Source organism: Doryrhamphus excisus, chromosome 21 (assembly GCF_030265055.1).
Source record: "Doryrhamphus excisus isolate RoL2022-K1 chromosome 21, RoL_Dexc_1.0, whole genome shotgun sequence".
NCBI classification, from domain to species: domain Eukaryota; kingdom Metazoa; phylum Chordata; class Actinopteri; order Syngnathiformes; family Syngnathidae; genus Doryrhamphus; species Doryrhamphus excisus.
Genome location: NC_080486.1, coordinates 6457470 through 6601648, shown reverse-complemented (window position 1 = coordinate 6601648; position 144179 = coordinate 6457470). Strand labels below are relative to the sequence as shown.

Below are 144179 nucleotides of genomic sequence, written 5' to 3'. Positions count from 1 at the left end.
TACAGAAAGTGGATCCAATATGTTTTTTCTCCATGGCAACAAGGAGTGGAAGAACATGGAATGGTGCTACAAGAGGTGTGGACATCAACAAAAATATGATTCACTTTACAGAAGGACTACCAATCAAAAAGCCAAGTCAGGCCCATGTTTAAACTGGGCTGTAACAGCCACAACTTTTCGCCTTCCCTCATAAACACATTGCAACGCTGTACAGTAGATGGCATTGTAACTCTGCTGTGTGATGCAGACCGACCCTGCAGCCTGCCCTGTCTTAGTCCCTTGCCCACAATTCTCCACTGATGGAGAGTTAAATCTACCAGCGTGCACCACTGACCAAAGGCCCCACAGCTTTTAAGGCATTGGCATTGACTTGGTCGTGAATTATAAACACATTGTTTCATCAATATAGTAGGAAACAACATGAAAGTTATTTTTAATAGCTTGAGCATGTTATAAGGTGTTTATAATATGTACCACAACACAAATAGAAACCTGTCGTATTTTGTTTGTGGGTTTAATCAGACAGTCCAAAATGCAAGGTTTATAGTTATAACCCCAGACAACTGGACGGAAAGTTCGTTTAGCAACACTCGGGCAACCTCGGAACACCAGTTTCCGTAGAGTTATGCCAGTCCATCTTTTTTTTAGGCTGTGAACTTATATGATTTTAAATAATGTTTTTAGATGATTTTGTTTGACTGGCGACCAGTCCAGGGTGCACCCCGCCTCTAGCCCGAAGTCAGCTGAGATAGGCTCCAGCATGATTGTGACCCTGGTGAGGATAAGTGGCATAGAAGATGGATGGATCAACAAACAGTTGAATCGGATCGGATCAAATATATCGTTTTTTTTTTTTTAGTCTTAACCAGTATATTGAGATGCCTATCAAATCGTTGACCACGCAGAAATTTACATCCGTACTTCATTAATTCATTCATTTTCTACCGCTTTTCCTCACGAGGGTTGCGGGGGGTGCTGGAGCCTATCCCAGCTGTCTTCGGGCAAGAGGCGGGGTACACCCTGGACTGGTCGCCAGCCAATCACAGTGCACATATAGACAAATTCATATCCTATTCATACCTATGGACAATTTGGAATTGCCAATTAACCTAGCATGTTTTTGGAATGTGGGAGGAAACCGGAGTACCCGGAGAAAACCCATGCATGCACGGGGAGAACATGCAAACTCCGCACAGAGATGGCCGAGGATGGAATTGAACCCTGGTCTCCTAGCTGTGAGGTCTGCGCGCTAACCTCTCGACTGCCGTGCCGCCCCTACATCCGTATTTATTATAGTCAAAAACGTATTTGTATCTGTGATTAATTGCAATTAATTACAAGTTATCTATGACGGAAATATTTTAATTGATTTCCAGTTGGCCTCTATATAAGGCTATACATACTGTATATACTAGATACTATATATTTACTACAATATTACAGTATGGTTTTGGGCTTTTTTTATATAAGATACCATAACCAGCAATATTCTTGCATAAACAGAAACATAAATTAAATATATTGTTGTAACTGTTGTCATTTGAGTCACAACTAATTGTTGCTGTCATGTTTAAATGCAATTACTTTACTTTAGTCTGGCTGTGTTAATACCAAGTGGCCACAGGGTGTCGCTATTTGAACAACAGATTCCAATAAAGCAGGTCAGCTGCTGAGGCAGAGATGAAAAAACATATGGTACTATTCGTGAAATAATTGCTATTACAATACAGATATGCAGTCATGGTCAGCGAGGCCTTCTCTGTTGGCCTAACTACCAGCAGAATCACTTTATTTTTGTGATGTTATTAGGGGGCAGCAGTCTCAGTAGGGAAGCCCAGACTTCCCGGTCCCAGGCCACCTTCTCTACCTCCACCAAGGCGTTCCCAGGCCAGTTGTGAGACTCCAGCGTGTCCTAGGTCTGCGCCGGGGCCTTTTCCCGGCTGGACATGCCTGGAACACCTCACCAGGGAGGTGTCCGGGAGGCATCCGGACTAGATGCCCAACCACCTCAACTGACTCCTCTCGATGTGGAGGAGAAGCGGCTCTACTCTGAGCCCCTCCCGGATGACTGAGCTCCTCACCCTATCTCTTAGGGTCCAGAGTCCAGCCACCCTACGGAGGAAACTCATTTCAGCCGCCTGTATCCGCGATCTCATTCTTTCGGTCATGACCCAAAGCTCATGAGGTCATGAGGTCACTCATTTTCTGTGTAGCTTATCCTCACTAGGGTTGTGGGTATTTTTTGGCAAACTGACAAAACTACAGTATTTAGTCAACATCTAATATATTTTTTTCAGGCTGAGGCTTTGTAAACCGCAAATCCATTTACCCAGGTTTTGCAGTTGTTTACTTGGATTTCTGGATGTGGGGGAAAAAAACGGACCAAAGCCATTAAACTACCCAGTTGAAAACCATCAGTGATGGAGAACTGAGGTTTGTTTATTTTACAAATGAGAGAACAGGAAAGCCTAAATAATCCAACATTATGACATTGTTGGGAGACAGTAATAATGAGGATCAGGATTCATAAAGAGAGGATCAACTGGGATCAGTGGAAAGCAGGTGCAGTTATGGTTTGTATTTGGATAAATATAAATACTGTAAGCTTTACGGTGTTACCATCCTCACATGTAAAATGTTATAATTAATCATTGTATATCATGCAACAGAGACATTTCCGTTGCAGTGGGTGATATTAAACATTATGTTGCATGGTAGATAGTGTCTCCCTGGATGCAGTAGTGTGCTGGGGGAGCAGCGTCAAGAAGGACACCACACACCTGGACACACTGGTGAGGAAGGCGGGATTCTGTCCTTTTTAAGGTAAAGGGGGCCTATTATGGTCATTTTTCAGCCATTTGTATTGAGTTGGGACTCCTATAGAGCAGCTTCAAACGATGTCCTTCATGGAAAGCTTTCCAGATCTTCCAGAATTTGCACCTATTCCAGCTGTATTTCCTGGCTTCCCAAAACTGTCTTTTTAAATTTATTCCACCCACGGCCCGCCTCTGGGCACGACCACTGCACCATGATTGGGCGCAGACCGGCCATCTAAGGCCTTCACTGTGACATCCCAGGGAGCCAGTGTTTGAAAAAACTCTCTGAAACTCAGCATTTTGAGCCATCCCAAACTTCTTTCAGGACTCACTTCTAAATGTGCAAACCTCATTATCTGAAACTCTGGCATCTTTTAATGCGATAATAGAACAGTCTAACTACATTTATAGGTCAGAAAAGTGGGAAAAGCATAATAGGTCCCCTTTAAATAAAAATGCGCTCGTTTCTTTGAAGAAAAAAAAAACAGTTTTAAGTTTGTCTTTGTTTGTCTAACCAAAAAGCTACTACAACAGGACATTGTCTACTGCTACCCCAATTGTGCCAAGTCAGTAAAAGTCGTATAGCATGGCTGGTAAAGTGTTTGGATCCAGACCCAGAGACGGTGAGCTCAATTCCTGGTTTGAGCTCCAACTACCAATTTACTCCTACTTTCATTCTACGTTTTGACATATTTCCACAGCACTGGAGTCGAGCTTCAGCTTCCGAATGGCTCATGTGTTCATTTTCGTACATTTTCAAAACCTTTGAGTTTCACCTCAGCCTTTCACAATTACATTGCATCATCTAGTTAAACTTGTGTTTGCAGTTTTGTTGGTCAGGAACAAAGGTATAATCGTTTATATAGCCCCCCAAGTAACTTTTTTCCATGTCAGTATACGTGTCACAATCTGCGTTGTTGCCTGTGTGACAGTTTGTTTTGTTTCACTTTGTAAGCGTTAGTTCTTGGTTTTGTGCTCTTATTTTGTAATATTTCCTGTGTTGGTCTGTTCTGTTTTCTGCTGCTCTTACGTTCCCTCTTATGCGCACCTGGTAGTAATTGTTGATTTTATTTTTATTTATTCAGCCGGGTGCTTCTTCTGTTGTTGGTGCATGGAGCCTTTGACGTGCATGTGTATTTTATGCCAGTTATATTTGCCTAAATCCTTTTTGCTACTTGCATTAGCATAATAAAAACTTTTTAACTTTACCTGCACTTGGTCCTCATCTCTGCATCCTGGGGTTGCATCGCTACGCCGACATGCGCAAACGTGACAATACGCCTTGAGCCTTGATTGCATGGTGGCCTTTAATTAAGGGTCATTAACCCCCCCATTATAAAAGATGAATTGTTTTTAGTTAATGAGTTTTCAGTAATAGGAGCCATCATTAACATTTTCAATAAGTCAACGCACTTTTACCAAGTATTTAATAGTTCAAATTCAAGCTTCTAAGTGGAGAACCAGGCATGGAAAAGACATAACCCATTGGGCTTTTTAATCCAGCCTACGCAACGTTTGTTTATTATTTAATGAAACACTGAAGCTGTTGCTGGTGACAGTATTTGTGATTCTGTTTTGAAATGACCATATATCTAAATTGCTGGAATACAAAGTAAAGTGGGGGTTTGGTTACAAAGCAGACAGAGCTTGAGACAGAGGGATCAAAAAGCGAACTTTATATGACAAAGTTGTATAGAAACGTATCTTCTGTTAATTTGTTATTTATTTTTTTTTAATGTTGAGGAGGTTCGACACATACAGTCGCTGACTTGGGAGGTTATTATCTAAAGCCCAGTAAATACAGTATCCCTTGTTTATTGGGTTTGCCATAAATTCCAGGTTACTGACAGCACCTGAACATAAGTTGCACCCACTAAATGTAAAAAGACTTTTTTTTGTAAATAAATATAGGCCGCACCGTCTATAAACTGGATTAGAACCGCGCATTAAGGGCTTTGCGCACACTATAAACCTTGCAGTCTTACCTCCACTTAGTTTTCCCAGCATCACTTGTTAGCTCCGGTGATGAGACATGAATTTGCATTGTAAGCATCATGGGAAATATAGTTCTTTTAATATAAATAAACCTACTGAATTTCTACTGAAATCCATTTCACATAACTACACATCAACATAAATGCTGAGTAGTACCAGCTTGTTTGCCTGTAAATATCCATATATTACTTGGATGTTTGTGTGGAAAAAAGTAGTGTTTCATAGTCTGAAAATTACGGTAATTAGTTCTAGTGATGAACAAAATAGAATTTCTTCATTAGAAAACAAAACCTGCTTATGACTTTCTAAATATATATATATATTTTACATTAGATTTGGGCTGACTGTATGACTGTATGGGCTGACTTTACATTAGATTAGATTAGTCTGTTGACATTAAATACCACTCTAATGTCCTCGTATTAGTAGACATAATAACAGAAAATAAGACTATAAATAAATCTTATGCTCATGTGTTTTTCAATAAGTAGGTTCCAGTGCTAGGGGAGTTCAGTGAGGGGCAGGAAGTAACGTTGGGGTTGAGAGTTGAGTTTTATCTTGGCGTAAGTTACGACTACAACAGTAGCCAGTGTTAGGGATTATTGTGCCTGTTGTGAGGCCATTAATAGCTGCAATAAAAGCCTGTTGGTCCGGCGATCAAGTCTGGTGCTTGTGTCTCACCCACCATTACAATAACATTACTGACACTGGGTGACCTCTGTAGAATACTACATTACATTGTCAAATCTTTGAAAATGTTTTCTGAATGCCTTACATTTGAATTTGCATTGCATCATCACCATGGTTACTGCTCAGGCCACAGCAGAAACATATATGAGTTCACATTCGCATTAGATGTTCAATGTTTAATGGATCATAGTCTAATTTGTAATAGTAATGTCACATACTTATATGTATTGCAATGCCCCTGGTTGTGGTCAGGAAGACACTCACGTCGCCGATGCACTTCAATCGCTTTATTAATAGCGGTCAACAGTTCACTCACACCTGGGCTGCTGTGGGCCACAACCCACGCCAACACACGCACGCCATTCGCTCCTCGCTAGCGCTCTCTCCCGACTCTCACTCACCTAGCGTCACACCCAGTCTCACTCTCTCACTTGTGACGTGGCACCGTCACTTTCCAAGCCCCGCCCTCTTAAAGGCCCAAACACACAAAGTCACAGATATTACAGTATGGTAATTTCTTGGCGATGACCTCAGGATGCAAAGTCAAGACCCAGAACAGGTAAAAAGGATATATTTTTTCTTAGCCATAGAGCAGAAAAGGTTGTAAGATCACAACCTCCTATAGAGGTAACGAGGCTACAACGCAAACAAGAAGGTCGCGGGGGGAGCGGATATCAGCTGTAAGAAAAGGAAACTGCTCGTTTGCCTCCACAATGCCAGTTTAATGATGCCAAACCAACCCGCATATGTTCCAACCTAACTAACTAAACTTCCCACCCGCCAACAAAGACAACCATGAAACACCAACTTAATCCCAAACGTTTACCCCCCACCCCGAAAGTGTCCCAAAGTTAGTCTTCAAGACTAGAGGTGAAAGCCGCAGTTCCACTCACGGATGCGCATCACCTGTCAATCCACCTGGCGTTAATCCCTGGGTCCGGAACCTTGAGTAAATTCCAAAAGCTCAAGCACGAGCGAAGGGAAAAGGAAATCCCATCAGATGGTCGCTTGACAGATTGGTCCTCGTGGCTACAACGCCGGCTCTCAGGATCCCGTCGGCGTGTGACGTCACTGGCTTTTTTCCCACCAACCACCCCGGCGCGCCGGATGAGTCTTCTTAAATACACGCCCTCTGAAGGCGTGACCTCTCACCGCAGTAGCCCTTTGCTGATGGTGAGGATGAATGACGACAATGATGACGTATACATGGCATGTGTACAACTCCTGTAAATGTTCCCCTGTACCTAGACCATGACAGCAGTTTTCCTACAGCTGAGTCTTGAAATATAGTGACGCGCCTATGGACCCCACGACCTCTGCTGATGGACTTCTTGTTAGAATAAAATGTAGACACAATTATTATTTTGTTAGTTATCACCCTTATATCCATTTGCTTAGACAATAGAAAGTGTTTGAATGTGCTGAAGAAGGAATGTTCCCGTGACCCTGATCAGAGACCCCCAGTGACCCCCAGGTCCTGGAGGTGCCTGGATGCGCCAACAGCAACCCTGCAGATGCTCATGTTAATCCTACAAGAATGTGCCAAGATAAGAACTCATAAAACATTAGAAGTAATTGCTCTCACATATACATACACTCATAGACAAACAAAGACAGCTCGTGCAACTGCCTTCTCCACCCCCCCTTTAGAGTTGCACGACCATGTAGTAGGGACCCCCGAAAGGGAATAAAAAGAGAGGAGTGTGAACTGCATATTCAGAGTGGAGCGGCATGTCACTGGGTATGTGGTTTCACTCTCCTCCCTGCGAGTAACTTTGAATATTGTTGTCTGTCTCTTCTGTATTTCTGTATTTAAGTGTTTTTACAAGTGTCACAGGAGTTTGAATCTGACACTTCTGTGGCCATTAGAAGGTAAGCTAGCAGCAGGTGTATATCAAAAACAGAAGCAAAGCAGACAACAACGATATGGCAAGCAGGGATCAAACAAATACATTCCATGCACCCACAAACCAAACACACCACCGGATGAACTGAATAAAAACAAATTAGCAACAGGTGCGTGTAAATAGAAATGTAAAGCAAACCGAGAACTGAACAGAACAACACAGGAAGTATAACAAGTGAAAATACACGCCATCCTTATTCTGGCTGCCCTATTGAGTAAAAACCTCAAAGTTTTTTTTTGCTACATAACATTTAGTTTTTCTTGAGTAAATCTATCTACCAAGACACCTTGAAGCCAAAAATGTGTTTTTCTAACGTAGGGACCAAGAGAATAAGAATATGTTGAAAGGTCAGACTGCAAATTTACAACGATATTTTATTAGGCTTTTAGCTTTTGTTTTTGTGGAAGCCACAAGGATCATATGCTGCTCATAGGCTGTCATTCATCTCAAACTACTTTGTTTTTCCCATTAAAAAATGTGTGTGCCCATCCAATACAAATGCACAAAGTACACACTGATGCTCAAGCAATTTTAATAACAAAACTTTCTGTGAATAAAATAGTTGAAGTCAAAATATTTTTTTTCAAAAGTAGCTATTTTTCAGAGTTGAAGAAAACAATAAAAAATATAGGAAAAGATACATTTGGATAGTTTACAACCATCACTCTAATGACAACCAACAAATCCCAAACAACTGATTTATCATAACTCGGGATAATGTTTAGAACTGCTTCAGATTTTCATTAATTTCCGTTCAGAAGTGGGTTTGATAGGCGAGAAGATACCCATCGTTGTACAAGTAGAGCCGCCTGTTGATGGGGTTGAAGCTCAGACTGGCAACTCCATCAGTGATCTTCTCAAGCGGCAATGACAACGTGTTGTCCTCTTTGCCAGTTGCTGTGTCAAATGCATAGAACACCTCTTCACGGTGATCATCCAAAAAGCGAGTAGCATAAAGCACGCCACACACCATGAAAGCATTGGTTACCGCCCTCTTGAACAGCCTTGTTTCCCACGTCTGAGTGACACTGAGCGTTTCGGCTTCACTGTCCCAAGAGAGTCTGCTTGCCACTATATTACCATGGCTACCAGCCGTGGCATACAGGGCCCACAGGCCTGTCTCATCTACTTCCACATCCACATCAGTTCTGGCACGACAATCAATATAACAGTAAGGGAATTTGTTGAAGAATCCCTGAGTGATGCCGGGAAGTGTGACCCTTGTTACAGCCTTGCTGTTCAGATCATAGCGACAGATATCTGCAGAGCCATAGCAATGATAGTACAGAGCCTCTCCGTACAGGACAGCACTAGGACCTTCAATGGCATTAGGATGGGTGGTGGATGGAGCCAAGATGAAATCTTGGTGATGAGTGGAGGCCATGAAGTCTTCATATGATTGATATACTCGCAGGGTGTTTCCAAAAAAATGGCCGTTGAGCAAAGGCAGAATCCAGAAGGCGGTTTTCAGGGCTTCGCTGTCCCTTTGAGCCTGCTGGCCCCATGATCCAGAAATGATGTTCTTCCCGTATGGGCTGACTTTAGTTGTGACTGGTTGGCTGATGTTGGTGATTAGGCCCTTGAGGCAATACCTGTGCTGACCTGGAAACAAGGAGGTGAGTGTGATGAATCCAAAGTACATGTTTGCATTAGATAAAGATATCTGCTTGCTAATAGATGATAATAGATAATAGATTAATGTAACTTTGTTAATGTAAAATATTCCCATTTCTTTTTAAGAGGTATTCCGTAAGATTTGTAATAATCTGAACAAACACAATACATAACACACACAGACACACCAAAGAACAACATACCTTTGAAATCTTTGGGGATTGACAAGCAAGAGACAGCACTGTTCTTCAGTTTGCGCAGTTTCTCTTTCACAGTCTTCATGTTAATTGTGTTGGCCATATCCATCTGGTTGACATCTCTTCGCAGTTTACTGACCTATGAAAAGAGTGCAACAATAACGTACAGTGGAACCCGCTTCAGTAGATAATGTTAAATAAACTCCAAAAAATAACATCTGAAGAACTTTTGCGAGATCCTGAGAAACATTTTAAAGGGAACCTATTATGCTCTTTTTCGACCTTTTGTATTGAGTTTTGAAATCCAATAGAGCAGCTAAACACGATAACACACACATAAAGCTTTCTAGATCTTTCAGAATGTGCACCTATTCCAGCTGTATTTCCTTGGATTTCCAAAATGGTCTGTAAATACAGCAATCCCTTGTTCACGCCCAAATAAGGAAGTCCCGCTCACTGTGACATCACAGGGAGACAGTGTTTGAAAAAACTCTCTGAAACCGAGCGTTCAGAGCCATCCCAAACGTCTTTCAGGGCTCACTTACAAATGATCAAACCTCATTATCAGAAACTCTGGCATCGTTGAACATGATAATACAACATTTGCAGTTCTTTGGATGTTGTTGTGGAGTCTTTTGTGACCTTTTGGACGAGTCGTTGCTGTGCTCTTGGGCCAGCCACTCCGGGAAGGTTCACTAATGTGAACCATTCGCCATTTGCAGATAATGGTGCTCCCTGTAGCTTGCTGGAGTCCCAAAGCTTAAAAAATGCCTTTATTACCTTTTCCAGACTGACAAATCTCAGTTAAATTATGTCTAAATGAGGAGGCAATCACTTTTTCCACACAGGGCCATGAAGGTTTGTATTTTTTTCTCCCTTTATGAATAAAAACTGCTCTTAAAAAATGCATTTTTGTTCAATTGTGTTGTCACTGACTACTATTTAAATTTGTTTGATGATCTGAAACATATATCATATGGTGTACCTCTTTGGAAAGTTTCTCAGTTTTGTCGTCGTTCAACTGAGTGGACATGGTATTAATGGCATCCTCCAGCTTGCTGAGTTCCTCTGCCAGCGGATGCAGATGCAGAGTCGAATACAGGCCCTTATAATGTAGGTACTGGTAAGATTCCAGCCGAGCTGTTATGTTGTTTATCACTGCCTGAATCTCAGGGAGACGCCGGTGGGATATGTGCACCTAAAAGAAACAAAAACTACCCATGATTGATGGCCTGTTACACATCGACGCATAGAAAAATATCTGTTTTTAAAACATTCTATGGGTGTGGACATGGCCTAAAGGTAAAACTGTCATCTGTATTATATGATAGTGATGGTTTAACATTACCTGTTTTTGTAGTAGTTTCAGGGAATCCTCACAAGACTCAACCTTCTGCAGTGTGGCCTCATACTTCACAGCAGGGAAGAGCCACATGCTGGTGTTGACTTCGCATGTACACGAGCCATTGTTCATATGGCCTGAAACATGCTGGACCTGGCCGTCAACCTGTCATGAAACAAAAAAGTCAACAAAGTGTCTGCACTATAAAAAGAACTAGTTTGAACTAGTTTGACTTTAGAACTAGTTTCCCCTTGTGGGACTAATAAAGGCATATCTTGTCTCATCTTGAAAAGTTGTTCATATAACCACGTGGATTTTTGCCCCACGTACTTCTTCTGTAAAACATCAATTCGTAAGTGACAGGAGCTTTATGTTAATTGTGTTTTTATAATACAGTGATGAATGAGCGGACTCTTCCTGTCCCTCACTCAATGTGTACAGTATGGGAAATTGTACTTTGAAATTGTCGTCTGTACCAAACAGAATGTTCCATACCAAAAAATACAATTTTGAATACAGTACAGTATGTTTACACACCTAACATTCACACAATGTTTGACTTGCGAATGCAATATACATAAAAAAGTGCAGATGCTATAGCCATACGTATAGTCAGTAGGAAATGTTACTCACTGTGGATGCAAGTAGCAGCAGCATAAGCAACATGTTGAAAGCTGAAGGAATGAAGATTGAACCAACAAAGAGTAAAGCTGTACCAATAATGCTGTTATACACCCTCCTACATGTCTTACATATTTTTTGCCAAACTAATTTTTTCCAGAACCTGTTGAGTCAGCATGAGAAAAATTAAAAACATGGATGTGAAACCTGGAAAGGGAAGAGAATGCAATTTCATAATAGATTGGCAAGCCATAACTTCCTACATTTCTTGATATAACAACGTAAGTTCCTTGTTTCGTTCTTGAGTGTGTTATTTGTTGCTCTGTTCCTTGTTTTTCGGAACAACACAAGAAGCTGAGGGTAAATGTTTGTTAAGTTTCAGATTGTACCTCAGGGGGAAAATGCGGCCTGTAAGGTTGCAAAATCTTGGGAATTTCAACTACCTTTATGCATGTCCTCAGTTGAAAGACTGCAAGCATCAGAGGAGTGCATATGTTTAGATTTTTGGGGACTTTTGCTGCCTTTTGTCAACAATCCTCTTGGGTCATTTGCAGGAGAGTGCCTTATTTTAATTGCCCAATGAAAAACAAAGAAAACCAGGACATTTGCATCACTTTCTTAAAAATAACAAACAAACAACAAAACAGCACAAAACGAGCAGCAAAACAATGACACCACTTTGGTTAAATTTGGAGCATGTTGGGGGGCTGGTTATGTAATAGGACAAAACTTAAATGTTAATAACTCAACATTTTACCTGCACACAACAGCACAAAGGAAATAACACCACTTTGGTTCAATGTTGGGGGGCTGGTTACTGACCTTTGGTTGACCGATGTTATAAACTGTAATAATTCAAAAACGAAAGCAGTACAAACATTAATTTTACCTGCATTAAACAGCACAAACAAATGAGACTATTTGACCAGATTTTTGAGTGAGGTGGGAAGCCATCTTTGTTGAGTCTTAGAAAGTACTTGCCTGTAAACGTTCATTAAGCTTGTTTTGTGCTGTTATTTTGCACTACCTCAAATTGAAACTGAATTGCCTTTTCAGAAAACAGAAGAGAAGAAAAGTTCAAAAATGTGTGCAATTTGGGTCATTTAAGGATGAGGTGAGTCCCGCAGCCAAACCAGATAGATACACGCTACAGAAATGGCTTTTTAAAATAGTGTTCTTTACAATAAAATTGTTGCTGTAATGTGAGGGCTTTTAATAAGATACTGTATGTCAGCAGGGAGCATAAACTATACAGCAGTCAAATTATCACTGATACCGATGATAAGTGAGCAATACAATTTGAAAATTGAATTGCAACTATTGGATTGGTCTAATGTTCTGTAAAATTAGGAAATTTATGCTAGCTCTAACAGCTTTATAGAAAATGTAAATGAAACACTAGCTAATTTTACAAAAACAGGCAAAATCAAACAACATAGAATAAAAACCTTCCCTGGATAAATAGCGATATACAAACACTATTGAAGGACAGTGCTTTAAAACAGCTTTAATAAATTCTGATGCAGTCACATCTAGTAGCTAGAAAGCCACACAAATAGGAAATTTTCAGTCAACTTATCTTATACCTGACTGGAGTTCCACAAGGCTCAACACTAGGCCCCATCTTATTCAGTGTTTATGTCAATCGCTTCCCAGATGTGTGTTTGAATATAAAAATACAATTATGCGCAGATGATAGAGTGTTGTATACTCATTCAAAAACTAAACAGGACACTGCTGCAATACTTCCTGGTGCCAGTGTCCCATTGGCTCCAAAAGTCTTGTTTACATCTTAAAACAAAGAAAACTATGTTTTTTTTCTATGACATAAAGCTGATGACCAACAAGCATTTGTTTTAGTTAATGGTGAAAGAATATGCATGCACTGATTTTCACTCATATAACCTTTTGCTATACAACTTGGTCACATGCAACACATTAAAACCCATCAAGTCTCTCTTTCAGAAAACGTTTAAGATAGAAAACCTTTTCAGTTGCATTATTGTAATATATTTAATAAGATAAGCATAATATGTTGGACTTAGACAAATATCAGATGTTCTTGGACGTCTGTCTTGTCTCCAAGGTTCTGAACGGTCTTGCCCCTCCACCATTAAAGGCTTTTATACAGAAGAAAACTATCGAGCCAGCACTAGATCAATAAAAAGGGGTGACTGTAGCATACAGCGACGTAAGACAACATTTTGTAAAATGGTTGTTTCTATCAGAGTCACACAGTCATGGAATGCACTACCAGCTTATGTTAGAATTTGTTATTACCTAGCCTTCAAGAAAACTAAAGCACTAACGCGGTGGTTGAAGGCAAACCAGTCTTATGCTCATGGGTAATGTCCATTCCAAGCTGATAACTACCTACTATATTGTCTAATAATCTGTTTTATGGTTACTGTAACTGATCTTGTAAGTTTTATATGACAGATGAAATGTATGTGTTGATTAATACATACTGTCCTAATTAAATAAAGAACAACATTACATTACATAAATGCCTTTCATCTCCAATCACAAAAGCCATGGCTACCACTATTGCAGCCTGCAGATCTTTTTGTGCAGTGTCGTACTTTAAATGAGGCAATGTCCTGAAATATGTGCTGTGAGATTCTTCCTGTTTTTTGTTCATGTGGATTCACAGTTCCCTTTTTATGTCAAAAGCAAAGCAATTCCGGTTTTCCAAAATCGAAAGCAAAAGGTGGAAGTGACCATGTTCACATTGATGCAAAAAACAAAAATGTGCATCCAGAGTCCCCTTGCATTCTTCATTCAACTGTAAGCCGTCATGAAGTTCTACACTGTCCTTCTGCTGTGTTCCCTGTTCAACTTCACACAACAGGTGAGACACATTATTAAGCATACTAGTTTGCGTTATTACTGATATATTTCATGTTTTTGAAACTTGTATCAATGTTTTGTCAGCAGAGTCAACAAAATCGCTGTTCATGCGCACTGACTAACAAAGAGAAGGCATTCCCTCATGACACCCTAAGCTCAGTGAATGACGATGTGTCACAATGCAATCACGACGTCACCCCACAGAAGGTGAGTTATTTGCTTCATATTGTAAGATCTATAATGCCATAATATATACTATAATACAATGGAATATGCTTAAATTGGTCCGACATGCCTATGTGACCTACTCTTGGTCTCAGGCTCAGGAAATTGAACGCCTGCTGCTTGGTTTGGAACATCGTTTGCCTCAACTGCTAGAAGACGTGTTGATCTTGGAGAAGGAGGATGATGGCGATCTTTATGGAGTTGTCAGTCTGCAGGTGATCGAGAACGAGCTGAAGGAGATCAAGGAGTATGTTGACAGGCTGAAGAGAACCACCCAAGGATACCAGCACCTTTCCACTGACTCTGCCAAACAGGTGCGTTTTTTCTTGTGGTTTAATGGGGGCTTGCAACCATGATTATAGTCCATTGTATGAACTTTTTAGACCACTCTTTGATAAACAAAGAATCCAATTAACTGTAAATTTAAGTTCATTATTTACTTGGAATGCAAGAGCTAACCGTATCTTATCAACCTTGTTGCTTCCTACTGCAATAAACATGCATTTTAGTTTAAATTGGGTCTAGTGTATGATCTAACACAACAATCAAAAATCCATATCTACTTATGTATAATCTACCCTCCAACTGTCTTTTTTTTTTTTTTACATATTCAACAGTTACGGCCTCCAGCGCCCTCAGTGTATAATTACGGATATCCCCCTCCAATCTCTGGCAGACATCAGCGGCTGTCGACATTGCAAAATTAAAACCCAAACTTTTGCTTGTACATTTATTTTTGCCTGAGACATCTGGAGAATGGCCTTTACAACCTTTGTCAGTTTGTTGACAATTGGTTTTCCTCCATTTGTGCATTTGTTTAGATTCTTTTGTTTTCACACTAGTGGTCGGCTCCGTGCAGCTCTTCAGCATCCTTGTTGCAGCTCCCACGCCAAGCTCTGTGATTTTTTTAACACCGAAGTGGGGGGAATGCATGTTTTCCAAAAGAATTTGAAATATCCACTCACCGCAAGTCTGTGAATGCAGCCACACCGTGTTCTGCCTGATGATCCGTGAGCAAGGGATAAGGGCAAGTGTGTTCATCAGTGAGACAGAAAAGAACATCTTGAGTGTGCTACCTAACTATAACTATAACTATAACTATAACTATAACTATAACTATAACTATAACTATAACTATAACTATAACTATAACTATAACTATAACTATGTCCCTAAGAAAGAAACCTATCGCTGTGATGCTGGCTTATCCACCTTGATTGATATGTGCAGGCAAGAAATTATAGGCTATATGTCAACCAGAGTTGCTGGAGATAAACTGATGGAACTAGAATCAAAATAGCAAGCAAGTTTTTAAGGCAAGGCTCGTTAGTTTATACACACTACTACTGATACATGCTGTTTTGAATGCATTTCAAGTATTCATTTCAATATAAAACAATACAAAAACTAGCCCTAAAACAGTTTTAATATCTCAGGCACCAAATTCTCATGCTCCCAAGTGTAATCAGTGATATATTTTTTCTCTGCTGTATCAGTTGACGAACCTGAGAGCGGAGCTGCAGGACTTGGAGCTGTATGACACCTTTCAGGTGGAGAAGAAACGACAAGACAACCAGCGCCTGAAGAGAGCCCTGCACGAGTGCAAGGGAGAACATGAACTCAACACGCAGCCCACACCGCCTCCACACGGTACACTCACCACGCTAACACTTCAAACCATAATGTCAATAATATTTCTGTCACTGCAGAGCATATCCGAGGGGTGCAGGAATTTTGTTTTTCCAGCAAGAAAACCAAGTGAAAACAAAAAGCAACAAACAGCTGAGAATAAAATCTATAAAGTACTTAATTATAAATCATGAGAGTCCAAAAGAGCTTAAGGTCGAGAAAACAACACAAAGTAGGAATGGAGCAACAAGGGAGTCAAAGAAGAAGACGACAACAACAGAGAAACAGTAATACAAATAACAACCAAAACGTACCAGTAACAAAGGACCTTAGCATATATTGGGGATGTATCACACACTATGACGATATAAAACGATATAACATATTTATTCAGTGGAGTATTGTATAAAAAGCTACAAACCTTAAGCGGTATAATGAAATACACTTGTCTCAAATTGTAAAGCACATTTATTTATTGGTAAGAAGCTAGCTAACTATTCTAATTGAATGTCAGCCTCGGCACACATTGCTACTAAATCTTCAACAAACTGTAACGCTTGTCTTGTGATTAAAGAAGATTTTGTTACCCATGCAATTACAACTACATATGGAAGATAATTGACAGGAGCCAATCATGAGCTATAAAAAAACGCATTTGTCAACCCATTGGAAACTACAGGAGGTCATTACTCAATACTATATAACAGTCTTACTCACCGCTTCATCTTGCAAACAACATTAAACTCATCAGACAGTAACTTAACACTAATGTGTCATAAGTTTTAAATTTATGATGCATTTGGTTTGCAAACCCTTTCATTGGATCATTGAAAGAATAGAAAATGGTGGATGATGTGGCAATTCTGCCACGCAAAGCCTAATGGGAAAACTTTCACTTCAATGTGAAATCATCGTTTAAAATCATGTTTGTACATTTTTCAGGTAAATATTTGAGTGTTAAGTTGCTGTGTGATGGATTTAGTGTGTTAGCGTTCATTAAAGGATGACACCGTGCGTCAGACTGTTATACCGTTATTTTTTAATGATCTCCTGCAATTTCCAATGAGTTGACAAGATTGTTGTGATTGCTCATGATGTGATAGGTCATGATTGGCTCCTGTTAGAAGCAGTTCTGAAGTAAAGGAAACGTCACAAGATTACAATTTTGCCATAACTTAGCTGCACCACTGTATAAGCCACATGGTTCAAAATTTAAGAAAAAGTTTAGGCGTATACACCGGAATTTACCATAATTGCTGATTTCCACCACAAGTAACACAATTAACCACAATTAACACCATACATATTGGGTGCCAACCTATAATCATCACACTGGGGAACAACCAATCATTTATAAAAAGGAAAGAAAAACTGATTAAAATAAAAAGTGGTCCATATTTGCATTAGGACAGAAATAAGAATGCAGAGTTACAAAGTGTTGTATCGAAAACGTTGAAATGTTGTTTTTTTTCTATAGGTTTGTGTCCCCATGGCAGGTTTGTGAACATTACCGGGCCTGAGGTCTACTCAGCTGGAGAGTATCCTGGCTCCTACAAGTATGGAGCCTGGGGTCGTGACCCAAAACCAGAGGCGGGGAAAGAGAGCTGGTACTGGCGGGTGATGATGACCAGCAACAACAGATATGCCAACTATGTCCGTTTTTACTCCAGCCTGAGCACTCTGGTTGTTGGAGTGGGCATTCCAGGTATTGTGACAATTATTGATGTTCCGATCAGGGTTTTCTGCTGCCGATACCGATCCCGATAATCCATGAGTGAAACCGGCTTATACCGATACCGTTACTGATCACATACATGCAGTATACATTTTTAAATGTGGTACTGGCTACATTAGGGATCACCAATGTTTTTTACATTCTTCCACCAAGAATGCCGTATGTGCCTAAACAGGATCCATGAACTCCAATATTGGCCGCTCTTTTGGTCTCAAAAGCTTGACTGTTGTGACCATCATTAAAGATAAAGATTATAGTAATCCCTTGTTTATCTCAGTTAATTAGGTCCAGATGTGACAGTGATAAGTGAATTTTCGCAAAGTTGGATTTATAAATTCTCCGGCTGTCAAATAATTACAAATTTTAATCTGATTAATCACGGTTGTCTCACTATGTCTGAAATATGACAATTTTTACAGTATTTTTATTGAAAGAAAGAAAAATTAAAGGGCAGGATGATGTACTATATTTGGATGTATTAACAACTCAACTCACAACTCAAATTTCAAATGAAATGAAGAGATAGCCCACATGTCTGAAAATGTATTTACCAAACATTGGTAATTCATTTAGTTTTCGCCTGAAGTCAGCTGGGATAGGCTCCAGCATACCCCGCAACCTTAATGAGGATACACGGCACAGACGATGGATGGATGGATCCTTTATTTGATGATTATTTGAATCAGATTTGAACTGTTGTATTATGATCAATGAGGAGTTGCGTTCAAAAATCACCAGATCATTTAAGATGAATTCACATGTTTTGAATTTTGTGGGATTTCCCAGCATCATAAATGCAGTAAAATGCACTGAGCATTAAGGGTTACACAGTGAGTGACAACAATATCCACTTATTACACAATTTGCCTTTAACCTATATGCCTATATGTTATGGTAAATAATTCATGATATTTATCTACCCTACTGTAATGCTTATAAAGCTAGCAGTTAGCAACATAAACAAATGCACAGCAACATAACATGTCAGCTATAAGCAGTACACCAAACACACTGAAATAGCATGCTAACAATAGCACTAATTAGTGGCAATGGCTAGCTTAGCGCAGCAGCTAGCCACTGAATCACAACACACTCCAATATGACGGTGCAAAGTGTCTAGGATTGAAGGAATGAGAAATAACCAGAAAATAACAGGTCACGTTTATAAGCGCACACTGAAACCTGCGTGGTTGCTCTGGGGCATTCAGGTGCCTGTCTAGTGTCGTAAATGGGAGCTGCATTTAATCATGTTCACTTAAAGCAGCAAAAGAGAATGGACAATAGTAAACCAGTCTTTTGTACAAATGTTTATAGTATTTTTAAATATATTGTCCTTTCCAGTTTACATGTAATTGTGATTAAAACAAGAATAACAACGAAAAAAATTAGATGCAGCTCGCAGGTTGTGATGTTCAAGGTGTCCGTGAAAGCATCTCGCGATCTGTCTAGTGCAGTGATTTTCAACCACTGTGCCGCGGCACACTAGTGTACCTTGAGAAACCGTCAAGTGTGCCGTGAGGAATTACCCAATATCACTTTTTATAATTAGCATTTATTAATCATCATTTGCAAATATTATGTTAATAGCCAATAGTCAATAGTATACATGGACCCATATATTCCAATTGCATTTGGTTTATTTGCTGAAACGGAAAGAATTGAACGGGGATGGAATATTCCTTTAACCAATCCGATTGAGGTATTTTGTGCCAGCTCAAACGGAAAGTTGTCAGGGTGTTTTTCTTCTTCTGTTGTTTATTGGCGGTTGGCAAGCAGCTTTCGTGTGCATTAGCGCCATCTGTGGAACAGAATCTAAACCCTTCTATTTATTCACAAGTGCAGTTTTATTAAAAAATATCTATATTTAAAACATGTCCTGAGTTTAATTATAGAATATTAGCAAGATTGAATTTGATCTTTTCCTGTTTAAATTGATCCCGGGTGCTTTCTTTCAGCGCATGCTCAGATATGACGTAACACGCAGATCCAGACATTCTTCAGTTTTAAAAATGGAGGCCAGCAATCGGCACTCTACTAAGCCAAGTTCGTTTTTGATTCAAACTAAATTTCAAGACTGGACAGACGAAAAACTGGCAAAACTGGCAAAACTGGCGCATTTTGGTTAGTGGTGTGCCACAAGATTTTTCCAATCTAAAAAACGTGCCGTGGCTCAAAAAAGGTTGAAAAACACTGGTCTAGTGCAGTGGTCAGCAACCCACGGCTCTAGAGCCGCATAGTGCTGCCCTCGTGGCTCCCTGGAGCGTTTGAAAAATGTTTTGAAAATGGAAAAAGATGGGTTAGGGAAATATATTTTTTGTTTTAATATGGTTTCTTGTAGGAAGACAAACATGACACAAACATTCTTTGCATTTTCCAATGCTGAAAAAATGTGTCAAGTAAATATTAAATTTAATCATTTCTGTCAACGAAGATTTGCGTCATAGCCTACGACACACGTTTCTATCAGCAGGGCGGGAAGCCAGGCAGGTGGCTGTTGTTGGATCCCAAAGGGAAAAAGAGGAAAATAACTGAGGAGAACAGAGGATTCAACGTTTCTTGGTTCTGAATCATTTGCATTCATTGCATTCATCTTACATGCCCGATGTTGAGAAGCTGACCAGTCATGTCAGAAAACAGAAGTCACATTAAACGGGTAAGAGCACAATCCTGTCATTGGCACATATTTAGTAAGTGGCTGTTTTTATCAAGTGATTTCTGATTTTTTGTCAGTATATATTTGGAATGACACTTAGGGATATTATTCTGTTTTGTTGCTCGGGTTCAAGTCTTACAGGCATTTGACAGCTATGTAGGGTGAACTTGCCTGACCTTTGAACCAGGAAGTTCGTCCAGTGTGAAATGCGTCGGGGCTGGAATGTTAAAATAAAGTTGGTTGGAAGCAACAAGTTTTCATTTTACATTTTCCTTCTCTATTGAAGTCAGGTCGCCTTTACTATGGTTCGGAGCTGAATAACACTAACAAGTTAACACGAGGATAGCTACGTTGGTTGCGTGTCAAAAGAGAAAAGCTGCTGCGTTATACCCTTGCACTGACTTGCTTGGCATTTGCACTGAAATCAAACTGAAACTGTATTATTACTATATTATTTGATTTTATATACTTTACCGTCTCAAAAGGCTGCTGTTTTATTTTTATAAATGCAGGCTGTGTTTTATTGCACTGTGTAGGTGCCCAGATAAGGGTTATGCACGTTCAATTTTGTTTTTTCGAATCCTCAAAATAAGAATGACATGAAAAATGAATGAATGAAACATAATTGATTAATATTGTAATGAAGTTAAACATGAGGCGGCATCATACAACAGACATTCCCTACAGGATGTGCTGCAGAGAACATAAACATTTAATCATGAAGGCTCTTTATGTATTTGTAAACTTATAGTAGTTGACTAACTGATAGTAGGCTAATATAGCTAATATTTAGAGGTTATCACATGGTTTGTCTGGTATCAGGCCAGGTATCATGCCTCCAAGTGTCAGTATCAGCCCGAGACCGAAGGTCTCACATACTATTTAATCATGAGCTTATTATCACGTACTTTCGTTTTTCCATCATGTAACGTGCCAGAGAGTTGAATTTTGATTTGAGAGAATCAGGCTCGTATTCATCCCCATTTTCTTTTCTGATTGATAAAATAATGTAGCGACCCTGAGGTGTTCATCTTGACATGTTGTGCTCTTGAGTGTCTGACTGTTCCGGGTGACTGTGAATGCACCAAGGGTGGGGGCGTGTCGTGTTGAGGAAGTACTGTTGCGTTGCTGGCGGTGGTTGCAACGGCGTGGTTACGGCCAACAGTAGCCAGTATTGTTGTGTAATAAAAGCTTGTTAGCGATCACAGTCGTGTCCTTTCCATAGCGTCGGCAATGATGTTACAATAAACATAGACATGTATTTGTCTAACTCAGGCGGGGGAATACTTTCTACCAGTCTTCGTTCGTTCTTGCAGTTGCAGTCGCCCTTGGTTTTCCGACTTGTATTTGCATTTTTAGTTTTTTCGATCATTTCAAGAGTGTCCTCCTCATTAATGGTGATAAAACGTTCCATTTCTAATATTCTGTTTGCTATTTTCCCTATTTGTCTTTCGCCGGGAGTGTCAACCGCTGACATGTTGACAGAGCACAGACGGCAGCAAGACGAACGCTCGTGCGCTGTTCTCTGATTGGTTGTTTCACGGGCACGATACCAGAGCAGCGCGCTCTGAGTGGACAGCTACGGGGGCTGATACTGACATTAAACTCTATAGTTTATCAGTATCACTGCCCTGGGCTTTGACACAGTATCATTTCGGCCTTTTCCCGTATCATTCATGGGCGGTTTCTAGGGTACAGGGCCAATTAATACTGCAGTATGTGATAAAGATACAAATTGCATGTGTTACCGTCAATATAGGCTTATGGCTTTTTTGCGGCTCAAAACATATTTCTTTTTTTGGTCTACTATGGCTCTTTCAACATTTTGGTTTGCCGACCCCTGGTCTAGTGACAGTGATGAAGTGTTGCGGTGACGAATGGACTAGAGATGTGTTTGTTTTAGAGTTGAGATACATAAATGGTGTTTGAATTACACTGCTGTTGATGCGTTCAGCTCAGATTAAAGTTCACAGACAGAGTCTGTGTGACTCTGTGGGGAGCTACACTGTGCCGCTCTCTGTCGTCATAACAGAGAGCATTCATTTACATCATCAAATTCATTTGATGGAGTTATACCATAGATAACTTGTTTACAACATTCTAAATACCATATTTTCCGGACTATAATTCACACTTTTTTTCATAGGTTAGCTGTTCCTGCGATTTATACTCCAGAGCGACTTATGAAAAATGAAAAAATATAATTTCACAGACTGCCACTCTAGACGTCCCACCAATATCTCCTACTCCTTAACAATTCAATATTTAAACAGTAGATGTTAGCTTACAAAAACAACTGAGAACGACAGAACACAAATGCCCCCCAAAAGAAAATCATATACTGCCGACTACAAGCTGCAAGTAGTGAAATTTGCATCTGAAAACAGTAATCGAGAAGCAGACAGAAAGTTTGGAGTAAGTGAGAAACTTGTCAGGGACTGGAGTGAAGCTACTATTACTGCCATGAAGAAAACTAAACACTTACTCTACTTAAAACTGTTTGTTATGTTACATAAACACTGGACACCTTTTCTGTTCATGTTTATTTTTCGTGTAACTGAATAAGCATTGTGTTAGCATATCTTACACCTGTTCAGCCTGATCTCTATTCTTATATTAATGTTAGAACTTGCCTTCCAAGATGATGTAATGTCTGTTTTGGTCAAATAGTTTGTAAAATAAATTACCCACAAAATATGCAACTTATACTCCAGTGCAACTTATGTATGTTTTTTTCTACCTAATTATGCATTTTGGGCTTTGTGCGACTTATACTGCGGAGCGACTTATAGTCCAGAAAATATGGTGCACGTTTTAAACATTATTTCTTTCTTTTCTCAATTTATTTCAGACATGCATACTATGTTACATTATTCTTTCTCACATATACACTTACAATACAATACACTTACAATATCTATTTTTATATATATGTATATATATATATATACACATATACATACACACATATATACATACATATACATACACACATATCTACATATATATATATATATATATATATATATATATATATATATATATATATATATATATATATATATATATATATATATACATACATACATACACACATACATGCACACACACAACACCTCATTACTACACATGTTTGAAAAGGAGCAGGAAGAAGCAAAGCTTCTTATTAGAGCCCTCTAGGCATGAAATAACATCCCTATGGTCACCTTTACATGTTGCTGTAAATGTGTTCCAGTGTTATGGGAGTTGAGTGGCAGACTGGAAAAGAACCAGTCTTTTGTGTTACGGCCGCAGGAGTAGCCCGTATTTTTATTAGGGATTATTGTACCTGTTGTAAGATCATTCAAACCTCTAATAAAAGCCTGCTGTTCTGGTGATGAAGTCTGGTGCTTGTGTGTCTCACCGAGCATCATGGTAATCTTACTGACACCTTATATTTGTATTTTGTTATTATATATTAGTATTTTCTAGTTTTTTGTATTTAGCCATTTTATGCCAAAAATGCTTAATTTAGGCAAAATATATAAAATTTGCTTTTTTGACTAATAGACCATATTCAACCACGAAACACAGATGATTTAGCAATGAATATATTTTTAAAAGCCGTGAGTTTGAAGATAGTTTTAAAAATTTTAAATGCGACGTGTTGAGGAATTTACTGTACTGAATGCAAATGAATGCTAGGGGTCATTCATCTCTTTATTACTGTATTTTATGTGCCTTTCATGTGTTCTATATACAGTGTGAGTGACTTAGGTATAATTTAGGTTTAGTATCGTAAACGTACAGTAAAACTCTTCTTACATTTCACTTGTTCGTAACAAGCCACTCTTGTTGTCTTCCAGATAATATCTTGATCCATGTCGCCAATCCAACCACCAACACCATTCAAGGACCAAACGTTGTTCTGTATGAAAAGGTCTTGTACTACAACTGTTATAACAAAGATGATGTTTGTCGGTTCAACCTTACATCCAAAACCGTCTCCACGCTGGAGTTACCCAAAGGCACCAGGTGGAATGCTTCACTTAGTCTTGGTATATACAATATTCATCATGTATGCAAGCAAAACATATAACATTTGTTTTCCTCTACAGATTTAACTCCAAGGGGAATTTCTGCCACTTGGAAGAATGCTACCCATACACTGACTTTGACTTTGCAACAGATGAGTCAGGTGTTTGGGTGATCTACACCACAACCCAGAACTTTGGCAACCTGGTGTTGTCCAAGGTGGATGAAGGAGATCCGCCTACGCTCAGCAAAACTTGGCATACCTCGGTCTTCAAGCAGGCGGTGACCAACACTTTCATGGCATGTGGCATTCTGTATGGGACACGTTATGTAGACAAGGACATGGAAGAGATCTTCTACTCATTTGACACCTCCACGGGAGAGGAGAAGTTCAACATTGGCATTTTCATCAACAAGATGGCCCCTAACATTTATTTCTTGAATTACAGCCCGATAGACCAGATGTTATATGTCTACACTGAAGGTAACATGGTCTCCTATAAGGTTTTATTTGAATAAATGCAACTGGTGACTGAGCCATAAAATCGAGAAAAAAGTTTAAGTGATAATGCAGATTTTTTGACATGAAGTTGTATGACATCCCCATCAGCAGTGAAGTGTATCATCAATGAATTGCCCTTGTACTTCATCCCGGGAGCCAATTAGATTTTGTTAATGAGGAACGAACAAAAGCAGCACCGCACAGTGATAGGACGGGAAAGAGCGTACGTAAGGCCGAGTGATTGTGAGATCTGACTTTTTTCAAGGAGGCATTGTTACATATGTGTGTAAATGTATTAGTCTTTTGAACACTTACTGTTTTGAGAAGCCAGACTCTTTACCTAAGTGACCAGAACTCTGCTCATGGACGAAATGATGGGTAAGTCACCGTTGATGCACTATGCTGCTGATGGGGTTGTTTTGGAATCTTGAAAGAAGTGTGTGTGTGTGAATCCTTGAGGAATGTTTTACAGTGGAGCCAACCAGTATTGTTTGTAAATGTATTTACGACAGTCCATCATTTTATTCAGCAATAATAAAATAATTTGCATTTACTTGACGGCAATAATTGAGCCCAAAGAAAAAAAAAGTGTTGATTGAGAAAGCCTTGTTGGCCGAGGTCAGATGTTTCTTGTTTCACAATCAGTAAGGATTGTGTTGTTGATGTGTTGCCTCCAAACACATGCAGTCCACTTGATGCCAAAGAGTTAAATTTTGGTCTCACGTGACCACACCCCATTCTCCCAATTATTTTGTGTCATTCAAGTGTTGATGGTCAAATGTCAAACGAGACTGTACATATCAATCCATTACAGCAAAGTGTTTTTGCTACTATTATTTCTGCTGATTGTGATCCCAACTCCCTTGGCGTCATTAACCAGCTACCCCCATATTATTCTTGGCTGCTCCCTCACCTTTCTCACAATCATCCTCACCCATCGCTACACTAGGCCGCTACACCACCACTAGTTGCCTTCTGTCTGACACACAGCTGCAGATATCAGCGGGAGAAGAATGCACCATAACTAGAGACCCTCTCACTGCTGCAGTTCTCCTTGTGTTGCATAAGAGCATTTGGCCCACAATGAGGACTCACAGGTAGTAAATGGTGGGAAAGCATACTGGGAGGCATGTCATGCCCAATTCCATTGACAATTTAAGGCGAAATCACAAAATCATCCAAGGATATCAAACTATTGCAAGTTTGAAAGGATTAGTATTGGTATCTGCTTTGGCAATACTGGTCTTGTATCTACTTGGTATCAGGTGGTGCAACCTTAATGTATACCATACAAAAAGGTTTGATCTTAACATGTTAAAACGACGAACATTGCTTGAAACACTTCTCTTTTGGGCTGGCTCCAACTAGCCAGTAAGCTTTACGAGCCTAGCCCCTGAATCACAGCTCAGACAATAACACTTCCATCGCTATGTAACAACAACAGGAAACATTTCTGATTTCAAGATGCTGTAACCCAATGTGAAAGGCACATGTTTGAACTTACCATTAGTATACAATGTATTTGTGTACTAATTACATTAAAGTCAAATACAGTATCATAAAAATGAAAATGTTTTGGTCTGTTTTACCAATGAATTTCTCTCAGCTTCTTCCTGTTGCAACACATTGACAGCCTGCAGACCAACGCGCAGACACGAAAGGAGGAGGAGGAGGAGTGACACGATGAAGCTGTGAAGAATGTGAGTGGGCTCTCAAGGCCAAAAACTAAATAAAACCTGCAAAGAGCTGAAATGGAAAAACTGAAGCCATATCCGTTTTCACCCCAACACGTCCACAATCCAAACACAGCACAAAACTTTGAATAAAACAGTTGTAACAATGTAAAACCATGTACGCAACTTCTATCAGAGAAGACAAATCATTTCTGACTCATATGTGAAAACAAGCCGTGTCATTATCACACCTTTTCTGTCTGTTGTTGTGTCTCAAGAATATTTTGTAACGTGTGACAGTGTTGATGATATGATAACTTCACACTCGCTAATGTGTTTATAATGTGATGAGCTCAGTTGCTGTCATTAATTATCTGTCAATGAGTTCTATTTTCTTTATTGACAGATTTATCTTTTCAATGCGTGGATGGTAGATGATGGATGATATAGTGGAGCAATTAGAAAAATAATCTTTCATTTTGTAATGAAGCACAAAATGAACACAGACCCACCATCCACCAGTACAATCCTGGAGTTTGTTTTTCAGAGAGGTGAACCAAACAGATATGCACATGAGAGGTGAAACAAAAAGAGGGAAATGCAGTGTAATAGTCCATCTGTGCAGCATGGAAGAAAGTTAGCTGGTGTGTCCAAGGACCACCAAACAAAGTGGGACAAATCATTGCTTGCAACAAACAAATTAGGGCTGCAACAAATTCGGATAATTGGAATAATATGAATAATTCCAATAAAAAATAGTCTATTTTTTCTGTTTTGAGGAATCACATCACTGCCGTGCGTACGTCAAGAAAGATGTGGGTGTTTGAAGATGCGGGGAGAACAGGGTAGAAAAAGTGGCAAGGCAGCGAAAGAGAAGGAAACTAAATGTGGCTACTTGGAGTACCAACTGCAATATTTTCCGTCAAGCTCAATGGAGGACCGGAGGCCAGAGTGCTCGTTGTCTCGTAATGACTGTCGTTATTACACAGAGGAGCAATACAATAATTGTTTTATAGCCTGGCAAGAAGTTGTCAATCATTCATATAAACTGTTATATGCATGTACGCAAATTATGACAACATCAAACAATATTTGAATCTATTCAAAGAACCCTTCAAAGTAATGGCAATCTCGGAAACTTGGCTGAACGCAAATAAAAGCATGGACTTTGAGCTGGAAGGTTACAAGATGACCTGCATCAACAGGAGACTTCAAAGACTTCAGTTATCTTCTAAATCCACACAAGAACAAGGTAATCCATGATTTCATAGACACAATGTATAGCATGAGTTTGTTTCCCCAAATCACCAGACCAAGTATAATAACAGACCACTGTGCCACCTTAATTGACAATATTTGATTGAATTGTTTTTTGAATTGAATAATTGACACCAATGACTTTGATAGCAATACCACTAGTGGCCTGCTAATTAATGACATCAGTGATCATCTTCCAGTGCTTACAATTTACAACCATCATTATAACAAACGACTGATGGAGACTGCAAAGGCTGTCCAAAGACAATGTTCAGAGGACAGAGTCAACGCTTTCAAGAAGGATCTAGAAGAACATGGGAATGTGAGTACAGTGCCAAGGATGTGGATGTGGATGAAGCATATGAACATTTTCTACATATATGAAGCTGTACGTTAAGGGGCAAAAGAAAAACAATCCGCCAAAGGACTTACCAATGCTTGCAAGAAGAACACACAGGAAATTCATCACTGGAAAGAAGGAATTCCAAAACTAGGGACAAGGGAGGAAAGTAATGAAACAATAGAAAGGAACTCTAATTCTATATCCTGACAGATGAAACAAAAATGAAATCATTTATATTGTCAATAATTGTAAAGCAAATTACCTTATACTTCTGTATGTGTTAAAAAAAATTGGAAGGCAGGAAGTGAACAAATGTAATAGTAACAGATTGTAAAAGTAACAGATGGAGGGGTAGGATTTAATAAGCTTTGTGTCACGAGCGGGCTTCACCCCCTCGTGACAGCTCTCTTAGTTTCCTTCCTTCCTTACAGTCAGTAACAGATTCCATGAAGGTGGCCCGACGTCCACAGGACGTTTGGCATTTGCCAGAGAACACCAACATTAGCAAATTCGCCACTCACGCCCTGTGTTCTTCACAGATGAAAGCAGTTCACACTGAGTGTGTGACAGAGTCTGGAGACCCGTGGAGAACGATCTGCTGCCTGCAACCTCCTCCAGCATGGCCGGTTTGGCAGTGGGTCACTAATGGTGTGGGGTGGCATTTCTTTGGAGGGCTGCACAGCCCCCCCATGTGCTTGCCAGAGGTAGCCTGAGTTCCTCCTGATGCAAGACAATGCTAGACCTCATGTGGTGGCACTTGTCAGCAATTCCTGCAACATGAAAGCATTGATGTTATGGACTGGTCCGTCCATTTCCCAGACCTGAATCCAATTGAGCACACCTGGGACATCATGTCTCGCTCCATCCACCGACTGGACAGGAGTTGGTCGATGCTTTAGCTCAGGTCTGGTAGAAGATCCCTCAGGAGAACATCCACCGCCTCATCAGGAGCATGTCCAGGCGTTGTAGGGAGGTCATGCAGGCACACAGAGGCCACACACGATACTGAGCATCATTTTGACTTGTATAAAGCATCAAAGTTGGATCAGCCTGTAGTGTGTTTTTTCCCAATTTTTCGTATAACTCCAAATCCAGACCTCCACGGGTTGATACATTTGATTTTCTTTGATCATTTTTGTGTGGTTTTCTTTTTAGCTGTGTACACACACACACATACAAATATGTCCCTTTTTACTGTATTTTATTTAAAGAAAGGACTGGATTATATATATTTGGATGTATTAACAGTGCCAAATTAACTGAACATTTAAATCAAGTTAAGAGATGGCGCACGTGTCTGAAAATCTATTTACACTTGTGTCTTTAATGACAGAATATTTGAATCTGACTTAAAATCTGTTATTATGGCATGCTATTTGAATGGGTTTAGTGTACTAGGGCTGTGAATCTCATCCCTGAGGACGATTTGATACACATTTTGATGCACTGCCAGCGATATGATACGTTAATGATACATGGAATTTTCTGGCGATATGATGCGATACGATTCACCCTCTTCACGATGCGATACAATGCGATAATCATTTAGTTCAAATCAATGAGATCCAATACGATGTGGTGCAATTTCTTGCGATATGATGCAATTGAACATGATGCAAAAAAATTGTAACTCAGTATGGTCCTACAAAAAATATTTGGGATTATTCCTTATAGGCACTTGGCAGTAAATTCAACAATAGTGCTGTCTTTTTTACTATGCACCACTTCTTGCTAATTGTTTTTGCCACCTTAAAACAGCAACAACTTTTCAAAAACAACTTTCCTCACACTTTCACATCTAATACAGGCTAATACAGTAGTGAGGAGCAGAAAGTGTAAAAGAACTTACACCATTTTTAAAATTGTTTCAAAATTCAATTGCCACCACTTATATAGACCACACATACAGTACATGCATAATAAAGACGGTGATGTGATGTTCGGAGTGTCCTTGAATGCATCTCGCGGCGTTGTCGCAATGATGGACTGGAGACGTGTTTGTCTAGGGTTCGAGATACATAATATGGTGTTGGAACTTCACTTCTGTTGATGTCTTATTAAAGGGCATCAGACTGACTGTGGGGAGATATTCATTAGTCATTAACAGAGACTGGCTTGCAATGATCCCATGTCTTAAAGGGGAACTGCACTTTTGGGGGAATTTTGCCCATCATTCACAATCCTTATTTATTTCTAGGGCTGGGACGACGCGTCGATGTCATCAGTGAAAAAATAGAACGCAAGAACTGCATGTCTATGCGTCGTCACTCAGAATCAAAAAATGGCGCCGGCTGCTGCGGCATCAAGAAGCGGTGAGAAGAAAATATCTCGCAATAGGATGTCTAACGTATGGGAGTACTTTACACTTAAAGGTAATGATTCGGTGGTCGGTGACCTGTGCAAAATGGCGATGGCGTACCATAAAAGTACTACTGCGATGCACCAGCACCCAGGAGCTGCTTGTGTGGAGGAGAAGACACCGTACGTTTTCAACTTTTTTTCTTTCCTTGTTTGCAATGATTAAACTGATCATTCGTCCAAACCACCACGTAACTTGTGCTCCAGCTTCACACACACAGAGCATGTGCCCACTGAAACACACACCTGTGCACACGCACGGAGTGAGAGTGGGGGGAAAGACAAAGTGCTCTTGCAGGAACACACACACACAAACACAGCTGCTATTATTTTATATTTATTTTATGTTTGTACTTTGATTCAGAGTGTGCTTTTTGCACAATAGTTTAATTTATTGAAAGAAAGTTTAATTTATTATTTTGTTATTATAGGATTCAATTGTGAACTTTATTGTTGTATTGTTCAATACAATTCATTTTTGAACATATGAAAATTGAAAATATATTGGAAAGAAGAAATTTGTGTTTTATTCATGAAGGAAATTAGCATTAATTGCTATATAGGTCAAATTATGGGGATATAACTGAATCGAAATCTAATCATTCATTCATTCATTTATCCTCACGAGGGTCGCGGGCGTGCTGGAGCCCCCTGTCTTCGGGGGAGAGGCGGGGTACACCCTGGACTGGTCGCCAGCCAATCACAGGGCACATATAGACAAACAACCATTCACACTCACATTCATACCTATGGACAATTTGGAGTCGCCAATTAACCTAGCATGTTTTTTTTGGAATGTGGGCGAAAACCCACATATGCACCAGGAGAACATGCAAATTCACACAGAGATGGCCGAGGGTGGAATCAAAGTCAGGTCTCCTAGCTGTGTGGCCTGCACGCTAACCACTCGGTCGCCATGCATTTAAAAATGAACCGTTAGATTTATTGATGCATTGAAAACTATTTTGCAGATTAATCGATTACCAAAATAATAGTTAAACTCAGCCCTATTTATTTCCCTGGCTTACAATGCTGTCATTGAGATACACCTATTTAGACTATGAAAAACCTTAGAAAACCTTTCACCACATCGTTTGATATCCTTGCTGTGATCATGCATGAACACGTCCACTGATGATAACATGTAATAGTTGCAGTATCTTGCTGTATTTTGATGATTTGTGTCCCAAGTGAACAATGGCAAATGAAGAGAGAAAGGGAGGGTTCTGAACCTAATTTAATCTAAAGTCAGCAGGCTTTGCAATGAAAGTCAAGCCAACAGGAGTTGTGGGAATAATTTATATATATATATATATATATATATATATATATATATATATATATATATATATATATATATATATATATATATATATATATATATATATATATATATATATATATATATATATATATATATATATTATACAAATAATAATAATATATGCATATTTTATGTATCAATTATTTACATTTTTGGACATTTAAAAGCTATAACTCGTTTATAACGAGTATCCGGCTCATCCCTACTACTGTACTGTTACATTGTTTGCTGCCTTAAATCTTGGTCCTGTGTTTTATTCAGAATCATGATCAGCAAATTAAAAGCAAAATAATTTGTCTGTATTGGCATTATAAGCCATGAATGTACCAGAATTGGCAGTACCCAAGTAAATACAGCATTCATTCATCAATGTAAGGATTTCAGACTTAAGGTGTAAAGTTTGAAGGAAAATCTGTATGATGATTTCAACCCTGCAGCACTTTTCAAGATGGACAAGAGTGAGATAATCAACATCACACTCCAGCAGCTCGAGGAGACTGACATTTCTACCACTTCATCTTCCTGCTGTCTCCATGGAAACTATTTCCAGTGTCCAAACTGTCCAACATATTCAGTTACAGTCTGCTTACGTGGCTTACAGGATTTCCGGGTCTGAAGTGCAGGGGAGAAACTGTTTTTTAAAGATCTCTGTGTGGAGTTTGCATGTTCTCCCCGTGCATGCGTGGGTTTTCTCCGGGTACTCCAGTTTCCTCCCACATTCCAAAACCATGTTAGGTTAATTTGCGACTCCAAATTGTCCATAGGTATGAATGTGAGTGTGAATGGTTGCTTGTCTATATGTGCCCTGTGATTGGCTGGCGACCAGTCCAGGGTGTACCCCACCTCTCGCCCGAAGACAGCTGGGATAGGCTTCAGCAGCCCCGCGACCCTCATGAGGATAAGCGATAGAAAATGAATGAATGAATGAGAATGAGAGAATGCATTTGACAATAAGGCTTTCTATAACAACACATCTTATAAAGTCAAAATGGCTTTTGACGAACTAACTAACTTTAACTTTTGACTAATGATGTAGCTTGCACCCATTTCTGCACACATTATTAAATTTTACACTTACTATTGGGAGTAATCATTTTCCAGTGATGGGTCATGAAATGAATGACTATTTCAAATGTTTCAGACAATGAAATATGGCACTTTATTGTTCACTGATATCGACAGTATATCAAAGATGTGGATGTCACTTCAGTCGTCATTGTTCATTACTACTTCTGGGTGGGTCCCTGAATGCAGAGACAGATGCAAGATTGGCAAAAAATAATGTCTTTAATACTCACAAAGAGCGCAAAAGTTCAGGAGCAACAATACAACACAGGAATGAGCAGGCAAAATAAATGAAAGACATTTGATAAGACAGAAAAGGCACAAGCGGACTAAGGATAACAAGAGATACTACGCATGAGACAATTACAAAACCAGGGGTTGAAATACGAGACCATTACAGTTGCTAAATAAGGAGATTGATGAAGGAAATCAGCTCTTAAAGCTGTGGTCATTGAATGTGGTCATGTGGAACACAATAAAAAGTAATAATCTGGTGTCTTCATGTAGCAGCCATTGTGCTTTGGAACCTCACAAAATAGAGCGTGGCTGCAGAAGGACGTTGTAATTATCAACCTGGTTTTTTTTTTCATCATTCGATCAATTGATTTATCTGTTATTTATCCGTTATCGTGATAGTTGTGCACTGAGTGGTTGTCGGGGGTGGGTGTTTGGACCTGGTTATCATCTACCAAATCTGGTTCTTGTGACATGGACCCTAAAATTGTATGTGAGGTTGAAAAGTTCTGACCAAACAAAATTGGTGTCACCTTAATCCACATTTCAGGCTCTGGAACCAAAGACCTTGAGAAGGCCTGGACCTTGTCCAAGGGGAGATACGGCAGTTGGTTTTGGCTTATTAATATCAGCGCACCTCGATGCCAATGTAATGGGAGTGTCACTTCCCTCCACCTTTGGGTCACAGAAAGGGTGCTCACTGTCATTTATGTGGCTGCACCAAATGGCAGTTCAGAATACACGGCCTTCTTGGAAGTCCTCACGGTGGTGCTGTAGAACACCTCCACAAGAGACTCTATGGTTCTCCTGGGAAACTTGTTGGCAATGATTGTGTGACCTGGATGTAGGTGTTTGGGAGGAACGGATCCCCCGATCTGAATCCGTGTGGGTACGTTATCATGACTATCATGGACTATCATGAGAACCACATTAGGGCAGGACACATTAGGGCACAGGTCTATGATTGACTTTGCATGGGCTTCAGACCCTTCCAGGGCACAGGGCCCAACCAGGAGGTGCCCCTAGGGTAGACATTTAAAGAAATGTTTTGACAGTTTTTGTCCATTTCAATTTGTATTTAACAAAAGTGTTCCTCATTGTAATCCTGTACTTGCAAATTGTTTCCACTAAGAGGGAATAAACATTTCAACAGATCTCAGTTTCTTTCAAAAACATTTTGATAACTAATTATCAGTATAATCTTCACCTGACCTGTCCCACGTCCATTTGCTCTGAGTCAAAACACTTTGGCTAATAGTTACTGCTGAGGCTTAATTTGTCCTTCAGTCAATGAAATCAGTTGACAAACTACGAATGCATCGGACTGAGCGCACCTTGAGCTCATGGTAGCACTGCACAAAGCTGTGGTAGATGAAGGTGATTGGTAGAGCAAGAAGTACGATTCCGCTCACCACACAGAACCCACCCAGTACGCGACCGGCCACAGTTACTGGGTACATGTCTCCATAGCCCACCGTAGTCATGGAGATGATTACCCACCAGCTGGCAGCGGGGATGCTGGTGTAGTCTTGGTTGCCGCCTTCTAAAAGTTGGGCCAACGCACTGAATATGGCCATGGCGACAAAGATGAATACCAGAAGCATTACCATCTCGCGATAGCAACGCCGCAGCGTCAGACCGAGTGTTTGCAGGCCGAGGAAGTGACGCGCCAGCTTGATCACCCAGAAGATTCTCATGATCCGCAGCACACGCAGTGTCACACCGGCCCGCTGGAGCTGGGAATTCTCTCCAGTCAGATGTGTCACAGTAACAGAGATGTAATAAGGAGTGATGGCCAGCAGGTCAATGATGTTCAGGGGACGGCGCACAAACTCGCATTTGTCCCGAGACACGATGAAACGGACAATACACTCAGCGGTGAACCAACCTATACACACTGCCTCGATGATCCTTTAATCACAGAGAAGAGAGAAAGAGATAGAGAAAAAAATACATTAGACAGAAAATATGGGGAGACTGATCAATCAGATAGATCTGTTGAGACGTTGCGGCGATGTGGACCATAAAGGCTTTGATTGGTCAGCGTTGAGTACATTATTTCCTTTGAGTACACAAATCATTCAGATGGCATACGGCCCACCTTTGCAAACCTTCTCCTCCAATTTCAGATCGACATTTACAATTACATTAACTGTTGTTACTGAGCCGATAATAACCGATAATATTGGTGTAAGTACATTTTAGATAACAAGTAACAAAACAAATAAAGTTTGAATCATGAAAAACAAAGAGGTAAGGGAGTGAGGTGAGTTGCTGATCTCACAAACCTCACTTTTTAGCTTTCATGTCAGTGACGTGCGGTCATGGGGGGCAGATGTGAAGAGCCTCAAAAACAAATAATGATAACATAAAATAAATATGAATATTTGTTCTTTGAATTTTGATAAATGTAATTTCTGTATAATTCCAATCAGGTTTTTTATTCGCTGAAATTGTACATTTCCTAATCAAATACAGGGTAGAAACCTAAGATGCCACTAGCCCTGCCTACCTAGTGTCTGAGTGCACTCAGTGAGAGCACTAACATGGACCATGGTGCATGCCCGCAGTGTTGCCAACTTTGTCGCTAAATCTGGTGACATTCCAAACCCTCTACAGGATTTATTTTCTCAAAAGCGACGAGCAACAAATTGAGCACCTTTTTCTGGCATTGTTGGAGAGTTTTCTGGTATATGGGGACTTAAAAGTGAAAGCACAAATTGATCTACAGTTTCTGTTCTCACTGAGCTGTAGTTGGTGCTGCTCAGAAGTCCGGCACACGACTGAGAGCATTGTGGACCTCTACGCATCCATGAATTTTGCATGCGTGAGGCCTGATACAAATGGGGTGGATCTTGCTCTGTTTTACAGAGTGGGATCTAAAAAGGGATTCTTAAGCTTCATTAATTTACGATTCATTACCCTTAAGTCTCATTTGGACTTGGTCACTTACCTGTCAGTGTGTCAGAAGGCAAGTCCGGATGTAATTATCTTTTAATTATAAATGTAGTGAAGATATAAAATATTCAAATTATTCTAGTTTCCTGCAGTGGTTGCCAATTTTGCGTTAACAAAACAAGAATCAAGTTTGTTTGTAGTTATGCATGTAATTAAGGTGTTTTTACTCACTTCTTTATCTCTCTGCGAGGTTATACTTTTTTCTGTTTTTTTTTCTGTTACAACATCATATGCAAATTATATGCAAATTAGCACATGGCATCATCATATACACCATGACTTGCTTTCTACAACCTGTGCAATGCCTTTAATGTAAGTGTGACATCATTTGTCTTTTGAAGCCTACTTTGCACTGAACAGTAAACACTGTTTGGATGCTTTAATGGTGTGTAACTAGACACACTCCTTACTGATAATTATGACGTAATCAATACTGCAGCCCCCATGGACATAAACAGACCCAAATTGTTATGACAAATTGTTTGTCATAGAAATTGTTGCTAAATGTCAGCATCACCCTTTTAGTAATATAAAGAACATAGTGGGCTGGGACTAGATGAGTGGACCAAGACTGGTTGTCGACATAGTCAGGTTCCACTATATATCAATCAAACTCCAGGTTTAATGCTACTCTGGATACAATTTTGCTGAACACACTAACTCAGAGGCAAAACAGCAAAGACTTAAGTGTGCTGCATTGCAGTCATGACGCCTATTGATGCTGTTCCAGCTTTTCGGCTAGTGCTCAACAGGTGACTTGCAAATCTCTGTCCAAACAGCAGAAGCAGTGTTTTCCTGAGAGCGCGCAAGCACAACCCTCATCCACTATTAAGTAACTTTTTTAGTATTAGTAGTGAACAATGGTGACTAAAGCAAGATCCAGATTGTTGGCGTTGGAACAACCATGACTATTATTTACGCTGCTCAATTTGATCTACTGTTTCTTGTGTTTTGCCTTGCTTTTCGGTGTTTTTTTTGTGAGGGAAAAAATGAAAACATGTACAGTGGAACCTCGGTTAGCGTATACTCCATTTTTCGGTTAAAAGGGACCTATGATGCAAATTTTTCTGACCTTCGTATTGAGTTGTGGCCTCCTATAAAGCAGCTATACACAATAAGGTCTTCCAGAATCTGCACCTATTCCAGCTGTATTTGATTGGATTTCCAAAATGATTCGTTTTAATTTATTCTACCCACGGCCGCCTACAGACACGCCACTGTGACTCTCCTGAAGCGTTCCTGAAGACTTCCGGACTACTGCCAAACCCCATGTTCTAATTTTGTCGGTATAGGAGTTTATAATAAATTAATAAAGCCGTTGGAGAGCTACTTGAGAAGTGGTTACTGATAAACACTACCCATTAGCTTTAGCTTTAGCAACTCCAGACATCAGTGTCCTTGTAATTTGCACCCCGCTCCCTGTATGCACACTCTATCATGCTTCACAGACAACCGCTTACATACACACAAAGTAAACACAGTTAGGACACTTCTGAATCGTTATTTACAGCTTGGGCTTCAGACTCAACATGACCAAGTAACGCTGGAAAGCCCTCAGACTTCAGCAACAGGCATCGCCCATTTTCACAAAACAGTTACATATCTTTCTCTTGCTGATTCAGAACCATCAATTCCACTCCAACCACTTCTGCTTGATACCTGACGCTTTAGGCAATTTAGCTGTCCCTCCAACCTGAACAAGCGTGTTTTGGAAGAAGTCATTGCCCCTGAAATCTCAGCCAAAGCTGTGGGGCGGGGTTGGGGTGGTAGGTATTTTGGTGGGGGGTGAGGCCTACAGCTTGTGCTCACTGTCCGAACACTGTGACGTCACAAAGAATATCATTTGGAATAAGAGACTGGATAGTCCAGAGTTTCTCAAGAAAAGTGGTTATTTTAAGATGTCTCTCAATGGAAAGTAGCTTTAGCATTTATTGTTTTTCTTCAGCATCAGTAACTTCTAATGTGACTACCAGTGTATAATAAACTCTGGTAAAGCCACTAATTGTGGCGGGAAAAGGCTGTTACAACCTCTATACTATAATGCTACACAGACAAACGCTTTTGCTCCATGACTTAAACAAAATAAACACACTGATAAATTGTTACTTACTGCTTGCCCTTCTTACTCTTTGACACGACCAAGTAACATTGGAAAGGCGTAGGGCTCGAGCAAGTTAGTCGGCTACTCCAGCTGCATACTGGCACATGTTCACAAAACAATCCAGTGTGAAATGCCGTTGACAGATTAAAATACTTTTCTTTTCACTCCAACCACCTGTGCCTGATGGTGGCGTCTTTGGGAATTGTAAAAAAAATGTGGCTTCCCCTTACCAGCCATTGCTAGCAATGTAAACAGATAAGGAGAGCTTGGAGAAGGGCAGAGAGTTTATCTGGCTTATATAAAAACCCATATAAGAACGTCCAATCCTCTGTGACATCACAGGAGCAGTTTTACCACGCCTTCTGAAACCAAGCGTTTTGAACCATCCCAAACTTCGTTCAAGACTCACTTTCAAATGCACAAATCTCATTATCTGAAACTTTGCATCGTTTAACATGATAATACAACATTCTAACTACATTCATAGGTCGGAAAAGTGGAAAAAGCATAATACGTCTTCTTTAATATACTTTTATCACAAAAAGTCTTTGTTAGCTGTTATTAGCCTGCCAAGACATGGGAACGGGAATGTTTTCAGCTTTCTGAAATCATTTGATTTACTTTATTTCTGTTAGAATATGTTTCAGATTGAGTTGGATCTTCTAGAATGGAATAAAAATGCTAACCAAGGTTCAAATGTACTAAAAAATGTTTGTTTGAGGTTACAATTTTAGTTTTGTTTGGAGGGTTTGTAGTCAAAAGTGTATTTATCATTCATGTTTCTTTCTTTGGAGAGAAAATACGGCAACTGTAAATTGAGGCTGACATTTTTTCGTGATACAGCTGAACTGTATATCAAATTTCAACATCACTAATATGTTGTTAGACACAGCCTACAGTACCTGTGCTCATCCAGTGTTTCAGCAGCCTTCCACTCTGGTAAGGTGCTCGCACACAGCATCACCATGGAAATGAGGACAAAAAGCACAGACACAAAGGCCAGGATTTGTGCTGCCACTGAAGATGTGGGTTCCTCAAACGTCCTTCTCATCCTTTCCAGCCAGCGATCCTGAGGTTCTTCTGGGTCCTGTGGTTCCTCCTCGGGGAAGAAGTGAACAAAGCAGTCTGACAGACGTTCGTCCAGCCGCCGCTGGCAGCACAGTTGCAAGTCTGCACTCTCTAGGCCCCAGTAGAGCATTTCATTATAGAAGGACAGTTCACACATGTGCGGGACGAAGCGTAATTTGCCATGCTGCAGGTACAGCATAATGAAACTGAAAGCCTCAGAGTGCCGGTCAAAGAAAAACTCATTTCTGTCACGGTCGTAGTCATCACAGAGCTCCAGCAACTCGCTCTCTGACACGCAGCGGTAGAGACGGCTCAGTCTGCTCAATGGGAGATGCTTCATCAGCTCCACCGAGAAGGAAAACCTGCGACCGCCAACATTGAGCGTACACAGACTGCTTCCAAACTTCATCTTCTGTCAATGGTTGTGTCCCTACAGTGTCCTCTTGTGTTTAAATACTTCCAAACTCCATCTTGTTTGTTGATGATAGAAGATAGATGGAACGTTCAGTTGTTCTAATGTCTTCGGTTAGCACTTCATTGCTCTGTTTTGTCGTCTTCTCGCATGCTTGAATGAAAAGAAAAAATGTTACAAGTTAGCAATCAATAACAAAAGCAAATACAGATCTTTGAAGTAGGAATAGTAATTTCACAACATTTCCTTTCAAGGGAATTGTACCAAAACTCAGCATCATAATGCCACCAGTATCGACATAAATGATGTAAAACTAACTCGATGTGGATGCCTCATTTCTGTGCGAAACGAATGCAGACTACTCCACCTGCAACATGTACTTGAAGGTGATGTGCAAGTAACTTAGCGTCCTGACAGAGTCACAGAGTCGGTCGCTCTTTTGAAACTTTATTGACCTTAACGTGCCAACAGCAGTGCTCATTTCCCAACCCACGTTCTTAAAGCTGCACACATTTGTCTCTGTTGCTATCCACACCAAAAACACAACACTTCCTCATTATCAACCAATCATGCTGAGCTTCAGGAATACTGGAATTTTGAATATGATGTGATGTTAGCAAACATCACATCACATGGTAGTCATCACCAGAATTGTCTGTAAGATCTTGCCATTTTTTTGCACATTTCCTGTGTTCTTCTGCAGTTGGTCTGCAGCTAGTTTTACTGTGCGCAACAAGACACATAAATACACAAAATGCCATCACTTTTGTCAGACTGACCACAAACCTCCATGAGATGATTGGTAGAAATTGCACTTTAAAAAGAAAAGTGAGTTTGTAATGGCATAACCAATCAGGTTTGGCCAAGGCTCAAAACAATGTCCTTTGAAATGAGAGTTGACTGTCAACTCATCAACCGTTGTGGCTCTGAAGGTACCAACATTCAACTTTTACCATTTATAATATATATTTAAACTATTCAATATTTCATAATCTTTTAGTCAGCCACTTAGAAGGCCAAAGGAATTGATCAGCTAAGGTAATTGTATTTGTACTTTATTATATATTATTTATTATTACATCTATATTACATCTATATTATTACATTAAGCAAGAGCTTAGAATTACTGTTTTTTATCCCACTATTTTATTGGTTTTATTTATTAAACAAAAATGTTTTGGGGCTTTTCCCCATTGTCATTTGGCACTAGCAACTACTGCTTTTGTGTGTAATAGTTTTTATTCAAATGATTAACTGGTGCTAATTATGTTAAGACTTGGTTTTGTTCTGCAGTGTTATTGCTTTTATCCAGGGTGTATGTGTTTAGTGTGGGAACATTTGTGTTTTTTCAAAATAATTACACTGGTTTAATGTCAGCCATCCATTTTCTTCTGCTTATCATTTTCTTCCCGGTCCCCAGCCACTCTCTTTGAGTTCCACCAGGAGGACACTGAGGAGTCCCCAGGCCAGCTGTGAGATATAATCCCTCCAGTGTGTCAAGGTCTGCCCCAGGATCTCCACCTGGCCGGATATGCCCGGAACACCTCACCAGAGAGGCTTCCAGGGGGCAACCAGGCTAGATATCCAAGCCACCTCAACTGGCTTCTCTTGATGTGAGCTCCTATGGGATGACCGAGCTCCTCAACTATGGTGAGTACAGCCACCCAGGCAGTTTGTATCCACAATCTTGAACTTGCGGTCATGACCCAAACTCGTGGAAACATAGATCAACTGGTAAATTGAGAGCTTTGACTTCTGACTCAGCTCTCTCTTCACCACGATGTTCCAGTACAGCGACTGCATTACTGCAGATGCTGATCTCATGCTCCAACCGTCCTTCACTCGTCAACTACAGAGAATTATAGGTAAAACATGCTGTACAGTATGTTTTTCTGAAGCAGGATGTATTTGTATGTTTCTTATTTGCACAACCAAATGTATTAGTTTGGAAATGATGATTTGCATTTGCAGACCACACTGAGTTTGACTGTGAATTGTTGGCCTTGCGTATGTTGTGTGTGTGTGATTTTAAGTCCATACCCAAGATACTTTTACTGCTGCACCTGGGGCAAGACCGAGCTCTCAATCCAAAGGGTGAAATCCACACTTTTCCAACTGAGAACCACGGCCACTGATTTAATTGGTTTAATTTGTGAGCTACTGTGATTGGCTGGCTACCAGTCCAGGGTGCCTCTTGCCCGAAGACAGCTGGAATAGGCTCCAGCACCCCCGCGACCCTCATGAGGATAAGCGGTAGAAAATGAATGAATGAATTTGTGGGCTAGTTAAGTCAAGTCAAGTTTATTTACAAGCTGGCAACAATTCACAAAATCCCCTGATCTGAACCCCCAACCAGGCAAAGAAAAACTCAAAACCCCATTCAGGGAAAAAAGGGAAATCACAGGGCACATATAGACAAACAACCATTGCCACTCACATTCATACAATTTGGAGTGGCCAATGAAGCAAACATGCATGTTTTTGGAATGTGGGAGGAAGCCGGAGTCCCCGGAGAAAACCCACGCGTGCAAACATGAGAACATGCAAACTTCACACAGAGATGGCCGAGGATGGAATTAAACTCGGGTCTTCTAGTTGTGTGGCCTGCACACTAACCACTCAACCGCCCTGCAGCCTTAACAGCTCCAAATGAAGTGAATTTCTCCAAGGGAAAATTATGATTATTACTATTTTTTATATAATTTCCATGTTTAAATTTATCTAAACCCCCCCAACAAATATTTGCTTAAACAGCTTCACCTGGACTTGCCGCTTATTGTAGTCATCAACAAGCTTCTGGAATAATTCTGCTTAGATATTCGAACCATCTTCTTTGCAAAATTCGATTGAATTGGTTGATTTCTTGGTATTGACCTGCCTTTTCAGCATAGTCCACAAATATTTCTTTTGGGTTGAAGTTAGGGCTTTAGGCAGGCCAGTCCTGAAGCTGAAAGTGAATCTGCTTAATCCATTTGAAAACAGTTTGGATTTTTATTGGAGATCATTGTCCGGTTGTTTGTTTAGCTATTCATTTGAGATGGACTGAAAGAATTTGGTGGTAATATCAATATTTGGTGGAATTTGGTCATTTTTCATAGTCCCATCATTACGTATGTGTACTGCAACATAGTACCATAGTGTGATTGCCTCACCTTGACTATTCCTTCATTCCTTTTGTCTATCTATGTATCTATCTGTCCAACTGTCTGTCTGTCTCTCAGTCAGTGGTGATGTAAAACTTGCACCACTGTGTAGCCATTCAAACAGCGTCTACTAAATATACCGATTTGGCTCTGGTATCGGATAATATGTAAACAATACCCAACCATTAGTAATAATACAGTCAGCTCAAATATAAATTGTTCGCTGCTTTTTGAATGACTTTAAATCTTTGAGGAAATCATCACAATGGCATCAAAACTGCAGAGCCCCATGTCACACCTAATACTGTCGCAAACACAATATTTCAGCAATAACCAAATAAAACCCAAACAATTGACTTCATGTAGCTGATGCCCATCTTTAATCAGAGCAGCATTATTCTCAAACTCACCTGTTAACAGCATTTGGGAAGTCGGTCACAAAAGTGCAGCGGGGACTCCTCGTGAAGACAAAGGTGTCCTCCTAAAGCACTCTCAAGCCAGACCTGCATTATGAAACTTCCTGTGTTCAATGTATCAGACTGAAACCCAGCAGTAGCGCATCTTCTATCTCCTCATCCTCCTCTCACTGCTTCAGACTGAGTGTCTGATGAATCGCTCTGAGCAGATGAATTGTCATCAAAGCGACTCAGTGACTGCTGGGGGCGAGACACATGTACTCCTACACCTCCTCATCCACTTCCCTGTTCTTGTTGAGCTTCCATCTTCAATGATCTCTCTCCTTATGCCACACACTTGCATTTCATTATTTTTGTGGGGCATTAAATTCATGATTAAATCATTATTATACAATATTACACCAAACCACAGGAAGAATGAATCATCCACTCAATTCATTTATGTATTAATAAGATGCAGTCTAAAGCGGATCCTCAGGAAATGGTGCCCCCTTTTGGAAACTTGAACAGGATGAACTGTAGATTTATTGCTTGGGCTGAACGTGAACAAGGGAAGGTGCGTTCCATTTGTCATTTCCATTGTGCCCCTGCAGTCGTGCGCGTTCCCGCGAAAGGGGATACACATTTTTATGAGGGATTTATAAGGCACATGTGCAATTAACATGGAATGGTCCATTGCATGCATTGCATTTAATGCAAGTGCCTTCTCACTTGTCACTTGTTTTTACTCTGAATTGAACATACTTCATAACTAATAACTAATAAAATAAAAAGTTTAAAAAAACAAACCAGAAAACCCTTTTAAACCTCCCATATTCTGGATGAATTCATCAAATATAAAACAAATCCATAGTAAAGTGTAGTATGGCGTTTCTATTTTTGTTTTATCGCTTTATCTCCAATTATTATACTTGCTCTCTTCTAATATGTACATTTTACAGTTACTAGCTGTGTTTTACATGTGATGTATTGACGACAAACGATATATACTGTACATCCAGTCGTCGTAGACCTCAAGACTCCGCCCATTCACTTTGAGGCCCCGCCCCTAAATAGGAATGACTTCCGATTCCGGGTTCTTTCTCTTAGCTCAACTACACTGTGGCAGTAAAGATGGCTGAAGCCGAGCCTGGTAGTAGAAACCCACCGTCCGATTTATGTTCGGAATTCGTACATTTCTCCGCCAAAGACACCGCGTCGGTAAGCGTCTTTACAAGCTGCCAGTCCCTGTGATAGTCATTCCGTCCACCAATGCGTCAGTGTGAGCTTTTTGACCTGCTAAACATGGTATTTGTGGGATTAATCTGCCTTTCGCTTGGCTACCTTAAGCTAATGCTAACAGTAGCCAGGTTACTGGCAGTGATGTATAGACAACATTTGGATGTCAGAAACGACTGATCAGTGTGTCAACCTATACTTGGAATTTTTACACCAACCGTCGATTGAACCGACACGTTTATACTGTTTAAAACGTGAAAATGAACGTTTTTTGCACCTCTACAAACACCACAGATGGTTGTTTATCATCATGTACTGCCATGTACTTTATCATCATATACTGTCATGTACACCATACAAATGTGTTGCTTTATGTGCTCACAACCCCATTTTACCATATTAACCGTTCCTACAAAGTGTGTCATAAAAATGATACTAAGATTGTTTAACGCTGTATTTTTTGTGTGGTCTAATTAAGGTTTTATTTTTCCAAGTATCTAAGAAGGTATTGGTGTAAAATTAGTATGCAAAACAATATCACTAACTGTGGGTGCCAATGAAAGCACCTGCATTGCTGTTCTCCACCTGCCATTTCTTAATAATAAGGAGCTATATAATGGTTTAAAAGCTGCTGCCTTACAGTGTAATATTATTCAGTTCCTCCAGGATGTCGTAGTCTTGGATAAAAACAGACTAATACACTACTACGTCTCTGTTAAGAAATAATACCTACCCACACAGTTATGAATTGTATTTATACTATTGTAGGGGGTCATATTTGAGTTGTGTAAAATAATGGATATGACAGGCTGCACGACTTGTGTTAGTTTAAATGGTAGCCATCCTTTTACATCGTAATACGTCAACACTGCTCATCACCGCTTCTTGTGCATTACAAGCAGGACCACAGCGTGCAACACTGTAAACGCGCACCATTTTGTGCTGTTTTGTTTCAGTTGAGAACCATTTAGGTTAATGAGATCATTGCACAATCGTATCACTATTGATGTAAACAAGGCAGTGAGGATGTTGGTGGGCAGTGCATGTTTGATCGATTATACAGTTGGCGTGTGCATGGTCAATTTAGCTTGGTGAAAATATGCGGGATGATGACCATCCTTGATGGTCTGAGTATTAATATGTTGTTTTTTTAACAGTATTTTTTCAGATTAAATGTGGTAATTTAGAACTCTTGACACATTTGTCACTGGGATTAAAATGTAGTGAATTCCATTATGGACAAAACAGCCTGTCATTGAAAAAAATGTTGTGTCAACCTAACTGAAACACACAAATGCAACTGCCCCTTTCAGTGTTTCAACGGTTGACACAAAGACTGGCAGAGCTGATTAGTCTCTGCTCCGTCAGCTCAATCTGCTGCTAGAGTTACTGTACCTAACATGCAGCACAGTACAGTATTGCATTCTTCAACAATATGTGCAACACACTACTTTTCTAACTACGGTTTCTACTTTTGGAGTCCTTGAATAAAATTGCAGCTAGAGGGAACATTGCCTAGTACCCATTGCACTTGTCCTAAAAACTACATTTACCTGTTGTCACTATTCAAATTTACCAACGTAACTAACTAATATGGATCATTTGATAACCTTTATTCTTCTATTTATAGAAAAACTCATCTCATCATTCTTGTTTTCAGCGATGGTTGGCAGCAGCAGACCTTCAGGCGGAACTCTATCGTCACTTGGCAGATTATGTACCCAAAATCCTTTGCTTGGGGCCCAGCGGATGCAGCAGCAGGGAGGAGCAGAGAGAGGAGCAGAGGGAGGAGTTGGCCTGTCAGCTGCTCCTCCTGGCTCCCCTGGAGTGGCTGCTACTGGGTGAGGATCCATCCACAGGGCTTGTTCAGCTGCAGGAGAACAATCAGCCGTCACCACTGTGCGGGCACGTGTTCAAGGTGGGCGAGCCCACATACTCCTGCAGGTAACGCACACACTTACTCCAATAAGTTATACCTATTACACTAAGAGGAAACTTAAAACAAATCCTGTCTGCAATATATACATCCCAATGTCATCACTGACACTGCAAGTTGCGGCAAAACTTAAAATTGCTGTCCCTCTTTTGCTCCAAACTTTTTGTGACCCAATACTTACCACCACCACCAGCTAACATATGTTGCCAGTAGTGGTTTAAAAGAACAGATAGTCTATTTGTCACAGTTTGAAGTAAAAATTTGTAAAGATCTAGTTTGACCCGAACAAGAAGATTTGCGTGCATGCCTTTCACTCAGAGCTAATTGTCTATGTGCAACAGCAGTCCAGCATTGGTTGTGATAGGCTTATACAGTACATACAGTAGTAGCCAGTGTTAGTAGCCAAATGGGCTTGCAGCGTCGGCAAAAGAATATACATTTTTGGAGGTTTAGCGCCCCCATGCAGTACCTAACCAAGGCAGACAGCACCTTTTAAAATGGTGGTGTGCATGCTACACTGTCAGGATAGGAAATCAGATTTTAGTATCATGAACATAAAATGTTTTGTTTTTCAATGAAATTCATGGATGGCATTGTCTTGGGGCTCTTTGGATTAGTGATATCAATGTGGAGCTACTGTCATGATTAGTTTGCCAGTTGAACCCAATAAAAGAAGAGTAAAATGATGTTCAACATTATTAGGCATTATTTCAAGCAGTCAGTGTCGTTGTCACATCAAGATATGTTGAAGAAAAATGCTGTTGAGCATATGTTAAAATGCACGTCATGTGCAGCAGCTCAGGGGTTCTAGTCTAATGATTGATGTAGCTGACCGGTCATTTGATTCTATTGATTTTTATCATCTATACTGTAACTGACAAGGAAAGATTGCAAACATAAAATAATTCAAAATGCAAGCAGGTAATTCTCCAATACTATAAAACTCTCAAATAAAAAATTACAATACACAATATAAATGTAGCATACAGAAAAACTAATGGATGTGTGGGGTTGTTTTCATATATTTTCTACATAACTGATGCTAAAACCAAACCAATATCCTTCAATATACAGTGTTATGAAAATGTTTGGGCACCCCTGGTGATTTTCAAGATTTTCCTTAATAAATCACTGGTTGTGTGTATCAGCAATTTCAGTTAAATATATAACAAACAAACACACTGATGTGTGAGAAGTGAAATTAAGTTTATAGTATTTACAGAAAGTGTGCAATAATTATTTAAACAATAGTAGAAGCAGGTGCATAAATTTGGGCACCCTTGTTGTTTTATTGATTTGAATACCTTTTAACACAAATTTTTGGAACTATTTTTTTGGTATGCTCATTGACCCTTGACCTGCACACACAAGCCAATCAGGGGAAAGGGTGTTTTAGGTGGCCAGTTGCAAGTAGCATCTTCTCTTGTTCAACGTTGGTCTAGAGCAGGGGTCAGCAACCCACGGTTCATGTGGCTCTTCAGGTAATGTTGGTACTGGTACTGTTGTGGCTCCCTTTGCAATGCTCAAGTATTTTTGTATATATAAAATAGTCATCTTTGTAATGATTTTTTTAATCTAACTTTCTTTGAGACTCTGAATGAATCCTGGCTGAGTTCTGACTAGTGATTCAATGAGCTTGAGGAATGGAGGGGTTGGGATGTTACATTGTCTTCCCTCGATACGGTAAACTAACCATAAAAAAAAAAAAATATATATATTTATTTATTCATTCATTCATTTTCTACCGCTTATCCTCACAAGGTTCGCGGGGGTCTGGAGCCTATCCCAGCTGTCTCCGGGCGAGAGCCCTGGACTGGTCGCCAGCCAATCATAGAGCACATATAGACAAACAACCATTCACACTCACATTCATACCTATGGACAATAAATATATATATATATATATATATATATATATATATATATATATATATATATACACATACATGTACATGAATGCTCTTTTGATAAAACAGGTTGCCAACCCCTTGTCTAGGGGAAGGATACAAATAGCTATCTCAGAGATTCCAGCTGTCATGTTCCACTTTGAGGAACATAGTGAGGAAATGGAAGACCACAGGCCTGGAGAGGCAGGCCAAGAAAAATCTCAGATCAGCAGAGGCCAAGGATGTTGAGAACAGTCAAACTAACCCACAGACCAGCTCCAAAGACCTACAACGTGATCTTGCTGCTGATGAAACTAAAATTGAGTTATTTGGACATTACAAGGGGCGATATGAATGGCGGATGAAGAACACAGCATTTCAAGACAAACGCTTGCTACCTACCCACAGTAACATTTGGTGGTGGTTCCATCGTGCTGTGGCCAGTTTAGGTACTGGAAATCTTGTTCAAGTTGAAGGTGGGATGGGTTCTAGTCAGTATGAGCAGATTCTTGCCAACAGTGTTCAAGAATCAGTGATAAAGTTGAAGTTGCTCCGGGGCTGGATACTTCCAACAAGACAATGACCCTAAACACTGCTTAAATTCTACTAAGGCATTCATACAGAGGAACAAGTACAACGTTCTGGAATGGCCATCTCAATCCCCAGACCTAAATATTATTGAAAATCTGTGGTGTGATTTAAAGTGGACTGTCCATGCTTGGAAACCATCAAACCTGACTCAACTGGAGATGTTTTGGAAAGGGAAATGGTCAAAAATATCTTAAACCAGATTCCAGACCTTCATTGAAAGCTATAGGAAGCATTTCTGCAAAAGGAGGCTCTACTAAATATTTATGTATTTTTTTTGTTGGGGTGCCCAAATTTATGCACCTGTCTACTGTTGTTTAAATAATTATTGTACACTTTCAGTAAATCACCATCGTGTCCATCTGCTATATGATATATTTATATGAAATGGCTGATCCCAACAACCAATGATTTAAAAGGAAAATCTTGAAAAAGATCAGGGTTGCCCAAACTTTTTCATACCACATCGTGCTACGCTATCTGAACAAAACAACATGTTATAGGTGACAAAGAAAGTTTGTGCAATATCAAATAATATATCTAATTAATAGTGATCTAATAAATCTAGTAAACCATTTTGAATTATTATTTTTATTTTAGTTCAAGTTTCTCGTTGACGTGCAGCATTAATAGCATGGAGCCGTGTTCCGCATCTGTACATGAACAATGGTGGCACACTGCTTTGGGCTTATCGACGTGTCTTGCCAGCTTTTGTATTACAAAGGGAAGGTTAAGTGTTCCCAAACAGAAAACTTTAAATTGGAATTGGAGAAAAAAATCTAACTCCTTGAAACTGCGTATGCAGATTCACAAGATGAGAATACTCTGAATAACTTTTGAAATTACATTTAAAAGAAATTACTGCTAAGGAAATTCAGTTCCAATTGCAAGGACTTTGGAGAAGTTCGAACATGCCAATAAATCTGGAACATACTTAGCTAACCAACTAAAACTTCCATTAGAAACTCAGAAGGTAACATATCTCACCTTCCGGAGGAAATTAATTCAGTTTTTAGGGACTTTTATAAAAAACTATACACACCTCAGATTAACCCTTTTGTTCCAGACATTGAAACATTTCTTAGCACCATAGAATTACCAAAATTAGAAGAAGATCAGGTGATAACCCTGGACTTACCCATTTCACTAACATATCTTTATGATGCTCTACAGCAAATGCCAAATAACAAAGCACCAGGACCGGACGGATTCCCTGCCAAATTTTATAAAGCATTCTGGTCAGTGCTAGCCACTGTATTTTTTAAAATGGTTTAGGAAATAAAAGAAAATGCACGCCTACCCCCATATATGAACTCTGCTACAATCAGTCTCCTGCTAAAACCAGAAAAGGACTCAATGTTACTTTCTAGTCATTGTTCACTTGTTAATGCGGATCTTAAAATAATATGCAAAGTATTAGCTAGAAGACTGGTTAGAAAAGTTACCCCTCTTACAATACATCCCAATCAATCAGGATTTATCAAGGGGAGACACTCAGCAATGTACACCGCTTAACCGATCTGATTGACAATTACACATTCACACACACGCATTCACGCATATGAGCACACTTACACACACATATATGAATATGCACACCAACAGAGGTACACACCTCCATATGCGCACTCACAGCACATGGGTGCTTCTCTACACAATATACCATCTTATCCTTGATATCTTTGTTATTGGTATGCTATTATTACAGTAATGATGATGTCAAGCAGTGACATTTAACTGATGCAGTCCTGTTTGTCACTGTTGTTGTTATGGGAATTGTTGTTGCTGCTGTTTTTGTCTCTCTCTCTACTGTCTCCACCCCCCACCCCAGTTTCTCTTCTTCTTCTTGTCTGTGTTTCTTCTTGCTCCGGTCCGGCCACTCCAAATTTGCATAACAAAAACATCAAATAACCGCAAATAAAATTTCATAGTACAGGGAAGTTGTAGCTTACACCTTTCCTGACACAGAGCAAATCTGTTTAGCATGTCAGGGCATTTAGATCAACAATACTATCTGCCCCAATGGCTGGACGGGACACACACACAAAAAGGAAAACTTTAAAGACAAAAGAGGGTCTCTAGGCTGTGGACTGGCAATGTCATTTAAACACTCATTAAAACATTACAGACCGCATTAAGAGCTACTGTTTGCTATCTCTTAAACCAGCCAGCTTCTAGCAGTAAGGCTTAGCTACTAGCATGAGGCATTATTATTACTAAATCAACAATCGAATTAGAGCTAATAACTGGTAAAAACAGACAATTGTGTGCACGTATACATAGTCACTGTCAAAAATGAAGCCGTTTTTACATCGGCATGGCGTGAGGGTGGCCGACTAAGGGACATGTAACCAAATATTTGAGGGGATGCATGCATATATTTGACTCGGTACGTATAAATTCTAAAAAAAATAAAATAAATTCAGATTTTAGACCCATGATTCTACATGAATTTCTGATTGCAACTGTATGTGTTTTTGTGTGTGTTTAGGGATTGTGCAGCAGACCCCACCTGTGTTTTGTGCATGCAGTGTTTCTTGGGAAGTGTTCATAAAGACCATCGATACAGAGTGAGTATACACACATGCACACACACACACAAAAACACTCACACAGTAACAAAAGAGAAAAGTCCATTGTGTAGAAGGAAAGCTGCCTGATGGCTTTTGCAAATTGGATAGGCGTGTCGGTCTAAGCAGCTGCTTGATGTGACTGACACGTGATACAAACCATCATGATACTACAGGCTGACATTCTCTGTCGCACCTTCTGTTGTGATGATGTCACAGCCTGTAGGTGTGACGGGTATGTTCTACTTTGGGATGCACTGTTATCTTAGACTGAGCACAACGGTGCACCATCCCATTAACCACCCTGTTGGCTGTTGTCTCTTACAACAAAACAGGGAGTGGCGCAGCTGAGGACTAAAGTGGCTGCTTGGCAATTTGATGGTGTTGCTTCCCTGTTTTCTTTAACTTGTCAAGTTACTCGCAGGAGAACACTTGCTAGTTGCTCCAGATGGTGTGCTGTCAATTTCACATCTTGACGGTCTGTCAGTCGGACTCCGTATTGTTAGGCAAAACAAATTCAGCCTTTCCTATGGAGGATTGCCTCAGCTCAGAGGTCAAAATGCAAAGCAAAGTGACACCCGATAGCCGACAGCTGCTTGTCTTCTGCAGGTGACACACCTAACTGTGTGTGTGTGTGTGTGTGTGTGTATGCACTTGCAGATGACCACGTCCGGAGGTGGGGGTTTCTGTGACTGCGGTGACACTGAAGCCTGGAAGAAGGGTCCTTACTGCCACAAACATACACCAACCACCAACAAAGACTCAGAAGAGGTGAGAAAGTTGGTGTTTTCTTGTAGTTGTAGCTGTAAAAGTAAAGTTGTATCCCAGTGGCCAGAATAAAATGTTGCAGCATACTGTTCCACATGAAACCGACTCAAAAAGAAGGTACCATGCAAATAATAATCTGAACAATTACTGACCTACTGTGAGGCAGACATGCAATTGATGATTATTTTCTTAGTTGATCTATTGTTTAGATGATTTATGTCGTGCTATAACTCAATATTCTGTGTGTCTTAAAAGTTCAACAAAAATGCCCGAAAACTCTGGCAGTACGTAGCTCTCTTCTCTGAAAATGGCTGGCAGTGAATGAGTTAACGAGCATGGGCATTACAGTTTATTGAGGATTTTGTAGCGATGTAGGCTGAAGTCCCATTAGACAAGTCAGCCAAGCTACACCAGTTTCTGAAATACTGGGCAAAATTGCCCGATGATGTATTGCAATTGATGTATTTACTCCTCCCACTGTGTATCATTATGACACATTTTTCTGCCCTCGATCCATATTTTTGCAGTATTTAACAAATGTTTGTTCCACTCAGGACCCTGTAGCCCAGCTACAGGTTGACTTGGTTGCCCGCAGTTGTAGCATTTTTTCCATCATCTTAAAGTATGCTGTGGATATGCTGACTTGGACTCAAGAGGATCAACTACCAGAAGGCCTGGAGCCACCGTATGTACACACAGATCTGAATGTGCATGTTAACTGTGTTATTTACTTAGACCATAATTATTGCTTACCTAACCCGAAGTATCAAGACTCCTATTTATGTCAAAGGAGGACACATCTTATACAAACGGGATTCTTTAGCCTGAAATCCGTTTCATCTTGTGTTTGGGAAAAACCTGTAATACAGATGTGCGAAAAAACTCAAAATATGTTCATAAGAAGTGAATATGTGTTCAGTGTTGTAGTTTATGAATATTACTTTTATCCTCCACCTTTTGTATTTTCTGTTTTTGTCTGTGTCCAGTGTAAGAGGAGACAATTACTACTGCATGCTGTTCAATGATGAAGTCCACACCTATGAACAGGTGATCTACACCCTGCAGAAGGCCGTCAACTGCAGCCAGAAAGAAGCAGTCAGCTTTGCCACCACTGTGGACAGAGATGTCAGTATTCCTTTTGTTTACCTGAGAGCTTGTGACACACACTCATACCCGAGGATTGCTTTAAACCCACTTTTTATTACAACAGTTTTTTATTACAAACATTTCTATTCCTAAAATTTATTGACGCACCACAAACCAACAGGAGCATATCAACCCAAATGTCTATATAAATAATGCAAGTAACATATGGAACACACAATGTAACTGTGCCACGTTGACTCGAAATAGACACTTACAGGCTAATAGACATGCAAATTCATAATAATCCGAAAGGCATGCAGGAAAGCCCACACACACTTCCCCAACAGGAAAATGCCAGTATGCTTTGAGAGACATAAGTTTTTATACAACAGTATACAGTTTTGGGGCCACTGTGAGTGAGGAAGGCATTTGTCTGACGACATCCTGTTGGTTTGTGTCAGTATAGATTTTTATGGGCGTCTCAATTATTTGTTTTTTGTCCGCTATTCACGGGTTGTCTAGTGAGGATGTAGTGTTGAGATTTTACCTTGTCTTTTAATTGTAATGATTGTAATGTTTCATGCAGATATAAATCTACTAAAATCTTACTTGGGGCTCTTTATAGCATACTCTCATTCAGACCTTTTGTGTGCTGTTTTATATATGTAGTTAAAAAGACATCTGTGATTTATGGGGAGTGTATTAGTGGCACTAGTAGTGGTAACAACCACTGGAATTGCACTATTAATGCCAAAATGTATTTTATTTTTATTTACAGGGCAGAAAGTCAGTTCGATATGGAGATTTTCTTTTTTGTGAACAAGCCAAGACTGTAATAGTAGTAAGTTTCAGGATTTTTCATCTACACAGTTGACAACCGACCTGTTGTTTAAGTTTTGCAAATTTGCCAACTCTACAGAGGAACACCAGCCGCCAATCAAAGCCTCTAAGAGTTCAGGTGATGCACTCATCTGTTGTCGCTCACCAGTGTTTCGCACTGAAAGCTCTCAGCTGGTTGGGACAAATCATCCAGTATTCAGGTATGTCTTGATTTGACTGATGCATGTGCTTTTATGTACAGTGGTACCTTGGTTTTTGTTGGATTCCGGTTTTGAGAAAAACATAGCACGATAAACAAAGTATGTATGCGTGTGTTTCAGATGGGTTGAGAAGGATCCTCTGTCAGGTGGGACTGGAGGAAGGTCCAGAAGGAGAAAATTCATCACTTGTTGACCGTTTGATGCTCAATGACTCCAAGATGTGGAAAGGTTTTTAATTTATTTTTTTTTTTCAATTTTATGACACTTAACTCTTTTTATCAGATTTGTGAACAACTGGGAGTCACCTGCTGGTGTCCCAAGGTTATTTGCTTTACCTTTCCCAGGAACAGTTTTAAGTATAAGTGTTGTTTTTTTCATCCCCTGTGAAGGCGCAAGGAACATCTACCACCAGCTGCTAATGAATAGCCTCCTAATGGACCTTAAATACAAAAAGGTCTTTGCTATCCAGTTTGCCAAGGTAATATACTATATATTATAGTATGTCAACATGAAATGGATTTCACTGACTTTAGTCGTTGGGAATATAATTAATTATTTTACAGTTTGGTTTGTGATTGCTGTTTCAAAATCAGTTGTCTCTTTTTAGAACTACAGACGCCTCCAAACTGATTTTATGGAGGATGACCATGAGAGGGTGGTGTCAGTGACCTCATTGTCTGTGCAACTTTTCACTGTTCCAACCATGGTGAGTTTTCTTATGACTCACACTTATTTTGATCATATTCATTTACGTTCCACCTGCTTTAACCTAGTGGCTGGAGCAGGGACAGGAAAACCACGTCTTCTTCGTACCGTTGGTTTTCATATTTCATATTTTGTGTTTTTGTATTTGATTGCAAACATGTTGAGTGGATATGATGTTTTATAGTTCGGAATTCAAATTATAAATCCAAAATCCTATCCATCGATACATCGTCCGGCCGATATTTGCGGATATCTTGACTTGAATCGGTATCGGCCGATATGCACGTGGGTTCGCCGATGTATTTTTCCGCCGCATGATTTACAGACAGGCATCCTCCGGGCAGCTCTGTGTTGCCGGAGGACCCTGCAACACACGCAGTCGCGGTACCCCTCCCACACTGCAATAGTGGTGAATCAAACAAGGGTACGTTTTCAACTTATAATTAGCCTCTAACAGTTAAACTTAGTTGAAATATTGCCACCTGCTTTGAAATAGGAAACATGAACGCCAAGTGCATGCAATATATGTGCTTGAAAATATAGTTTAGTTTGTGGGTCTGAAAAACAGGAATACTGCTGAATGCTTCATCTTTACCTGCCATTGTAATTAGGGAGCTGTTGATGTAGTTGGAGGCTAATATGTACAGCTGTTACCAACACCGCTTTAATATCAATGTTTTCAATTCAGTCCCATGGTGTTTGTAAGAGTTTCATTCAGCGAACGCCGGGTTGAAGTTAAATGCGTGTCGTGTTATTATATGCTCTCTCCGCACGCACACACACACAGAACGAATTGGAGCAGCCGTGTCTGCTTATCAGAGGTATTCAGCGTGCACACACAAATTTTAATGATGAGAGAAATGTTTTATATATCGTACTAAATTGTGTCGGTGTGATGTGTTTGTGTGTGTTGAGGCGGGGGGGTCTGCCTCTCACTGCGGAGGAGCAGTCCTCACATCGATGATAATAAATATTTGTTTAAACTTGAAACCTGTAATATTTGTTATCATTGTCATTTTTTCATGTAAATTGAGGCAGCAAAAGCAGTGTCAGCCACAAATATCGGCCCAAGCAAAATCGGCCATCGGCGAAGGGTGATGGAAAAAAGTCGGCATTGGCCCGAAAAAATCCATACCGGTCGATCCCTAATTTGCGTACAATGTGAGTGTCTTATTCAATATCATGAATAAGAGTATGAATATGAATAAGAAATTAAATCCGTTTTGGCACTCGTCTGTCATTACACCCTGGTGTAAAGTATCCATCCATCTACTTCTGACCTAGCACTCGGGTGTCAACCATCTCATGCACCAGTGATTCCCTTTCCCAGTAAACAAGAAAATAAACTAAAAGGCTAATCTACTCGTCAAACTAGAAAGAAAATCTAAAGCAAAAGTGCAACCGAACAGGGGTAGCAGATGTTGATCATGTAGAGCATGTGGTGTGTTCCAGGCACGGATGCTAATGGTGAAAGAGAACCTGATGACCACTATCATCAGGACATTTGTAGATCACCTCCGTCACAGAGATCTGCAGGGACGCTTTCAGTTTGACCGCTACACTGCCCAGCAGGCCTTCAAATTTGGACGAGTCCAGAGCCTCATTGGAGACCTCAAGTAACTACTTTTGTCATTTACTGTATGCTAACATTGGATGACTCTTTGTCTGCCCCTTATGCTACAATGGAACCCCTTTAAGGCCACACGCTGGAAGAGTGGCTAGCATGTTGTCAGGACATCGGAAAACCTGCGTTCGAATCTCCGCTTGGGCATATCTGTGTGGACTTTTCATGTTCTCCCAGTGTGTGCGTGGGTTTTCTCCACATTTAAAAAACATGCATATAAGGTTAGGTTGATTGGCGTCTTTAAATTGTCCATAGGTGTGAATGGTTGTTTGTCTATATGTGACCTGCGATTGGCAGACGACCAGTCCAGGGTGTACCCCGCCTCTTGCCCAAAATCAGCTGAGATAGGCTCCAGCATAACCCTAGTGAGGATAAGCAGCATAGAAGGAGGGATGGATGACTGGGACCTGTTTAAGTCAACCCCGCCTAAATCGACTAAGTCCTGGTTCACCAGGTACTTCTTATTACTAAAAAGTTCAAGCCGTTTTGCTCTAAAGCTGTAAACAGTTTCAATTGCTACATACAACTATTGAAAAACTTCAATTTCTATAGAAAATGTGTCACTTTGTTGACATGTATAGTAGTATTGTCAACGTCATCATTATCGCTTGTATATGTTTGCACAAGAGATTGCAAGCTTGCATGGCAGTTGCTCATACAACACTGTTGAAGTGTGATTAAAATATTGTTTCTATTAGAGACGAGTGTTAGGCAAATAGATTTGCAAACGTGTGGTATCTTTTAGCTTGATCTGCATTTTCAGTATGTTTGAAATTGTACATCCTGCCGTTGATCTTTCTGTTCATAAAATACAGTACAAATTGAAAAACTGTGATTAATCAGATATGTGATATTTTACAGCCCTAATAAAAACAAATTACGAATAGTGACAGAAGCTGTCACTTACCTTCAAAGCATAGGCATGGAATCAAAGGTACTTTTTTTTAATTTGTGGTCGATTTCTCAGCTGTTCTTTCATGCCCAATGTTGCACTAATGGAAAAAGATTATGCCAACAAACTGCTGGGGGTTTAAAAATATTTTATGCTCCGCAGTATCACAAGTAATTATGGAGGAATGTCTATTTTTAATAACCACTTTTGTAAATGTGAGTCAGTCTGAGGGATGTCGACTTAAACTGGTGCCACTGCTCAAACATGAGACCAGCACTAACCACCTCCAAGATTGTCTGAGTGACCACAGCCAAACTGTTTTCTACGTCCAGGTATGTCTTAATCAGTCGACCCTCTGAGTGGAGTGATGAGCTCAGAGAGAAGTTTCTGGATGGTCTGGATGCTTTTCTGGAGCTTCTTAAGTGTATGCAGGTAATAAGGTGCTCTGCTTTTGCAGACCCAACATGACACTTGTCCTTATTAAGACTGTACTAAGCTCTTTTGTCTTCAGGGCATGGACCCTGTAGTTCGACAAGTGGGGCAGCACATAGAGATGGAGCCCGAGTGGGAGGCTGCATTCACCCTGCAGATGAAACTAACTCACATCATTTCAATGATCCAGGAGTGGTGCTCTACTGATGTGAGACAGCATGAAAACACACATTACATATTAACCATATATTATGTACCTGTACCAGTGACGTGCAATGAGGTTCATTGCTGGTGAGACACTCGCTACTTTGGAGTTTTTCTAATACTCCAGAAAAATAATACTGGTTAATACTGGTTGCTCATTAAGATGATAACCAAATTGGTAAAATGTGGAAGGACATCAGCACCACCTTCCAGCTCACGCATGCCTGACCCCTACAGGATGCAGAAGTACTGCAAGTGCCTACTGTATGACATTTCTACGTATTTCATTGTCTGATTCACATGAATAATGATGTCGCACTTGTATTACCAACTTATACATGCTGCAGAAAGTCATGGTGTATTGTAAATGTTTCTGGAAGTTTCTGACAAACAGAAACTTAAAGTTGTTTGGTAACACAAATGAGTACTGTGGATCCCCGCACATTCAGCATTTGCATCACTGCAAATTTGCGGGTCTTGGTTTAAAAAAAAAAAAAAATATATATATATATATATATATATTCCCCTCAGAAGCCTTTATTTTTTCATGATAGCAAACCATAAAATACCACTTTCCTAAGAGAAGGGTCATGCTCTGCTTCAAAATCTCACAGTACGTGTTGGAATTCATGTTTTCCTCAATTAACCGCAGCTCCCCAGTTCCGACAGCACTCATGCATTCCCAGACCACGATGCTTCCACCACCATGCTTGGCTATACGAAAAACAGTTACCCCGTTGAGGCTCCTCTGAGGCCGCCGGAAGCATTCCGAAAGAAAGATTGACAACTAAATATTTAATTCATAATATATATATATATCTGATGCGTATCGTTTCTCATTTAAGTGCTGCTCCTCATTAAGCATGTGATACTTAAATGGTCCAAAAACGGAAGCTGTGACCATGAATGTGTCCCACGTTCAGCCTGTGGTCCCCAAAAGCATTTGGCCAGTGTTGTTCTACTTTAACAGAATTAATGTTAATTTCTTCCATTGTGTCAGGAGCGTGTGCTGATTGAGGCCTACAGGAAGTGTTTGAGCGCTGTCAGTCAGTGTCACAGTGGCCTCCCAGATGGTGAACAGCCAATCAGCTTGAATCTGGCTGGTCACTGTGTGGAGACTTTCCGGTACCAAGTGTCTCAGGACAAAGTGTCCATCCACCTCCCTGTCTGCAGACTGCTTGCAGGTGAACACACACAAGACACATAGGTTACTTCCAAAGGAATGAATGCAAAAAGCGCTACTTCATAGCGATTCTTTTGGAAGTCGCCTTATTCATGAGTGAATATTATTTTTCTGCATGCACTTTTAATAGAAAGTTATATGTCTGTATGACATTAACACCAATCAGTATGGAGTCAGAGTTTAATGGGATAGAGCATGTTGATCCATGCAAACAACGTGTCTTGGTTTGGACACATGTCAATCTGATGTTTTGTCCTCCCTAGGTCTCCATGTTCTCCTCAGCAGGACAGAAGTTGCTTCTCGCCTCCCTGAACAGCTTCCATTGGTGGGTAGGAGTGCACGATTCACTTTCTAGAAATGAAAAAAAGGATTTCAAGTAGTCCATTAAGTTACAAACATGATACACTCGCTCACTTGACAGTACTTCCATGCAGGCAATAGATATGTGAAAGAAAAGTCAGTCAGCCATGCTATTGCTGTTGAATGATAACAGTCGAGCCTCACTGTTGGCATTCGCTGTCAATGGGTATAATCAGGGCAGGGCATCAGGCATAGGACACCAAAAAGTAGCTAGATTTCTTGTTATCTTGAGATCTGAATACAGTACTCGCTACATTGGCAACACAGATCCCTCTTACTTCGTCTTCATTTTACCATTGAAAATGAATGGGCATGAATGGGAATTCGTGACCTTAAAGAGCAGTGCAGCAATGCCTTATGGGAATTTAAGAGCAGTGCTACAATGCATTATGGCAATTAGTAATACAATTACAGAGCCTATGACTATGAACATTCTGCTGAAGCAATTGTAGGTGTATAGCTCAGTTAGTAGAGCACCTGGTTCTTTTGTACTAGGCTACTTTATGTGGAAGTACAAATAAAAATAGATTACAGAATTGCAGAATTATTTGGCGTACATTCCACTCCGTAAAACTACATCATTTTGGATTATGACAAATTTGCTAATGTTTGCTCAAACTCCAATTGCATTGAAACACCACACAATCAATGCTTTTTAAAATGTAATGATAATCTTGATGATCATCTTCCAGTCTTAATCCGTGTCGATCTGTGTCTGCCTTCAGGGGGAACTCAGCCCACCCCTCCTGATTGAACTCCCCTTGCGATGCCTGGTCCTCTGTGCCCAGGTGCTTGCTGGGATGTGGAGAAGGAATGGTTTCTCCTTAATAAACCAAGTGAGCTGATATTCAGTTTTCAACACAATCAGAGGGGAATCTGTAGTGAGTCCATCATTGTCCAGTGTCTTTTAGTAAAACTGGAATGCCTACGTCTGTTTGTATGTTTTAGATTTATTATTACCACAATGTCAAGTGCAGAGTGGAGATGTTCGACAAAGACGTCATCATGTTGCAGGTACAAATCACATCATGATTGGCTCCTGTCAAATAAAGAGCTACATGGTCCTCAGATATTTGTATGTGCCACAATGTGCCTTTCTATAACGTGGACATGTACGGTTTATATATGTACAAATATTTTCTCTATAAATTTAGTGGGTGCGTATTATTCACCGGAAATTACGGTACATCTTTTGCGCACCACCACCATGTTACCAATAGAGGTTTTGTGGAAAAAATCCACTGCATAAAAATTGCCAGAAACTTTAATTGAAAATATATAATAGAATATTCTAATAGAATAAAATAGAAAATAAAATAGCTAGCTTTCAAAGCTGCTGTTTTGTAGTTAGATCATAGAAATCTAGTTTATGACCTTCATTTTAGATATTTAATCTTGCTTTGATCTTTTTTGTATCATATTGACTCGACTGATGTGTCTACTGACACAGAATTCTGTTGTTTTGCTTTCTTGTGTCTTTGTTGCTGTTTGTTACCATAGGCTGGAGCATCCATGATGGATCCAAACCACTTCCTGATGATTGTGCTAAGTCGTTTTGAACTTTTCCACATTTTCAGTTCTGCAGACTGCAGAAAAAGATACAGAGAGACCAATAAGGTTGGTTGAGACTCTTAACAATTTAATACTGCTTATATTAATAGCATTATGTCTGCTGATTTATCTTTCCGCCTCTTGACGTTTTGTTTAGGATCTGGTCCAGCAGAACAATACCCTTATTGAGGAGATGCTACACTTAATCATCATCCTGATTGGTGCATTTTTGTTTTTTCTGTTAACCACTTAACCTTTTGGAGCTACACATGCTAAGATGTGGTATTCCTTGTTTGTATTTTTGTTGGTCAGGTGAACGTTACGTAGCCGGCGTTGGCCAAGTGGAGCCATTTGACGAGGTCAGAAGAGAAATCATCCACCAGTTGTCAATCAGACCAATGGCTCATAGTGAGCTGGTGAAAGCTCTACCGGAGAATGTAAGACTCTCTTTCACCTTTTTAATGACTGATGTTTGTCATACCACTTTTTACTATCACCGACACATGCAGCACAGTGGAGTCACAGAATGACTGGAATCTGTCAAGAATCACTTCTTGACAGATATAAATCCACTGCAATCCAACTTTATTTGTAAAGCACTTTTAAAAACAACCACAGTGGACCAAAGTGCTGTACAGAATAATATAAAACATGAAAGCGCAGCTGGTATATCGAAAACATTTTAAAATAAGATGAGAAAAAAATTTAAAAAAATATGGCCAGCATAAACGACCATAAGAACAAAGAAGAACAAGAATACACCAACAAAGTCAAATAATGTCAAAGTCCAAAGAAAATAAGTGAATTTTCAGCAAGAATTTAAGAACAGACAGGGAAGAGGAGGCCTGTTTAATTTGCAATGACAAATCATTCCACTTACATTCTGCTTACATGTTCTGTTTGGGACTGTTAGAAACAGCTGATCAGCTGACATGAGTGAGCAGGGCTGCCTATAGGGAGCTGTAGTAGCGGCTCAGAGAGGTGGGGCGGGGCCTAGGCTGTTGAGGGATTAAAAAAAATTAAAACAAATCCTGTAATGTAGGGGCAGCCAGTGGAGTGAAGCCTGAAAATGGGTATAGCAGTACATGTAATCATAATATCAGAACCCCCAACATATTTGTAGGGGAAACTTCGTAGACTGAAGAAATTGCAGAAAAATTGAGTGCATGTTTTGGCTGCAACCAACATAAATAATATTGGTTCAATCTCAACTCGACTGCAGTCTAACATAAAATACAACAACTCTCACGTTGTGATGAGAAAAAAATCTAGCACCCAACAGTACAGGACGCTGGCATCAAAAGCGACATTCAGAATATACAGACGAGATTTAGTCAAATCCTCATCGGTTTTCCAAACTATACCTAGCTAAACAACACTGCTTGGTGGAAAAGTGTGTAACAATTTGAGTTGAATCTATATTCACATTTTTCTTCAACCTACATACTTTGAGAGTCCGACTGTTTTATTTCTGACTGTTTCCTCTTAGGGGAACAAGGAGACTGGTCTAGAGCGTGTCATCGACAGTGTTGCTTCGTTCAAGTGAGTGAAGATTAAATGTATTGCAGTGATGGTCCATTGGCTTGAAACTATCAGCAATGAGGAACTGTGGCAATTTTTGTAATTAGAGCATAGATTCACGACCTTCCTAATATTTTTTTTTTTACATTAATAGAGCCCTTTAGCTGTGAAATAATTTCTTATAGTCACCTTTACTTGTAATATTCAATATAGGAGACAATAAGAGTAAATAAGCCATTTAAGACATAAATAACACTTGTGCTTGTGTGTTCATATAAATGTATTCCTTAGGGGACCTGAAATAGGCGGACAGAAAGTGATGTTGAGGAGTGGGGAGTGAGAGTTGAGTTTCAGCTTTGTGTGGGTAATGGCCGCAAAAGTAGTCCATGTTATTATTAGGGATTTTTATTGTGGCTTATTGTGCCTGTTGATGATTCAAACCAGGAACAAAAGCCTGTTACATCTCACTGAACATTACAGTAACACTACTGATACTAGTGTAGATTACATTAACTCAACATTAAACATTACATTACATTAACTCAACATCTGAATGCATCTTTTGAATGCCATATTTGTGTATTTTAGTTTATTTAACCATTTTAATGCTTAAAATGCTTGATTTAGAAATATATAAAATGTGTTTAAATATGCGCATTTTTCTAGCTATTAGGCCGTATCCAACCGTTAAACAGCATGATTTATAATGTATTTTTGAAAAACCGTGATAGAGTGAAGCCACAAAATTCGAACCGTGATATGGCGAGGGTTGATTTCATATGCATTGAGCTGGTACCCATGGGGAAACAGGGAAGAGAGGTTGCCCACAGAGCTTCTGATGTTATGACCTCCAGGCTGAAAGGATAAGAATGAGAGGTGTGATGGAATGTGATGGCTGCAGGATGCTTGTTGACTGTCTGAAGTCCCTGAAGGGGTAACTGGCATCAATGATGATGAGTAATTTAAGTCTACCTCAATTTAAAGGAAGCCAGGTGTGACAGGTCGTGGACTTTATGAGCTGCGACCTGAGTGGAACAAGCACTTCAACCTCTATTTTTATCACTACAGCAGAGCCGACCAATCTAAGGTACTCAAATAAACACCACCATCACACACGCACACACGCTTTGTTTTGACGACGCTGTGATGTATGTACAGGCAGAGGAGGCTCAGAGAAAGCTGAGGAGACAGAGTGGAGATGACACAGGTGAATACACCAGTGACAAGATATGTGTCACAGAGGACAACATCAGTTGTATGTGATTGGGAAGAACGGAATGTAGGGGAATAACTGTACACTACTATTTCGGCTCGGTACATACCTCGGTTTTAGTCACAGTTTGGTTTCATTTTTAATAATGCAAAATGACACAAAATATAAAATATCCAGAAAAAATGTCAAACAATATAAAAGAAAACATAAAATACAGTGTTGTTTTTTTGTAAATGAACAAAATATGTGTCTGTCCGTGGACGCACAGCGGCATGGAGTGTCCGACATTCATGCACCTTTCTCGGTCAGGGCGGGCGGCTCCTCCTGGCCATCGCTGTGGTTCTACCCACCTCCATGGACACGCGTAGACATAGAGTATCCAACATTAAATGCACCTTGCTTCTTTCGCTGTACACAGTGGTTCTCCTGGGCACGATAGCCATAGGTGCTATAGGAAGCCACTGCGGCCATCTTGCAATCAAAGTGAGTGGTCTGCACCGGCCTTGTACGATGCTCACATACATACGTCCCGGGTGAGTGACACATACGACAGCTTTAGCCTGTGGTAACCCTTAGTCGGGATGTACTGTTTGGGGGGGTGTAAATTAAAAGTTTATACAATCTTCCTTTAATATTATTGGGAGACTTCTGCTCATTAAAGACTGCTGCACTGTATTTAGACACCTGGTACAGGAGTTGTATTGTACCATGTCTGGATCGAAAAATCTGATTACAAACGTACTGTTACACACCTAATAGAATACGACTCAAATCAGGAGTAATGTAAAAAAATATGCTGACACATTGATTTACTACTTCAACAGTATGAAACCTTTCAAGGACATTAAACATGTTGTCCAATTGATGACACTTGTCTGCAGATTATTTTTCCTGTATACAACTTTCATTTTTTTTTTTCATCTAAAGATGGTGTTTGTGTTTGTTCCTCAGCCCTTCCTCCACCAGCACCCCCCCCTCTTTGTCCCTTGTTTGCTAGTCTAGTGAACTTGCTACAGTGTGATGTGCTTTTGGGTGTGGAGGGTGCAGTGCTGCAGTGGGCAATGGAACCTAAGGGGGGAGGCTGGACAGAGTCCATGCTGCAGAGGGTGAGACACATTTTAACTCTACCAGTCCCGACACATGTAGAAACAAGTTACAAATACAAGTGAACACTTCTTAGACTTTAAATGCTGTGTAGTTTATCAACTAAATAATATTTTCTCAATACAGCAAAATACAACCATGAAACCAAAGGTAGTCAATTTTGTTGTGGACTTTATGTAGGTGCTCCATCTGGTAGGCATGGCTCTGCTGGAGGAGCAGCAACAGCTGGAAAACAACAATGGCGAAGATGACATCACCTTCAACTACACTTCTAAAATCACACGTCAGTACCCCATGACTCCAATATTATGATATTTGCCTATTATTTTATAGCAATACAACAACGTGCATACTTATTTTTAGGTCCAGGTGAAGCTCCAAGTACTTCAGGAAGTGTCCTGGCTTTGCTTGAGAGTCTTCAGAATGCTCCTCATCTGGAGGTCCACAAAGACATGATCACTTGGATTCTCAAGGTACAGTGTGCTGACTGGGGGTGTACTCAAACATTCGTACCAAGATTGACTTGGCTGCGGCTTCCCCCACTGGCCTGCTCTCACACTGAGCATTTGTGCCGTGGCCCCTTTGTTTGTCCCATCACTTCTATTCTTTGCTTCATATTGGGTTTCTGAAACCCTGATAAAGTCATCTTGTGTGTGTCATGAAGTGCAGTGATACCTTAAAGTTTGATATCCCTAAAAGTTTACAATCAAACACAACAATGCAGCTCATTTTAGTGTGTATACTAATGTATGGTGGCAAATGGTGGTATACTATGAGTGGCAAATAAACAGTCAGTGAGATGCCATAAAAGCCAAGAGAGTCTTCCACTAAATTCATATAACATTGAATGATAAAATATAAGTTTAAAAACATTGCTTCAACACTTTTATGGTGGCAACAGTTTATACAGTTGCTCCAATTTTGCATGAAAAATGCTTTAATTCTAATTAGTTACATGTTACATAGCAATTTGTATATGTTATATGTAACACCGCTTTTGAATTAAAATTAAAGTGTCTTTTTCTGCCAAAGCTGTTGCCTCCTCTGTGGGTTATTTTGTGTTTTAAATGTTGATTGTTTGCAGATGGTGGCAAACATCAAAACAATTAGAGAACGTACATCCTCCACCTCCGCGGTTACCATCAGCCATGGACATGGGCTGGAGGAGGTGAAACTCAATAACACCTGCCTTACTTTCATGCTTTTACCTCTTAATTATTGGCTGCATTTGTTTTCCTCCTACAGGTGATACGGGACAAAGACAAAGCAGAGAGGAAGAGGAAGGCAGAGATGGCTCGACTGCGAAGGGAAAAGATAATGGCTCAGATGTCTGAAATGCAGAAGCATTTCATCAACGAGAACAAAGAACTTTTCCAGCAAACTCTAGCGGAGCTCGAGGCATCCACATCCGCAGATGCGGAGCACAGGTGTGTCGTTATGTTTAGGGGGCCTTAAGATATAGCTCACACTTTGACTCTATAGGCAGTTGTCAAAGTAACATTTGGCCAAATTTGATGCTATTTTGCCATTCCCAGTGTGTCCAGTTTGGAAGCGTCCTGTACATCTCAGGTCTGCGTCGGTCCCGCAAGGGTTGGGAGAGGAGCTGAACGGCGTCAGCTGGTCACCTGTATACTGTGCCAGGAGGAACAGGAGGTCAAATGTAGTGGCAAGGCCATGGTGTTGGCAGCATTTGTCCAGAAATCAACCGTCTTGTCCAAAAAACGCTGCTGCTCTTTGCCCAATGCAGGTGTGCTTGATTCCCCCCTTTCACTGAGACAGGCATTTAGGATTGCTAATTGGAATGTATGATATCGTGTTTCAGAGCAACATGACCCTCTGTTCATGCATCCTGACCTGTCAATGGGTATTCATACAGCCAGCTGTGGACACATCATGCATGCCACCTGCTGGCAGAGGTGAGTCACATGATTAGAACTATTCTCTACACTGTTTGGCATTCCTGTCCACCACATGTCGCTTCTGGAGTGTGTTCTGCATCGTGAATAGGGGCAGAACAATGCAGTCATTTGATGAACACCTACACCGAATCCTTGTATTCAGGTACTTTGAAGCGGTGCAGCTCAAGGAGCAGAGGCGGCAGCAGCGTTTGCGAGGTCACACTAGCTACGATGTGGAGAATGGAGAGTTCCTGTGTCCACTGTGCGAGTGTCTTAGCAACACAGTCATCCCCCTGCTGCCACACGCACAAACACCTGACCATAGGTACAACTAAACACATCATTTGCATATTCTTTTTGTCGTCCGGTTAACTATGTACTGTAGGTAGGCGGCCCTCACTTTACGGTGTTTCGTGTAACGGCATTTTGTGGTTATGAACCCACTCCCATAAATTACCACAACCCAGCACAGCACCAAGGTTATGTTTTTGTGTGTTCAAAATAACTTTCAAAGTTCTGAATGGATTTGGATGTAATTTTCAGGAATCGTCAGAAATAGGATATGGAAGAACTGATAAAAATTCCTGGATCCAGGAATGTTTTTCAGGATTCTTTAACATTATGAGATTATGAGATAATTTTTGGCATTTGCAAATAACAAATTTAAAACGAAAAGTATAAGAGAAAGAGTAGAAGTGAAAAATTTCTTCCAGAATTGTGACAATCAAGATGATTTGTCATTGCTGAATACACACTCTGGGGAACAGTAGTGACCTGTTGAGCAGGACATATTAAATAATCATCAAAAATGACACAACAATCTGATCATTTGTTAATATAATTTTTGAATAGTAATCCACTATCTCTTTCAGTGTTGATCACCCGAGTCTGGATGTGTGGCTGAAGACAACCAATCAGCAGGTTGCAGCACTGCTCCACTTCCATAAAAAAGGGTCCAGTGGTCAGTGAAACCATCAGTCATTTAAATTAATGTAAAGACTGCTCCATTCTGTTTGTGTTATGTTATGTTATTTCTCATGTCTGTGTTTACATGAGTATAGAAGGTGGGGATCCTCCTATTCCAGAAGGATTCAGACTTGATTTCACTCCACTGTGAGTCAGCATCCATTTTGTCGAAATATTAATAATCCAGTCACCCTTTGGGGAAAAACTCATCACTGATGACACTCATTATCTCGCTTAGAAACCCATTTTCCAGCAGTATCATTGAGATGATAACAACGTTCAGCATGTCAACCTACAAGGTGGGACTGAAGGTGAATCCCAATGAACAAGACCATAGAGTCCCTGTGCTGAGTTGGTCCACTTGTGCCTACACCATCCAAGCAATAGGTATACATACACACCCCCCTAGACCAGAGGTCAGTGACACATTCTTTTATAAATGTCTACTTGACATGTCCACTTACAGAACGCCTATTAATGGATGAAGAGAAGCCTTTATTCGGAGGTTTACCCTGCAGACAGGTAACATAATGACTTTAAAATGATTTTACTTATGGAGTCCTGCATAGGTCTATTTTTTAATAGCTGGCTCTGACTTGGCACTTCGATACTTATACCAAGCAGCTTGCATTTATTTTTTTACCATTTGTACCGGAAACAACCATAAAACTCACCCCAGTCATCCTGACGGGGGCACTTAGGCACTCTTTTTCCAGGTGGTTTATTTGTCAACCGAAACCTGGAACACCTAAGGGTTCAAACACACAATTAAAAAGGAAAAACATTTAATTTACAGGCACCTTTCTTGACAATTACACTTTCCAAGATCCAAACAAAAACATCGGTGGATGAAATCAACCTACTGTATTATGAAGCAATGTGTAGTTTGTGAGTAGGACATCTTAAACTGATGAATTTTCAATGTAGATTGGAAGAGACCTGAAATCAATTTGTCACCGCCATAGTATGCACTGTTAACCAGTGTCTGGTGGTTATCTACTGCACTGTTTTTGTTATTTCTTAGAGACCCCATGTCTGGTATAAGGACATTGTATAAGTCCGAGCCCCATTATTTGTCAATCTTATAAATCATGTCTGTCCTTGCTGTGATTGTGTGTTGCAGGACGACTGCTTGAGCTCCATCACCAGGTTCAGTTCAGCTTGTTGGAGATCAGCTTCACCACAAACGGTCCACACACACTTCATCAGATTGTTTGCAGGTGCATACATCTGGCTGTTTTTTGTCAAAAACACAACACAAACCAGTGTTTCCATCTCAGTTTTCAGCTTTGGGAGTGGGGGGGCACAATGTAGGTTGTTCATGAAATAACCTGATGATTAGACATGTTTTCTAGGTATTTGAAATATACTTTTAATTACTTTTGTTGTAATGCGCTATATAGAAAATAAAATTGACTACTACTACTAGTACTACTACTTGGGTTTGGCAGTGGATACACAAGTGCTTAAATTTGATTAGCAACAGAGTAATCTTTTGTATTTGTCTGTTTCTGTCTCTTGTGTAGCTCTGGTTCAATGTCCCCAAATAGAAACCACTCCAAGCATCCTGGATATTGACATGTTCCACGTTCTGGTGAGTTAGAGCCACTTTACATACACCACAAATCCACTTTATATTCCATTCGTATTTTAATCATAACAAAAGTAGATACACTCCTGAGCGAAATTGTCCAAAGTGGGCCCAATTAGAGATTTTCCTTCTCCGTTGCCATGTGATTTGTTCCAAGGTGTTCCAAGGTCTTGGGTGTGAATGAGTAGCAGGTGTGTTTAAGGGGAATTGCACTTTTTGGGGAATTTTGTCCATCACTCACAATCCTTATATGAAACATGAACACATACTTTGTATGAAAAAGTTTGGGAACCCCTGGTAATTTCCAAGATTTTCCTTTTATAAATCACTGGTTGTTGGGTTTAGCAATTTCAGTTAAATATATTATATAGCAGATGAACACAGTGATAGATGAGAAGTGAAATGAGTATTAAGTATGCAATAATTATTTAAACAAAAGTAGGCAGGTGCATACATTTGGTAGATCCTTTTTAGTAGATCCTCCTTTTGCAGAACTAAGTAATTCCTGTAGCTTCCAATGAAGGTCTAGATTCTGTCAAAGGTATTTTTGACAATTCTTCTTTCCAAAACATCTCCAGTTGTGTCAGGGTTGATGGTTTCCAAGCATGGACAGCCTACTTTAAATCACACCACAGATTTTCTATAATATTTCCTCACTATGTTCCTCAGGATGGAACCTGACAGCTGAATTCTCTGAGGTAGCTTTTTGCATCCTTCCCCTAGAAATATGAAATAAATATGTTGAACAATATTTGCTTTCCGGTCATTTGACAGTTATTTTTTCTAACACCAAGCTTTGTGACGTCAGTACAACCTGGACCTTCCCTTATATGGGCATGCCAAGATATGCTGTAGACCAGGGGTGCTCATTAAGTCGATCGCGAGCTACCGGTCGATCGCGGAGGTGGTACTGGTCGATCGCTGGTCGATCGCGGCGTGACATTAAAAAAATATCATCCCAGCATCAATGCCGTCACTTGATTGATATACAGGGCAGCCATTCAGATGACAACAGAATGTTGCCCTTCGGGTGACCAATCAAATCAAACAACGTCTCCAAGTGCAGCAGAACTTACGATGTCAGCCTATCATCCATCCCCGTTACTTGATTGACATACAGGACAACCAATCAGATGACAAGCGTAAACAACGATGCAAAGTGCTAAGCTAGTCGGCGAATTGCGAGATTTTAAAGCCCTCGCTAAAGTTTATGGTCACTAAAATGAGTGAAGGAGCTGGACCAAGTAAAAAGGCAAAAACTGGACCAAGTAAAAAGGCAAAAAACATATCACTTCCATACGGATATTATCCATGACTGATAAACATTTGGAAGTGTGCTTGAGGCTGGCTATCAGCAGCTACTGTCCGGACTATGCATCCCTGGCTGGTTCAATTCAGTGCAAGTCATCAAGGTAAACTCAGGTAATTACAAAAAATGTTAATAGTTAATTATGTGTGTTTTGCAATATTGGCTCATTTGGTTATGTAAGGTACATCAACATACATTGTACGTACAAATAATCCTTAATACATTTGAAAATAAACAGATGTTTTGCATTTTTGTAGTGGGTAGATCATTTTGACTCGGTCATTTTAAAAGTAGCTCGCATGCTGAAAAAGTGTGAGCACCCCTGCTGTAGACCTACCCCCCAGAGATGGGGGGGAGCCCCATCTCTGCTACGCACTGTTTACGGTGTTAGGAATGGCTCCCAGGAAATATTGATCTGGGTCTAACGAGCATCAGGCAGAAGTGATTGGAGTTGTTTGATTCCTGGCCAGCAAGAGAAATATATTTTCATTTGTCAGCAGCATTTCACATGGGACTCTTCTATGAACATGGGCTGGACTATTCGCCAAACCTTTGCTGAAGCCCGACTTCTTTCCAACATCAAGTGGTCGTGTCGCAGAGACAGAAGAGCAAAAAGCTACTACTGAACGTTAGATACCTGCATGTCCCTGGTGATTGTCATTGAATGTAGATACTGTACATGGCTTCCTAATTCCAGTCCTTTTTTGAGATGATAAAATGTTATTGAATGTAATCCTTCCAACGTCTTTGCGGGTTTCCTTGTTGTCATGGAAATGTGATGACTTGGTCAAACAAGTCTTGAGACCTAAAATCTATCCAGGATGCCGTGCCTCTATGGGGCTCTAGTACTAGTGAACTCCATGCCCAAGAGAGTTAAGGCAAATAATGACACTTTGGGGTGTAATTTGCATATTTTCATTTTGTGTGTGTACTTACTGTTGTTGCCAGCAGTATGTTGCGTTATTTTGAGGGGAGTAGAAAGATGAACGATACACTATTATACAAACTGTACACTGACTATTTTATATGTATCAAAGTGTTATTTCTTCAGTGTTGCCCTATTAAAAAATATCAGAGAAAATTATATACTGGAAATTAAATATATGCAGAAAGCTGTCCACCATTTGTTGGTTCCAAAAAGAGGACATGCTCTGAGGAAAAGGGAGTCTCTATCCCATTTTTTCCTATCACAATTAACTCATGAGTCTTTTTACTTTTTTCAGGTTTACTCTGTGTTGTCCTACACCTCTGTACACAGTCTGGACCAATCAGGACGAAATGTGATTGACTCAGCTCACGTCCACCTCCTTCACCTCATCACTGTGGCTCACGTGGTTCAGGTCCTGCTCACCTCGACCACAGGTACCTCACTCAAATCACTATTATCTGTATCTGTGTTTGGAAACCTACCTGCCAGGTAACCTTCTTAACCTTCTTATCCTCGGTAGAAGAGGTATGTATGGAACAGGACAGTGGGGGATCCGAGGAGGAGGACCTTGCCTGCCAGCTCTACAACACACTGAGGAAACACCTCAACGGGTCAGTCCACATAATCCCTGATATTCAGGCAAACATGAATACACACCTGATTAAAATTTAAGAGCAGTTGAAAAATTGCAAGAATTTACGTTTTGCACTGTTGGATCTTAGGTGTATTGCAAACATCTATACAATTGAAATAAGCTGTTCATCAGCTGATCAAAAATTCCAGACTATATATATAAAAAAAAAAAAACAGAATTTGAATTGCTTACTCAAATATTTTTGTCTCACTCCCATTTCTTCTTTTTGCAATTTGAAACTCTATGAAGAACCTCTTGTACATTCGTGCAATTTTTAAACTAGTCTTAAAATTTCAATCAGCAGTGTATGTCTCCAACTCTAATCATTACTCTGTGTGTGTTTTTAGCGTTTTACCTGAAGTAGCGTCCTGGCAACTGTGGCGTTGTGTTAAAGCTGGCGTCTTGCCGTTCCTCCGAGCCGCTGCTCTGTTCTTTCATTACCTGAACTCTACAGCGCCACCAGCAGACCTACAGGGTAAAACATTAGTAACATCATACAGTCGGCTACTTATGTCGATCACCTCATTACGTCCAGGTGTTCTTATTAGCTCATTGGCATTACATGTATGTTGACTTTTGGGGTGTGATGAAATATCGATACATTGAACTATTACACTTGCACTGGATTGATACAGGCTGCACGGCTGCACGAACATTCCGGTAACGTTACTGACACCTGCTTTACTGACCAGTCTACATCTTTGAATGTGTTATTTTAGTTCATTTAGTATTTTTATGCTTGGGGAATGGTGAATTTGGGGAAGACAATATGTAAAATGTGCTTAAAATGTCACATTTGACCCAATAGTCCTGGCCCAGGCTAGATGACAAGAGGGTTCATTCTGCATCTGTGTGCGCATTCTATAAGTGGAATGAACGGAGACAGTGGGCTCTCTCTCATATCACTACTGTAGCTGCAGTCCACTCTACCATGCAGTTGATTTGAATTGATACATTGTAATTGTGCAGGAACAGGACCTGGTCAGTGGGAGGCCCTGTGTAGCTACCTCAGTCTGCCCTCCAACCTGCTGCAGCTCTACCACAGCCAACAACCCTTGCTGGAGCCGCTTATACACAGGTAACAGTGTACGGTATATCTGTATGTTCCTCTGAAACAGGGCACAATAAACATATTCCATTGAGACCATACAGAAAATATGAATGCTTGATTCGCTACCAAAGATGTATTTAAGCGTTTTTATTCAACCCGACCGCTCGATCCCAAGAAATGTACTCCTTCGTCCCGACAGTCAACACTTGCTAAGGCGTTTGGTCGGCAAATATAAATAAAACAGTGCCAAAATGCTTGGCTACATTGCAAAAACATACACACATACAGGCATCTTCCGTGTTGAGCTAATGTACACGGTGCAGTAGTTCAAATGCAAATGACACCTCTTGTGACTAAAATGAGTTTAAAAAATAGTCCCAAAAATGTTGCAATAATATTGAATATCAACAATACTTTGACCAGCAAAATTTGATATTGTGGCAAGCCTAGTTGAAATGATAAAAAATGGCCAGCTTTTGAAAAATGTTTGCGATTAAAGAGTAACTTAACAATATGCTACAAACAATCAAATGTAGGTCCAGATACATAACAAACAAAAAATCATGTTAGATTTGCATTAGAGGTTAGGCTATCACTACAATATGCCACAGGGCATTAACATAAACATAACATAACATAAACTTATAGGCAACTTACAGAAGTGAGGATTGTCTTACAAAAGTACGATACGCGAGCACATGACAAACATGCGTTGCAGTGATCCGCTTCATTCACCACCACCTGAGCTCACTGACAAAACCAAGCAGTCAGAGAAATGTAGTACTTGAAGTGCAAAGTGAAGCATTCTGTAAAGACCTTGGCATGTAAAATTGTGGCCTTTTTAACAACGGTACATCTTACCTATATTATCACATATTTAGAAATTATTTTCAGAGAAAAAACTGTGTGTATTGCAGTTGGTGTGCTCATCCAGCCGTCAGACAGACACTGCAGGGGAGTGCCGTCATGGTCAGGTTTCCCAGGGAGTCCAACAGATTGATCGACCTGCCTGAAGATTACAGTGTCCTCATTAACCAGGCATCCAGCTTTACGTCAGTACACACACCTTTGTTAGGCATACTGTGTACATGTTTGTAAATTATTTATCCACCTTAGTGAGTTTTTTGTTGTCCTACCTGTACAGGTGTCCCCGGTCAGGTGGAGACAAGTCCCGTGCGCCCACTTTGTGTCTGGTCTGTGGTTCCATGCTGTGTTCTCAGAGTTACTGCTGTCAGACTGAGGTGGACGGCGAGGATGTCGGTGCCTGCACCGCCCACACCTTTACGTGTGGCGCTGGCCTCGGCCTCTTCCTCAGGTACCACACACCTCATAGCAAATAACACTGTTACTGTGACAAACTTGAAACTTCCAGGATATAGCTTCCTCCAAATAGGTAAGCTAGCTCAGTTCAAAAAGCTCAATTATTGTAAAAGCCATTTATTGATTTGAATGTGTCAGCTTAAGTTCATAATCATGAAAATTGCTACTATACTCATGTCAGCATGTAAGCAATGCTAACATTAGCATGCCAGCCTAGCATGATGCAAAGTGCAAAGTGTATGTGTCTACACATGAAAAAGGATAAAAAAGCTACTAAGCTAATATTAGCATGCTAGCAATACAAACATGTTAACATTTGCACGCTAGCACCTAGCATGGCAGTGGTGTTTATACGTATATGTGTCTATACATGAAAATAGCAAAATAGTATGCTAAAACCTAGCGTGATGTACCAGGAAGGTTAAATGTCCTCAACGACCTACCCATTTTGCACATTATGCACAAATGTTGAAAATGATATTATCTTGCAATGTTAAATAATTTAAAAAAAATCCTGGATCCCCAAAATGTATTCAGTTCTTCCATAAAGAATTTCCAACAATCCCTGAAAATTGCATCCAAATCCATTCCGAACTTTTGAGCACAGACAAAGATATAAGCGCTGGCAAAAACCTCAGTACTGTGTTTGCGCTGTGCTTGACTGAGGTAAAGTATTATATAATACAGTATAAATAAAGTAACAAATAAAAATCAGTATATTCACTGACAGACTTGAAATTCATTCATTCATTTTCTACCGCTTATCCTCACAAGGGTCGCGTGCTGGAGCCTAGCCCAGCTGTCTTTGGGCGAGAGGTGGCGTACACCCTGGACTGGTGACTAGCCAATCACAGGGCATATATAAACAACCATTCACATTAATACCTGGACAATTTGGGGTCGCCAATTGGGAATGTGGGAGGAAACCAGGGTCCTCGGAGAAAACCCCCGCACGGAGAGAACATGCAAACTCCACACAGAGATGGCCGAGGGTGGAATCGAACTCTCCTAGCTGTGTGACCTGCACGCTAACCACTCATCCACCGTGCAACACTTTTTTAAAATTAATAAATGTTATTTTGTGTACTTCAAAGTACATTTGTGGTATCAAGCGCAAAACGTCCATCTTCCATCATTTTCCATTTGGTGATGCCTCCCCTGGTTATTAAGATTAAGATTGGCTTCCTTTTTGGCTTCGCACCCGACCCCGCCCACTTGCGAGTGATGGATACCAGAAGGCGTTCAGTTATTCAGCTTCCTGCCAACAGCTTTCAGGGATTTTTTTTTCCAGAATTTTGAAGACTTGAAGAAATCTTTTATAAGTGAAGTCTATTTGCTGCAATGGTTGCTGTTTGTAATGAGTGTGTGTTTTGTGTTTTCAGAGTGAGAGAGAGTCAGGTTCTGTTTGTGGCAGGTAAAACAAAGGGCTGCTTCTATCCTCCTCCATACCTGGACGACTACGGAGAGACGGATCAGGGTCTCAAGTCAGTGTTTAAGCCTGCTTAGCACGTAGTGATTTTGTCGTCATGGATTGTCTTCATGCTGCGTTTGTGTGTCGTGTACAGGCGGGGGAATCCCCTGCATCTATGTCCGGAGCGCTACAGGAAGATTGAGCGTCTGTGGCGTCAGCACGGCATCGCCGAGGTCATTGGTCACGCTCAAGAGGCTAATCAGACGCTGGTCGCGATAGACTGGCAGCACTTGTGATATCCTTTTTGGCTTCGCACCCGACCCCGCCCACTTGCGAGTGATGGATACCAGAAGGCGTTCAGCTATTCAGCTTCCTGCCGACAGCTTTCAGGGATTTTTTTTTCCAGAATTTTGAAGACTTTAAGAAATCTTTTCTTATCTAAGCGAGACATGATGATGGTTGTTAGTGACAACTGTGTGGCTTTTCACATGAATGTACAGTCAACACAACCTCTATGTCATCAAAACATAACATTGATATTTAAAGGCCTTAAACCGTTTTTCTATTGGCTCAGCATATTGCAAAAATAACATCTTTATTAAAGACATGTATTATGAGTTATGTTTTGTTCAGATAGCTTTGCAAATACAGTGAAACCCCATTATGTTGACAACCCCTCTATTTTATGTCCACCGAGCCATCAAGTCCCAGGACATACGACAACAGCAACGACTGTCAACTTGAAATAAAAATAAAAATGCTGCTGGAGGTTCAAAAATCCTTGCTGGTCTCCTTTCATCACCAGGAAATGTGCAAGCTAGCAGACCAGTCCAGTCAACCAGTCCGAGGGGGCGTCAACATAAACGTGTTCCACCGTACAGACCTACAATGGGTCGCTTTTATCTTCTTTAGCGTATAAAATATATCACATATTCTTGTGGCTGTGGTGAAGGTTTGGACACACCTGCCTTCAACTGTCATTCAGAGGATGCGAACAAACCCAAGTAGCAGAGATTCAGGTGTTACTTGTTTCTAATCACATATCAAGGTCATATCAAACTTTTGACTGACATCGTCGTTCACCTTTTATTGAAGGGTTGCTGTGACTTTCTCTACAGGTGTGAATACTTCATCTTTTGAAAGGCTTAGTGTGTTTCGCTGGTTTCCACCGCTATTTTGTTTTTAAAACTTCTCAATCTATTCTGATTATTTTTACTGGAGAAAGTGGAAACCAGTGTTACTTTTTATGTGTTAATCTATCTTTTTTTTGGTCGAAAATTCAAACTTTCCCATAAAAGGAGATTTTATGTCAGATTTTGATGTAAAGGATTTTTTTAAGTGTTCCCACCTCTGCACAGCATGTTGCATAGTCACCCCCTCTTCTTTCACCACGTTGGACTTGTCAATATGTGAATTCTTGTATAAATGAGTATATTATGTACAAAATGTATAAGAATAGCAAACAATAAAAACTTGAAAACAGCTCTGGTAATATGTTTTCATTTTTAATATTGATACACAACTGTTAAGGTAATGTAATGTACACCAACCAATTTTATTCCACACAGATATCGATATCAATGATCTGGTTCTTGAGTCAGCATCATTTGTGGTAATGTACATCATTAACAGGATCACAGTGGAAAGGAACTCAGATCTTAAATACGTACAAAGACTAATTCTCATAGAAGTACTTAATTGTATTTTTAATTATTTAAAGCAGCATATTTTACATGATTTATTTTGTTAGTGTATTTTAGCTTGGCTATACTGTATTGTAAAGATGCGGCTACCTCAAACTACTATGATTATTTTGATGTATTGACTTATTCTATGTGCTATGTTATGAATTGAAACATGCTACCTTTACAAAATGTTCAGATGTATTAAGTGTACTGTAAGTGTACTGTATTACCGGACAGTATTTTACTCGAGTGTCAACAAGGAAATTAGTGGTATCCATCAGTGCCGCGCATGAAGCTGAAACAGCTCGTTGCTGGACAACACTGCCCTCTAGCGGCTTGGGACAGCATTGACACTTGGCCCACACCATAGTTAGATTGCAGCACGTTAACTGTAGCAACAAGCTGGAACAAATATTGAGCAGAAATGGAGAAAGAAAAGCGTATTTTCATTGGTAAAGTTAGCTTCAAAGCCCTGGCAGATGGCTCTTGTAACAAGACCAAAGTTATTTGTATCTACTGTCGCTGTGTTTGACTTGTCACGGATTACATGGCCTGCCAGCGACTGGAGCAGTGCAGGTATTGTTTTTACTGTCATATAAAGTGCTACCTTGTCATAAGAATGTCCCAACTAACCAGTGCTTTTCACATTTTTACATCTCTCTGCTGATTTTTGCATTGAACTGCCAGCTAAATTGGAGTAACAGCGGCTATTGACGGGCTGTCAATGTGATGACCGTGGCTGAAGTCCAGTATTGTGCTAGCATGCTAGTGTTGCAGGCATGTGGTTGGCCAGCTATGTGGGGCGGGTTGGGCATGACCTGTGAACCAGGAAGTGCGGGTGATGGTGGTGTGTGCTGTGCTCTGGTGGTGGGAGAGTCGGAAATAAAGTTGACTGGAAGCAGCCGTGTTGTTTTTCTCTGCCCAAGTCAGGCCGCCCCTTACCACGGTTCGGGGCTGAACACGCTGACAGGTAACACTGGGGGCTCGTCCGGGATCAAAAAAAACAGAAGAAACAAACAAACAAGCAAAGAGCGAATTTTTCGCGGAAGAGCAGAGATGGCAACACGAGGCGAAAGCGCTAAGGCCGGCGGCGAGGGACGTGATCAGCGCGAAGATTTCTCCAGCACGAACCCGTTCCTGGGGGATCTAATGGGGAGTGTTTGTGCAGACGTGGGCGCCGTGGGCATCGCCGAGGAAGGATGTGACGGTACGTTCGGGAACGAGAGAGAACTGGCCGGCGCCGCGACGCGTGTGGGTTTCGAATATGGCGCGGTCCGCCGCACGGTGCGTGCTTATGAGGCGACGCTGCTCACCCCGCCACCGTCCGTTAACCCTTTCCTGACGCCAGCAAAGCAGCCGTGCACAATCACGGGTGAGCATGAGATTCTCACAAATAGTTTTGGCCGCTGCAGGAGTGCCAGGGCGTCTACACCTGCGACACGTCCAATTGGGATGATGAATAACGCTGATAACCGCGTTAACCCCTTCTCTCCCATGAACTGTAAATGCTGTGAAGATGAACCAGTCGGTGGCGATGCCGACAAGGGGTTTTTCCCGCCAGTCTTGGCCAAAGCAGCACCTACACCCCAGCCAATTGACTACATTAAATTTCCTGGAGTGGGACGCTGCCGTTCTACCCCACATTGCCACGCCGGCCCGTCTTCCTGTGAGCAGCCCTACCATTGGGAGGCCAACCAGCCAAATATCAGGGGGACTAGAGTTGCTACCCACGTCCCGACCCACTTGTACGCCGGTAGCTGCAAAGACAGTAGCGATGACGAGCTTTATGAGCCACGAGAGAGAATACCCACTCTGCGACCGGGCCACTTCGACGGCGCCGGGTCTTGGAGGGACTTCCTGCACAAGTTCGAGAGCTGTGCCCTGGCCAACCACTGGTCCACCAACACCAAAGCGGTTCAGCTGAGATTCAGCCTGACAGGACCAGCTGGTGCTATTGTCCACAAGAATCCCCGGTCGGCCAGGTGGAGCTACAACCAGATTGTTGATGAGGTGGAAGCCGCCTATGGGCCACGGTCGCAACACGCAGCTGCTGTGGGCATCGAACTGCGACGGAGGCGCAGAGGGCCCGGCGAAGCGCTTCACAGCCTCCGAGACGACATCTACGAGAAGGTGTCCATCGTGTATGCCGACCGCACAGAGTCGGAACAGGAGGCCATTGGGGTGGAGATCTTCACCAATGCTTTAACAGATGCTGCGCTGGTGCAGCGACTTCTGGAGGAGAGGCCGGGCTCCCTGGCGGGGGCTTTCGAAATAGCCCGCCGCTACGAGTCGACACGAGAGGCCGCCAGAGCCGTAGCCCAGTCGGCACGTGCAAGTCCACACGTCCGGCCTGACGGGTTGAACAGAACAGCCGTCGTGCGCGAGGACGACAGCCCGACGTCAGGTGAGGTGCCAGTGGGGGTGGTCGACCACCTTTCCACCCAACCAGAGGGGGCGCCAAAAACAACCCGCACCCGTCCAGAGAAAAGAGGGGAAGGAACAAGGGCGACCCGGGGAAATGTTGTTTGTCACAACTGTAGTGGTGTAGGACACCTGAAGAGAGACTGCCCTTCACCCCGCCAACCCAACGCAAGGGCCCCCGGCGTTGACACCGCCCCACCTCCAGCCTCAGGTACTGTTGGCAAGCGGGGTACGGACACGGAGGAAATGAGTGCTTTAATAACTATCCACGGGGTGAGAATGCGGGCTTTGTTAGATTCCGGCGCCAGGAGGAATGTACTGCCCTTTCATCTGTTTGACTGTCTGCCCCCCGAGCTTAAACCCCAGTTGCGGTCGTCGGTTGTACGAGTTCTGCAGGGCATTGGCCACGGTAGTGTAGCCGTCTTAGGGGAGACTGATTTGCCCGTGGGTGTGGGAAGCAGAATGGTGAATGTAAACTTTATCGTGGCAGACACCTCCAATGGCACCGAAGCTATACTCGGCCATCCTTTCCTCCAACAAGCACAGGCCCAGTTAGACTATGGTCGTAGAGAGGCAGTTGTTTTTGGTGAAAGGGTGCCGCGTTTCGACCCTAGCCACGTAACCGAAACCTATATCGCCAGAGTAGCCCGGACAACGCTACTAAAGCCGGGTTGCGAATATGTGGTGCCAGTGGCGGTGGGCCGCCGGCGTGACATCAAGGAAGACGTGATGTTAAGCCCGACTAAGAGTTTTGTTGAGAAGCACCGGGTCTTGGTGGCTCATGTTGTCGTCCGGCCGCAACACTCCGCTACCGTACCTATGAGGGTTTTTAACCCAGGTACTGTGCCACTCACCTTAAGAAGAGGGGAGGTGGCGGGAATCATTCAGCCGGCCGAGGTACTAGAGGAGGGAGGAGCAGAGGAGTCAAGAACCCGTACCGAGTCTGTTAACGCCGGCACTCCCAGAGTGCCGAGTCATTTACAAACCTTATACTCGGAGAGTTGCGCAACACTGTCTGAGCCCGACCGGGCCGGGTTAGCCCATTTGTTGCAGACCCATGGGGACGTCTTTTCTGTAGGGCCAGGTGATGTAGGCCGTACTAATTTGGTGCAACACGATATACTACTGACCCCAGGGCCCCCTGTTAAACAACCCCCGCGCAGAATGTCCAACGAAAAACAGGCCGCGGCAGACCAACAATTGCAGCAGAGCCTGACGGCTGGCCTTGCGCACCCTAGTAACAGCAGCTGGGCCGCACCAATTGTCATGGTAAGGAAGAAAGATGGGTCCGCGCGCATGTGCGTGGACTATCGATCTTTGAACGAACGCACTATTAAAGACGCCTATCCTTTACCTCGCATTCAGGACACACTGGACACACTGTCAACGGCCAAGTACTTTAGTACCCTGGATTTAACATCTGGGTACTGGCAGGTGGAGATGACTCCGAGGGCCCGCAAAGCAGCTGCTTTTTGCACGAGGAGTGGGCTTTTTGAATGGAATGTGATGCCGTTCGGCCTCTGTAATGCGCCTGCGACATTTCAGCGACTGATGGACCGGGTGTTAGCCGGGTTGCAGTGGGAGACCTGTTTGGTCTACCTGGATGATATCATTGTGCTGGGAAAGGACTGCCCTGAAATGTTGGAACGGTTGCGTCAGGTGTTTAACAGGTTGCGCCAGGCTAATCTTAAGTTGAAGCCCTCCAAATGTTGCCTTTTCCGGCGGGAGGTGGCTTACTTGGGTCACATTGTCTCCGCTGAGGGCGTCGCTACAGACCCTCAAAAGATCCAAAAGGTGGTGGAATGGCCCACGCCCAAAAACGTCTCCGAGGTGCGCCAATTTATTGGTCTGGCATCATATTACCGGCGTTTTGTCGAGGATTTCGCCACAGTGGCTCAGCCACTGCACGAACTAACCAAAAAGTATGCACGGTTTCATTGGAACAATGACTGCCTGCGGGCATTTGAGGAGCTCAAGGGGCGTTTAGTCTCGGCACCCATTCTGGGTTACCCCCTTGATAGCGGTGAAATGCTCCTGGATACCGACGCGAGCGATTGGGGGATCGGGGCAGTCCTCTCCCAAGTTCAGGGGGGCGAGGAGAGGGTCTTAGCCTATGGAAGTAGAAGGTTATCTCCCACTGAACAGAACTATTGCGCTACTCGGCGCGAGCTTTTGGCGGTGGTGGAGTTCACTTCTCATTTCCGGCAATATCTGCTGGGACGACCCTTGACGGTCCGGACGGACCATAGCAGTTTGCGTTGGCTGACGAGGTTTAGACAACCTGAAGGCCAGCTGGCACGGTGGTTAGAGAAGTTGGCGGAGTACAACTTCCGGGTGCTATATCGCCCAGGTAAGCACCACCAAAATGCCGATGCTCTCTCGAGAAGGCCCTGCCCGGGGTCTTGTCCTTGTAACATCCGTGAGCCCCGCGTTTTTGACCAACTTCAAGATAAGGCCGTGCAGTGCAGCTTGGGGGTGGATTTTGACGATGTGGTCCCTCTAGTGGGGGTTGTAGAAGGTAACGATGACCAACAGTGCCCCCAGACAGACCCGGCGTCGTCGTGTCGCCCCCCGGGCAATAACAATGCTAACCAGGCAGACCCGAGTGTCTGCCGTGTGAGCGAGCAACAGGACGGCGCCCTGTTTTGCGGTTGGACCCCAGAGCAATTGGTGGACGCCCAAAAAGCAGACCCAGATGTTGCCCCGGTGACGCAGTGGCTAGGTGGGGGGAGTGGGCGGCCACCGTGGGTCGAGATAGCTCACCTCAGCCCGGCCACCAAAGCCTATTGGGCGCAATGGAAGAGACTGTACCTGAAAGATGGCCTCGTAGTGCGGAAGTATTACTCCCCCGAGGGGAGGGAGTTCCACCCCCAGATCCTGTTACCCCACACATTCCGCAATGCCATCATGGGGCAAGTACATGACGGACCTGTGGGAGGGCATTTCGGGGTCGAAAAGACACTCGCCAGGCTTCAGGCCAGATTTTACTGGTACAATATGAAGGACGATGTCACTGTATGGTGCCGTACTTGTGTCAGCTGTGCCGCCAAGGCTCGGCCCAAGAAGACCCCTCAGGCGTCCATGGGGACAGTGAGGGTGGGCTCCCCGATGGAACGAGTGGCCGTTGACCTAATGGGTCCCCTAAATGAGACAGAGCGCCACAACCGCTACATACTGGTAGTACAAGATTATTTCAGTAAGTGGGTGGAGGCCTACCCTCTCCCCGATGAGCAAGCAGTGACTGTCGCCGAGCGTATCACGACGGAGTGGGTGTGTAGGTACGGAGCTCCTCACAGCCTGCATAGCGACCAGGGGGCCAACTTCGAGTCAGCGGTATTCCAGAAGATGTGTGAACTGCTGGGAATTGACAAGACACGCACAACGTCGTTTCATCCCCAGTCAGATGGTCAAGTAGAGCGTTTCAATGCTACCCTGCAGAAAACATTGGCCACCACTGCGGAGCGCTGTCATTGGGACTGGGACCTAATGATTCCCTATGCAGTCATGGCATACAGAGCCACTCGTCACAGTTCCACAGGCCTCACCCCAAACATGATGCTCCTTGGGAGAGAAATAACAGAACCAATTGATTTGGTTGTCGGATTACCCCCGGATGGCGAGGATGTTAACACCCCTCCAGAGTATGTGGCGCAACTCAGGGAGCGCTTGGAACTTGCTCACCAGCTGGCTCGGGAAGCGCTTGGAAGATCTGTCGAACGAGCTAAAAGACAGTATGACAAGAACATATGCCAAACCCAGTACAGAATCGCTGATGCAGTTTGGTATCTGGTGAAGGGGACCAAGAGAGTGAGGAACAAAGTGCGCAAATTCCTACCCTCGTATGAGGGCCCATACTTCGTGGTGGGCGTGCTAGACGACATGGTCTACCGCATCAAGAAATGTCCAAGGTCCGCAGCCAAAGTAGTGCATCACGACAAGTTGAAGCCTTATTATTCACGGACACCGCTAGACAACACCTGGGCCCACAAGGACGCCGACAGCTGGTCACCGGTGGAGGTGTCGCCCGCCTTGCCGGACTCCAACGCCACGGCTCCTGATCACGGCCCCCTCGACCTGTGGGACACGCCGTCGGACTGTGGGGAACCATCAGCAGGAGGGGCTGCCCTGGGCTCCGACCCGGCAACATTGTCACCGGCGGGGGTGGACAGCGGCCGACCCCCAGTCCGTACGGAAGAGACGGAGACTCGGCCTCCCCTCGATCATCAAGCCAGACCGTCTTATACGACCCCCACCCCGCCACGAAGGGGCCAGCGGGCTCGCAGGTCACCCAGACGGCTTGGGGACTGGGTTCGCCGGTCCACCTGAAGGATGTAGCCTGGGGAGGGGTGTAGGCGGATCGCTGCCCCCCCCAGAGCAAAAGAGTTCAAAAGAAGATGTTCACACTTGTGTATTTAAAAAAAAAAAAAAAAAAAAAAAAAAAAAAAGAGAAGTGAGGCATTTTAAATGCATTGGAATTGTTAGTTTCTTCCTTTGAAGGTGCTCTACCATGTATGTTGAAGAGATTTGGTTCTTCACTCCCATTATTGATAAGCTATGGTTCTTCTAGCTTAGGGAGCTTGTCACGTATATACGTATCTGTGGGAAATGTATACATGCGGGAAATCGTTAAAGTGTCCTGGAGCGATGTTAAGGGCCTAATCATCATCCAGAGTGGGGGTAGTGTTGCAGGCATGTGGTTGGCCAGCTATGTGGGGCGGGTTGGGCATGACCTGTGAACCAGGAAGTGCGGGTGATGGTGGTGTGTGCTGTGCTCTGGTGGTGGGAGAGTCGGAAATAAAGTTGACTGGAAGCAGCCGTGTTGTTTTTCTCTGCCCAAGTCAGGCCGCCCCTTACCACGGTTCGGGGCTGAACACGCTGACAGGTAACACTAGCATTAGCTATTTAGCATCGAACTAGCGAGGGGAAGATCTTCAACATACCAACATTATAGCGATGTGATTGATCCCATTTTTATGATGTATTGTACAAAACTACGGCAGGAACAACATCAAATGAAAAGCACTAAATGAATACAGAGCCACCATCCCAGAGAGTGTGTGAATCACAATCACAATGATGCACATTAGCGCATCAGTCATCAAATCTTACCTTTATGCATTCCCACATAGTATCAGCATTTGGGAGCAAATATGAGGTGAAAGAAAAAGGGGGGCATGACATCCAAATACATCCATACGTCCCTCTGTGCTTCGGAGAACGGTAGACGGTGCGTTCAATGACTGTCAAAAAAGTAGTGCAAATCGCAGTTTGCATTAAACTGGGATTACTAATGAATAGTTACAGTATTGTAATCAAATAATATTTACAGTGATATAATTATTATTTTGTATGTATTTTGTATGTGTTTTAAAAGTGAAATGAAATTACATTGCGTTTGCAATATTTAGGTATTTGACAGTCACAAGCTGGCAGGAACCAGTCAGCTTTCGACCCGCAGGAGTGGAGGTTTACATTTTATTGTTATTGTTATAATTGCTCTTTAAACAAACAAAAATATGTCTGATATATTGTTGGAATAAAACTGTATATATCATGTACTCACATTCAATAAGCTTGTTTCATATTATCCAAGTTAATATCATGTAATCACATTCTTCATATTATCCAAGTTACTATTACATGCACATAGATCACACGCTTGCATAACTCATCACATTCCTTTAGACACTCAATAACAGGATGTCTCCTTGAGACATTCTGCTTTCTCAAAATAAGCCTATCTGTTTTTGCTTTCTCAAAATATGCTTGATGTTGAAACCAGTCTCAACCGTGTGAACTGTTCCCCCTCCCTTAGACGATTGAGACCTATGTAATAGGGCACACCTAAACTCTAATTAATAAAAAGAAGGAGAGCAGAGACTGTTTTCAGAGTAGGTTGGATGAATGTTACTGAACAGTCTCTGATCACTCTCCTTGCAAGCCTATATCTCACGTCTTTGTGTCTTCTTTCACAGTTGGTGAAGTTGGTGATAATGTTTTGGGTTTAACCCTAACATATATGTATGTGTATATGTATATCTGATTACTTGAAAAAAAACCACAATTATCAGCTGCAACTACATTTAGAACCCTGCTGCATTCTCCAGCTTGTGAGGACACACTACGCATAAAAGAATACAACCAATTTTTTCTCCATAAATTATTTAATTTTAATGACCACAGTGCGAAACACTGCTTTAACTTCATACTCAATGTCAGCAAATAAACAAAGTCTACTTGTTGAGGTTTACAGACATTTTGTGTGATGATATTTGACGGACTGCCTGAGCATTGACGTGTCTGTCACAACGTTAACATGATTGACATACAATATGTGAATAATCCACACAAAACACTGCAATAAAAATGCATGCTTCAGTATTCCAGTTAGCAATCTGTACCGTTTGTAACATCAAAACCCGTCACATTACTTTATGAACCCATATGAACAAAAAAACAAACAAACAAATATCCAAAATCAATGAATCTCCATCTCCAATGTCTACATGGACGGTATTGTTATCAAAGTGAAGGGGAGACTTGAATTAATGTGAATATTTACATATGCTACTGTGTAAATCAATGCTGCTTATCCAGTGAGTTTTAGTGGCAGAAGAATCATATTTTGTCTCTTGGAATGGCGAACCAAGTGAGATCAAGGTTGTTACACTCGTCTTTTGTTTTAAGAAATGACTGATGGCATGGTTCCAAACATCAGTTACGTTTCCTTCTTGATTACAACTGATTGATTTCATCAGTTACCATAACAACACCAACACACGTTCCGAGTCGGGATGTAGTCATGAACGAGTCGTTCAAACCTCAAGAGGTTTTTTTTTTTTTTTTTACACTGAATGGGAACTCGAGGATACTTGTATCTTGTGTTTCAGAAGATCCTGTCACTAACTTGTTCACTAACACACCGCTAGGGAAGGAAACGTGAATCAATTTTGCGACTGTTACGCTGACTGCATTTGTGAATGAAATCAACTCTCCTTTCTCCTTCCTACCCGTGCTGCACCACTGAGGGTGACACGAAGACTCGAGTTTCACTGACTGATTGTTACACCAGGAAGACTCGAGTTTCACTGACTCAGGGTATGCAAAGACTGAAGTTTCACTGACTAATAAGTGCTCAATGAAGACTAACTCTCTGCTACAGCAAGTCTAGCAAGTTTCACTGACCTCAGAGTGCTCGATGAAGACTCGAGTTCCACTGACTCAAAGGTGCCCAAAGACTAAAATTTGACTGACTCATGTGTGCTCGACAGACTCCAGTTTCATCAACTAAACGGGTACTCAATAAACACTCCAGCTACACTGACCCCCGGCTACTTGACGAAGACTCAAGCTTCACTAACCCACGGGTGCCCAAACACTCGAGTTTTTGACTTTCACCAACTCCAGGGTGCTTGATCATGTCTAGAGTTTTACAGACTCACGGGTGACGCAACACTTGAGTTTCTGTGTCGTACGGGTGGTCGATGAAGACTTGACTTTCACTGACTCACAGGTACTAAACAAAGACTCTGGTTTCGCTGGCTCACCGGTACTCAAAAGACTTGAATTTCATTGACTGTTGAAAGAGACCAAAGAAACGACAAACAAAAACCCGTAAAGGTTGGAATGGATCATTTCTGGCTCTTCAGCTGGTTGGACAGACAGTCCGGACCTCAAACTTCACTGACTGACGGGTACTCGACGAAGACTCACATTACACTGACTCACGATTCCACAACAAAGACTCAATTTTTACTAACTCATAGGTGCTCGTCACATCTACTGCTTGGTTGCCAGTCTGTGAGTTTCTACGCATGCGCTTTGTGACGAATGAAGCGAGTAACCGATTCACTACCATGTGTGACTAATAAGAACTTGAACCAGTAAAAGGAATTGAGTTTACCACCAGGAGCGCCCAGTACTGTGGTCTGAAATGGTGATATGAAAAGGTGATATGCAAAACGTGTTCATGAAGTATTATTCCCCCCACCCTTACAGACCAGTGTTCAATGAAGGTTTTAGAAGATCCTGTCACAGATGTCTTGTTACATGCAGCATTGAAACAACCATCAGATGTTAAAAGAGCAAAAAGAGAGAGAACAAAATGCACCAAATGAGCTGATTTGCTGTAACGGATAACAAGTGAGCTACCTTAATAATATAAAAGACATAAATATCAAAATGCAAAGGTTTCCAAAATGAAGGCAAGCTCTTATGATAAAAAGATTGTGAAGAAAGTAAAAATTAACATAATAATTATAAATACAATACCATATAAATAACAGTACAAAACATTTTTGCAAAAAAGATCGAAATTTGCAACATAATCCACCCTTCCCTTTGTGTATTTTGTGTCATTTCAGCCTCAGCACTGCAAAGCACTGTAGTGCACTGTAGTGTTCTCTGTGTGGTTGCTAGTATGACTACATGTTGCATTATTGGACTGTACCGCTGATATGTTGCCATGAAACAAGGATAGCACAGTGCACAGTCAATTTAAATACGTTTGACCCCCTAAAACTTCATGGTTTTCACAATGCTTCCAATACAGTTGCATTGACCTGAGTAGCGGTTGACGGAAAACAGTGGAACCTCCCGAGTCCAACGTCACAGGCGTTTCACCCCGAAATATGCCTCAAATGTCAATCAAATGGAGTCACCATGCAGTACAAATATATATCACAAGATTTGATTAATTGCAGCAATATCAGTCCCTCTTATTATTGTTCGTCTCTTCAATTCTACATGAAAGAAACCTCTAATGGGACGTCCTGGAGAACAGTTGATGGAGAACCAAAGCAATCCAAACCCATGACGTGCGTCCTCATATAAAGACAAGTCAATTCTTTACTGGGAAGGAGCTGGTAGAATCGGGGCATCAGAGCCAATTCGTCCTGTATGGCAAGGCTCACTGGGGGACGTGAACAGCGAGGACGGAGAGTCAATTGAAACAATGGTTACCATTAGTTGCCATTAGTTGGTATTGTACACCTTTACATTCTGCTAGCTCATTAGTGTGTAGCATCTTATATATGACCTCATGGAAAAATACTGGGACAAGAGGCGCACAGAAGCTTCACTTTCACTTTCTAGAGGGGCCAATCTTCATTGATATTAACGTAAATACTGTATTTTCTGGACTATAAGTCGCTCCAGAGTATAAGTCACACAAGACCAAAAATGCATAATTATGTAGAAAAAAATATATACATAAGTCGCACTGGAGTATAAGTCACACTTTTTGCGGGTAATTCATTTTAACTACTTGACCAACACAGATATTCGTCCCCTTGGAAGGCAAGTTCTAACAATAAAAGAATAGAGAACAGGTTGAATGAGATATGCTAACACAATGCTTATTCAGCTACACGAAAAATAAACATGAACAGAAAAGGTGTCCAGTGTTTATGTAACATAAACAGTTTTTTCATTTATAAGTCGCTCTGGAGTATAAGTCACAGGGACAGCCAACCTATGAAAAAAAAATGTGACTTATAGTCCGGAAAATACGGTATATTGCTCTCATTTTTAATAGAAATTGAAAACCTTTTCAATTGTGTGATCTTTGACTATAATTCTCTGATAGCAACGCCGTCCGAAGAACCAGGAAGAAAGGCTGAAGAGAAGCAACAGCCATTACAGTACGAATGGACTGTTTTGGCGCAGCGTACAGTGTGCGTACAGTGTACCTACAGTGTACCTACAGTGTACCTGGTTTCTGTAGTAGAATACCAGCAATTGTTTTGATAACAGTATTGCATATCATTGTAACCATTGTTACTGCTTTTCAGTCAGCTTCCATAATTGAGGCATAGTTTATTTAGAGAAGCACAGATGGAGACAGAGGTTGCATATGTTGGCTCAAAGCCCATTTGTACGTAAGACCAGAACCCCAACCCTACACACAAAACCCTAAAAGACCCTAGATCAGGGGTGGGCAAACTACGGCCCGGGGGCCACATGCGGCCCACCAAGCGTTTGAATCCGGCCCGCCAGTTGCTTTCTAAGTAACTTCAACTTTTAACATACAAACTGGCAACATGACTTGCAAGTCGGATGTCTGATTTAGTAAAAAATAAACAACAAAACTGTAAAATTAAATGACATAGTTTGATGTGGTGTGATGTTTAAAGTGCTCCTAAAAAAGGGACATGAGAACATACAACTGATATAGGATAACACTTTTACAGATAAAATTAGACAAATAATTCAAGTAAAATGATAAGCATAAAATAGTGTGTGTGTGTTAAATATATGTTCTGGCCCCCCAGACAATTTTGTTAACTCAATGCGGCCCTCGAGTCCAAATATTTGCCCACCCCTGCCCTAGATCAATAAACTTTGGTTGTAACTTCTGAAAGACTAGACCCTAAAAAATAAACAACAAAACTGTAAAATTAAATGACATAGTTTGATGTGGTGTGATGTTTAAAGTGCTCCTAAAAAAGGGACATGAGAACATACAACTGATATAGGATAACACTTTTACAGATAAAATTAGACAAATAATTCAAGGAAAATGATAAGCATAAAATAGTGTGTGTGTGTTAAATATATGTTCTGGCCCCCCAGACAATTTTGTTAACTCAATGCGGCCCTCGAGTCCAAATATTTGCCCACCCCTGCCCTAGATCAATAAACTTTGGTTGTAACTTCTGAAAGACTAGACCTATCATGTGGTTTGAGCGTCAGTGTTCCCCAGAAGCTACCCACTATGAGGATTACAGTGCAAGCTGACTGTGTTGCAACACAGCAGGACCAGAGATGTTTAGTAGCACTCCATGCTTGAAGATCCCGTAGATTTTGGACTGGTGGACATTGGTGAACCTTGGCAATTCTTTCTTGTTACTATGAAACATTTGACTGTGTTGACAATGAGAACTAAAGCCACGAGTCAAATACTGCAGACTGTGGAGCCTCTGCAGTCTACAGTGGTCTTCTAAAACCTGGACGTCGTACATCGCTGAGTTCAACCACATTTTGGGGCGGCGGGAAGAATAAATTGAATAATAAATAAAAGACAGTTGGAATGTAGACAACAAAGTGAGCCTCGTCTTTGACATTTAACATGATTGGTTGCCTTCATTTTACACTTATTGACCGTTGGCAACAGTCACACATAGTTTCTATTTCCATGATTTCTTATGTGGGTTAGGGTGGAGGTTCGAGGTTACATTACAGTTAGGGTCCGTATTTTGGGTTATGATTAGTTGTGTTTTTACTTTCTTGGGATTTGTTGTTGCTGATTATCTGAACAATCTTTTCTAAACTTACTGATATTGCATAACGAGAGAAAATGGCTTCATTCTTTTTCTTTTATATACAGTCACACACCCCCCCATTTCTACCCAATATAGTAGAAATAATAATAGAAAATAAGCCATTTTAGACGTAAATAAGATTAGTCTCACACGTTAGCATTGAAAGCTAATTCCCAGACCGTTTCTTAAAGGGGTACGCAACAAGTCAGCGACCGTGTTACACTTCATATCATGTTCTCTGAGTGGTTTACATTTCTACTTTCTTTTATTTAGCCATTTTTATGCTTAATTTAGGCAAACAAGACATACCATTTTCTTTAATATGAATTCCTTTTTACTAATCACGAAACAGCAAGCATTTATTAATTAATTGTGACAGAGTGAGGTTGTGGCGTTTGAACCACGATGTGGTGAGGGACGACTGTATTGTAATTTTGGTCGCGCCAGAAGATGTTTTTATTGACTACATAGACTGTAGTTAGGGTTTGATTGTAAACTTGCAGTGGTCACCCCAACATTCATTCATCCAGATTCAATGTCAGTTGTGATTCTTTCTTTGGCACCTACCTTATTCATCATATTTACTGTTACATATTGCTGTATTTTAGCATTTTAATGATTATTATTATGCATGTCCATAAGAGGACAGTGTTTGTACATGTCTGTGTTTCTGGCCAATAAACTACCTGAGAATGAAAACCATTTGTTAGTTTTTGTTAGTTTTGAATACCCTTATAATTTATACCTTTAGATTATAAAACATAGAAGATAAATATCTGCAATCATAAAGAATATTTGAACTTTTTCTCATTTGTATAGAATTGATTGTTACTTTTGTAACAGCTTCTGCAAAATTAATTTGTGCAGCTTTTGTTTGACATTGATTTTAAAAGAGTACCACAATTACCTAAGGGATTAATAAAAGTGAGAAAACATTACAGTACATTACATTTGTTGGATGGATTCTACACATTAGTGAAGTCCAGTGACCAGGGACCGTCAGTGAAGGACTGAGGTCTATGACGACCCCAATCAATGTTGTTTACCTTTAAATCATGATGCATACTGGATACTTTCCGATGACTTTCTGATGAATTTCATCAATAGCTTGATATATATGTAATGTTTGCTATTATTAGTTGTGTTAGTGTCTGCCAGTGTATAGTTGATGCATCTGTTTTTCAGTATTGATTCCACTGGAAATGCCCAAATATGTCCAAATGGGCTACTTCCTGTCCCAAACCCCAAGACTACTAATATACAGTACCATAACATTCATTTACATACTGTAGGCCAACATCTTTGTTCAGCAGGTCTCCACAATCAGAAAATCCAGGCTCTGTGTTTCTTGTGAGTGTTTCTTCCTCACAGCCAAGCGAGTGCTCCAACATGACGTCTGTGTCGTCAATTGCTTTGTTGTCTCACTCCAGACCAAATGTGCTGGTTTCCTCCACCGCAGTCAGCAGTTTCTCGTACAACATGGTGTACGAAGGATATGGGGGCAGGTCAAGACGGTTAAAACAGGTATGGGCCCTGAGTCAGTGAAAGAGAACACAAAAGGCACCTTATGGTCATTTTTAGAAGGATTATATGCAATATAAAACAGTCAAGTTACCTTTCTTACTATGGGAAGCGCATTCTGACCAGACCAACGTCTTTAACATCAGGCATGGACTGACAAAAATGTGGCTGCCAGTTTGTGTCTTCAGCCCCTCTGAGCACCACCAAGTAATAATTTCCATTTCCACACCAGTATGATCGGCACTGGTGATGTGTCTTGCCCAACGACACAACAACGGTGACTGGATGGACAAAGTTTCTGGACGATCAGCTCATGTTTCACGACAGTCTAAGTCCAGCTCACGTTCCCTATTAAAAGTGTGAACAATCCAAGGCTTGGTGAATTCTGCTTCACAATCATAGTATGAGCGACTTCGCTATGAACGCTTGGCCGCCACAAGCTAGTTATCACTGTGGTAACTTTTCTGACACATGCGGTCTTGAAACTCGTTAGGCCCCGCTTTCACAGCTTGGACTCATACACAAGAAGTTTCTGTCCTCCCTGAGCTCCTTGGGCTTGTAGCCCATCCCAGCTGACTTTGGAGTGAAGGCTAACTACACCATGGACGGTTGGGTTAAACCTTGCTTGGTCCTGGTCTAGAGTAGAAGAGTCAAGCACCTCCTTTCCTCCACTAGGAAGTTTTAGCACTTGTGCTCCCGAGGCTGAAGGGTACGTCTTAGTTTCTCCCAGTTGGCGGTTCTGCAAGTCAATTCGGCAGAAGTTCCAGAAAACTGACAGTTCTGTAGCCAACAAAGTTTCAGTTCTGGCTCAGAATCCCCAACAGCGGAACTGACAGGAGATAGGCAGCAACTCTACTGGCACAGCAAATGGTGACTCCCAATCATCTAGGTTCTCACACACACACTTGACTCGTGTGATACCAGCTGATGACACCCTGGACCGGTTGCCAGTCACTCACAGAGCACATAGAGACAGACAAGCACTCAACCATTAATAATAACTAATCTGCCTCTTGCATTACTTTTGATAAGGCCTTTTCAAATTGAACCTCAGTTTCATTCTATAAACTTTATATATAACTTTATATATTATATAAACCTCAGTTTTATTATATAAAAAAGCTACCAAATACCTTGGTAGCGAAGTAACTTTGCCCCATTTCTCGATGCAGAAGCGTCGCAGTCCATTGGAGCCCCGCAGGGCAGCAAAGCCTTCGTACGGCACGCTGGACGTCCCAGTTACAAACTGCAAGAGGCGGAGACGCTGCTCATTGTTGAAACGCTCCACAGCGGCCCAGAACCAGCGCATCACTATGTGGCCGTCATGGTAACCTAGTGGATAGCACATTAAACACAGACAAGACTGTCAGACCAAAACGTAACCCCTTATATGACAGCTTTGTGTTACTACTTTGTGTTGATATCATATATAATTAGGAAATATGTGGATTGGACACACCTCCCCTGTACTCGGTATTGCTCCTCCAGTCACTGAGGTCAATCTCCACAGTACCGGCAATAACCAGCTCCAGCTCCCTGGCATCAAACACTGACACCAGCCTGGAGTCGACCACCTGTGTGACAAAAACACAAGAGGCAGTGTGTTTAGGGTGTGTTGTTGTGTGGTGATGGCGTTGCCTACCATGTTAAAGAGAAAATACTGCGTACCTCGTAGAAGCCTCGGACTAACGCCTCAGTCTGTTGGACCACCCCTCTTTCCACCCTCCACTTAGTCATTCGTTCAATGTAATCCTTTTTGTTCTTCTCGGTCACCTGGAGGTTTGAGCCTCCGGACTTTAATTCCCGTTCTGTCACCTAGCAACAATGTGAGAGACGTGATCCCTGATACAATAATCTGTATTCAGTATACACACACAATGGATGGAGTCATTCATCTGCTTCTGTACCCAACTTTTAGAATGCAACTTTTGAGTGTTTGACTTGTGGGTCACAACCCACAAGTCAAACACTTTGCCCACCTCTGATCTAGGCTGTTGCTTAAACGCTTGCAATTTGTGCCTGAGAGCCAAGTTAACTTCTGTTTTCAGACAGACCATATCCCCATGCCTGTATTGCTGTCCATCTATACACACACACAGACCTGGCCAAAGACCTCCTCATTGACAGTGAACGTGAGGTCCAGGATGTCAGTGATGTCATTGTCCTTCATCCACTGCAAAGATTGGTGGAACTCCTCATCCAGGTACTCCAGATCAGAAAGGTCAGTTGGCCTGTAAGATACACAAATGCACATGACCCACACTACTTTGATTCCATTCCAGTTAACATACTCACACTAGGCCACGTGTTCTTTGGACAATGGATAGAGGCTTTAATGATTGGACTATGTATGGGAGTGGCATGGACAATGGGGTATGTTGGTCCAGCTATGACTAAGAACAATGGTGTGATGGCTGTTGGGGAGTACGAGAATATTGTGATGGAAGATGGAAGACACTATTTTCAGAAATGTTAATGGAAAAAAAGAATGAAGTTGTAGAGATGTGATTTTAACGTGGCTACTCACAGCCTGAGCAGGGCCTTGTAGAATGGTCTGGTGAAGAAAGCATCCAGGAGGTATTGATGAATAAGAGCCAGACCCAAGATGCGCCCACTGAAACGGAACCTAGGAAAGACAAAGGTTGTTTACAAGACGATCAGTAAGTCAATGCTGACAATAAACCAACTTACCATTCCAGATGGTTCTCAACAAACGCAGACATGGGGCTGATTTGAACAGTATAGGTGTCATTTGCGGAGTATTCAAACAGTCCGTAGTATGGATTAAACAACTCCTGAGACAAAAGGAAGAAAAACTCTCTGGATGGGCCACTGTAATCTAACCTGAAAAGACAAAAACAAGGGAGGGAATTTGAATTACTCCATTTGGACATACAGTACCGTCCTATAAACAAAACAGTGCAGCACTTTGTACAAGCTACAAAAATATTGGAAACTATTACAATTACTAACTATTACCAAATATTACGAGAGGCTTGACGGGAAGCAGTACCCTTCTTTTCACATTTTTAGTAGCAAGTACCAAAGCATTACTTACATCAGTATACTGGTAGTCTGTCGAATGTTGTGTGTGTGTGTGTGTCTCTCACCCTTCCTCCCCCAGGAAGGTGACGTAAAGTTTGTTCCTCTGTAACTCTTTGCGAGAATATGCCATCACTTGATTGAAGGTGCCTTCCAGCAGGTGCTCTCGCCTTATCAACAGCCTGTAATAACCCAAATATCATAATCAATAATGATGTACAGTAGTCATGGCTGCTGAGTGCTTATTCACATGGAGAAAGGACATGGAGAAAAGAGAATGTGAAAATGTGAATACAGCTCAATTATGAAGTCATAGAAAAATGTTTCCGTTACACTATCATTACCATTATCATTTACGTCCAGTAAATAGTCAGACACCAAAGCATGGTTCAAGGACCTTTCAGCCACAAAACCCTGGCATTGGAAGAGGTTGGACTCTGTAGAATGTTAAATCTGCACCCAGTCTTACTTAATCTTGCCTGGTCCTTGGCCATAGCCTTTTGCTTCGAGTTTTCTGTAGAAGTTTCTGAGTTTGGCCTCAAAGTCTCTGCGGTACGGGGCTGGCGCCCTAGCTCTCTGCAAGCCTACACAAAGACAACATTAAATCAGAGATGGCATCATGCAAACTGCATAAAGAAACACTGCTACAGGCTTTTTGTATAAAAATAAACTTCAGTCATTTTGACAAGACAGGATTGGAGGCAACATTCCAGACATTTCATCAGAATGTCAGGAAAATGTCATGATCGTATTTTTCTGCCTGCGCTTGAGTGCACTCCCCTATCAGGCTTCATGAGACATGAAGTATGCAGTATGTTAGCATGCTACTATGCGAACAGTTTGCATGCAGAATACAGTATGTATCTGCTGGCACACTGAGGAGAGATTGCTTATTAGTTAACTTTTACACTTTATTACATCTCCCAACTACTGTAAGGCAGCCTGTTCTACTGGCAAAGGGAAGAAAAGCCATCACCATGACAACGGACATCATCTCAGCGGGACAAGAATATTGGCTTCACTTTTGGTTTAACCAATCGACTGTCATGACCATCACGAAGGACAAAAATGAGCATGCTATAGGATCCGCGCCAATGAAAGCTACAGTAATAACTAACCAGCATAGTGGTCTGATTATTGACTCAGGAAAATCTGCATCAAGTAAATGTAAAAAGACTTTTTGTGTGTAGGGGCAGTAAAGGGTGACTTATTTGGTTAAGGACTCGTGCTTATTTGTATAACCTAAAAGGTGGTGTCTATCATTGTTGCGTACTGCGATGGGGTGCTGATGTTCGAACCTACTATAGCTCACCCTCTTCTTACTCAGCTATGACTGCTAATTGTCTGTAGCTTCTCTCAGATTCATTTTACTCGCTTCCCATTGTTCCCATCAGTTCCCATCGTTCCCTTAAATGAGCTATTCAAAACACTTCACAAAAATCATATCTCTATGAGGAGCCAGGGATCAGCCCAACTAACCCAGGCTTTGTGCTTAAGATGCAGCTCAACAGAATCTAATATCCGCAATCAGACATAAATGGTCAAATCCGTTTTTTGGTTTTGTGTGCATTAACATAAAAAGGGGCATGTGACGTATTCTACTTCTCCCTCAACATTGCACAACTTTGACATATTAACACTTATCTATTAAAAAAAAACAAATACATTGGAGAAACAACTGTTTCGTCTTTGAAATACCATATTTTCCGGACTATAAGTCACATTTTTTTCCCATAGGTTGACTGTTCCTGCGACTTACTCCAGAGCGAATTATAAATGGAAAAAATATATATTTATAAATATATATATAATTTCACAGACAGCCACAAGAGGGCACTCTTTCGCACCAATATCTCCTACTCACACTCAATATTTAAAACAGTAGACGTTAGCTTACAAAGACAACTGAGAACGACAGAACACAAATACCCTCCAAAATAAATCCTATTCTGCAGACTACAAGCTGCAAGTTGTGAAATTTGTAATCAAGCAGCAGAGTAGTAAGTGAGGAGGAGTAAGTGAGAAACTTGTTAGGGACTGGCGTAAAGCGGAGGCTACTCTTACTGCGATGAAGAAAACAAAACAATTACTGTACTTAAAACTGTTTGTTATGTTACATAAACACTGGACACCTTTTCTGTTCATGTTTATTTTTGTGTATCTGATAAGCATTGTGTTAGCATATCTTACACCTATTCAGCCTGTTCTCTATTCTTTAATTAATGTTAGAACTTGCCTTCCAAGATGACGTCATGTCTGCTTTGGTCAAGTAGTGTGTAAAATAAATTACCCACAAAAAATGTGACTCCTGTGCGACGTATGTATGTTTTTTTCTACCTAATTATGTATGTTTGTCCTTGTGCGACTTATATTCTAGAGCGACTTATAGTACAGAAAATACGGTATGTCTTCTTGTTTTCAAACGCTGCATCTCATTGTGAGCACGAGATGGAAATGTTGACGGAGATGGCAGTGTTGACATGTTGTGGTGACCTTTTTGTGGCAATTTTTTCCTTGATATAATAAAGACGTGTTTTCTTCCAGTTGATTGATGCCTCAGAGTGCTTATTGCGCCATCAAATACTGTTACTATATAAGAAGACTAACAGGCTGAGTGCTCTTGGAAGGACTGCTGTGACATTTATGTCTCAAAAAGAGACTATATCTAGCGTATTCCCTTGTTTGAAAATCAATCTTGCTTATAAATGTAAAATATCATCAGACAATGCAGTACTTACAGTACTTACAAAGCCAATTTTAAGATGAAAGCCTGTTCTGGACCAGGGTACGAGTTTAGCCTAAGTTACCACAGTGATAGAGACAATTCACTTCTAACTTCTCTTGAATGTATCTGGGATGAAGAACCTACCAGGGGAGTTCTGTGGCGAGTTTGCAGGGGAGCAGCGTGGAGAGAAGCTAAAGCCAGCGTGGATGGGGTGAGGTGGAATATATGACATAATCTCTTCTTCAAATAAACTGCAGGAAGATCATAAAAAATGCATATTTCACTCCATGACAGAATGCTGTAAAAGTGCCTTGAGTTCTACTGTACCTTAACAGGATGACTAGGTCTGCATCACATGACAGCTTCTCAACACCCTGGGTACCTTCAGACCGGATATAGTGGATCTTCTCCCTAAAATGTCATGTCATGTAAGGTATAAGGTACAGTTTTCGAAGATCAAATGAGCTACAAACAAAAATTAAAGACTACAATTCCAAACAATTATCCGAAAGTAGAAACACACCTGAGGGCGTGGTTTCTGTTCAAGTTGGGTTGTCGCTCTTGTAACATGTCAAATATGTTTGGTTGTCGAAGGAATGCCACAATCTTGTCGTTGTATGCTAGAGAGAAGGACAACACATGAAGATAGAAAAGCTATAGCGACTCTGCACTACTCCCTCCTTACAGATTAAACAGATGACACCCCTTCCACGTTTACTGGGTTAAATCAGGCATTGCCAGATTAATCTTTTTCATCCGGTATGCAAACCCACACCAAAACTCGATATGCATCACAGTCTCGGATGGAACTTGTACATAGCCCAAGGACCACTCGTGCACTGCACAAGAAAGTTCATTTTGAACCTAAAACACGCTATAACCCTGGACGCTATAACCTTTGAATGCACATGGAACTCAAACACAGCATGCCCACTTTAATTCTGGAAGTGTTGCAGTGCCTACATGCAGTAGTTGATTGTGGGTCCGCATGATGCTGGTTTCGTATGGCAGCGACCAGGCTGTTTGCAGGTCTGGCCATCAAAGATGCCCCACGAATCCTTGACACATCTGAGGCCTATGAAGAAACAGAAGCAAATCAAACCTTTTACTACAATATCAAAATGAATACCAAGTACAGAGTGTAAGCAAAACATGGTTTGTTAAATGTAGTGTCCATCGTTCCATTTGATTTGGCTAATATTAGTTATAGTTATGCATTGACAAACAGTAAGTATTGTGACTCATATGTCTAGAATTGTTGACCAGAAAAAGGTTTCCTGCATAATAATGATCTTTTGTTCTTTTGAACGTGTACAAGTATACCTCCCCAGCGCTGTAGCTGCGTAGTCTCTGCAAGTGTTGTCTGTGGGCGAGGTGGCCAGGCAGTCGGCCATTCTGAAGAGGGATGCGAGGGTCAATGAAGGTCGTAGCTCGACTGTTGTGATCAACAAAGAAAGACTGGGAAACAGAAAAGAATAGACTCAACCACGATCGTACTCCAGGGTAGACAATGAAAATGTTTTGTTTTAATGTCGCAAAAATCTTGTCACTAGATTTGTTGTTTTGTCTAGACAGGTGTGATTACTCTCTAACTATAACATTGTGGAGTTGCAACACTGATCCCTCCTCCGTCTTCTTCTTCTCTGGCAGATCAGGTGCTTAATGAGGCGTGTTAAGAACCAGAGTGATGATCCAAACTAGCATCTGCTGTACAGACTTGTAATAACAAGCTACTTTGCCATTATACCATTTATAATACGTTACCTTGCCCTGCGGGTCAGTCTTGATCTCCCAGCCCCGTGGCAACTCCAACTGAGTGTCTGCAAATTTGTTGAGGAAGACCACAAGGTCCCGGTTATGTTGGTAGCGCTCAAAATTCTTGGCGTCACGGCGCACCTTGAGAATCATGTGTTTCACACAGGTGCTGCTTGTGAACATCCGGTAGGCGGACTGTAAAAGACCCGGACAGAGAAGCACTGTACACCAAACCATATGCAAACACAATGCAACTAGTAGAAGCTATGGTTTTGTTTCATATACCAAATCTAACCAAAAAATATGCTTCCAATCTCATTTTTCTGTCACAAACATGTTAACCTGAATTTGGCAAACTTTTGTAGGTTTGATTCAAATCATCTTACCAATTTATTTGTACACAGAAAGTATATCAGGAAACCAAGAACCCAACTCACATAGTTACTGTGCAACATAGTAAAAAATTCTGGATGTGTAATAAACTTCACAGCAGGTGACTGGAGAAGCTGGCTGATCTTCTGGTGATTGATAGGTGATGCTGAACCTGGTGGAGAATCAGAAAATGTACCAGTGACAAGAAACAACAACACCAACGCTGTCTTAGATACTGGGAGAAATCGGACCTGTAGCTGTTGGAGGAGAATCACAGTCTGTTTCGACACTGGGAGCTCGCTCTAACCGCTGACTGCCACCCTCCTCTTCTGTGGCCATGGTCCTCTGGATGTTCTGATACCTAACAAAAAGTCAGAGAGAGTACTAATTTACTACAGACAAATAAATGTTAGGTAGGATTTGATGTTTATTAGCTTTTTGTAATTTTTATTGCATTAATTGTGTAGCAGAGTTTCATGTCACCCAACACATACAATTAAGATGCTGTTGCCATGTTCAGAGTATAGCATGTCCATGAATGCAACTCGTGGAAGTGTGGTGAAAATGACAATGTGTCGTTCCAAGGATGGGAGGACAGATGCGTAAAAATGCTGTTGATGTGTTCAGGTCGAAATAAAGTTATAAAACAGCGTCAGGCTCTGTGGGGATGAGCCTGATACGAACAAAAGAGGAGCATTATTATAACCATCCAGGGAAATACAGTTATTATATTTTGCAAGCATTTCACAGTAAAATCCACACATTCTTGATTTAATCCCTGACCTCCGGTTGAGTTGCTCCATCTGTTGGCTGGATCCTGATCGGGGGATTCCGTGGTGACACTTGCCACTGTGGTTCGGTCTCTGCCAGGTTGTGGTGCGATTGACATGGTCGACATAGAAGACTCTGCCATGGCTGTCTATTCGAGCTTCCCAATCTGTGGCAGCCAGAGGAGACAACATTATAGACTTGATATGTCAAGTCATATGTCACTGTAATGTTTGAAATAATAATGGAGTAGATTTTCCATTGCTAGAAAACAATTGCTTAGGATGGAGTTACTTCCGACACTGTTGATTGTTGATGACTTCCAACTGCATCAAGACTTCGTGTGTCTCTTTTATTTTCCTTTTAGTCGGATGTAGTCGGCATACATGCTTTTGTAAGGTTTGCAAACATTGCATTAAAGTTACATGCAAAGTCACTGTTTGGGCACAGCGCTAGCTGAAAATGCATTCAAAGCAATAAACAGCTACATTCAACCATAATAAATGAACCACAAGTTATAGATGCTAAATTCCAACCGAGCTAAGTGTAAATTGGCTAGCTGTACTTGGCAGAATGGCTTTTGTAAGGTTTGCAAACATTGCACTCAAGTCATTTGTAAAGTCACTTTCTGTGCTCAGCGTGGGCTGAGAATGCATTTAAGTTAATAAAAGGTTACATTCAACCATAAGAACAGAACTAAGGGTGGCAGGTGAAACATTTCAACTGTATGTGGTGAGCTCTGCTCAGAAAATAAACTTTAATAAGGATTGCAAACAACTTAAGCAATGACATGCGGTGAGGTTCATGGCTGGTGAGGCACTGATTTCCATTGGAGTTTGTGTTAATACAGGTTTCTCATTAAGAAAATAACAAGAAAAATAATATTTCAATATGGTCATTTGGTGCTACTCTTCAGAGAAGATGCTACTTGCAATTGGCCACCTTATATACCGTTTCTCATGATTGGTTTCACGTGTGCATGCAGGTCAAGGGTCAATGAGGTTACCAAACATATTTTGCGTTCCAATAATGCAGCCGCTTCCCAATTACTGGTGTTCAAAAGCACAGTGGCTACGGCAGGATGATGCCGGATCGTTTTCTATGCCTCACTTTACCACACCAAGAACTGTAAGAGTTTTATCTCATTCTCCTCCAGTTTTTTCCATTACGGTATTGTATTTTTGGCCTGGTGTGCAATGAACCCAAGTGGTTTGACCTTTTATAGTTTCCTACTGTCTGTTCTGTCCCTTTCAGAGTAAGAATAACTGAATATATAAACTCCAATGGCAATAAACAACATGCGAGGGGAGGCAATGGCAGCAAACACAAAAGGGATATATACTGTAGATGTAAGGCTACACACACACACACACACACACACACATACATGCAAACCAAGCTGTTGGCGTGGCTCCAGAGTAAGATGCATTTGTGCTTACTTGGAGGTAAGGCTTGGTCAGTGGCAGCAGGAAAATGGTTTAAGTCAAGGCTGGGAAGAAGTACTGGAGGAAGGCCAACGGGAGGTGAGAAGCCTGAGCCTACAGGAAACAGTACATTACATGAGGGCGCCGGACACAGGCTACTTAAGTTTGAACCGTTCCCAGTCTTATTGCCAGTCTCTTTAATTAAAATACACTTTTCTGAATGAATCTGTGTTAACAAAGAGGGAAAGGATGAGAGAGTAAGACAGCATGCATGAAAATGAAATGTGAAAATGTAATCCAAATGGAAGAATTATTGGACATTGGACCAATAGATTAAATATACAAACATAAAAGTTTACAAAGGTTTGGTCAACATTTTCAACCTTGGAGAAACAGTTTATTCCGGTGTAGCTGTACCCCAATTCACAGAGGAAGGTACAAAATGCGGAGTGGACAGGATGTTCACTCTGTTGGTCACCAGTCAATTACAGGACACACACACACACACACAGGGACTGGTCCCACAAAGATTAGCAATATCCATACATGAAAGGTTTTTGGTTCAGAACCATTGAACATCAAAGTGCAAGATGCAGAGACAGCTTAGTCAAGTCTTTATTTAGTGAACAAATGTGGAAGCTCTCAAGAAGCAGAATGTCTCCCAAACACAAGAGCGACAAAAATACCAAGCCCAAAGAAAAGCCAACGCATAGGATGGTATAAACCAAATACCAAACAAACCAACTTCCAGCCAACACACAACGATCCAGCCACCAACAAATACTGACTGATTACGTATCAGGACCATAGAAGAAGAAAAACTAACCCAAGAACCCAACTTGTCATGTAGAACATGACAATTAGCAAATGCTGGCTATTCAGTGTGCGACAATCATCAAAAAAAGCACACAACAATGAAAGGGCAACACATCTGGAAGGGAAGAGGTGGGAGCCGAGATGGCATGTGTATGTGACCTACTTTCCCATCCTATTTTACAATATTCATCATGTAAGATGTTGCAAAAAGACTAAAACAACTGTAGCAATTGTTGGAAACGTAATTTTGCTTAAATCAGTCATCTTTCAGTGTTTTGGAGATGATTACTGATTATTTACTTCAGAGCAGCGGCTTCCAAAGCGGGCGCGTGGGTACATTTTGGCCCTCAAAATATTGTTTATGAAATTTTATTAAATTAATGAGATATACTATCATTAGAGATTGATTTGTCACTTTAACACAAAACTAAGATGTCAATATTTTGTTTGAATAGCTGTCCATATATTGACCTCCACTGGATTGGTTTAAGTATCTTTAACTTTCAGGAGTCCATGATCTTGTATCCTCGGTTATGCAGGCTGGCACAATGAATGGCACACAAACGCTCGGGACTTCAGACGTCATACAAGTCTTTAAATAGTAGAAACTGGTCAAGTAAAACAAAATTTCTAATCAAGAATTTACTATGCTTTTACCACTGTGCCAAGTTTATTGGTCCTTTGAAACATGACACCACCTTCCTATTGGTGAAGCACATCTTGTCATCTATTCACAACTGTCATTAAGTAGACAACTGACGAAGCACATAATGATATATTTTTGCACTACTTTAACACAAAGTACTGCAGATCGCCTCTGCATGACACTGTGAGTTATATTGAGTTATATTGATTATACCTCCTGTGATTTCCGATGCGTTGACAAGCTTGTCATGAGTTCCCTTAAAGTTGTGATTGCTCTTGCCAAAGAAAGAGCTATGACTTGCTGACTTGCGAGCGGTACTATATTAAAACCATTTGTAGTTCTGAGGTATAGGAGATGTCGCAAGATCAGAACATCGTCATAAATTTGCAGGGTTCAAAGGGGAAGAAAAGAGTAGCGTAGTAGTAGGAAAAAATACACTGGAAATTACAGTATTGTTGGCTCAACTCTCTGATTAACAAAGGTCATGCTTGTACTGGTGGATGGTGCACTTCATTTGATGTTGTTCCTGACAGCTACAAAGTCCCTATGGACACAATCTAGGCTGTAAGGACCCCCGTGTATTATTGTGTTTAGAGCACAGCAACAGTACCGGAAGAATGTTATGTTCAAGAACAAGGGTGACCCATTAAAATGCAAGAACTCGGGGAACATCGCTCATGAGCCACACGGGAAAACGGGGACATTACAGACCGCTCAAGTGGGAACTTTGGGGTTGCCATGGCAATGACATAATAAGATGCAAGCACATTTTAGAAGATGTTTACACAGTAGTATATGACATGGTACTAAGTTTCTACATCTTACATCTTATGTTTCTAATAATGCGCTAATAAGCTTGCTAATTCTCATTCTAACAGGGCCCACCCTCTTGATGAGACAACCCGTATGATGAGTCATAGTGTGTATCTTACCCGTACTGTTAGCGTCCTGCGATTCCGCTCCAGCAGATTCTCCATTCTCTTCTCTCCTGTCCTCTTGCCATCTCCCACTCCTCCTTTCTCCTCCCACTTCCTGGCCTTCAGGACAGTGGTTTGCATCTGGTCCTGACTCAAAGGTGCTCTCGTCTTCCTCCTCATCCTGTGAGGAGAAGACCGTACTGCCGGAAAGCCGGTTGCTGTCCACAGAGGAGAGGCGCGTGTGGCTGCAGAAGCGGCCCCGGCCCTCATAGCCGGAATTGCTGTAGCAGGATGTACTGTAACAGGATGTGCTGTAGCAGGAAGTGCTGTAGTAGGAGGCATCACAGAACTCGCACTCGTTTTCACCCCGTGCTGGATGGCTGCTCCTTCTATTTACTTTTCTGACTCCATTACTGGAATCCCCCTCCTCGCTTTCCAGGTATGAGAGAGAGATTCTTCTAACTGCTGAATGTACTCCACTTCCTCCATCACCTTCCAGGAGCTGGTTTAGTTCAGAGAGCCGTTCAATGGAGAGGCTACGTGGGAGGGAACGACAGCAGCATGGGCCAGGACACTCGGGGACCTAAAGATGTACACACATTTTAGGAGACAATGCAGTATCTTGTTATACAATTGGCCAGCCTATTGTAGAACATCTTTGAAGCAAAGCCTTGATGACCTATGACCTATCATCCTGCAGGATAACTTCACCATGTGTCCTGCAGTTCAATCCAAGTGTTATTTTGCCAACGCCATTAAATCTATTTACTCACCACACCTAGGTGTAACATTTTTTGTTTTCTTTGTTCAGGTTCCCCTAAGGTCTATAGGCATGCAATGTGTACACACATTATAAAAACATTTTAAATTTTTATTATATATAATGTTTTTATTTAGCGTTTATATTAATTATATAATTGTATATATTTTTTTAATCATTTAATGTATTTGTTATTTTGCCTTATATGCAATTTATTATTATGATACGTTTTAATTTATTCATGTGTTAATTAATTACTTTTTATTAATAGTATAATATTAATTGTGATTAATAATCAATACAAATATATTCAAAATATTCATTACAAGAACATATGTATTCATATATATATATACACACTACCGCTCAACAGTTTGGGATCATTTGCAAATTTCTTTGTTTTCCAAAAAAAAAACATTTTCATGCATTTCACAAACATTTTTGTCCATTTCACAAACAATTGAAATTAATCGGATGATTTTCAAAGAACGATCTACATTTTGGCATTGAGGCCTACTATCAACATCTGTCAGTCCTCAATCTCCTGGTATGGCTGCTAATCCGAGTTAATCATTTTATATAGATAGATTATTAGAAAACCCATCTATAAATCTGAACTACAACTAACATCTCTTATCATGTTGTTAACTCTTCCCTTCAGAGAGCAGCACAAACTGGGTCTAACAAGGACAGAAAAAGGAGTGGGAGGCCCCGATGCACAACTGTACAAGAAGACAAATATCTGAGAGTGTGTAGTTTAAGACAAAGACGCCTCACAGGTCCTCACCTTGCAGCTGCACTAAATAGTACCCCTCAAACACCAGTGTCAATATCAACAGTGAAGCGGCGACTTCAGGATGCTGGACTTCATGGCAGGATTTCCAAGAAAATGGTATATCTCAGACCAAAAAATGTTCCAAATTTCCATCCATTTTTGTTATCTTATCCGAGGACGGGTCAAGGCAGAAACAAGCCCAAACTTCACGGTTCCCGACCACCTCTTCAAGTTCCACCAGGATACACCAAGGTGTTCCCAGGCTAGCAGCAAGACATAATCCCTCCATCGTGTCTACCCCGGGACCTCCTCCCCAATGGGCATATCCAGAACACTTCAATGGGGGGGCAGTCTTTTACCTTAACAATTAACTATAACTATTGATGTAAGAAGCGATGGGTCTGACCTTCTCCCAGAAGACAGAGCTCCTCACCCTGTCTGGCTTGAGTCCAGCCACCCAAGTGAGGAAACTAATTTTCCCACTCTTGCTCTTTTGGTCCCAAACCAAACAGCTGCAAAAAGCCCTAGTAAACACTACTTGTAAAGGACATGTCAACAAGAAGGTACTGTTTTTTTATTTACAGTCTTACCTGAATGGGAGATTGGGTCATCTCATCATCATCTTCTTGGCCTTCCTCTTTTCCATCTTTGGAGCTTTTAAGTGTTGGTGATGTTGAGGTGTTATCTGGTGTTGTGCTCGTGTTCTCCCCTTCTTCCACATCCTCCTCCTGGCTTGGTGGCCGATGTTGTGCAGAGGGGAGACTGTGGAGAAGGTGGTGAATACGGATGTAGTGGGATCGGGGAGTTTCCGGCTCACCGCACGCTGAGGCGATCACATTTTCCAACTCGGACACTGGCAAGGAGCATGGGCGGGTTTTGCGGCGTGGGACACCATGCGAGTTGCAGGTTGAGAAGAGGCAGGAACAAGGACCATTGCTACTTTCACCAGTCTCTCTCGTTCTTTGTGATACTTCGGTTGTCCCTGCGACTACCTCGTGGGATGTATCGATGTCCTCTGCAGTTATAGCTAAAATATTATCAGTCGGCAGCTTTGGTTTGTCATCTTCTTCTGTTACTCCTTCCTCAGCTTGTTGGATGTTTTCTCCTCTCTGGGCATTCTCTTCATCCTCCTGCTGCCTCTCCTCTGATTGTCCATCTTGTACCTCCACTACAGTGTTCTCGTCTTGCAAGTCACCTGATTGTCTATCCACACACTGTAACTCAGTAGAAGGAGGCTCATCTTGTCTCACTGTGCTCTCCTCGTCCACAGCATCTTGTTCTATTGCCGCCTCAAGCTCTACTGTCTCGGTGTGTTGGGTTTCCTCAACTGTAGGGGCTGGTGGCACTGGGGTCTCAGGATCAGCAGGGGCATCAAACGGGAGGTCGGGCGTATCATGTCCCACACTTAAAGTATCAGCCTCAGGTGCATTAGCAGCATTGTTGGAATCCGCGTTGATTCCCCTTTCAGGGCAAGCGGACTCTATGACCAGTGAGACCTCTTCATCATCTGAGAACAGAAAATTGATCTCAATAGAAGACCATAGCAAAACACTTCATAATTATGAAAGGCTAAGACGTAAGACAGAATGGAAGCTAATTGGGATCATGGCACAGAAATAACAAGTCATCTATGCAAGTCATCCCTGCGTAGAGGTGGCCTGGGAAGTATTAATGACTCTTCTCCAGGATTCCTTCACCTTTGTAATTAATATTTTATATTTATCCTCCAAGGTCATCATGAATCATTACCATCACAGGAAAAAACGTGATTCCTATTATACTGTATAGTCCTTCTCTTTGCGGTATACCACAGTATTGGGCTTACTGTATGTTTTGCTCTGTGCAAATCATTTTGCCTTTATTCGAAAAGCAATTATCAATAATGATTGCATGCAATTAAAAGATAAGGAAACACTGCCCTGAGTGAGTTCAGCCTGCAGGCCTAATCTCATGAAAAGTGTCAACAGCACACACTACTACAGAGCTAAATCCAAATTCCAAAAAGTATTTTGATTCTCTGGTAATATATTACATTTATGAAGAAGTAATTATGTTACGTTTTAAAAGTAATTTCCCAACACATGGCTGTTTATGGACATACTGTATATCTGGCTCCATCTGGCTTGTATGATACGAGGAGTAACACAGATCTGATTGCATAAAAATAGATCTGACAACAAAACATTTGGCTGGTATAAATACTTGGCAGTAAGGATTTAGCTGGTTGCCATAAAGAGTGTGAACATTTATGCAAAAAAGGTTGTTTGTACTTCGTTCAGATCGCTTTGTATAAAGTCCATGATTGGACCAGGAACATTGTCCTTCTGCACCACCATCATCTTCTTGTTCAGATCCTGACGTTATACCATAAGAACCCATTCATTTGCGGTGGTGTAAGCATACTAACATTTACCATGAAAGCCCAGTTTAACAATTGTGTTTGTGTACGTTTTAGCATGCACCTTATCGTATGGGTTAATTACAGAAATAGACCCCGTAATTGAGTCTGTACATTATGGTGTGGAAAATACGGTAATCAAAATAGTAAAAATTGCCATCCACTATGGACAATTAATCAAGCTTAGGACTGCGAAGACCATCTTGAAAGTACCTGGGTGAATTGAGGAGGTGAGCTCAAAGCGGAATTGTAGGTGACCACACACATGATCCGTTGGAAGCCTGCGACCCAGCGAGTAACTTATTATCCGATCCCTGTCAACCAAAAATCAGAAAAAGCATGTAAAACTAAGAACATCGGTTTCCTACAGAAGAAATTTCCTACATAGAAATGAAAGTCTCTCGCATCCCCCAGGGGGACCCGCCCCACTATTTGAGAAGCACTGGTTTAGCCTGTTTCAAGCTGTCAAATAGAAACTATTGAGGTTTTACAGACTAGTTTGGGTTCTTGCAGCAATATGAGACAAAGTGCGTTCCTTTTACAAGAACAAAGCCAAATATTAAGAGAAAAAAGTTGTATTCTAACAAGGAAAATACACTGCAATTTATGAGAAAAAACTTCAAATAATTAATAATTCCAATAATTAATTAAATTAATAATTTGTTGAAATAGAGTTGAAATATTAAAGAAAAAATTTACTAATATACTGAAAATGTACTAAAAATTCATCAGAGCTGAGAAGTATTTCTTTTTTCGTAATATATATATACCTTACATACATATATACTTAAATATCACAGTGGCTCTTGCATCCTCATTTTCCACGATGTGTTCCTCGCTGGAAAATGTTTGGAAACCCCTGCATTCAAGGGACCAATAAGAATACTTTAATTTCTTGTACAGAGAATTGGTTTGATTTGTGTTAAGCTTTGGTGGTTCCAGTGTAACTGCAGTAAAGTATTTGATCAACTATGACAAACCTATTCCATAAACAACCCCAAGCAACACATTATTTTCTTTGTTGTTGAGTTTTACCCGATGGCATGTTTTTCCAGCAGCCTCTGGACAGGAACAGACAGCTTCCCCAGGAAGCGTTTGATGATAGGGCGACTCTTGGCAAACTTGTCCTTCACCTCAATCTCAAGCACATCAGTGGGTAGCGACAAAAAGTTAAACCTCTGGAGAAAAAGAGAAAAGTGCTTTATAATGATGTCCAAAATGTCTAAAAGCTGAAGCAAAACTGACACGCGAAAATTGAACTTGAAAATGAACAGGGGCTGTTTGGAAACTGAAGCTTGACTGAAATGCTGTGGAAAACGTAGAATGAAAGTAAGTATTTATAGTTTAAGTATTTTATAGTTTGAGCTCAAATCAGGTATTGAACCAACTACCTCTGGGTCTGGATCCAAGCACTCTACCAGCTGCTATACAACTTTGACTAATTTCCCTCAATCAGGCTAGCAGTAGGGTATGCCAAATAAGTTTAGTGCTATCTCCCATAATGCTTTGCGGCACTGCTCTTTAAATAGTTGTTAGTATTATGTGGGTATTAGGTTTTGTCATTCTATTCTATCTGTCATTCAAAGTTTTCACATTCACATAATAAATAGATGTAAATGGACAACAATGGACATATGTGTGAAAGCTTTCAGCACAACACAATTACATTGCTCAGAATCATTGGATTTGAGAGGGACTTGCATTACTGTGGTCATTATGTAGACAATAATATTAGTTTAGCTCATCTGATGTAGCTGGCTAAGTGAGTTTTTGTGTGGTCTGTGATGCTGCATGAGTTCATATTACAGGCAAACAACATTGAAGGGACACGGGTAAGAACTCCATGACAAAATTGTTTACATTTTATATCTGACATGGGGAACTGGCAGCCTGTGGGCTAAATATAGTCTTTAACCCAGCCCTGGAGTGAACGAACGAATGAATGAATTACTACTGTCCACCAGCAGGGGGGGCACATACCTGGTGTGGGTGTGTGAAGCCTGGATTATGCTACTGTGTTGAGGCACCAGTATACTACCCTGGCTCCCTCCTCCCACTCCAAACTCTCCTAAACAGTTATTTAATTCAGCAACTCGTTTCACAGCAAATTTTGTTGTATGTATATGATGGGTCGCCCGGCGTGTGGTCAAGGACGGTGATACGTCCCCTTCATCACAGATGTTGCCATCTCTGTTTTAAATTATATACCTTGTGGAAAAAGTGGAGTAACCCAGTGGAGGTGGTGAAGACTCTGTGATGCAGCTTTTGCACAGTGATACAGGAGCAGGATGAAAAGGAGTGAATAATTTACAAGTATGAACCGGGAGGGAGGAGACAGCTGCATGAAAAAGGATGAATGTGTTGTTGCATTAAAAGGGTGCATCTGTGGAGGAACAGCTGTGATATATAGCTTCAGTGGTGGAGGACTAGAGAGAGAAGAATGAGACTAGGAGAAATACAGAAAGGGGATATTTACCTCAAAACAAACATTTCAAGTAGCAATTTCAATGATTGAAAATGTTTAACAAGAAAAGAATATATACTGCTTTTTAAAGACAGGGTCGAGGGGGTATGCTGGAGCCTATCACAGCTGACTTTGACTGTCTATCCATTTTCTTCTGCTGATCTGGGTGTCGGTCACGGGGGCAGCAATCTCAGTAAGAAAGCCCAGACCACCTCTTCCAGTTTCACTGGGGGGGATACTAAGGCGTTCGCAGGCCAATCGTGAGACACAATCCCTCCAAGGTCGACCCTGAAGCCTCCTCACAGTGTGTCTTGCTCAGAACATCTTACCATGGAGGCATCCAGGAGGCATTTGGATGAGAAGCCACCTCAACTGGTTCTTCTCAAAAGATCTTAGTGCATTGGTTAAAATCTAAACGCATTCAGCCAAATGTACTCCAAATGTTTTCCACTCTTACATCTATGATCATTGAACATGGTTTTAAGAAGACTGCATTTGGCAGTTATGATGAAGAGCACAGATGGTGCTAAGTGTGTGTGTGTGTGTGTATACCTCTGAGTTCCATTTCGGGTTGATTGTGTTGCAGACAATGCCAGAGCGTTTCTCCTGACCATGGTGTGGCAACATGGGGAAGATGCTGTGCTTTCCAGGCTGGATGGAAAGCTTGAGGTATGGGTCTGGATTGAAGAACATCCCCTTCTTTAAACCAACTGCTTGGAGGTCTGCAGGTAGAACGTAACATAGATTAATGCAATGTTTGTGAAGATGAGAAAAGGTATTAGACTCAGTTCGTATTTGAGACTGAAAAACAACGAGCAACACCCCATAGCCTAATGTAGCCTTTTTAGTGTTTACTGTGGTGGGGGTGGTCTGCATCAGGACCTGTCGGGTTCAAGGTGGGCTGCCAACCGGACGTCAGTGTGTATCTATGGCTACTGGGAATGAATCCAAGGGCCTGATTCACACTGTGTGTGATCTCCAATCCCAGCAAATGTAAATCTGACCAATCTCTACCTTCTATCACACCCTTTTACCTCTTTGTGACCTCTTAAACCATGTACTCGCCGGTGGCTTTACTAATAAACGACAAAACAGGTGGGCCTCTGTGTACACCGTTTGAGGTTATGTAAATGCTCCCATAAATTAAAAAATCAAATAGATTAAAAAATAGATAAAAAATGTTCATCATTACACAGGCCTAATCTGAACTACTAATAAAGAGATCCAGATCAATTGCATTGATGTTTAAATAAATGTGCTGATTTGGTCTTCAACATGACAATGTGTGACGTTGGAGGTCAAATGATGGTTCCGGTATGGAAAATGTGTGTTACTCACATTGTTTTGAGGATCAGTGAATGCAAGTGGAGAGGTACAATAGATGTTGATTTTCTAACCTGACAGGGAAAAGTTAATGAGTCTCCTGTTGCCCTGGCCTTGGTTGACCTCAGGACTAACCACTGGCTTTAGGACCTGCAGAAGCAAGAAAATTTGCTTTTTAATTTACACTCTTACACATGCACAATGCTATATTCATCCATTGAGTCATTTTCTAATGCCTATCCTGATCAAAGTCACAGGTGAACAGGAGTCAATACCAGCTGATTTTGGCTGAGAGGCAGGGTACACCATGGACTGGTCACCAGTCAATCACAGGACACATACATACAAACACAAACAACAATTCACAGTCACGTTCACACCAGTGGTCAATTTAGAGTCTCCATTGAACTCAACATTGTTTAAACCCACATCACGAGACGGTTCAACATCATTATAGTTGTTTGTGTGTTTGGAAATAACATGTGACCTGTGACTTCTGCACAATATAATTTTGTGTTTCAAATCATTTACTGGCATGTTTCTGAGGGAGACTGGTGCAAGGGACTTATTTGTCATCTGTCCCAGAATATGGCATGGTTTATAATGCCCAAATTTCTAGCAAGAGGCTGTACAACAAGGCACATCTGTAGCCGCTTGGCAATTATTGGTTTATTTTAAGCACGCGGCTGTAGCAGGAACCCTCAGTATTCCTCAACACTTCATGAAACACTTGACAAGCTTTGAGAGTTACCCATCTTCGTTTTCCTCTGGTTCCTGTTTCTCTACAGCCAAGTTTTGGTCATGCTAACTATTCACTACGACTGGGAGATCTGGACCAAAACTCATAACCAGATACATGTATGTTCATATCCCAATATTTTTTCCACACAGTGAGTTTAGACAACGAACGTGAGCTGGGTTTAGACGTCACGAGAGAGGTAAGTTTTACCTACCGATAATATTGTTGCAATAGTAATTCTGCTATGGTGTCATTAATGATAATAATGATAATGATAATGAATTTTCAAGCCCTTGAAAATGGATGCATGGTAATCCAACATAAATAATTCTTATTTCTCTTCAGCATTCAGAACTCTCCAGCCTCACATCCTTGACAAAAAAAAACCCTCCTCCTCCTTCCGCCGGGGCCATCAGCTTTTCCTATGGCTTCTAGATTTTCCCATCCACAGGTCACAGAAAGTGTACGTCAACAACATCTTCTTCGACATGCTATAAACCTCAACTGGCTCCCCTCAGGGCTGTGTGCTCCCCCCGCTGTTGATCCTCTCCACCGACGACTGCACAGCCACACAGCCCAATGCCCATCTGGTGAGTAAGGTATATAAGTCCTCCTCCTGTGTCTGCTGTCAGACTCTTGCCGCCTTATGAACCAGCCCTCCAGGAGTTTGTGGACTGGTGTGTTATGTAAACATGCGGGTGAAACTCTGCCATTTGTTATTATATTTTTGTCGTGAGATGTGTTTTCTGAAAAAGAAGTCCTGTTCTTAGAGAAAAAATATAAAAGAAAATATATTAATTGACCAACAATTTGCCAATGAATTTAAAAGTTCATTCAATTAGTACTATATATATATATATATATATATATATATATATATATATATATATATATATATATATATATATATATATATATATATATATATATATATATATATATATATATATATATATATATATATATATATATATATAAACCAGAGGGTTGCAGTTATCAAATACGTCCACGTTCGTGCCCATTCTCATGATTTATTTCCAATCCCTAAACTGCCGGGTAGAGTTCTGTGATCAATACACTGCCATCATTATTCTGACACTGTGCAGCGAGGAAGAAGAAGGGGGGGTGGGAAAGAGCATCAGTTCTCTGATGGAGAGAAGCAAAAATGGATTGTAAATACAATTATATTCCATCAATTGTTTTGCTTGATGTGTCTTCATACCTAGAAAAGCACTCAGAGAGTGCAGACCATAGTGCCATAGTTCCGCCCACATTGTGATTTACACCAAAACCGGATGTACACCGAGATTTGTTCTTTTTTTTTTTCCAAGTTCTGAGGACATTTTTTGTGCCGTTAGAGTTCTGTTAGAGTTCACAAATGACAAATATGGTCCTATCTCGCAATGTTAAAGAATCCTGGATCCAGATAGTGGTCTGGATCACACCCAAAATTTAATCAGTTCTTCCATATCCCATTTACGACAATTCCTGAAAATTTCATCCAAATCCATTGAGATGTTTCAATGTTTCAAGTTATTTTGAACACAAACAAACATAGCCTCCATGCTGTGCTGCGCAATTATCACAGACTGCAATTTCCATGAAACTCGCCAATGAAATCATTACAAAGTGAAATCCGCTTTGATATAAAACAACTCAAATACCAGTCCACCGTGTTATCATTATTAGGTTATGTGTCACGTAAACTCAAACCCAAACTGTCACTTAGGAACCCACACCGGGCGTGACAGTACACCCCCCTCAAGGACGGATCCCAGACGTCCAAAACAGTTAGAAGTCAAAGAGGGATGGGTGGTGGGGGGATCCTTCAGGGGGTCGGCCGGGGCGGCAGGCCCAGCAGAGCCAGCAAGACCCCTCCACGTGATGGAGGGAATGGTTGGGTCGGCCGAGGTGGCAAGCACTCTCTGGGGGGCGCCCTTGTCTATGCGCGAGGTAGGCCTCCTCAGGGGGGCGCCCTGGGTGCAGAACCAGGGCTCCGGCAAGGAGTGTAGCAACAAGAGGCGTCCGGCCCTGACGCGGAGACGGCGAAGAAGCAGGCGTCCGGCCCTGACGCGGAGACGGCGAAGAAGCAGGCGTCGTCCATGCCAGAGCCTCTCCATCTGCTCCAGCAAGCCCTGCTCCTCGTCTTGCCGGTGGAGTGGGCTGTGCCTCCTCACTCCCCCAGCAGGTGGCGCCATCCTCCCTCTCCATAGGCGGGCTGGTACTAGCCCCCCCTCTCGAAGGCGGATCCCAGACGCCGTCATCAGAGGGAGCCGAAACCAGGGAAGGGAGGAGGGAGGCTTGGAGGAGGGTCACTGGGTCCTCCAGGTCAGCAGTCCCGGCCGCAGCCACTTGTTTGGGCTTGAAGCTGCGGGAATCTGTGAGGCCACGCAGCTTGGCATGGGAGCCGGGTCTTGAGAACCCCTCGGGCTGCGCGGCTTGGGCACAGGCGGAATCCGGGACACCACGCAGCTTGGCACGGGAGCCGGGTCTTGGGAACCCCAGGGGCTGCGTGGCTTGGGCACTGGAGGAATCTGTGAGGCCACGCAGCTTGGCACGGGAGCCGGGTCTTGGGAACACCTGGGGCTGCGTGGCTTGGGAACTGGAGGAATCTGTGAGGCCACGCAGCTTGGCACGGGAGCCGGGTCTTGGAAACCCCTGGGGCTGCGTGGCTTGGGAACTGGAGGAATCTGTGAGGCCACGCAGCTTGGCACGGGAGCCGGGTCTTGGGAACACCTGGGGCTGCGTGGCTTGGGAACTGGAGGAATCTGTGAGGCCACGCAGCTTGGCACGGGAGCCGGGTCTTGGAAACCCCTGGGGCTGCGTGGCTTGGGAACTGGAGGAATCTGGGAGGCCACGCAGCTTGGCACGGGAGCCGGGTCTTGGGAACACCTGGGGCTGCGTGGCTTGGGAACTGGAGGAATCCAGGGAGCCTCGCCACTTGCCACGGGACGGGCTGCGACTCGGCCACAGCGAGAGGGTAGTGCTGTGCAGTGGCGTGACATGGCGAGGCGGAAGAGGGCGGCCACACCTCTTGGCGACGTGCCGTGCGCTGGCGACGCCGCCGCGTCGGAGGGTGTGCAGCGTGTGAAGCCATCGGCACTAGCGTGTAGTCCGGCCCCCATACCCAGCTCCTTCGGCGTGTACCTCGCACACGCCTGCTCCAACTCCTCGAAAAAATGGCGGGTCCACTCGTCGAACTCGAGATCTCCTTCGGGTTCGTCGCAACCAGCAGAGTAGGAGGGCGGGGGTACCTTGGCTCGGCGTGGAGAGGACGAGCAGGGCTTCTCCTTCCGGCGCCGCGGCTTGCGTCGGCGTCGCGGACGGTCTGGAGAGTCATCGGTGGGTCCAGGATACAACCACGCCAATGAAACGAGCGTGTCGTCCGGCCCGCGCACCGTGTTCTCCAGTTCCCATGGCCCATATCCTCGTCTTCCATGGCTTTGAACAGCTGCCAGGTCCAGAAGGCATTCTCCGCGAGGTCGTCGTCTCTTGGTGGGATTATTCTGTCACGTTTCGGCATCTCTGTGTTGCGGTGCGACCCCAGGATGCAGAGAGCAGGACCAATAGCAGGTAAATAATATTTATTGCGTGCAATAATAAAAAAAGCAACTCAGGTAGCAAACGGACAAACGACAATAATCCCACAAAGGGAGACGCACACACCTGAACTAAATAGACACTCAAATTAGGGACAGGTGTGGGTAACTAAGACAACGGAGGCAGACAAGGAAAAACAGGAAGTCAAACACAAAATAAGAGCGTGCCAAAAGGAAACCAAAGCCCAGACCGTAAACTCAAACCCAAACTGTCACTTAGGAACCCACACCGGGCGTGACATTATGCCAGCATTTTTGCCAGCATTTTTGCCAGCATTTTTGCCAGCATTTTTGACAGCATTTATCAGTTTATCATTTGTCTGCTTGTTTGTGTTTAGTTCTGAATATAGGAAAAAAATGTACAATCATTATTCCGGTGTCAATCACAATATCCGGGGAGCTATGGCGCTTGGCTGGGGTCTGCGCTCTCCGAGTGCTTCTCTGGTTTTAGTTAAAAAGTGACTGCTTAGGTCAGCATCAGCCTACATTTTGGCGCCGCTCTGGTGGCAGCCTGCTACAGCAGCTCTCGCTCTTCGTTTAGTTCTTTTCTTCTTTATTCTGTATTTTTCATTCTTTTTCTAGGTTATTCTTAAAGGAACGGCTTCGTAAATGCTCAGTTCAACTGTCCACCATAGTGATAGTGTTGAGCTGGCATTTCTCATAATTTTTCGACGATGTTTTCGACCGCACGCCGAAACTCTATTGTTTACAGTAGGGACCAGCTGTTGGCGCTCCGCAACACAGCGGCGCTGCCCCCCGGGGAACCCCTCGAGGTTCCCCGGGAGGTAAAGAGGAGAAGACGGGGAAGCCGTGCCGGAGCCCAATGCCGCGACAAGAGGAGGAGATACAGACCAGTTCTCCCGTCCATCATCATGGGGAACGTAAGATCTCTCCCCAATAAGATGGACGAACTAGCGGCGCTGACCCGGCATCAGAGGCAGTTCCGGGAGTGTAGCGTCATGTTGTTTACGGAAACGTGGCTGGATACACGGACCCCAGACACGATCGCTACACTACACGGATTCACACTACTGCGGGCGGACAGGACAAAGGAGAGCGGTAAGAGGAAAGGAGGCGGGCTGGCAGTGTTTGTGAATGATAGATGGTGTAACTCTGGGCACATCACTATTAAAGAGCAACTCTGCTGCAAAGACATTGAACTGTTAGCCGTTAGCATGAGACCGTACTATCTGCCGCGGGAATTCTCGCACGTTATCGCGATAGCGGCGTACATTCCCCCCTCTGCTAACGCCGACGCGGCCTGTGACGTCATCCACTCTGCCGTGGGCCGGCTACAGACACAACATCCGCAGGCTCTCCTTCTTCTCTCAGGTGATTTCAACCACGCTTCTCCATCCTCCACCCTGCCCACCTTCACCCAGTATGTCACCTGCTGCACTAGAGACAATAAAACACTGGACTTGTGTTATGCCAACACCAAGGAGGCATACAATTCAACAGCACTTCCTCCCCTGGGAAGATCAGACCACAACCTGGTACATCTCCAGCCTGTGTACAAACCTCTGGTATGCAGGCTGCCAGCTGTGTCCCGCACAGTGAAGAGATGGTCTGATGAAGCCGACGAGGCTCTGAAGGACTGTTTCAACACAACAGTGTGGGAGGAACTCTGCCATCCTCATGGGGACGATATAGACAGTCTCACTGACTGCATCACAGACTACATAAACTTCTGTGTGGAAAACACTGTACCCACCAGGACTGTACGGTGTTTCTCCAACAACAAACCGTGGATTAATCCGGACATAAAGGCTCTCCTAAAGGAGAAGAAGAGGGTCTTTAAGTCAGGAAATAGGGAAGAGCTGAAGGCTGTGCAGAAGGAGCTGAGGAGGAAAATCAGGGAGGGGAAGGACTGCTACAGGAAAAAGATGGAGGAACAGCTGCAGCAGAACAACGTCAGAGGAGTCTGGAGAGGCCTGAAAACCATCTCTGGCCACAAGGGGCCCGACTCCCAGGCTGCTGGGGACCAGGTAAATGCTAACGATCTGAATCTATTTTTCAACAGGTTTGATCAACCATCTGCCCATCCCCCGGCCCAGCACCTCCTGCCGAAACTTCTGCCGAAACTCCCCCCATCGACACCTCGAGTGGACAGCCCTACCCCCACCCCCACCTCCCCCTCCTGCACACAGCCATCCCCCACCACTTCTCACCTAATCAGCTCAACCTCCTCACTAACCTCCCCCCGCACACAGCCCCCCTGCTCCAACCTGACCCTCACAACATCCCAGGTGAGAAACCAGCTCCGGAAAACCAAGGCGAGGAAGGCGGCGGGACCAGACGGCATCAGCTCCAGGCTCCTGAAGTCCTGCGCGGACGAGCTGTGCGGGATTGTTGAGCACATCTTCAACCTGAGCCTGAAGCTGGGGAGGGTGCCACAGCTGTGGAAGACATCCTGCGTGGTTCCTGTCCCCAAGACGCCGCACCCCAAGGACCTCAGCAGCTACAGGCCGGTGGCACTTACATCACACCTGATGAAGACCTTGGAGCGGCTGATCCTTGACCATCTCCGCCCCCTGGTGGGTCCTTCGATGGACCCGCTCCAGTTCGCCTATCAACCTGGCACTGGGGTGGACGACGCTGTCATCTTCCTCCAGCACAGAGCGCTCTCTCACCTGGAGAAACCTGGGAGCACGGTGAGAATCATGTTCTTTGATTTTTCCAGTGCGTTCAACACCATCCAGCCAGCACTTCTGAGGGACAAGCTGGAGAACACAGGGGTGGACCTGCACCTCACATCGTGGATACTGGATTACCTCACCAACCGTCCACAGTATGTGAGGACACGGGACTGTGTGTCCGACACAGTTGTCTGCAGTACGGGGGCTCCGCAGGGAACGGTCCTGGCTCCGTTCCTTTTCACCCTCTACACAGCAGACTTCTCCTACAACACACCAACCTGCCACCTGCAGAAGTTCTCTGACGACTCTGCAATTGTTGGCCTCATCACAGATGGGGACGACTTGGAGTACAGAGGACTGACACAGGACTTCGTGGACTGGTGCCAGCGGAACTGCCTCCAGATCAACACAGGGAAAACCAGAGAGCTGGTGGTGGATTTCCGCAGGCGCATCCACTCTCCTCCAACACCAGTGAACATTCAGGGAATGGACATTGAGATGGTGACATCTTACAAGTACCTGGGTGTTCATCTCAACAATAGACTGGACTGGACTCATCACACAGAAGCACTTTACAGGAAGGGCATGAGCAGACTCTATCTGCTCAGGAGACTGAGGTCTTTTGGAGTGCAAGGGGCACTCCTCAAGACGTTCTATGACTCTGTTGTGGCTTCAGCCATTTTCCAGGGAGTGGTCTGCTGGGGCAGCAGCATTTCGGCTGCGGATAGGAAGAGACTGGATAAGATCATCAGGAAGGCCAGCTCTGCACTGGGTTGCCCCCTTGACCCAGTGGAGGTGGTGGGAGAGAGGAGGATGTTGGCTAAGCTATCATCCATGTTGGAGAACAACTCCCACCCCCTGCAGGACACCTTGACAGCACTTGAAAGCTCCTTCAGCGATAGACTGCTTCACCCCAAGTGTGTGAAGGAGCGATATCGCAGGTCTTTTCTTCCTGCAGCTGTCAGGCTGTACAACCAGCACTGCTCCCAATAGACTTATACACTGCTATGTACATCTGTGTAATACTTTGCTTTTTACATTCAGTATAGTTACTCCAGACCCCCATTCACTGTGCAATATCTGATCAACCTCCATGTGCAATATTAAGGCTCTAAATGCAATATATTAAGTTCTATGTGAAGTATTTCTATAATGCCTCATATTAACTCACTAGCAAGATCTCAGTGTGTAGACTGGTCATATATATCATCTCGTCTCATATTATCTACATACTGTATTGTATATAACTCTGGGAAAAACTGTTGATTTTTGTTAATACTTGAGTCGTTTATATTGTTTATTTTTCTATATTGTGTATTTTGTACTGCTTAACTGATTCTGTACTCTTGCTGCTGTGCAATACAAATTTCCCCACTGAGGGACGAATAAAGGCATATCTTAATCTTAATCTTAATCTTAATTGTCAACCACCTTTGACATAAAATTTCAGACCGAAAGGGATCATCCTATATTTTTTCCCTGTATGTCAAAGTGTCATCATGTCATCAGTGTTAGGATTGGCACCAAAAACTCCTTAACCTTGGTCGTCATTATAGTCCAGCATAGACACCCCCTCCCCGTCATAACTACACCCCCATCAAAGACCACATCCTCTCAAATGCACATACATACATGGTGAGGAGGTGGAGCTTGTGCCGATTGTCAAGTACTACTCAAGTACAGGACAAGTGACTCAGATAAGAACACAAGAAGAGGCTCATGTACTTACATTAATCAGTCTGGGGTACACGCACTTATGGTTGATAAGACTCTACTGCCCTAACATGGAAGTCATTGTGCTTAAATGTAGATCGTTTTATCTTCCGAGATAATTTTCTGTTTTCTGTGTAGAACAAAATCAACAAAAGCCTGCCTGCACACCCAAACAGTATCTTTATATCAGTGTGGGACTTTAACTATGCTGACCGAAGAAGTCCAATACAAATTTCAGAGGCGATGGAGCAAGGCAACAGATATAGTATATCAATGTGCCTCGGGCCTATATGGTACAGGCACATCCCCGTCTGAGTGGCTGAGTGACCATATTTTACCCATGCTACCCACCATTAAGTTTGCTGGGCTCAAAATGAGGTCGGTTAAAATATGGCCTGAACACACGATCCCTGAGGATCCCTGAGCTACAAGACTGCTTCCACGCAACAAATTAGGACATACTCAGAGATCAGGCATTACAAATACCCCAGTCCCTCGATGAGTGCACCCCCAGTAAAGGAATATATTCATTTTTGTGTATACAATTACATCCTGAAAAGCAGAGTCATGTCTTTCCTACTCAAAAGCTATGGTTGACACATGAAGTACCGCCGGGAGTCCTTTTAGAAGGGCACCAAGTCTGCCAAACTGGAATATAAAAGTCATATTGGAGCCCACGTTAACACCTCAACAAAACTCTCGGCAGGTGTGGGAGAGTATTTAGGGCAATAACTGATTATAAGGGAACAACATCTGTCTCTGTGAACCTGTTTGATGCCTGTTGTGATTGGGCAATAGGGCTGAAAAGATGTTTCTGATCGAAATTGTAATTTCAGACAACGTTATTGTGTAATTGCCAAACCTATGTTTTATGCACGGCTCCTGAGTGACCCTGGATCTGTTTTGTCAACTGTTTTACACATGCATTCTGTTCTGTCTCCCTACGACAGAGCTTACACTAATGTTGAAAGGATGATGATGAGGAGGTCACTTTATTAAAACAAACAGGTTACTTTCGTCTGAAACAACACCAAAACAACAGCCACAACCAACTCTTTCACTGCACGCACACACACATACACACAGGCTCGCCTTCCCTGTTCCTTGCCTTCTTTCAGCTGATCCAATTGTTAATTATTCAGTGGTTTAAAAAGTAAAAAAATATTGAAAGACAAATCAGATGTAGTATTCTGGCACCGAGGTTACAATGATGATGACATTATATTATATTACTGTAACACTGCATGGAGTCAGCCATGGCATGATGAACAGAGTGGAAAAAAAGTTAAGTTTAAGTAAGTCACCTTTGGGGGGGGGGGGGCATTTTGCCCATCATTCACAATCCTTATGTGAAACATGAACACATATTTCTTTCCCTTTTCTGTGCATTATTTTCTTCTTTCTCTTTGGGCTTTTCCTTTCAGGGGTCGTCACAGCAAATCAACCTCCTCCATCCAACCCTGTCTTCCGCATCTGTCTCTCTCTCACTACCCTCATGTCCTCCTTCACTACATCCATAAACCTCCTCTTTGGTCTTCCTATACGCCTCCTACCTGGCAGCTCTAAACGCAGCATCCTTCTACCAATATATTCACTATCTCTCCTCTGGACATGTCCCAACCATCGCAGTCTGGCCTCTCTGACTTCATCTCCAAGGCCTCTAACATGTAATGTCCCTCTCATGGGTTAGTTCCTGATCCTATCCATCCTAGTCACTCCTAATGTGAACCTCAGCATTCGCATCTCCAGTTCTGCTTCCTGTCTTTTCCTCAGTGGCACTGTCTGAGCTAGCTCACAATGCTATCATTCGGATACACCTATTTCGACTATGAAGCCCTGTAAATGTCTGCTCTCATTGGGATGGCTGTGTCTTCCAGCACAAGACGTGTGCTCCAGTCCTCAGGTAAAAATGCTGATGTCAAAAGAGCATCCTGTTGAGTCTTTGTAGTGAAATGGAGAGCTAGGTACCCATTCTTCCATCTATGAATGCGCTGAAACTAGGGATTAGAGATGTGTCATGTTAGAAATATGTGTTCATGTCTCACATAAGGATTGTGAATGATGTGCAGTTACCCTTTAAAGCATCTTTTGTGTCCCTGTGGTGATCCAGCAGGCTGCACACAATGTGGTGTAAACAAAGACTGTAGACTGTGAAGTGTAAAGTGTAAAGGAGTGAAAAGGTGACTATAGGGGTGTTATTTCATGTCAACGGGGCTGTAATAATGGTTGAAGCCCTATTTAGAAAGTCACAAACAGGTTTTCTATGCTTAACTACAGACATATTCCATTTAACTCCAAAGGGGCAGTTAAGGAGTTGAGCTTCTTATGGAATCCTCAAGAGACTCTCAAAAACAAGAAAACCACAACACGTTAAAGCATGTTAAAGGTAAGAAATTAAAATTTCAGTAACTTATACTTCCTAAAATGTCCGAAGATGAAATGCTGTTGGAAGTCTGATGCAAATGTCTGGAAACAAAAACAGTCTGCAGTGAAAACAAAAGGATTAGGAAATGACAGATGTTTGCAGCAATTCAGTCTAATGAGATGCTAATCTGACTTGGCGGCTGCAGCCAGAGACAAAAGCACCAGACATCTTTTATTCTTATCTGCGAGATAAATCAAATGTCACCATCACCCATCTGCACCTATATATCAACCATTATGCTACAGACATGTCCCTTTAAAATGTAAACATAAGAAAATGTCAAATGTTACTTTTGTTAGTTAATATGATATTCTAACCAATCAGCATTATGTCCTCTGATCAATAAAAAAGGACCCCGCCGCGGGAAGTGAATTTCTGCGTTGTAGGATTCAATATTAATAAAATGAATATTACCGTAGTTAGAGCATAGAAAACCTGTGACCTATGACTTTATAATTTTGATGTTTAATATTATGAGCGCCATCTAGTCACCTCATACAGGAGCAATCCACCCAGCTAACCTAAACTAACCTAAACTTAAGAAGGGGGTTGAAACTGACAAATTCAATGCCCAAATCGTACCACTTCCGCAAGGAACAGGATTTTTTTTTTCACTATGTCATGCCAGGCTGCAAGGATCCATGGCTGCAAGTTAACGTAAGGCAACATCATAGATACCTAGTGACCAGGATTCTACATATTGTCTTTCAATATTTTTTGACTAATAGGCCAAACCGAACAGAATGAGGGAGCGGTGTTTGAACGACAAGGTCATATATAGGTAATAATGTAGTAATAATGTAGTGGTAAATATCAGATAATATGCCATATGTACAGCATACATGTACCACTGTCATGGGTCCTGAGTCCTGCCCTGTGTGGTCTTGGCCACGATGCTGCATCTCAGTTTAGTACCGCTACAATTATTTTGTTCCCATCCTCAGAGAGATCTTTGCCCTGTTGAACTTCCAGTGACCAGTATGAGCGAGTGTGACAGCGATAACACCAAATTTCACACACAAGTCGTTGTAACACAAACAAGTCGCATGACCCCGGCCAGGAAAAAATGGCTAATTGGGCCCAATTGGTACAGTTGGGTATACTGGCAGCAGCAATTTATCAGTATGCGGATCAAAAAGATCCACTGTGGTGACTCCGTTATCAGGAAAAAGCCAAAAGAAAGAAAGAAATCCAAGGTGCACGATGATTACTTTACACTGTATCAAAGTGTTGTTTTTCGGTGCTGTCCCATGAAAATACATTTTTATGGGTATTTTTTGCCATTCCTTGGTGGTCCTGGTAATATTAAACAATGAATGGAAAGAGTTTTAAGTATCAGCCTTAATGATTAACAGGGCGGTACACATGATCACCCAAATACTGTATAACAATGCATGAGCATCAGGTTCCTGTATGTTTTTAATGCGGTCCCTTCTCAAGGTTTCTTTTTCCCGAATGGGTTTTGAGTTTTTCCCTGCCCTGATGAGGATTTAGATCAGGGATGTCTTCTATTGTCTATCATCTACTGTTATCTACTGTAGCCTGCTTGTTAAGCCCTTTGAGGCTCTTTTGTGATTAAGGGCTATATAAATAAACTTGAATTGACCTGACTTGACTTGTCAAAGAAGTGAAGTTGCATGTGCAATGACGGTCACTGCAGTCGTGTCTCATGGTGATTCTAATATGCTGTTGTGCAAAGAACCATAACATTGCTCTGACATTTAAGAACAAAAGCCATAAACTAATCAATTAACTTACTGGAAAGTAACTACCATCACAGAACTATTGCAGCGATGTTAGAGCATGTATTATTCAGTGTCTAGCGTATATAAATGTGTTTCAAGATCACTTATTAGGAATGTAATGAGCATTCAGTTCAATACAGTGGCGAACCGATTTCCCACATGGTACACAATGTGTGCAGGACAGGAAGTATGCCCCACATCATGTGTTTACTACAAATCGTGTGCAGGCCAACCTTTACTTAGTGGGAGTCATGAAGGGATTACGATATATTAATTTGTGGTGGCTCACCCTGATTACGTTTGGACTCCCACAGAAAGACTTGCTTCTGTCTCTTTTTTAGATTTGGCTCCCTCGATTCTGGTTCCCCTCGCTCACAAACACATTATAATTGCGTTGTCTGTGTGGCTTGTGCAGCGTGTAGTTACAATTCCATACAGGTGATGGCATCGTAACTAGATAGTCAGAGGCACTGAAGGTCTTCAAAAAAATCAAAATAAATCAAGCAAAAGGCAACAATTAGCTTTGACAGTGTCACTCATGGTAAGAACGTAACAATGACTAAGTGCTAAAACAGCATAAATGTAACTTTATCATGTCCCAAGTACAACATAGTGAGCTATTCAAGGTATAATAACATGTACATTGTCTTTAAAATCAGGACACACACACACCCTTTAAAATGACCTGTGCATGTTATACGGCGCATGCATAGCAGTCTACTGCCGCATGAAATGAACACCCAAAAGTCATTAATTTTGCTTGTACTCTAAATAAGGTTTAAAAACACGAGATGATGTTGCACAAATCTTATGAGGCACAACAAAAAACTCAGTTTTACCTGTCCATACAAAAACAGCGAATTATGCGTAATGGCCAAATTAGAATGGCCAAGTCAGAAGATTATCGAGCCCCTCCACCTCAGATATGTTGTAGTCTTGTGAGAAACACCAGATACCTAGTGATAGTGCCAAGGGGAACCCCTATCCTGGGGACCCTCTTCCGTCTCCTGTTTGGGAACACGTGGGCCTTCCCAAATGGACAAGGCATAAGGAATGTGCTAGCATTGGTCGAAAATCACAAAATGTCAGCATTTTGTTTCCTTACTGTACACAAAATGAAGTGAATGGACCTTAAAATTGTCCATACAACATTATGGCATGCAGTCACACCCCAGCTAATGCAATTTAGCAAAACATCTAACAGACAATAACAACAAATATGGAGGTTTACCCAAGCCATCCAGCAGAGCCGTGTCCTCTTTGTACTGCTCCTTTCATGCTGACTTGGAGGTAGCGACCCCAGCTGAAGACACATGCACTCCATCACACATGTACACACATGCTCCAATAAAGCGATCTTGAGTACTTCTCGCCGCACTTATATTCAACACACACTACTCCCACATGTGTTGTGTAGCTGATTCACCTGAAACCTTACTGAGACTTACTGTACACCTCAGATGGATTCTCTTCCGTTCGCTTGACTCCACCCTCTTGCTCTCCTATCTGTGGTTATTTTTATGCCTTTGTGCTGAAGAAGCGAGCATACAGTAGATCATGTTCTCAGTCCATCAGCATTTCCAAAGTCCAAGCAGCAGCAGAATGAAGGCACACATGGAAATACAATCCCATTCGGCACTACAGGTTTATCAGTCGATAAATGACAAGGCTGACACTCCTGCAAGGTACAGTGGATCCTCGCATAGTCATGATGCAGCATTGGCACCCCCACAAATTCAACAATTGTTGGTCAAAAAATTTATATCTATATGGCTTGGCAGAACACCGGGCCAAAAATGACCCAAAGTCTTCCTGTCTTTTGTTCAACAACAGCCACATGTGCTCTTCCCCAAATCAAACGTACAAAGTGATCAATAGACGCAAATGTGAGCCATTGATTTTCCCTTCAACAATTGTGTTTTTGTCATCTGCAATGCAAGGATTGTCACCACACACAGACACAAAGAGCTCACAGAGGTCATCACATTCCCTCAGGTCTTGGCGCCACACACAGGGCAACCAATATGACGAGCTGCTGCAGTGACAAGAACATGACCCCCAAACACTGGCAGCTGTGCTCATGAGAGTAAAGCTACAGGCATCGCTGTAGAGAACCCCTGTAGAGAAACTCCTCTTCCACTGCAGCCAACTTTGGTTCTGTTGCAGATTTAGTTCAGAACTGGAGTTGATAATAAGCTAGCAAACAATGCATATCATTGGGACTTGCCTATATTGACAAAGACTCACACTCAGCAATTTCCTTGTTTGTTCTGAGAGTTCATTTTTACTTGTGGACTACTTTGAAATTACCAGCTCAACAGAGAGCACATGTCTTGTGCTGGAAGATACAGCTATTCCATCAGTTGGAATCGCAATAAGAGTGGACATTATAACTGTTTATATTTATAGTGTGTATGTGGTGGAAATACACTCCTTTAGTAATTTAATGTTAAGAAAAGTACGAATGAATTTAAATGTCAACAATCCTCCACATCATTCAATGCATTGTTTGATGGGCATTGTGGTCAGCTTTACAGAATATTTTAAGACATTAGCGTTAACTGAACAGTAAAATTCCGGCACTTGCTGAGGTAACACCTAAAGTAAATCAATAAATACAAAAAGAAAAATTCTGCCACATCGACGGCAGTCTGCCTCTGATACAAGGATGGTATACATGGAAAGGAATATTCCAATTTCTTGTCGACATGCACCGCTATATTCAAACAATGGGGCATGTGAAGTAAAGCGTAAATGTCAACATTACGGATCGACCAATATGTTATATAAGTGTTTAGATTCTTTTCCACAGGTGGCGGTAATGCACACGAAAGCTGTTTGCCAACCACCAATAAACAACAGAAGAAGAAAAACACGACTAAGAAGAACGCACTAAGAAGAACCTGTGCATGCGTGAGTTTTCTCCAAGAACTCCGGTTTCCTCCCACATTCCAAAAACATGCTAGGTTTAATTGGCCACTCCAAATTGTCCATTGGTGTGAATGGTTATTTGTCTATATGTGCCCTCTGATTGGCTGGCGACCAGTCCAGGGTGTACCCCGCATAAGAAGAACCTGTGCATGCGTGAGTTACATAACATTTAAAATAATAATAAAATACATCACACTTACCAGAGATGCTGATTATTTATTGACAAAATACATCCTCCTCTCCAGAGTCAACAGTTTTGCTTTCTTTTTTCTTTTTTATTTACTCATCTGCTCTGTATTGTGACCCTATTGATTAAACGACTAATTTTGATTTTTTTCTACTATGAAAGTGTGAAATGTAACAATGGGGGAATGACTGCAACGCAGTCAGCTACGATGTGCATGTGCACATGCGCACACACGCATATGTGCAGCACAGGGCCACTGTAGAAGAGCAATCTCACTACAGCTGTATGCGTGTTTTCATGCTGGACGCTGGCAATTTAGGGGAAACACTGAGCACTGCCTTAATCCTCTTGAGCACACATTTCACCCGAGCTGTACAGATTGTTACGGGAATTCTCTCTCACTCCTCCATGATGACATCATAGAGCTTGTGGCTGTTACGACACCTTGCAACAATCATAATAATGGCCCTCAAGTCTTAAAGCAGCAGTCACATGATAACATGAAGCAATACTCACAGGCACAGTTCCCTTTTTGATGGTTAGACTGGGTGTGGTTGCTCTCAGTGCCCCAGTAACACCATGGTAGTACTTGAAGCAGATCAAAGTCTCAGCTGAAGGAGAAATGAGGCAAAAATGGAAGATAAATTTGATTTTGTCATATTTAAAGTGATAAAATGCAACAGGAACATCAATATTAACTAAATAAACCAATATAGCTGATGTAATACACCAATGTGAGTTAAAAAAAGCCTCCCTGATGTGTGTCTTTTCTTCGGTCTTGTATTGTCAGTGGTCGGGATATTCTCTGCTCTGACTCAGAAGGATTTTCTCCAAATAGAGGTGCAGTTCAAACCCACCAACACCCACAGACAAAGCTGGTTCACCCCAACGACAAAATGCTGAGAGGGTAATGCTGTTGTTTATGTAATGCAGTGGAGGAATGCAAGGACCTCTACACTGAAGAGACCAAGCAACCCTTATGTGTCCAAATACAGATACAAAGGAATACTGATTTGGAAAAGTGTGAAAGAAGCCATTTACATCAAAAAGCCGTCTCTAAACATAGCAAGAGAATTGCAAAACCAATTTAGCAACGGCGACTTTTCTTTTTTTTTCTTTGCGTGGTTTTTGCCCTGGTCGCCAAACACTGGACCAGGTCTACACCCTTGCATGGGTGTTGGAGGGTGCATGGGAGTTTGCCCAACCAGTCTACATGTGCTCTGTGGACTTGGGAAAAGACATTCGACCATGCCCCCCGCGGCACACTTTGGAAGGTGCTACGGGAGATTGGTGGCATTGGCGGGGCTTGGTTCACATTGCCAGTAGTAAGTCGAGCCTGTTTCTGGTTAAAGTTGGCCTCCGTCAAGGCTGCCCTTTGTCACTGATTCTGTTCACAATTTTCATGGACAGAATTTCTAGGCTTTGCCAAGGCGTCAAAGGACTCCGGTTCGGGGGCCTTAGAATTTCTTTGCTATTTGCAGAGGTCCTGATGGCCTCTCCGGGCTGTGACCTTCCGCTTTTACTGGGACGGTTTGCATCTCGGTGTGAAGCTTCTGTGATTTGGCACCAAATCAGAGGCTGTGGTTCTCAGTCAGAAAAGGATGAAATGCTCCCTCCTGGTTGGGAATGAGGTCCTGCCCAAGGTGGAAAAGTTCAAGTATCTCTGTGTCTTGATCGCAGCATCTGTAGTAATGCGGTCGCTGTGGTAAAAAGAGAGCTGAGACTGAAGGCAAAGCTCTCAATTTACCGTCCGATCTATGTTTCCACCCTAAACTATGGTCATGAGCTTTGGGTCATGGCCGAAAGAATGAGATCGCAGATACAAGCAGCTGAAATGGGTTTCCTCCGTAGGGTAGCTGGACTCACCCTAAGGAGCTCAGTCATCCAGAAGGGGCTCAGAGTAGAGCATCTTCTCCTTCACATCGAGAGGAGCCAGTTGAGGTGGCTCGGGCCTCTCGTCCAGACGCCATTCCGGGCACGCCAAGGGAAAAGGCACTGGGGAAGACCTTTTTTGTCTCACAGCTTGCCTGGGAATGCCTTGGTGTCCTCCCGGTGGAGCTGGATTAGGTGGCCGGGGACCGGGAAATCTGGGCTTCCCTACTGAGACTGCTACCCCCGCGACCCGGATATGCAGAGAAAAATGGATGGATGGACTTTTCCCGTTACAACTTCACCCCACTTGCTTTCAACAATTGAAAGAGGTCAGAGTGTTATATGCAGGACTGATTGGACTAAGATAGTTACGGAGGGAGCCAAATTCACCGTGGCAATAATTCAAAAGTACAAATAATTTATAATAATATATTCATGATACATTATAAATATATTTATTTATTTATTTATAATGCATGACTACAAACAACGCCCAGTCGGTACCAAATAGCGCACATTATTGTAGGTATAGCAAAGCATGCTGGGAAAAGAGATTCTGCAGAAGACTCCTGGAAATTCCCCTCGTCCACCAACATCCAAACTGAAGTTAATCTCCCTGATTGTGGAGTTTTTGTGTGGATATAAAATACTAGCTTTTGCCCATACATTGTGAGCATAACTAGGAGGTGGTCGGTCAAACAATCACTTCAACAACTTCAATCAAAATCAACATCCGCAGACAGCAGTTCCCCCTCTCTTTTCCTTGCTTTCCTCTCTGTCATTCAGTAAGTCTGACCTTAAAAACTGTCTGAAAGTTCAAACAGGAATGAACGACTCTTCAGACCGTAACCTAAAGTGTGCTATGAGTTTTGGCCCTCCTGTGACTGAGATTGACACCTCTCTCCCCCAGAGATGTCTCATTCCATAGGAAGAGTGCCCACTAATGAGTGGGTTTGACACGAGGTAGGCAAACGACACATTGTTACCGTTTAGCAGTCACGTCCGGTAACAACCACATCAACAGCTCTATTGTGACCACCCCTGAGAAACATCCACCCGAGGCATACATAGGGAGCTATACACCTACGATTCAGAAGTGAAGAAGCATTTTTACTTAAGGTGAAACATCTTTGACTAACAAGAAAACTCCAGTTGCCACAATTCAACCTTTGTGGACTACCAATCACCTAGGTACTTGGGTTCATCAGTAGTATTATATGAAAAACACCAGAAATGTCTTCAATGTGGTTGACTCAGTGGTACATCCCCTATCATTTTACTTCATGCATAAATGGGTCTGGGTTCTGGGTTTGTCAGAGAAGCATATTGAAATGAACTTACAGTCACTGAAGTGAGAGCTGCAGTCAATTTTCCAGACTATTTGTCCCTTGTGAGAGCCATTGATGCCTCGGTTCTTATAATCCAAAAAGTTCTCAGATAAAGTCTCATCTGGAAACAGTGATGGAAAGCACACTTTAAATGTATAGATCCATTTCCACAACATTTGATTGACACAACTTTGATTGACATTTGTGTGATTGAATGAGCAAGGGCTAAAACATGGCCACAGACTGTGATTGCACTTCCTGATTATAGATTTGTCGCTCTGAAAGTTGACTGGTTTTTGAGCGGAGCAGTAGCAGGATTTGAATACTAAAGTTTGAACTCCACATTAAAGGTGACAGGAAAAAATTCTCCCTTCTCCTGATAACTTTTAAGTCACAAATCAATGTGGATGTGAAAGAATTTCTACAACTGTACAAAAAAGGCCACGTCTACATGAACAATGTAATTTTCAAATAACAACATTGTCCTACACTCCATCCACAGCGGTGGAGTTAAAAAACAATCTCTGCCCACATAGAAACATATTCACTGGCTGCCGTGTACATTTTGGCGATTCAGAATCCTGAAAAAACAACTACAGCTGACTTGGTCGTGTATTCTAACACTTCTGTTAATCTAGTAATTACTGTAGGGATATGTTATACGTACAGTGATGTATAAATTAAACAGTATACAGTGTATATTTTTTGTGTGCATGTGTGGTATGCACATGCACACAAAAAATGTAAAGCATGTTTTCTGTCACTCGATGACAATGACATAGTCACATTAAAGAGGACCTATTATGTTATTATGCTAAAATGCCTTTCTTTTGCTGGTAGGGAATCAAGAACTTCCGTATGAGCCATTTGCTAGCAAGTAAACAGAGGAGCAGAGCTTGGGGGAGTGGCTTACAGCCACACCCATATAAGGAAGTCCACCCCTCTGTGACATCACAAAGGGGCAGTTTTACCACGCCTTTTAAAACCGAGCATTTTGAGCCATACCAGGCTTCTTTTAGGGCTCGCTTACAAATGCACAAACCTCCTCCTCTCCACCTCTTTATCTGAAACTTTAGCATCACCACGAGAATAATACGAGAATACTTTGTAGGGCAGAAAAGTGGAAAAAGCATAATAGGTCCCCTTTTAGGAGTTGAATTAAGGCAATTGAATTCATATGAGGGAAAGAGCACAACATTCTCACCAACAAGGTACATTCCAATCCAGTCCCCAGCATCAACTTCCTCCTTGATGTCCCATGTGATCACAAGGTCTTCAGACTGCCCTATCGTGTAGTGAGAAGAGCTGACAGCTAGGGTGGAGCGAGTGTCTGGGGAGACTAGATCAGTGTCACTGGTGGACCGTGACAACCCCAACATGAAGGCTTCCTGGTTCAGACCGCTGCCAGCATAGGAATCTGGGCCATAGCTGTGACGATCTTTACAGCGCTGGCGACTCTGGTTGCTACGGGTTGGAGAGGCCATGGCTGCCAAGCCTAAAAGGCGATTCTGGTACAGGTTCTGCAATGCAAGAAGCACGTTGGTCATAAAAATGATCAACAAATAAATGTCTCAAGTTGCTGCCTGCCTGTTTGTGAATAAGCATTCCTGTCATTCATGGGAGCATTCATATTTGCGTGTCAAAAAAAATTGGTGGGTGAGAAAACCCACCTTGTCATGCTTTTCTCTCTGAAAATATTTTTTGGCAGAAAGCCCATCTCATTCACCCTACGTCGTGTGATAATAACACATAAAACGTACAGCATACTTGTATAGTACAGTATATAACAACATGATGTAGGTGTAAGACTGTGGCACGCTGTGTGGACTTTGTGACAGTCTTTGTTCAAATCTGGCCCTCAACACTTAAATAAACGGTAAATTGTTAATGGAATTCCAATATGCAAGTATTGTGGATTCTGTATATGTGTGATCAGTATGATCAAAATAATACAAATTTGGCCCATGATAGAGATTTCAATAACCGTAATTTCCGGTGTGTAAGCCACTACTTTTTTGTCATGCTTTGAACCCTTTGGCTTACACAGTGATGCGGCTAATTTATGGCTAAAAGTACCCCAGATCCCATGAGGCTTGGAGTGCAGCTTCAAGAAGTAGTGACGTGGATGCTATGTTTGGAAGTCTTACGCAGTGATTGTGTTGTGATCGGTAAGTAAGTTTGATCAAGTGCAGAATTATTACAGCTCATGATTTGACTGCTTGCATATGTTGAATGGAAAAAGACGCTCATATCTCATCATCAAAGCTAACAGGTAATTGCTATCACCAACAGGCTGGACTACTGCATGATGTTAAGGACAGCTCAGGCTAAAGGGCTAATTTGCCTCAAGACAAAAGTGACACAGACTGCGACAATAAAATGTGTGACGAGGCTGGTCAATTCTGGTACTAAAGAAGACGACTTTGTGGTTTTAGTTCCCAAAAGGAGGAAGAAGATGGCGATCAATGAATGGCGTTTTCTAGTTGGCGACTGCTAAACTAGCTGTATTAAATGCAAAGTTTGGCGCTGTTTGGAAAAAAAAGCATTTATTTAATCCCATGTTACAATGTTGACACCTGCGGCTTGTAGACCGGTGCAGCCTATATATGTACAAATACTTTTTTCTTCATACATTTAGTGGATGAACTCTATAATCTGCAAATTACAGCATATTGCAGATAATGCATTTTGATGCCACAACCTGGTTGGTCCTGCAAAACTGAGAGCGACAAGCTGCAATGTGTCAATGTATTGTAGACTTAACAGAGCTGGTTAACTGTCCTTCCACACTACGGAGTCACTCGTCTCAGTTACCAATTTTCATCACCAAGATGACAAATAAATTATCTCTTACAAGTATCATTATCACTGGAGGAAAATCTGATTATTACTTTAGTGGAGACCTATGAAAGATGTGTGCCTCTAAATCATGGATAGTGATTTAAGTTGGAAGGAAGGAAGCTCATTTTCCATGGAAGGATCAAAGAATGCTCCAGTAAGAAAGGAGCTCCGGGGCATGGCTCAGTCAGCCTTGATGGAACAGTCGAAATGCTGAAGCACTTTGAGCATGCAGTTGGTGAGAAGGAATCAGGTTATCATCACGCAAAGCAAAAATCATGTACAGTATTTTGCAGCATGAGTGTGTATTCGGTCCGTGGTTCATCTGGTTTTCACAATTTGGACTTTGATTTATGTATGGTATTGAATATTTTAAAATTGTGAATATAAAGTATGGGTATGCATTTTAGGATTAGCTGACCTCTGGCTAGATGGTGGCAAGCAGGCAAATGGAAAGGGAGGTGGATGGTCAGGGAAGCGGGGGCACACTGACCTTGATACTACAGAGCTGCATCAGCATAATGACCAGTCAACCCAAAGCAGACCAAAACCTGGGGGAAGGAGGAGGAGGAGAGGGGCGCCTCATTACAAAACACATAAAAAAGCACAGGCAGTGAATGCAGCATGAGCATGTCAAAACGTCATTTTTGTGCACTAGATAAGAAGAAATGTTTCAATTTAATTTAGTGTTTTTGACATTGACATTTGACATTTAGTGTTTTTAACATAATCTTTTTTGTTTCGTCTTTGTGCATTTTGCAGCATATGATGATCATAGTTAATTTTAGTAATACCGTAGAGATAAGATTAAGGACAAATAATCAATAATTGAGCTATAGCTGGAAAAACGAGAAAATGGAGGCCCAAAGACAACATAAACAGCACAGTGTGGACGATGAAAGATGGTAAAATGCACATGTTCAGTCGTATATACAGTATTCATACTGTAGATCCCCACTTTGAACTAGGACCACCAAAGAACGATAATTGATATGCCCATGAAAATATGTATATATATATATATATATATATATATATATATATATATATATATATATATATATATATATATATATATATATATATATATATATATATATATATATATATATATATATATATATATATATATATATTATACTATACTGTATATATGTAGTGGTGTGAATATATATATATATACTATACATCCCCAACAATGAGTGGCATAAGCTACTGCTGCAGGAGGAGGACGCCGGATTGTAGTTCTTTGTATCTGAATTACTACCTGTATTCTAGCAGTCAGTTTATTTTGATCCATGTACCAGTACAATTTACTCCCACTTTCTCTGTCCTCGAAAGGCTTCATTGTTCTGCCCCGGCTACCCCCATTTTTGTCTTAATGAACGGTCTTAATGAACTAGTTCTCCAAAACCTTTTCTTTTGTTCTGCTGTACTATTCTTCTCTATCTAAGCTTTTCATCAAATACATTTTATTTTGTTCAATGTTATGTTGTTGCATCTGGGGCCCTACCTTTTACATACTGTTACATCACAGAGAAAGGTCCATCAAGCAAAGCTATTGTCTGTATCGTAGACTGAAGACCGACTCCAACGTCAAGAGCCACTCACCATTACTGTTATTTACGACACCAACTGCCTACAGCCTTGGATAATTACTGTGAGGATATACAGCATAATGTAGGTCTGATTGCACTAAACAAAGAGTCTATTGTGCGTGTACTTTAGCTAAAACAGAGGGTTGATATTAGACCATAAATAATGCTAATGATTTCAATATAAAATATAAATGCAATGCTTTAATTACACTGTGACACTGCAAGCATTAATGAAATCAAGCATATGACAGATATGACGGATGGACATGTTTTTCCTTGACTTCAATTGAATTATTTATCAATTATTATTTATTAAGGACAAAGCCTTTCTCATACCGAGGTGCATGGGATTGAAAGAAAGCATGAAATAAATGTCTCTCACAAGGACAATTGTATATACATCACAACGCCCCAGTTTTTGTATGATTTGGTTTTCAATGAAAGTTTTCATCAAAATGTTGCTTTGCTTGTATTCAACGTTTCGCTTCTGGGTTTACGTAGTGTATGTCATGGATTGTGGCAGGCACCACGGATCAGTCAAGGCCGCCACTTCTTGGAAATGATTTTTTGAAACAAATAAAAAACCGAGGTTTAGTAACCAATGTCAGTAATCTGGTAGACTATTTTGCCTCTATTTTGTAGCCTGTATTATGCTATTGAACTTCACTTTTTCTTACAGATGTTCTCACATTTTGTCAGCCAAAAAATAAGGGAAGATTTTATAGGGAAGGGCTTTCAATTAGCAACTGTAGTACTACTGTACACATGAATCACAGTTTGTGGGAGTGAAGATGTATGACAAAGAAAAGGACTTCATGGTTCATTCATGTCCAAATCCCAACAGTCCTCATTATAGTGGTGACACAACTCGTTACGCTAACACACATGGAGAATTCTCCAGGGAAATATCCAGTTGTCCTTCCTACATTTTCTAAAACTCCCATGATAAACTAGCATAATTGCCTTCAAGATGCCATCATTATTCATTCAGCACACAATGCAATCAACAAAGGAGACAGGAGGATGGAAATGAAATTATCTCCAACTAAGGCTCACTAATGGTCTCCGAAGGTAGCCTTTCTACAACTTGTTCACAGTCAGGATGACAAAGTCATTGGCATATGCACCTCATTGAAAAACAACAGAAAAACATAAAATGAGGTGGTTGGACTACAAGGGAAGTGTTTCTAATAATTTCTATAAAGCTGATTCAACACTGTTTTTTCTAAAATGTGACCTGTTTCAACATGCATATTTTGTTAAATTGAGACTGAATAAAAGATGCTTTTTGTGAGCATCTTGTCAAAATACAAATAATCTGCTTTTATACACAGATGGAATTGATTTTTAAACATCATTTAATTCAGCCTGTTGGCACAACCCTCCACAATATTTTGCTGCTTGGGAAAACTAATTACCCACCCATGGACTGGACAATGTGGCTGCAGTCGTTTCCATCACAAGTGAAATATATCAGTCCAACACTAACACACTAAAAGAGGAAGAATCTGCGGATATCACAAAATGACCAAATCCTGATCATCTTCTACAATCCTTTGAGTTGCTGTTGTCCAACGTTGATGACTTTATTCCATCAGATTGCGTCATTTTTGTTTGTGTTCTGCCCTTTCAATTTCCTTGTTGCCGAGATGTTGTAATAACAATAAAAATTACAATTATCACTATTTATTCACTTCCTTGATGCCTTTGGTGTCTTCGGATTCTCTGATGTGGATCAATATGAATCAATATAAAATATAAAACAGCAACAAATAATTGATGGTAATCGATATCCCAATTAATCAACAACTATTTTGGTAATCATATTAATCATAATAGATTTGTTGCAGACCCAACCACTAATTGTCAGTATTCATATTAATTTGGTCCTTTTATGACCTTCTATGACCTACCTGATTACTCCATTGATTCAAACAATCTTCAGATTAATCGACTAAGAAAATGATCACAATTCTATTTTTTTGTGCATTTATTAAAGCTATTTAACACACACTCAGCTTTTGTATTATTTAATGTTATTTTAAAAGAATATTCTAGAGGCAACCTGGTGTTTCTGCATTTAGTTGCTCTGTCAGTTCAAGTCTTTGATTTCTGCATACAGAGGCGGAAATGAAAAAATGTGTCTCATTAACCCGACTAATCGAAAAAAAAATAATCCACTGATTCGTCTTATTCGTATTCTGCAAAACCCCTAAAATAATAACAATCTTCTTTAAATGTTGCAAAAATTTGTCAAAGCCAAGATAAGTAAGTAGCACGATTTGCTTCATCGGTGTAATGAAGATGGTGTGTTGGAAAAGTAAACAACGCCATACTCACAATGTAATATCAATAGTAACTGTGCAACATTTCTGCATGAGCATGGTGTTTTGAACACTCCACTAAAGTTACAAACCTATAAATATAAGCAGCAGCCCTAGAAAAAAAGGTACCATTCTCGTCGATATTGGTCTGTTGGTCAGGATTTGTTGTGCTACCAATGTACTCTCTCTATAATTAACCTAAGGATTTATGGCTGATTCTTATCGATCAAGGAGGCTGCTACCAATGTAGCCATATTTCGCGCCTAGATCTTTCACAACCTTACCTACAACTTCATTACTGCCATACAGTGGAAAACATTTATTGGTGGTGACATCCACCCTCTTTGATTGCAGAAAGCTGTCCACTTGTTGAGGCAACAATCCACGTCATCGTGTTGTCCTCCCCTGTTCTCAACTGCTCTGGCATTGGACCTGAGCTTAATGTAAAGCCCAGTCACAATCACGTCATTCATGCGTGTGCTTTGCTCCAACCTATCCACTCGGCATGTCAACGGTAATTTGTTCCTTGTTAGTGCCATGTTTTCCTCTAGAAAAAAACTTTCCTTGACATTCTGTTATCTTAGTTACTTCTGTAGCTCTCTCATCCAAACTCATCCATTTCCTTCATCTTCATCAAGAAATCCTTCTTTACTGTTAGGCTTCAATCTGTTGTCATCTCATTCTGTAAATTGGCTATCTTTTGGTGCCAGGTGCCATATAATTTAACTCCTGCCTTGCCCAATCATATCCCATTCCTCTGTTTCCGGAAACTCATGTGTCACCTTGGAGTCTTCCTCATGAGCATGGCTTTCTACCTCACGTTCTTCTGCTCAATATGTGTGGTCAGGAAAGCTTTAAAATAGTCCTGAACACTGGTAGCGAATGTGGAGCTCAAGCAGTAAACATCCACTTCCTTCAACAGGAAGTTGACAGGAGATAATAACAATGAATAATCAAATTAGCTCGTACCTACAATAAGTACTGACAGCAAACCTAATTCAGTTCAGTGACTTTGCCTTTATTTAACAAATGATGCAATGTCATAAGTCAGCATTTTGAAAAAGAGAACGCACATACAACGGAGCCCCACACATTCACAAATCAGGATTTACGGCCCCGCAAATTTGCAGATTTTTGGTAAAAAAAAATTTTTTATTAATTTTTGCTCCAAGAATTTCCACAGAAAACACACACTCATTCACTACAAGTCTGTAATTATAAATAGGAAAGAGAAAAGGCAAATTTTTCCATCCCGGACTATATAATAATTAGCATACTTTTCTGAGATGTCTCGGATCTTCTGCTGTATTCAAGAGAAGACACACTTTACAACAGATGCTATCATCACTTGCTGTTTAGCCACACTTTCTGTCTGTTTTTACATTTTGTTTGGCAACAACATTGGAACTTTATTCTTTTTTAGTTCCTTTTGTTGCCTTTTTGCATTTTCTCACCTATTCCTTCTTCATTATGATGACATAAGCGCGTTGTTGACGTGAGCGATTCCTCGAGTCAGAAAAAAATCCTCATATCCTATTATTTTTTGTAATCGAGGTACTCAAAATATTTGAGGAATTTTTGCACCCCTAATCATAATACAGGTCATAGTACAGCATACGTGTTCTACTGTTAATGTATATTTTATACTAAAACGATCAGGTTTTCTCATCAAGCATTAAGATTTCACACTTTCTTTGTGTCATAAATATACCTTTTTATGAGCGTAGCATTTACTCGCAGGTTTTCACCCTTCCCTGCTGGTCCTGAAACATTTACTGGCACAAAAACTATGATATTTTTCGCACCCAATCAACATTTGAGAGGATTTTGAGAGTGGGGGAAAGACAATTGTACATCAGTAGTATTATTTAAAAAAAAAAACAGGACTATCAATCCCACCCTCGGCCATCTCTGTGTGGAGTTTGCATTTCTACTCCGGTTTCCTCCCACATTCCAAAAACATGCTAGGTTAATTAGCAACTCCAAATAGGTATGAATGTGAGTGTGAATGGTTGTTTGTCTATATGTGCTCTGTGATTGGTTGGCGACCAGTCCCGCTCAAAGACAGCTGGGATAGGCTCCAGCACACTCGCAAGCCTCGTGAGGATAAGCGGTAGAAAATTAATGAATGAAAGGCAGGACTAACTTCAGCTGAAACTATCCAATGCACATCAACATGTAGGGAGAAGCAATGAAATACCCCTTCTCCGTGTCACAGTACCTCCAGTTTACCTTTTGTTTAATAGTAAAAGAAAAAAAATAAAGTATCAAAGTAGGTTACAGTTAAAATTACTTTTGACCTTTTTCAATAATAAGGAATAAACCAGTCAATCAAAGGAGTAAAGTGAACAAACATTACTGTGTAATAATAATAATAATAATAGCATTATGCTATTATTTACTGGTTGTTAAATTCATCAGGGAACACGTAATGAAGACGAAGAATTAGGTTTGGTGCTAAGTGGCCTCCTTTAGCCATTCGTTGGTAAATTCGGAAACACCCACAGCAGCAGGCTTTCCTCCTGTAATCCATACATTCTTGTTCACCGTGAGGTGCTTTTTGAAAAAGAAATGTAACATGTAGCAGCACAAGCGGGCTAACGAGTTCTGGGCCGCTACATCATCAAACGTTAGCAAACGTTACACAGCAACAATGGTGATGGTCGACCTACCTGGTGTAAAAGAAGCTGACGGTGGATCATCCTCCAAGCGTCAATATGAAAACTGGAACAGCTACTTTCCACCGCGCTTCATGTCGAAGATAAGGACAAAAGGAAAGAAGATATTGCGTACCGAAGAAAGGGATGATGACAAACACCACAGGCAAGTCACATCCTTTTCGCTTTGCCTTTAGTAAAGCTAGCCAAAACATTAAACAATTTGTAGCTAACCGGTATACGATATCAAATACTTTTTGTAGATATTCACAAATGTGCGTAATATTATAAAGGCAATTTATGTTATATCTATAGATTCCATGTTGGTGGAATAATAATAAATAAATATGGGTTTAATGAGGAAAACGCACGCTCTTATGATCGGACTACGATTGGACTACATAGCTTTTATTTTGAAGGTCTCCCATGAGGCAGCGCTCAAGATAAAAATGTGTCACTTGACACAGTTGGGTACCAGTGCCTCGCAGCCAATAAGGACGCACGCCCAGCATTTCCTCTTCGTCATCCTCTCCCAGCATCACGTCTCCACCCTATAGCGCGCAATAAATATAATAACTATGCCGATTATCCTCAAGCAATACAATTATTATTATTTTAATGCTCCAACCCAACCCACGTTTTTAACAGGAAAACTACACCATATTGGGAAAATACTTCACTCTGAAAGTAAAATAAAGAGGGCACTTTCAAATTATTCCATATAATCTCCGTTTAGCATCTGGATCATCCTTTATATGATTTTCACATAAAGGTATTTATTTCAGGCATGTGTCTTTATGTCCATGTACTGTCTAATAAAGCATATTGAAAGGATTATAATGTAATGGTGTGTCGTTACAAATGGTGTAATTGAAAATACATGTTAAATTTGGCAATATATCACATTAAATATGTACTCTTCTAAATGACAATTCAGTGAAAATACAAAAAGGCAGTACAACCCTTATTTATTTTGGCTAACATAGCCATGCATGCTAACTCCAGCTAGCTAACAGTTTTACAGTCAATACTCGACACATAACTTAAACGGAATGCAGCGCCATGACTAATTTTGCAAACACTGATCGGTGCAATATTCATATGCAAACCCACCTGCAACACCATAACATAAAAACAAACAATGTGTCAGCGTTAGCTTATACTGTATAATATTGATGACTATTTCTCCAGACGCAGCGCCTTCTCAGTGTCTCCTCTCCTGCTGCTGCCACCCTGTGACAAAATCGAGTATTGCAATCCTGTGATAGAGTGAAGGTGAGGGACAACTGTATACAAAAACAATACAGGAAGTCGAACTTACATACACAAAATCATCTGAAAGTATGCTAATTTCTTGCATACATTTGTATGTTTTAACAGCTCCAAATGAACTGAAACTTTCAATCACGCTATACGATAGACGAAAACCTATTTACCTAACACACTTTAATAGTAGTAGACCATTTAAATCACACTTGAACCATGTTATTATGAGCCATGAGGGGTTGCATTCAAAAATTGAATTAAATTCACACATGAAATTAAATTTCTGTTGATGTGTTGTGGATGTCAGAATAAAATTATAAAAGAGCGTCTGCCAATCTGTGACTTGGTGCCGATGATATTGTGGCTCCGTCTGCCCCCTTAACACAGAGGTGTGACTTGATATGATGCGTTAATTATGCTAAGAATTTTAACCCAACCTGCTGGTGTGTTTTGGATCATTGTCCTGCTGCCCCCAGGTTGGTTTCAGCTTGAGGACGTGGCCAGATTTCAGACAGCAAAATTCATGGTCCATTTTTCACAGCAAGTCTTCTGGGTCCTGAAGCAGCAAAACCCCAGACCACCATACTACCACTACCACATTTTACTATTCGTACTGAAATGCATCATTACCTTCACGCCAGATGAAGTTGCTTCCATATTATAGTGGTGTCTTTTGTGACCTCTTAGATGAGTGGTCGCTGCACTCTTGGGGTAATTTTGGTTGGCCATATACTCCTGGATAATAGCGCTAGCTGGAGTTCCAAAGCTTCAGTAATGTCTTTAGAACCTGTTTTTTTTACAGACCAGAGTTAGTTTTTCATACCTGACAGTTTCGACTTCCCACTTGCAGTCTTCACCTCAGGGTGGTCACGTGATGTTCCAATGACGTGTCATGTCAGCTGATTTATACAGATGTTGTCACTGTCTTCCTGTCAGTGAAGGCAGTTGAAACAGGTACGAAAAACTAACTCTGGTCTGTAAAAAGAACTGTTTGCAATGTATACTGTAAATGTTGGATCAAATGAACGTCATTGGACTGTCTCTATAACATTTTCCAGACTGATAGATCTCAGTTAATCTCAGGTATGTTTTAACGGGGAGGGGATAATCACTT

At 41.6% G+C, this 144179-nt stretch overlaps 5 protein-coding genes across 10 annotated transcripts; 2 read left to right on the top strand and 3 right to left on the bottom strand.

The window, feature by feature from the left end:
• Positions 1-7923: 7923 nt before the first annotated feature.
• LOC131108818 (olfactomedin-like) lies at positions 7924-11792 on the bottom strand. Its single transcript, XM_058060155.1, has 5 exons — positions 11195-11792; positions 10568-10726; positions 10205-10417; positions 9226-9358; positions 7924-9010 (listed from the first exon to the last, which is right to left on the bottom strand). The coding sequence occupies exons 1-5, from the start codon at positions 11225-11227 to the stop codon at positions 8163-8165; spliced, it is 1386 nt and encodes a 461-aa protein (XP_057916138.1). The 5' UTR covers positions 11228-11792; the 3' UTR covers positions 7924-8162.
• A 2034-nt stretch (positions 11793-13826) lies between these two features.
• On the top strand, positions 13827-26332 carry LOC131109048 (olfactomedin-4-like). 4 transcript variants are annotated; one of them, XM_058060590.1, is made up of 7 exons: positions 13827-14033; positions 14117-14239; positions 14473-14571; positions 15754-15907; positions 17364-17591; positions 24120-24288; positions 24372-26332. In XM_058060590.1, the coding sequence occupies exons 1-7, from the start codon at positions 13980-13982 to the stop codon at positions 24805-24807; spliced, it is 1263 nt and encodes a 420-aa protein (XP_057916573.1). In that variant the 5' UTR covers positions 13827-13979; the 3' UTR covers positions 24808-26332. The 4 variants fall into 4 exon arrangements, with proteins under 4 accessions (XP_057916573.1, XP_057916574.1, XP_057916571.1 ...); XM_058060591.1 differs by having other exon boundaries at positions 14120-14239; positions 24372-26331; XM_058060588.1 differs by having other exon boundaries at positions 13828-14033; positions 14353-14571; positions 24372-26330.
• Positions 26333-33070: 6738 nt separating this feature from the next.
• Positions 33071-43311, bottom strand: LOC131108843 (potassium voltage-gated channel subfamily G member 3-like). The gene is made up of 3 exons (XM_058060221.1): positions 43137-43311; positions 39006-39736; positions 33071-34955 (listed from the first exon to the last, which is right to left on the bottom strand). Exons 2-3 carry the CDS (start codon positions 39578-39580, stop codon positions 34328-34330), a joined length of 1203 nt encoding a protein of 400 aa, XP_057916204.1. The 5' UTR covers positions 39581-39736; positions 43137-43311; the 3' UTR covers positions 33071-34327.
• Positions 43312-44217: 906 nt separating this feature from the next.
• ubr2 (ubiquitin protein ligase E3 component n-recognin 2) lies at positions 44218-77613 on the top strand. The gene is made up of 46 exons (XM_058060273.1): positions 44218-44342; positions 46021-46304; positions 51262-51340; positions 52001-52111; positions 52663-52793; positions 53095-53233; positions 53973-54035; positions 54114-54234; positions 54355-54462; positions 54624-54712; positions 54842-54940; positions 56392-56555; positions 57788-57887; positions 57967-58095; positions 59092-59275; positions 59538-59599; positions 60360-60470; positions 60583-60648; positions 61135-61251; positions 61343-61406; positions 61498-61622; positions 62675-62727; positions 63691-63793; positions 63865-63913; positions 64871-65025; positions 65204-65306; positions 65387-65496; positions 66108-66191; positions 66269-66450; positions 66559-66770; positions 66846-66939; positions 67085-67246; positions 67794-67882; positions 67983-68034; positions 68126-68274; positions 68354-68409; positions 69011-69107; positions 69414-69481; positions 72011-72149; positions 72236-72326; positions 72697-72824; positions 73319-73427; positions 74318-74452; positions 74545-74715; positions 76103-76204; positions 76286-77613. Exons 1-46 carry the CDS (start codon positions 44256-44258, stop codon positions 76425-76427), a joined length of 5268 nt encoding a protein of 1755 aa, XP_057916256.1. The 5' UTR covers positions 44218-44255; the 3' UTR covers positions 76428-77613.
• An 8026-nt stretch (positions 77614-85639) lies between these two features.
• LOC131108757 (E3 ubiquitin-protein ligase HECW1-like) lies at positions 85640-141999 on the bottom strand. Of its 3 annotated transcripts, XM_058060045.1 has the most exons (30): positions 141815-141961; positions 135714-135771; positions 133587-133902; positions 132396-132503; positions 129699-129793; positions 113279-113354; positions 112434-112603; positions 110453-110595; positions 109631-109731; positions 107610-108526; positions 105500-106067; positions 103121-103219; positions 101697-101850; positions 101165-101274; positions 100979-101085; positions 100551-100736; positions 100110-100244; positions 99750-99861; positions 99310-99406; positions 99114-99197; positions 98931-99037; positions 96531-96645; positions 96130-96243; positions 95711-95863; positions 95547-95645; positions 95121-95250; positions 94688-94834; positions 94479-94593; positions 94153-94351; positions 85642-93031 (listed from the first exon to the last, which is right to left on the bottom strand). In XM_058060045.1, exons 2-30 carry the CDS (start codon positions 135738-135740, stop codon positions 92920-92922), a joined length of 4896 nt encoding a protein of 1631 aa, XP_057916028.1. In that variant the 5' UTR covers positions 135741-135771; positions 141815-141961; the 3' UTR covers positions 85642-92919. The 3 variants fall into 3 exon arrangements, with proteins under 3 accessions (XP_057916027.1, XP_057916028.1, XP_057916029.1); XM_058060044.1 differs by lacking the exon at positions 135714-135771 and having other exon boundaries at positions 85640-93031; positions 141815-141999; XM_058060046.1 differs by lacking the exons at positions 103121-103219; positions 135714-135771 and having other exon boundaries at positions 141815-141999.
• Positions 142000-144179: the final 2180 nt, after the last annotated feature.

What these genes read in the sequence shown, in the direction of transcription:
- LOC131108818 (XM_058060155.1), bottom strand. Translation starts at nt 11,227, where the DNA reads ATGTTGCTTATGCTGCTGCTACTTGCATCCACA. An exon ending in TGCTGCTACTTGCATCCACA is followed by an intron (nt 10,727 to 11,194) that starts GTGAGTAACATT and finishes GTTTCATGACAG; the next exon opens with GTTGACGGCCAGGTCCAGCA. An exon ending in CTGAGAAACTTTCCAAAGAG is followed by an intron (nt 9,359 to 10,204) that starts GTACACCATATG and finishes CTCTTTTCATAG; the next exon opens with GTCAGTAAACTGCGAAGAGA.
- LOC131108843 (XM_058060221.1), bottom strand. Translation starts at nt 39,580, where the DNA reads ATGAAGTTTGGAAGCAGTCTGTGTACGCTCAATGTTGGCGGTCGCAGG. An exon ending in GAAACACTGGATGAGCACAG is followed by an intron (nt 34,956 to 39,005) that starts GTACTGTAGGCT and finishes CTGTGATTAAAG; the next exon opens with GATCATCGAGGCAGTGTGTA.
- LOC131108757 (XM_058060044.1), bottom strand. Translation starts at nt 141,844, where the DNA reads ATGATCCACCGTCAGCTTCTTTTACACCAG. An exon ending in GTCAGCTTCTTTTACACCAG is followed by an intron (nt 133,903 to 141,814) that starts GTAGGTCGACCA and finishes CTTGCATTGCAG; the next exon opens with AACCTGTACCAGAATCGCCT. An exon ending in CTGGAAAAACATGCCATCGG is followed by an intron (nt 109,732 to 110,452) that starts GTAAAACTCAAC and finishes TTTGGTTGACAG; the next exon opens with GGATCGGATAATAAGTTACT.
- LOC131109048 (XM_058060588.1), top strand. Translation starts at nt 13,980, where the DNA reads ATGAAGTTCTACACTGTCCTTCTGCTGTGTTCCCTGTTCAACTTCACA. An exon ending in TGTTCAACTTCACACAACAG is followed by an intron (nt 14,034 to 14,116) that starts GTGAGACACATT and finishes ATGTTTTGTCAG; the next exon opens with CAGAGTCAACAAAATCGCTG. An exon ending in ACGACGTCACCCCACAGAAG is followed by an intron (nt 14,240 to 14,352) that starts GTGAGTTATTTG and finishes TCTTGGTCTCAG; the next exon opens with GCTCAGGAAATTGAACGCCT.
- ubr2 (XM_058060273.1), top strand. Translation starts at nt 44,256, where the DNA reads ATGGCTGAAGCCGAGCCTGGTAGTAGAAACCCACCGTCCGATTTATGT. An exon ending in AGGAGTGGTGCTCTACTGAT is followed by an intron (nt 58,096 to 59,091) that starts GTGAGACAGCAT and finishes CCATTGTGTCAG; the next exon opens with GAGCGTGTGCTGATTGAGGC. An exon ending in GAGGTTTACCCTGCAGACAG is followed by an intron (nt 68,410 to 69,010) that starts GTAACATAATGA and finishes TGTGTGTTGCAG; the next exon opens with GACGACTGCTTGAGCTCCAT.